Source organism: Somniosus microcephalus, chromosome 8 (genome assembly GCF_052327205.1).
Source record: "Somniosus microcephalus isolate GS21.2 chromosome 8, FLI_Smic_1.0, whole genome shotgun sequence".
Classification (NCBI taxonomy): domain Eukaryota; kingdom Metazoa; phylum Chordata; class Chondrichthyes; order Squaliformes; family Somniosidae; genus Somniosus; species Somniosus microcephalus.
In genome coordinates, this window is record NC_140994.1 from 14595822 (window position 1) to 14740000 (window position 144179).

Genomic DNA, 144179 nt, shown 5'->3' on the forward strand with positions numbered 1-144179 from the left:
GGGCCGAATGGCCTACTCCTGCTCCTATCTTCTATGTATCTATGTAAGAAGAAAAGGCTGTTTGACTGGGCAGGGCGGTAGAAGGCAAGAGGTCATCTGATGAAATCGCCAGGAATACGTCCAGAGTTGGCAGCCCAACCAGCGCCTCTATTGAAGGAGAATAACTTGCATTTAAATAACATTTCATCACATCTCTAAGCACTTGACTTACAATGAATTAGTTTGAAGTGGACTTTGCACACAGCAAGGCCCCACAATACCACAGTAAGATGGTTGATCACAGTCTGTATTTAGGTGGTGGGATTGAGAGGAATGTCGGTCAGGAATCTAGGAAAACTCCCTGCCCTTCTTCAAATAATGCCACGGAATCCTTAAAACAGCCACCGGAAACAGATGGTGAAACAGATAGATAGATAAAAGGTTTCAATTTTTGATGTCTCTTCTGAGGTGCAGCACCTCTGACAATGCAGCACTCCTTCAGTGCTGCACTGGAGAGGCGGCCTGGATTAACAACCCCCACCCCTGCCCGTGCTTTGTGGCTGCTGCTGGTGTAGACCCCAACCTCAGCGGCCAAGAGTGTAAGGTTCCACCCAGATGCTGAGGCACAGGGGCAGCACCTACAGTCCGGGGGAGAAAAGGCCAGCGGGGGGAGAAAAAAACATGGGCAGCTTCTCACCATCAGCTGCAGCACAGCTCATGTGATCTGTGCCCGTCATAGAGTCACACAGTGCAGAAGAAGGCCCGTCGGCCCATCGTGCCTGTGCCGGCTCTTTGGAAGAGCTGTCCAATTAGTCCCACTCCTTCCGCTCTTTCTCCATTGCCCTGCAATTTTCTCCCCTTAAAGAATTTATCCGATTACTTTTTGAAAGTTACTATTGAATCTGCTTCCACCACCCTTTCAGGCAGCGCATTCCAGATCACAACAACTCGCTGCGTAAAAAAAGATTTGGGTGCCCAACAAGAACCATAGGGGAAATCAGCCCTTTAATCTCCTGAGGAAACGTTTTCCCTGAAGCAATTTCCTATTGCCCATCTAACCTTACAGCCTGTGGTGAATCTCCTTTTTATCTGCTTGGATTAGATCAAAATACATAATGACATGAATCACATTCATGAAAGAAAGACTTATGAAATAATACTGAGCAGCCTATGGGTGGCGCTGTCCAGGGAGAGTATAAATACTCGGGCACGGGCCCAGCTTGCACAGGACATTCTTAACAGGAACGAGTGAAGGACACAACTGGACCTCCATGTTGTAAAACAGTTGATTAAAGCTTTGTTTAACGCTTAAACCAAGTGCCTAGTAGTTTTCTTACGTCACATAATTTTTAGGAACATGAACAAGCACCTTCACGATAGATCAACGCCTCCTGCCCAGATTCTCACCGCACTCTTAAAGAAAGAACTTGCATTTATGTAGCACCTTTCACGACCTCAGGGCGTACCAAAATGTTTTCACAGCCAATGAAGTATATTTTGAACAGTAGTCATTGTTGTAATGTAGGAAACGCGGCAGCCAGTCTGCGCACAGCAAGCTCCTACAAACAGTGCCCTGGACACTGGGAGAACATCCTGTCCTGTTCTCCTTTGAATAGTGGCATGGCATCTGACGTAAGAAAACTACTAGGCACTTGGTCTAAGCATTAAACAAAGCTTTAATCAACTGTTTTACAACATGGAGGTCTAGTTGTGTCCTTCACTAGTTCCTGTTTAGAATGTCCTGAGCAAGCTGGGTCCGTGCCCGAGTATTTATACTCTCCTTGGACAGCGCCAACCGTAGGCCACTCAGTATTATTTCATAAGTCTTTCTTTCATGAATGACTGATTCATGTCAGCATCATTATCCACCTGAGCCATCAGAATAAGCCGACAGGACCTCGGATCCTCCCTTTGCCTCAGAAGAAGGTCTCTGGTTCAGTCCCCAGCCTGTGATAAAGGAAGACTTGCACTTCTATAGCACCTTTCACGACCTCAGGACATCCCGAAGGGCCTTACAGCCAATGACGTACTTTTTCAAGCGTAGTCACTGTTGTAATGTAGGAAACGCGGCAGCCAATCTGCGCACAGCAAGCACTCACAAACAGCAATGTGATAATGAGCAGACAATCTGTTGTATAGTGATAATGGTTGAGGGATAAATAAGTTGTGGAATCTTGCTGTGCGCAAATTTGGCTGCTAGGTTTACTCACTTAACAGTCATTGCACTTCAACATAACTTAATTTACGTGGAGGGTTTTGAGACATTCCTGAGCGGTGTAATTAGACAATAAATAAGTCTTTCCTTCTTTCATCTCTGTTCTGTGGCCTGTCATGGGAGCGGGTTTGTAATTTTCGCACGTGGGGTTAACCTTCTGTCTGATCGTGCCCATGATGATATGAAAGATTGGCAAAAAGACTTGCAAACTGGATATATGACAACAAAATACAGAGTTGCTAAATTAATAGTTTGGTTGACGTGTTACATACAATTTCCAATAAAGAAACGGGCCATTCGGCCCAACTGGTCCATGCCAGTGTTTACGCTCTGCTCGAGCCTCCTCCCGCCCTACTTCATCTCACCCCAGCAGCATAACCTTTTATTCCTTTCTCCCTCATGTACTTATATAGCTTCCTCTGAAAGGCATCTATGCTATTTGACATGAATCTTGTCATTCATGTGGAAATGACTTATGAAATGATACTGGGCGGTCTGCTGGTGGCGCTGTCCAGGGAGAGTATAAATACTCGGGCATGGGCCCAGCTTGCTCAGGACATTCTTTAACAGGAACTAGTGAAGGACACAACTAGATCTCCATGTTGAAAAACAGTTGATTAAAGCCTTGTTTAATACTCAGACTAAGTGCCTAGTAGTTTTCTTACATCACTATTTGTCTCAACCACTCCATGTTTTAGCGAGTTCCACATTTTAACCACCCAAGGGTAAAGAAGTTTCTCCTGCCTTTTTTTATTGGATTTATTACTGTAGTGACACATTCTTTTTTATGCTGGCGGATCTTCTAAATCATGACATTTTTTGACTGCGTGTTTAAACCAAACTTAGTCGGGTCAGGAAGAAAGCAAAAATGCAGGGATTAATTTCTGTATGGGTGTGTTTATTTTCTTTGCAGATTTTAAACTGGCCTTACCAGTCGGAGATCCCACCCATTGAACAATTAAGTGACGGTCATCTGTGTTATGGCTTCCCGGAATGTTGTGTAAGTCTGACACGCCGCTCGCTCGACAGTTTCTGGGAAAAGCTTCAACGGGTTTCACCGCAGGCTTCCATCAAATCGTCTGGGATCTCACGGACCAACATTTTTTGGCAGTGTGCAACGCTGTCGGGCCCCCCGACCATCAGCGCATTTATATAGAGGGCAGTCAATGGAGGGAGAACCACACGTCACCAGTCGGTGCACTCCTTTAATATAAAAGCACTCAGTGTCGCCCCGCTATTCGATCTTGGGGGAATCACAGCCCTACCAAACTCAACCGATGTCCATGTGGCAGTTATGTTACTGTTGCATAAAGCTCTGGTTGGACTCCATCTGGAATACTGCGTTCAGTTCTGGGCCCCGCACCTCAGGAAGGATATATTGGCCTTGGAGGGGGAGCAGCGCAGATTCACCAGAATTATTCCAGGGCTAAAAGGGTTCAATTATGAAGACAGGTTGCACAGACTAGGTTTGTATACCCTTGAGTTTAAAAGATTAAGGGGTGATCTATTTGAGGTGTTTAAGAAGATTAAAGGATTTGATAGGGTAGATATGGACTAATTCCTCTGGTGGGGGAGTCCAGAACAAGGGGACATTGTTGTGTATGTACCTTTAAGGGAATAACTGGTCTCAGACTGCAGTACCGGCAGTGACCACCCCTGTATAAAAGGCCCTAGCAGGCTTCTGTAGTTTCAGTTTCCAGGTTGCCTCCATTCAGTAAAGACTTGTTATAATCAACTCCTGCAGTCCGTGTCTCAATTATACACGGACATAATAGACATAACCTTAAAATTAGAGCCAGGCCGTTCAGGGGTGATATTGGAAAGTGTTTCTTCATACAAAGGGTTGTGGAAATCTGGAACCCTCTCTCTTCCAAGAAGCAGTTGAGGCTGGGGGTCAATTGAAAATTTGAAAACTGAGATTGATAGATTTTTGTCGGGCAAGGGTATTAAGGAGATATGGAGCAAAGACAGGTAGATGGAGTTAAGGTACAGATCAGCCGTGATCTCACTGAATGGCAGAAGAGGCTCGAGGGGCTGAATGGCCTACTCCTGTTCCTATGTAAAATTCCACATCAAGACTGGGAAAGAATCCTTTCTCCCCCTCCCTGGCCTAGGGATACTGAGGGCTTCTTCTACTCTTCTTAGGCAGTCCCTCAGAACCGAGGATGACTTGCTTCCACATTAAAAATGAGTTCTCAGGTGACTGATGAGTCCAATGCGGGACCTACAGTCTCTGTCACAGGTGGGGCAGACGGTGATTGAAGGGGCGGGTGGGCGGGGTGCTTGGGTTGACGTGCGCTCCTTGTGCTGGGCTTCCGCTTGCTCCCGGCGAAGAGACTCGAGGTGTTTGGCGCCTTCCTGGATGCTTCTCCTCCACTTTGTGCGGTCTTGGGCCAGGGATTCCCAGGTGTCGGTGGGGATGTTACACTTTTTCAAGGAGGCTTTGAGGGTGTCCTTGAAGCGTTTCCTCTGCCCACCTGGGGCTCTCTTGCCATGTTGGAGCTCCGAGTGGAGTGCTTGTTTTGGGAGTCTCGTATCGGGCATACGGACAATGTGACCCGTCCATCGGAGCTGATCGAGCGTGGTCAAAGCTTCAATGCTGGGGATGTTGGCCTGAGCAAGAACACTGACGTTGGTGCAATGGATTTGCAGGATCTTGCGGAGGCAGCGTAGGTGGTACCTCTGCAGTGCTTTGAGGTGCCTGCTGTACATGGTCCATGTCTCTGAGGCATACAGCAGGGCGGTTATCACTGCTGCTCTGTAGACCATGAGCTTACTGAGGGCAGAGTCAACATGAGTGGCCGGACTGGCTCTGTGATAACCTGTTGTGGTGGATTCCGCACCGTCGTCACCGAGAGACAACTGCACTTATGCAATCGCATGCTTTGCTACATTTAATTTCCCACTGCCTGATCATCTCTGAATCCTGCAATTAGAGAACCACACGTAAACAGGCAGTTCGAATGCTCATAACAGATGGTGCTGTCACTGGCAGTATTGCCTCAGTTTAACGTCTCATCCGAAAGTCGGCACCTCTGACAGTGCAGCACTCCCTCAGTACTGGAGCGTCAGCCTAGATTTTTGTGCTCAAGTCTCTGGAGTGGGACCTGAACCCGCGACCTTCTGACTCAGAGGCGAGACGTGCTGCCCACTGAGCCAAGCCTGACCAGCTGAAGGAATTGTTCAAATGCTTCCCTTTAGATGCACGCTCTGTTTATGTCAGCAGCTTTATACATCACAGGCCTTGAAATTATGCCGTGCAGTTTTAGCGAACAAACACTTTGTATGAAATTTAAATAAACAAGGTAAACTGCAGACAAAGAAATGTCATCCAAATATGTATAAGAATTTCAGGGCGATTATTTTCCATACACGAATATGCCTTTGGCAAAAATGTCTTTTGTTTGTGATGGGAGAGGCACAAGAGAAATAGTTCATTTTTGTCACAATGCCACTTCTGTCTAATTTACATCATCAAGTCTTCTGCCTGTAGACTTACGGGAAAAAAGATTGCCTGTAACAGGAAGGCGTCCTTCCTTCCTTCCCTCCCTCCCTCTCTTCCTTCAGCCCAAAACACTCTCTGGAACTTCTCTGGTGCCAGTGGTGGGTCAGTCAGGTGGGCAGAAGTCCCACCTCGCCAAACCTCTGATGATTGCACCAGAGAAGAAAGTTTTTGGCTAACAGGTTTACGACTTTGTTACACAGAACAAGAGGAAATCTCCCTTTTTGGCTGGTTGGCGTCAAAGAGGAATTAATGCTCTCAGATTACTCAGAGAAACGTGAGTCATACAGGCCAGGAATGTGCCAGGTTCGATCTCCAGCCTGTGTTTAGTTCAACGTGGCAGTAAAGGATCTAGAATTGGCTTTAGCAACCCTTAACCAGGAATCCCACTGCTGACTGTTATCCATCCAGTGAACCCATTGTAGAACTTATATGCGCACAGACATCAAGCTCTGCTGTGATGCTCCCCTAGTTGAAGAGCCTACTGACATTCGCTGACTAGGTTCAGACGTAGCTCCCACACTCGAATGAGGTATTGCAGGGTAACCAGCCCCTGTGGAACTGTACCCCAGTGCGTTTCAACATCTTCAGGAGTGGACGGGAGAATATTGTGGTGGCGGGGGCGGGGGGAAATAAAATCAAAATTGATGACTTACAAGAGTTCAGTCTGGGTCGTAGGAGATGGTCTCCTGTTGTATTCACAACTTTGGTGTCCTGTCTGACTCCGAGATTAGCTTCAAATCCCACTATTTCGTAACATTGCCTGCATCTGTGCTCACCTCATTCCGTAGCTGAGGAAGATCTCATCCACGTCTTTGTCATTTCCTGGCTTGACTTTCCCACCTCCGTAACATTGCTTGCATCTGTCCTTACCTCACTCCGCCACTGAGAATATCTCAGTCATGCTTTTTGACATTTCCTGGCTTAACTTCTCCAAAGCTCTTTTTGCCGGTCTCTCAAGCTCAATACTACACGGGCTCCCACTTGGCCAAAACCCTGCCACGTCCGTCCTATCCTGCATCTAAAGGAAACTTTTTAAAATCCGGCACGGGCGGGACCGACGTGGTGCCGGTTCATCAAAAACTCCGGATAACCGAAAGCTATAGTAAAAGATACGGAGCTGAGAGCTCCGTATAAAGCAACAAACCCTGTTAACAGCTTCAGAACAATGGCCACAAGTTGCAAGCGTCTCTGTAGCTTAGCAACAGCTGCAGCCACACCTTTGCACAGCAACAAATGGAGGAAGGCAAGTAATAAAAGTTACCTGAACCTACTCCTGAATTTTGCCGGTTAACCGAGATTTCCGGTTATTTAGGTGCCGGTAAATTGAAAGTTTCCTGTAGTCCCATTCCCCCTTTAGCTTTCTTCTCGCCACCCTCTACTATCTGCCTATCCCTCAGCACATGGATTTCAAAATCGTCAACCTCCTTTCTGCTTCTCTTCTTCTTAGGCAGTCCCTCGGAACCGAGGATGACTTGCTTCCACATTAAAAATGAGTTCTCAGGTGACTGATGAGTCCAATGCAGGACCTACAGTCTCTGTCACAGGTGGGGCAGACGGTGGTTGAAGGGGGGGAGGTGGGTGGGGTGCTTGGGTTGACGTGCGCTTCTTGCGCTTGGCTTCCACTTGCTCCCAGCGAAGAGTCTCGAGGTGTTCGGCGCCTTCCCGGATTCTTCTCCTCCACTTTGTGCGGTCTTGGGCCAGGGATTCCCAGGTGTCGGTGGGGATGTTGCACTTTTTCAAGGAGGCTTTGAGGGTGTCCTTGAAGCATTTTCTCTGCCCACCTGGGGCTCTCTTACCATGCCGGAGCTCCGAGTAGAGCGCTTATTTTGGGAGTCCCTGCATGGCCTCTTCCCACTTTACCCCGGCAATCTCCTTGAGCTCCACGTGCCAGCTTGCACCTTCCACTCGTCCAGCTCTGATCTACTGTGTGCCTCTACACTGTGAAATTCTCTGTTTAAACTCTTACTTCCCCAACCTTCAAAGGTCTCCTCCGAACATACCCCTTTGACTGGGCCTAAAGTCACCACTACTAACTTCTTTCCTAATTCCTGCTCAATGTCTGTTTCCCCCTCCACCACCCTTTGCCTCTTGTGCAGTCCAGATTTTTTTTGCCCCACCACTGGCACCTTGCTATCACCCGTCTAGGTCCTAATCTCTGGAATTCCCTCCCGAAACCTCTCCACCTCTCTTTCCTCCTTCAAGACGCTCCTTAAAACCTACCTCTTTGACCAATCTGCCCATGTACCTCCTTATGTGGCTTGGTGTCAAATTTTGTTTGATAATCGCTCCTGTGAAGCACCGTGGGACATTTTACTATGTTAAAGGCGCTATATAAATGCAAACTGTTGTTGTTGTTGAAGCCCCTATGGGCTTTTTGCAGCATTAAAGACACAATACAAGTGTAAACTGGCATTGTTCAGTCTGAATTGCAGTAACCCATCCCTAGAAACACAAAAGGAAAAGTGGCCCAACCATGGCTAACAAAAGAAATTAAGGATAGTATTAGATCCAAAGAGGAGTCATATAAAGTTGCCAGATAAAATAGCAAGCCTGGGGATTGGGAGCAGCTTAGAATTCAGCAAAAAAGGACCAAGAGATTGATTAAAAGGAGAAAAATAGAGTATGAGAGTAAACTTGCAAGGAGCATAAAAGCGGACTGTAAAAGCTTCTACAAGTATGTAAAAAGAAAAAGATTAGTGAAGACAAATGTAGGTCCCTTACAGTCAGAAATGGGAGAATTTATAATGGGGAACAAGGAAATGGCTAAACAATTAAACAAATACAGTACTTTGGTTCTGTCTTCACGGAAGAGGACACAAATAACTTCCCAGAAATGCGAGGGAACCAAGGGTCTAGTGAGAAGGAGGAATTAAAGGAAATTAGTATTAGTAAAAAAATAGTGCTGGAGAAATTAATGGGACTGAAAGCCGATAAATCCCCAGGGCCTGATAATCCGCATCCCAGAGTACTAAAAGAGGTAGCCATGGAAATACTGGATGCATTGGTTGTTATCTTCCAAAATTCTATAGATTATGGAACAGTTCCGGCAGATTGGAGGGTGGCAAATGTAACCCCACTATTTAAAAAAGGAGGGAGAGAGAAAACAGGGAACTACAGACCGGTTAGCCTAACATCAGTAGTAGGGAAAATGCTAGAGTCTATTATAAAGGATGTGATAACAGGACACTTAGAAAATATCAACGGGATTAGACAAAGTCAACATGGATTTATGAAAGGGAAATCGTGTTTGACAAACCTACTGGAGTTTTTTGAGGATGTAACTGGTAGAATAGATAAGGGAGAGCCAGTGGATGTGGTGTACCTGTGTTTGGATTTTCAGAAGGCCTTTGATAAAGTCCCACATAAGAGGTTAGTGTGCAAAATTAAAGCACATGGGATTGGGGGTAATATACTGGCATGGACTGAAAATTGGTTAACAGACAGGAAACAGAGAGTAGGAATAAATGGGTCTTTTTCAGGGTGGCAGGCGGTGACTAGTGGGGTACCGCAGGGATCAGTGCTTGGGCCCCAACTATTCACAATATATATCAATGATTTGAATGAGGGAACCAAATGTAATATTTCCAAGTTTGATGACGACATGAAACTAGGTGGGATTGTGAGTTGTGAGGTGGATGCAAAGAGGCTTCAAGGTGATTTAGACAAGTTGAGTGAGTGGGCAAATACATGGCAGATGCAGTATAACGTGGATAAATGTGAAGTTATCCACTTCGGTAGGAAAAACAGAAAGGCAGAGTATTATTTAAATGGTGATAGATTGGGAAATGTTGACGTACAAAGGGACCTGGGTGTCCTTGTACACCAGTCACTGAAAGCAAATATGCAGGTGCAGCAAGCAGTTAGGAAGGCAAATGGTATGTTGGCCTTCATTGCAAGAGGATTTGAGTACAGGAGCAAGGATGTCTTACTACAGTTATACAGGGCCTTGGTGAGACCACACCTGGAGTACTGTGTGCAGTTTTGGTCTCCTTACCTAAGAAAGGATATACTTGCCATAGAGGGAGTGCAGCGAAGGTTCACCAGACTGATTCCTGGGATGGCAGGACTGTCGTATGAGGAGCGATTGGGTCGACTAGGCCTGTATTCACTAGAGTTTAGAAGAATGAGAGGGGATCTCATTGAAACGTATAAAATTCTGACAGGGCTAGACAGGCTGGATGCAGGGAGGATGTTTCCCCTGGCTGGGGGGTCTAGAACGAGGGGTCACAGTCTCAGGATACGGGGTAGGACATTTAGGACTGAGATGAGGAGAAATGTCTTCACTCAGAGGGTGGTGAACCTGTGGAATTCTCTACCACAGAAGGCAGTGGAGGCCAAGTCACTGAATATATTTAAGGAGATAGATAGATTTCCAGACACAAAAGGCATCAAGGGATATGGAGAAAGAGCAGGAATATGGTATTGAGATAGAGGATCAGCCATGATCATATTGAATGGCGGAGCAGGCTCGAAGAGCCGAATGGCCGACTCCTGCTCCTATTTTTCTATGTTTCTATGAAATTGGATTCCCTTAGCTTACTGAGCACGAAACCACAATGCACATCTAGAATTCAGGGTGTAAGTTGTATCTAATTTCCTTTTTCCTTGTGTGTCTTGAAGCAAGCTCACCTGGACACTTTGTTCCAGGAGGCAGTCATACCCCTTAGGTTAAATACTTCAGATTTGGTCCGTGGTCAGGGACAGGAGGGTGTGACTATGAGTGAGGCAGGTATGGGGATCCAGAAGGTAGCATTGGAGGAGCCTCAGCCTTTGCACTTGTCCAATAGGTACGAGGTTCTTGCAGCCTTGTGAACAAGAGCAGGGACTGCAGGGAGGATGGGCAAACTGACCACAGCACCGTGGTACAGGGGGCCATTCAAGTTGGGGGGGTAAAAAGGAATGTAGTAGTGGTAGGGGACAGTATAGTTAGGGGGATAGATACTGTTCTCTGCAGCCGAGAGCGTGAGTCCAGAAGGCTGTGTTGCCAGAGTTAAGGATATCTCCTCGGGGCTGGAGAGGAAGTTGGAGTGGAAGGGAAAGGATCCAGTTGCCGTGGTCCACGTAGGTACCAACAACAAAGGTAGGACTCAGAAAGAGGTTCTGCTGAGGGAGTATGAGCAGCTAGGGGCTAAATTAAAAAGCAGAACCACACAGGTAATAATCTCTGGATTACTACCTGAGCCACAAGCAAATTGGCATAGGATCAGAGAGTTGAATGCGTGGCTCAAGGATTGATGTGGGAGAAATTGGTTTCGATTCACTGGCACCAGTACTGGGGAAAGAGGGAGCTGTTCCATTGGGACAGGCTTCACTTGAACCAGTGTTCTGGCAAATCGAATAATTGGGCTGTAGATAGGGCTTTAAACCAAATAGTGGGGGGTGGGGGGGAGAGTTCAGGTGAGGGGAAACTTAGAAAGTTAAGGAGAAAGGACAAGGCAACAGTGTAGGGTAGCGATAGGAATAATGATAACCAGAGTGTGACAGGGAGGGACAGAGCGTACAAGCATAAGAGTGCACCAGCAAATAGAGTCAGAGTAGGGAAAAATGGTAAAAAGACAAAATTAAAGGCTCTTTATCTGAATGCATGCAGTATTCATAACAAGATAGATGAATTGAAGGCACAAATAGAAATAAATGGGTATGATCTGATAGCCATTACAGAGACGTGGTCGCAAGGTGACCAAGGCTGGGAACTGAATATTATGGGGTATTTGACATTTCAGAAAGAAAGGTAGAATGGAAAAGGAGTTGGGGTAGCTCTGTTAATAAAGGATGAGATCAGCACAGTAGTGAGAAATGATCTTGGCTTGGAAGATCAAGATGTAGAATCAGTTTGGGTGGAAATAATAAGGGAAAGAAGTCACTGGTGGGAGTAGTCTATAGGCCCCCTAACAGTAGCTACACTGTAGGACAGAGTATAAATCAAGAAATAATGGGGGCTTGTAAGAAAGGTACTGCAATAATTGTGGGCAATTTTAATCTTCATATAGATTGGACAAATCAAATTGGCAAAGGTAGACTTGAGGGCGAGTTTATAGGAGTGTATTCAGGACAGTTTCTTGGAGCAATACATTGTGGAACCAACCAGGGAACAGGCTATTTTAGATCTGGTAATGTGTAATGAGACAGGATTAATTAATTACCTCATAGTAAAGGATCCTCTAGGGAAGACTGATCATAATATGATAGAATTTCACATTCAGTTTGAGGGTGAGAAACTTGGGTCTGAAACTAATGTCTTAAACTTAAATAAAGGCAATTACAAGGGTATGAAGACAGAGTTGGCTAAAGTGGACTGGGAAAATAGATTCAAAGGTAAGATGGTAGATAAGCAGTGGCAGACTTTTAAGGAGATATTTCATAACTCTTAACAAAGATATATTCCAGTAAGAAAGAAAGACTCTACGAGAAAGATGAATCATCCGTGGCTAACTAAGGAAGTTAATGATGGTATCAAATTGAAAGAAAAGGCATACAATGTTTGTTACTGGTAGGCCAGAAGATTGGGAAATTTTTAGAAACTTGCAAAGGATGACTAAAAAAATAATAAAGAGGGAGAAAATAGATTGAGTTTAAACTAGCAAGAAATATAAAACAGACAGTAAGAGCTTCTACAAGTAGATAAAAAGGAAAAGAGTAGCTAAAGTAAACATTTGTCCCTTAGAGGATGAGACTGGGGAATTAATAATGGGAAACAAGGAAATGGCAGAGACTTTGAACAAATATTTTGTATCTGTCTTCACGGTAGAAGACACTAAAAGCATCCCAATAATAATTGATAATCAAGGGGCAAAAGGGAGGGAGGAACTTAAAACAATCACTATCACTGGAGAAAAAGTACTAGGGAAACTAATGGGACTAAAGGTGGACAAGTCCCCTGGACCTGATGACCTGCATCCTAGGGTCTTAAAAGTAGTGGCTACAAAGATAGTGGATGTATTGGTTGTAATCTTCCAAAATTCCCTAGATTCTGGAGAAGTCCCAACGGATTGGAAAACTGCAAATGTAACGCCCCTATTCAAGAAAGGAGGGAGACAGAAAGCAGGAAACTATAGGCCAGTTAGCCTAACATCTGTCATTGGGAAAATGCTGGAATCCATTATTAAGGAAATAGTAGCAAGACATTTAGAAAATCGTAATAAAACCATGTTGACTCTGCTTGATTGTATGAAAGGGAAATTGTGTTTGACAAATGTATTCAATAAGGTGCCACATAAAAGGTTACTGCACAAGATAAGAGCTTATGGTGTTGGGGGTAATATATTGGCATGGATAGAGGATTAGCTAACTAACAGAAAACAGAGAGTCGGGATAAATGGGTCATTTTCAGGCTGGCAAACTATAACTAGTGGGGTGCCACAGGGATCAGTGCTGGGGTCTCAACTATTTACAATATATATTAATGACTTGGATGAAGGGACTGAGTGTACTGTAGCCATATTTGCTGATGATACAAAGATAGGTGGGAAAGCAAGTTGTGAGGAGGACGGAGGACACATAGGGGGCGATTTGCCAGCCCTGCGGAAGCGGGTATGGAGGCGGGACTGCCGGGAAAATGGCAGAATTTGGGGGCGGGTGCCCAACCCGCCTCCATGTCATCTTCCCAGGAGGCGGGTAGCCATCCCGCACCAGATCCCGTCTCCTTGGAGGTGGGAAGGGATTAAAGCCTATTAACTGCCTGTTAACAGGTAGTTAACAGGTAGAAAATAGGATTATCCCCTTTTTGCCCTCACAAGTGCGGGCTTCCTGAAGGCTCCAAAACCCGCCAGCTCAGTGGGACGAGTACTGGGTCTGCGGGGGTTGGGGGGGTGCAAATGTGTGGTGTGAAGGTAAGTGATGGGTGCAAGAGTGTAGAGGTGAGTATCTGAGGTAAGTGAAAATTGTTAGTAAAAGTGTACTTACCTTTGTTTCTTCCTGCAGGCTTCAGTCGGTGTGTATGCGGAGACTCTCGGACCTCCGTGTTGCAGATGGCCGTTACATTCTCCAATGCAACAACCATCTCATTTCTGTAAAAGAAGGAAGTTTGATGAGGTCCTGAATGCAAGACCTCATCAAACTACATAAAATGTCATTGTTTGACAGCTTCACAGAGCTGTCAAACGATGATAATTCATCGGTCAAAATTTTTGACAGATGAAACGTCATACGTTGATGCTCTCTGCAACCGGCTTTCCCTTAATTGGCCTGCTAAGCCCGCTGGGCGGGCTTAACAAGGCCAATCAAGGGAAAATAGCGCGGGTTGGCCACAACTCGATGGAGGCGGGACATCGACCCGACACGCCTCCAACGCGCCCCCAGTCACAAAATCGCCCCCAAAGAGTCTGCAAAGAGATATAGATAGGTTCAGTGAGTGGGCAAAAATTTGGCAGATGGAGTATAATGTGGGAAAATGTGAGGTTATCCACTTTGGTAGGAAGAATAGAAAAGCAAATTATTATTTAAATGGAGAGAGACTACAGAATGCTGCGGTACAGAGGGATCTGGGGGTCCTCGTACGTGAAACACAAAAAGTTAGCATGCAGGTACAAGTAATTAGGAAGGCAAATGGAATGTTGGCCTTTATTGCAAGGGGGATGGAGTATAAAAGTAGGGAAGTCTTGCTACAACTGTACAGGGTATCGGTGAGGCCACACCTAGAGTACTGCGTACAGTTTTGGTCTCCTTATTTAAGGAGGGATATACTTGCATTGGAGGCAGAGAAGGTTCACTAGGTTGATTCCTGGGATGAAGGGGTTGTCTTATGAGGAAAGGTTGAGCAGGTTGGGCCTATACTCATTGGAGTTTAGAAGAATGAGAGCTTGGGGGTGATTTTGCCAGTGGAGGGCGCGTTGGAGGCGGGTCTGCTGCTTGTCGGGTCGATGTCCCGCCTCTATCGAGTTGTGGCCAATCCACGCTATTTTCCGTTGATTGACCTTAAGACCGCCCAGCGGGCTTAGCAGGCCAATTAAGGGAAAGCCGGTTACAGAGAACGTCAGCGTGTGACGTTTCATCTGAATTGTCATCGTTTGATAGCTCTGTGAAGCTGTCAAACACTGACATTCTCTGTAGTTTGAAGTCAAGACTTCATCAAACCTCTTTCTTTTGCAGAAATTAGATGGTTGTTGCATTGGAGAATGCAGCGCCATCTGTCATCTCTACCGCGGAGGTGCGAGACTCTCCACATACCCACCGATTGAAGCCTGCAGGAAGAAACAAAGGTAAGTACACTTTTTCTAACACTTTGCACTTACCTCAGATACTCACCTCTCCACACTTGCACCCATCACTCACCTCCACAGCACACTTTTGGACCCCGCAGACCCACTACTCACCTCGGTGACCCTGGCGGGGTTTGGAGCCTTCGGGAAGCCCGCACTCGTGTGGGTAAAATGGGGATAATCCTTTTATCTGCCTGTTAACTGGCAGATAAGTGGCACTAATCCCCTTCCCGCCTCCAAGGAGACGGGACCTGGCGCGGGACGGCCACCCGCCTCCTGGCAAGATGGCATGGAGGCGGATTGGGCACCCGCCTCAAAATTCTGCCATTTTCCCGGCCTCCCCAGGGCTGGCAAGATCACGCCCGTGGTCTTGTTGGAACATATAAGATTCTGAGGGGGCTTGACAGGGTAGATGCTGAGAGGATGTTTCCCCTCGTGGGTGAATCTAGAACTAGGGGTCATAGTTTCAGAATAAAGGGTTGCCTATTTAAGACAGAGATGAGGAGGAATTTCTTCTCTCAGAGGGCCGTGAATCTTTGGAATTCTCTACCCCAGAGAGCTGTGGAGGCGGAGTCACTGAATATATTCAAGGCGGAGATAGACAGATTTTTGAACGACAGGGGAGTCGAGGGTTATGGGGAGCGGGCAGGGAAGTGGAGTTGAGGCCAAGTTCAGATCAGCCATGACCTTATTGAATGGCGGGGCAGGCTCGAGAGCAGGCTCCTATTTCTTATGTTCATTGCGTACAGTCTACTTTCTCTGTGTCTGGCTTGAGGGTATGACACAAGGATGTGAATCAAAGAAGCCAAAGAATTATGTAAATAAAAACACTAAAATTCTGGAATCTTTCAGATGCACTGTGATATGTCACGAAAAATATTTTGTTTTTCTTCCTCTCAATGCCATCATTCTAAGAGCCTATTAACTCTTAAGGTGCTTCTACATCAAAAACCTTTTGGGAATTTTTCTCCAGACATCTTGGGTTCAGCATCTCAGACCATAAGTGATCCCTCACTCCCTAGGAACTGGAGTGCTTCTTTACTTGCCCGATATCTAGATAACTTGTAATGAGCTCAGGGGTTCAGCAGAAAATCCTTGTCACTGTATTTTATCTTACTGGTTATATCACATGCTGTCACATGATCTTCCTCAACTTCAGAAGTAGATGGAACAACAGCAACAACTGGCATTTATATAGCGCTTTTAACGTAGTAAAATATCTCAAGGTACTTCACACGAGCGATTATCAAACAAAATTTGACACTGAGCCAAAGAAGGAGGTATTAGGACAGGTGACCAAAAGCTTGGTCAAAGAGGTAGGTTTGAAAGAGGGTCTTAAAGGAGGAGAGAGAGGTAGAGAGGCAGAGAGGTTTAGGGAGGAAATTCCAGAGCTAAGTCTAGATGGGTGATTGTGGGGCGAAGGAAGTGGGGGATGCACACGAGGCTAGAGTTGGAGGAGGGCAGAGTTGTCGGTGGGTTGTAGGGCTGGAGGAGGTTACAGAGATAGGGAGGGGCGAGGCCAACTTAGGTTATAAAGTGCCAAACGGATTTATTAAACAGCAAATGGATGTGAACAACACCAATGACACACTGTAGGTCTACAGTAGTTCTTTTTTATTCGTTCATGGGATGTAGGCGTCGCCGGCAAAGCCGGCATTTATTGCCCATCCCTAATTGCCCTTGAGAAGGTGGTGGTGAGCCGCCTTAAGAACATAAGAAATAGGAGCAGGAATAGGCCACTTGGCCCCTCGAGCCTGCTCCGCCATTCAATAAGATCATGGCTGATCTTGGGCTCAAAGCCACTTCCCTGCCCGCTCCCCATAACCCTTCTTGAACCGCAGAGGGCAGTTACGAGTCAACCACACTGCCGGCTTAACTATCTGTGTGGAGAAGGTAGAAAATAGCTGTGTTAAACTTCAATGGGAACAGGAAACTGACTTAAGATACCTGACTTAACCTTATGTGGCAGTGTGCTGCTGACCTTCCATGGAGCCTCTCCTGTTCATCTATATCTCTCCAATGGGTTCAGATGGACTACTCAATTGGAACAAGACAAGCTAAGGCATATTTTCACAATTTGACCAGGACAAAAGAATTTGAAATATGTATCTCTTAAACTCAAATTAAGCAGCCAATCAAGCATATGTTCAAACAAAACCGGCAGGATTCTTGTACTTGAATTGAATGCTTTGGCCTCTTGCTTGGATATGTCAGAGACATAACGTCTGGTCATGGGTTACTGTGTATAAATCAAGCTGGGGCTTTTTACGCTGTGTCACAACTGAAAAAAGAAGCCAATAAGATTCATCTCTGTCACTCCTCTGTAGTCTGCTTATAGGAGAGTGACCTAAATACACTGCTCCACTGCATTTAAACATCAGGATGACCTGGAGACTTTTTCCTGGATTGTACACCCCATGAATCCATGCGTGTGCGTATCTGTAACACTGTGGGTATTATCCACATGTGAAGCACTGGCATCAGCAACAAACAGCTTCACTCTTACTTGTACCATCAGGAAAGTGGCACATTTCAGTCACCATGCTCCAGACAACTGAGGCCCGTAACGCAAAAGTGTCTAAAAAGGATGGCCCAGGCCACTTAAAGTTAGGCGAGGGCAAGGGGGTGGGGCGGGGGGGCTGTGGAGGTGCAGGTCAAAGTACAGAATGGGATGCCAACAGTGTCAGCTGTGGCTCAGTGGGCAGCACTCTCGTCTCTGAGTCAGAAGGTTGTGGGTTCACGTCCCACTCCATGAAACTTGCACACAAAAATCCAGGCTGGCACTCCAGTGTAGCACTGAGAGAGTGCTGCACTGTCGGAGGAGTCGTCTTTCAGATGAGATGTTGAACCGAGGCCCTGTCTGCTCTCTCGGGTAGACATAAAAGATACCATGGCACTATTTTGAAGGATTACATAGGATATACGGCACAGAAAAAGGCCATTTGGCCCAACCAGTCCATCCCGTCTTTCCTCATCTAAATCTATCAGCATAACCCTCTATTCCCTTCTCCCTCATATGCTTGTCTAGCCTCCCCTTAAATGCATTCGCTTCAACCACTCCCTGTGGTAGCGAGTTCCACATTCTCACAGCTCTCTGGGTAAAGAAGTTTCTTCTGAATTCCCTATTTGATTTCTTGGTGACTATCTTATATTGATGGCCTCTAGTTTTGCTCTTCCCCACAAGTGGAAACATTTTCTCTCTATCTGTAATGTATATACCTTTAAGGGGGGAACTATCTTTTACAGCTCATGTATACTGCAGTACCGGCAGTGACCACACCTGTATATAGCACTGAGTAGTAATCTGTACAGATCAGTTCCACTGTGAGCCACGTTGAGTAAACACCTGTTGTACCGTTCTCCTGCAGTCTGTGTCTTATTATACACGGACACAACACTATCCACTCTATCAAAACCTTTCATAATTTTAAAGATCTCAATTAGGTCACCCCTCAGCCTTCTTTTTTCAAGAGAAAAGAGACCCAGCCTGTTCATCCTTTCCTGATATGTATAACCTCGCATTTCTGGTATCATCCTTGTAAATCTTCTCTGCACCCTCTCCAGTGCCTCTATATCCTTTTTATAATATGGCGTCCAGAACTGTACGCAGTACTCCAAGTGTGGTCTAACCAAGGTTCAATACAGGTTTAGCATAACTTCCCTACTTTTCAATTCTATCCCTCTAGAAATAAACCCTAGTGCTTGGTTTGCTTTTTTTATGGCCTTGCTAACCTGTGTCGCAACTTTTAGTGATTTGTGTATTTGTACTCCGAGATGCCTTTGTACCTCTACCCCACCTAGACTCACACCCTCCAAGTAATGTGACCTCCCTATTCTTCCTAGCAAAATGTAATACCTCACATTTATCTGTGTTGAACTTCATTTGCCAATTATATGCTCAATCTGCAAGTTTATTAATGTCCTCATGTAATTTGTTGCAGTCCTCCTCAGTATTGACTATCCCCCTCCAATTCGGTGTCATCCGCAAATTTAGAAATTGTGTTTTTGATTCCAAAGTTTACATCGTTAATATAAATTTTGAACAACAGTGGTCCCAGAAGAGCAGGGGAGTTCTCCCCGGTGTCCTGGCCAATATTTATCCCTCAACCAACATCACTAAAACAGATTATCTGGACATTATCACATTGCTGTGTGTGGGAGCTTGCTGTGCGCAAATTGGCTGCCGCGTTTCCTACATTACAACAGCGACGACACTTCAAAAAGTACTTAATTGACTGTAAAGCGCTTTGGGACGTCCGGTGGTCGTGAAAGGCGCTGTAGAAATGCAAGGCTTGCTTTTCTTTTTGGGGTATTAAAAATATTTTTTCGTTTTCTTTGAACACGTTTGTTTACTAGTTGGAGATCGGGGGAATAAAGGCTGTTTGACTGGGCGAGGCGGAAAGTCATCTGATGCAACCTCCAGGAATACATCCAACCAGAGTTGGCAACCCTGAAATGTTAACTCATTTGTTTTCGCCACAAGATGCCGACTAAGAGGCTCCAACAATTTCTGGTTTTGTTTCAGTTCTCCGACATCTTTTGCTTCTTCTCCCTTGTTTTAATTTTAACTTCCATTAACTCTTATCCAACAAATGTAGTCTATTTTACGTAACATCAACATTAAAAAAAAAACAAAGTGTGAAAGCCTTTTTTCCTTTCACTTCCTTGTTCCCACTGTTCCATGAGAGGGGCCGGGGTGAAAAATACTGCCATCTGATTGGCTTCAAAAAACAAGCTCCGGTTGCTGGATTTTACTTTCAGCCAATCAAGCGCCACAATACTGGAGATTGACACAGCTGCCTCTGCTCCAGATGGGGAGTGAGCTGAGATGAGTGCAGTAATTGTAGTGTCCAGAAAAATAGGGCATGCCCAGACAAATAAACAAGTCTGTAGCAGGCCTGTGGTTAAAAGGACTTACACACTGTAGTTCAAGACAGAATCTCACCACCTGAACTCCTTTTCAGATAAAACAGTTGCCGAGAATTATTCTAACTCAACTTCACTTTTGTTTTGCTGTTGTTCATTTGGTTGGGTTTTTAAGAGGGTGGTTCACAGGCAATCATTCCTGGCTTGTCAAGGGCCACTGGGCCCAGAACTGATGTGTTATGAAGACCAAACAAACATGCGGTAATAATCAGCACAACGTCCATTACAAAATACATTAAAAAGACACAAAAACTGTAAACTACAGCTCAGCAGGTTCTGGGTTCAATTCATATCATTGAATCATAGAGTTGACAGCACAGAAGGAGGCCATTTGGCACATCACAGAATCACAGAATCCCCACAGTGCAGATAAAGGCCATTTCGGCCCATTGAGCCTGCACCGACACATATCCCACCCTATCCCCGTAACATCGTGCCAGTGACGGATCTTTGAAAGAGCGAAACAATCAGTCCCACTCTCTCCTGCTCTTCCCCCATAGCTCTGCAATTATTTTCCTTTTCAGGTATTTATCCAATTCTTTTTTGCAAGTTACTATTGAATCTGCTTCCACCGCCCTTTCAGGCAGCGCATTCCAGATCGCAACAACTCGCTACGTAAAAAAAAATTCTCCTCATCTCTCCTCTGGTTCATTTGCTAATGATCTTAAATCTGTGTTCTCTGGTTACCGACCCTCCTGCCAGTGGAAACAGTTTCTTCTTATTTACTTCGTCAAAACCCTTCATAATTTTGAACACCTCTATCAAATCACGGCTTAACCTTCTCTGCTCCAAGGAGAACAATCCCAGTTTCTCTAGCCTCTCCATATAACTGAAGTCTATCATCCCTGGTACCATTCTAGTAAATCTCCTCTGCACCCTCTCCAAGGCCTTGACACCCTTTCTAAAATGTGGTGCCCAGAATTGGACACAGTTCTCCAGCCGAGGCCCGACCAGTGATTTATAAAGGTTTAGCATAACTTCCTCGCTCTTGTACACTACGACTCTTATTTATAAAGCCATGGATTCCCGTCTGCTGTTTTAACAGGTTTACCAACTTGTCCTGCCACCTTCACAGCTTTGTGAATGATCCTTTCTCAGTCAGCTTTATCGGTTTGAGTGGCAGATAAGCAATTGGCTCGAAGTTCCCTGGTCGAGGGAAGCTCCTGATAGCAGTCCAGTGACCTCTCCACTAGAGAGTGTACATTGGGTTTGGCTGCCCACCACAGTCAAATAACATTCACTTGCAAAGCTCATATGGCCAATCAGAGAAAGTACTGAGTGTGAGTATTAGCGGCTTGAGATAGATGCAGATGAATGGGGATGTGGATTTATATTTTAGCTCTGCCTTGCAATGCCCCATTGTGTGCATCTAAGTGGCCTACAGAGAAATGTTATTAGGCATTGCTGCACTGGAGCATAGGCACTGGTGGGAGGAGGAGGCGGGGGGGCGGAGGGGGCAAGAATTAAGAAGACAAATGCAGACAATTTTATATGTCCCCTCTCCACAAGGATTGCCCCTGCATATATTCCCAATGACTTAATATGTGCTTGCATAAGAACATAAGAAATAGGAGCAGGAGTGGGCCATTCGGCCCCTCGAGCCTGCTCCGCCATTTAATAAGATCATGGTTGATCTTCTACCTCAACACCCCCTTCCCGCCTGATCCCCATATCCCTTGATTCCCTTTGTATCCAAAAATCTATCGATCTCAGCCTTGAATATACTCAACGACTGAGCATCTCTGCGGTAGAGAATTCCAAAGATTCACAACCCTTTGAGTGAAGAAATTTCTCCTCATCTCAGTCGTAAATGGCCGACCCCTTATCCTGAGGCTATGACCCCTTGATCTAGACTCTCCAGCCAGGGGAAACATTCTCCCAGCATCTGCCCTGTCAAGCCCATTCAGAATTTTATATGTTTCAATGAGATCACCTCTCATTCTGTTAAACTCTAGGGAATGTAGGCCGAGAGTCTGGAGTACACCTAGTGCTCGTGTAAATTTCAGCAGGGTACACCTTCAGTAGAGGTTGCAAATTAAAATTCCGCCAAGGCAAGTTGTAAACTTTAATTCAAATAAATCTGGCAAACTGTTGGCTTACACCAGAAAAAAATTACAATGAAAACCGCTGTATTGTGGTAAAAATCCAAATGGTTGACAAATGCCCTTCAACAACAACAACAACAGCATATTGTATTTATATAGCACCTTTAACATAGTAAAACGTCCCAAGGCGCTTCACAGGAGCGTTAACAAACAAAATTTGACACTGAGCCACATAAGGAGATATTAGTACTGGTAACCAAAAACTTGAGCAAAGAGGTAGGTTTTAAAGAGCGTCTTAAAGGAGGAAAGAGTGGTGGAGAGGTTTAGGGAGTGAATTCTGGCACTTAGGGCCTAGTCAGCAGAAGGCACGGCCGCCAATAGTGGAGCGAATAAAATCAGGGATGCGCAAGAGGCCAGAATTGGAGGAGCGCAGATATCTCGGAGGGTTGTGGGGCTGGAGGAGGTTATAGAGATAGGGAGGGGTGAGGCCATGGAGGGATTTGAAAACAAGGATGAGACTTTTAAAATTGAGGCGTTGCTTAACCGGGAGCCAATGTAGGTCAGCGAGTACTAGGCTGATGGGTGAATGGGACTTGGCGCGAGTTAGGTCATGGGTTTTCAGAGACGGGAGCCTGCCATGCCTACCCAGTCCGGCCTACACATGGCTGTAGTCCGCACTACATGGCTGACTCTTAAAGTCCTCTGAAGTGCCATCCAGCTGTAAGAACTATTCGAATGGACGCTCCCCCTTCTCAGGGCAATTAGACATGTAAATAGGTTCGGCCTCACCCACATCCCAAGAACAAATAAAGGTTAAAAATATATTCAGCAGCAGTCAATGCCTTCATTTTGTGGGGGGGATGTGCAAATGTCTAAAAGGTCATCCTTTGTATTTGTACATATTTGCTGATTTAATTATGCTACTGATATTATAAGAAAAGAAAGACTTGCATTCATATAACGCCTTTCACGACCACCGAACGTCCCAAAGCGCTTTACAGCCAATGGAGTACTTTTTTGAAGTGTAATCATTAAATATATTCAAGAAGGAGTTAGATATATTTCTTAAGGCTAAAGGGATCAAGGGGTATGGGGAGAAGGCAGGGACCGGGTACTGAGTTTGGATGATCAGCCATGATCGCATTGAATGGCGGAGCAGGCTCGAGGGGCCGAATGGCCTACTCCTGCTCCTATCTTCTATGTTTCTATGTAATGTAGGAAACGTGGCAGCCAATTTGCATACAGCAAGCTCCCACAAACAGCAATGTGATAATGACCAGCTAATCTGCTTTAGTGAAGATTAAAATTTGCTGAAATTTTACACCAGAACCTTGCACTTAGATTTAAAATAAAGTTTAATGTTAATTTGGTGAACGATTCTCTGGTTCCACATGCACTTCTCTAATTTCACTTTTAATACCAACAATAATTGTCTTTATATAGCACCTTTAACGTAGCAAAACGTCCCAAGGCCCTTCACAGGAGCGTTATCAAACAAAACAATGCAGAAGAGATTTGCAAATAATGGACTTTAGAGTGAAATAGAGGCAATACCATCTTTATATATGCAAATAAGTGACCCATTCCAATCAGGAAATTTTCAGCCAACTGGTAAACAGGAGGGGGCTGGGATAGGGAACTACTCAAGAGATGGCACTCTGGCTTGAGTTTAGATATTTTATTTGCTAATAATGAAAATTTAAATTAATGCCCGCACATCATCAGGCACAACGATAAGTAAAAAAATAACTACATGCACATTATTTTAAAAAAGTGTCTGGTTTACATTGAAGAAATTGCCTGGTCCAAAAATCATAGGGACTGCAACACTTGTGTCTATAGTGTCGTTAATGTAGTAAAACATCCCAAGACATTTCACAGGAGTATTATAAGACAAAAATTGGACACCGAGCCACATAAGGATAAATTAGGGCAGATGACCAAAAGCTTGGTCAAAGAGGTAGGTTTTAAGGAGCGTCTTAAAAGAGGAAAGAGAGGCAGAGAGGCTTCGGTATTAAAATACTTAATTAGTTTGTCATTGTGACATTCTCAACATTTCCCTGATTTCCACACTTCCAAATGATTATTGCATGTTTTATTTTATGCTGACTGGATAAGGGTTTGGTTTTGTTTTGAAAGCTGGAAAGGAAATGACAGGACTTTAGCAACAATTAGGTCATTGCAAAGTATTGCATATTTCTGTACTTTTTTGCAATAATAATAATGGGAATCACCGAGGCTTAGAGGTTCAATCAATTACACTTTAAAGGAAGTGACCTGTCGTCCTTGCTGGGAACAGCTTAAACCCGGTTGCAACACCAGCCAGAGCAATTAATCATGTGACAGGGTTTCCCGCCACTGATTGGAATACTTCCCTCGTGAAACTTGGCGCCTGCCCATGCCTAGCGCGCAACCGAACCCGCTGGCCGGAGTGACAGGGCGCGCCACCAATCAGAAAGGCCAGGCGGTGGCGGCCAGCCAACCAAAATCTCAGGTGTGGGCGGGGCCTGGGAGCTGCCATCAAGCGAGGTTGAGAGAGCCGGTGAGAAACTCCCAGCGCGTGCAACCTAGAGTGTTGAGGGGCGGTCGGCCGTTGAGTGACAGGCGGGGCAGCCAATCGGGAGCGGCGGCCGTTGAATGACAGGTGCAGCAGCCAATCGGGAGGGAGGAGGGCGGCGAAGGCGGCGGTGTCAATCAGCAGGTAGGACCAATCGGAGGGCGGGAAGCGAAGGAGGGGGGGCGGGGAGTTGTTGGGCCCCGCCCCTCCCTTCTCTCGGCCGGTCGAAGTTGGGTTGAGCGGGCAGGGAGAGAGGGGTTGGGAAAAATCGCGGTACGTCAGAGTCGATCGGCCCCCATTTTGACCCCCTTCATCCTGCTGCGAGCTGAGGCCCGGAGCAGCAGCAGCAAGTAGGATGGTGACGGTGAGGGGCGGGGATGTGGCCGGCTCTTTATAAAGGCCGATGCGTCGAATGAAAATTTAAAAAAAATAACGTGTGTGTGTGAGGGAAAAAAATAATAATCAAGGGAGGGGAAAAAAAAAAGCCGCCAAGTTTTTTTATTCCCCGATGGAATTTGGAAATGATGGCGTGAGGATCAAAGTACCGGAGCGGGCCGAAGCGATCGCCAACGGGAACGGCAAGGCCGCCAATCACCTCAGCACCGCTAGCAGCATCGCGGCCGGCTCGGTGGCCATCGCCGCCTCCTCCTCCTCACAGGCCTCCTCCTCCACGCCGCCGTCGCCCGCTCCTTTCTTCGACATCTTGGTGAACCCGCCGTCTCCGCCCCGCCGCTTTTTCAATATTATGGACAATTTCTCGGATGAGAAGAGCAGCAGCAGTAATAGCAGTAATAGCAGCAACAGCAGCAGCAGCAGCGAGCCAGAGTACGAAAGCCTGCCCGAGACCGTTTCCACCTCCACCCATATGATCGCCGGAGCCGTGGCCGGCGTGCTGGAGCACTGCGTGATGTACCCGATCGACTGCGTCAAGGTATTCCCCCACTCTTGAAAGAAGGGGAGGAGAGCAGCATTATTAGTGGAACGGCCGTCTGCATTTGGCGTTAATCATTAAAAAAAAAATATAGATTTACGGCACAGAAGGAGGCCCTTCGGCCCATCGTGTTTGTGCCGGCCAATAAAAGAGCCCAATCCAGCCTGTAGTGTCAGCCAGTGGCTCGGTGGGCAGCAGTCTCTTGAGTCAGAAGGTTGTGGGTTCACAGTCCCCACTCCAGAGACTTGAGCACAAAAATCCAGGCTGACCCTCCCAGTGCAGTGCTGAGGGAGCGCCGCGCTGTTGGAGGTGCCGTCTTTCGGATGAGACGTTAAACCGAGGCCCCGTCTGCCCCCTCGGGTGGACGGGAAAGATTAAGTTGAAGAAGAGCGGGGGAGCTGGCCAATATTTGTTCCTCAATCAACATCACAAAAACAGATTATCTGGTCATTATCACATTGCTGTTTGTGGGAGCTTGCTGTGCGCAAATTGACTGCCGCGTTTCCTACATTACAACAGTAACTACACTTAAAGTACTTCACTGGCTGTGAAGTACTTTGGAACGTCCGGTGGTCGTGAAAGGCGCTGTATAAATGCAAGTCTTTTCTAATCCCAGTTTCAACAACAACAACTTGTATTTATATAGCGCCACTAATGTAGTAAAATGTCCCAAGGCGCCTCTCAGGAGTGTTATAAGATGCCAAATTTTGACACCGAGCCATGTAAGGAGAAATTTGGGCAGGTGACCAAAAGCTTGGTCAAAGAGGTAGGTTTTAAGTCGCGCCTTAAAGGAGGAAAGAGAGGCGGAGAGGTTTAGGGAGGGAATTCCAGAGCTTGGAGTCCAGGCAGCTGAAGGCACGGCCACCTATCTCTCTTCTCTCTTAGAGGCTGGAGCAGTTATAATCAGGGATGCTCAAGAGGGCAGAATTAGAGGAGTGCAGATATTCCAGCTCTTGGTCTGTAGTCCTGTAGGTTACAGCACTTCAGGTGCATATCCAAATACTTTTTAAATGTGATGACTGTTTTTGCCTCTGCCCCCCTTTCAGGCAGTGAGTTTCAGACCCCCCTCTGGGTGAAAAAAGTTCACAACTCCCCTCTAATCCTTCTACCAATTACTTTAAATATATGCCCTCTAGTTATTGACATCTCTGTTAAGGGAAATAGGTTCTTATATCCACTCTAGGTCCTTCATAATTTTATACACCTCAATTAAATCTGCCTTCAGCCTGCTCTGTTCCAAAGAAAACAACCGAATGGCCTCCTTCTGTGATGTAAATTTCATGTGATTCTATATAAATGTGGGCAAGTTTTACCTTTTTCAATTGCAAACCTAAAAATGGAAAGAGGGGAAATATGTTTATCTTTTTGGAAGCTTTCCCCATAAAACTGCAAAGCCAAAGCGAAGTGTTTAGCTGCAACAGTCTTGCATTTCAATTTTATTCCTCTGGCAAGATCAGTGTTGCAAATAATCTTTTTGGGAGAGCTTCCTCGTTTAAAATGCAAATCTAAAAGAAGGAATAAATGGCTGCACCTCCAGTCTGAATTTCAATTTTATTTCTTTTGAAAAGATCAGAATTTAATACGTTTTTGGAGAGTTTCCCCATTAAGTTGCAGAGCTAACGGGGTTGAAGGGCAATAACTGCAGCTAGACCACTATCTGCATTTGATTTTCTTTTATTAAAAAGTAACTTAAAGTGAAAGTTTGAGGTTAGAAAGGAGAATAGATACAGTTGTGTATTGATCCAGATTTCATTTTATCTTTAGAGAAACCAGAGTTGAAAATATCTTTGGGAGAGTTTACTTGTTAAATTGCAACTGAGTGAGGGCAATAGATGCACATCGTGCTGCGTTTTATTTTATCTGAATTATTCTTGGATTGGCCAGAATCGTTTTCCTGTTAAACTCCGAATCAAAGTGGTAGTGCGGGTGGTGGAAGAGAGGGAAGAGAGTGGCTGTAACTACACATCAATCTATATTTTGCTATGCATTTCTGAATTGGTCTTTTTGGAAAATTTCTCCTGCAGACCTGAGGGAAAAGGAACAGCTACACATCAGTCTACATTTTTTGTTGTTGGTAAATCATCTTTGGAAAGACCAGAGCTTAAAAAGTAAATTGGGAGCATTTCCCCAATAAATCTCTTAAAAGCTTAGGGTGGAGGAGAGGGAAGCAGAAAATGTATGCAAACTGACATTGTTTTAAAAATATCTTTGGAAAGCTGAGGCTTGTCTGAGCAAAGCAGGAATTGTTTTGGGGGTCCGGTGGGAGGTTATGGAGAAACTACTACTCAAACCTACTTTTTAAAAGTAATCTTTAGAAAGGCGAGAGTTAAAAGATACCATGGAAGAGATTCCCCATCAAACTGCAAAATATTTAGGGGAGGGAGAGCTGCAGCTGGACATACACACAAACTATGGGCCGAATGGCCTCCTTCTGTGCTGTAAATTTCTATGAACTACATTTTATTGAAATTAATGCACAGCTTAAAAACATCTCGAGTTTCTTTGCAAGTCTCTGGGGCTAAAAGGGACAACGACACCCGTACATCTGCATCTTGACAGTTGAAGTACTGAAACGCTTGGATTCTAGGTTTATTTGTGGATTTCTTCAAAGTGTGACCTTGTTAAGTATACCATAGTACAGGAAACTCTCGATTTACTGGCACCTAAAATAACCGGAAATCTCGGTTAACCGGCAAAATTCAGGAGTAGATTCAGGTAAGTTTTACTTCATATTGTACTTGCCTTCCTCGATCTGTTGCTGTGCAAGGGTGTGGCTGCAGCTGTTGCTAAGCTACAGAGACGCTTGGAACTTGTGGCCATTGTTCTGCACCTGTTGCTAAGCAACAGGGTTTGTTGCTTTATACGGAGCTCTCAGCTCTCCGTATCTTTTAACTATAGCTCTCGGTTATCCGGAATTTTTGATGAACCGGCACCACGGCGGTGCCGGATAAAAGAGAGTTCCCTGTAGGTTAAAACCTTTCTTCCCCCCCCCCCCCCCCCCAAACCATGTTTTTGAATCGGCGATGGTTGGAGTTGTCCTAGTTCTCATTGATAAGTGCACAAAGTACCTGAGATTTCAGTTATTTTAAATGTGATCTGTTGGAATCTTGTCCTTGATTCTACCTCCTCCCCCAACAAAACTTGCATTTGAAGGAGAGTTTGGGAAGGGGCTGAGTAGCATACTATATGGAAGTCAAGTTTGTTTAAATTGCTCTTGTTTTATCTTCATTTTGGGGAAGAAGAAAAGAATAAACCAGCACATCTTTACAGCAGTCTTCAGGACACCTGTAGAATGATCTTGCTATCTGTTTGCAATGTGGTTACTTGTAACTTGCGTGTAGCCAAGTGGGTTAATTTACTTTTCCTATTTCCTATCTGTAATGAGCTGAAGTGGATTTGACATTTGTATGCTATCCTGCTTAATTCCTAGTGCTGATTTTTTCAGTGATTGCTATAATAGAATGTCTAAAATTCAGTCCTGTAATACACCAATCCTAAACATTTTCAGGAAGTCCTCACTTGTAAAATTGTCGGCCATTTTGTTACTGAGGACATTCTTCCGAAAGCAGATCATTTGCTGATGCGTAACACAAACAACTAAAATTGAGACTCGCATCTTTTGAGTTCACACAAGGAATGTTGATGGCATACAAATACTGTGGGTTTGGGTGGACATTAATGGCTTTGCTCTGTATCTATTGACTGATGTGACGAGATATGCTGAGGACATTCTGTCCAGACAGTGCCTTTTGTACTTCAAAGATATTCTAGTCGCATATGCAGTGACATTATAATGCAACAGCTTTTAAGATGGGTGTTTTCAGGCTCTTTTGGATCCCTATTGCGTATGCATACTAATTCTGGTAAATACAGTTTAAATATACAATAATTGTAGGACATTTGCACAAGGCTGCTGTGCTGAGGTAGGCCTGTTCATTCTGTCCTTGCAGTTCAAAACTCAACTACGTAGAGATCGAAGTAGCCACTTGGCTGGCTTTTTGTGGGTTGGACCTGGAAACATTAAAGGCCTTGTTAGGATTTGAAGGGTATAATAAACAGAGGGGGAGAATTCACTCCCTTCCCCTCCAATTGAAGGGCAGTAAAGGCATAGGCCGATTTGCCTGCATTTCAGTTTGTCGATCTTCTGCAGTGCTCTTCTGTGCTGGCCATTTGTTTTAAGCGGTTATGCAAACATGCCAAGGCTGAGCATGGATATACTGAGATAAGAAAAATGTGGGAGTACCTGACCCAGAAACACATCGGCAGGCCAGTATGAACCAAGTAAGAATTTGCAAAAAAAAAATATATAATTGTGAATACTGTAGCAGAAATGAGCTTGATTGTAAATAATTGTCTGTGTGCTGCCTGTGTGCATCTGATGTAGCGTTCTCCTAAGTTCGGGGAAGTGAATACCCTGCTTTGTGTGGCATGTCAAATAAGCAACCATAGAAACAGTGCCACGCTGGAAGAAGCTATTTCCTCAATGTATTCTCATGGTCTCTTCATATTTCAAACTGGTAGTGGTGTGGGTTATGGGTACAGTGGTGTTGGCGCTTTAATGCACCGGATGATCGGGATTATTCTTCAAGGGGTTCAGTACTAGTAGTTATTAGAAAACAGATGTCGTCACTAATCACAGGGCAGTTATTTGCGTATACACTGTATGTCATTCTTCTGTTACTTTCAAAAGGCAGTCAGCTAACCAAAGGTTAACAGTGCTATTGTGCAGGAAAAGCTTATTAGTCTCCATCAACAGAAATAATGTAAATCAACAAGTACTTCTCTAGACACCAGCATTGCAACTCTGATATGTCTGCCTGGGAACTAGACAGCCAGAATTCTAATGACCTTGTGGATCCCCTTGCGGACAACCGAGGTTCTGGTAGACTCCAGTTTGAAAACCTATGACAGGACAAATTAATGCGAAAGCTGAATTTAATTTGAATGTTGGTTTGCATTATTGTGGTTTAAATCTGTACATAGTTTGTGTATGAACTGTACACGTGCCAACCACTGCTGTAACCTCTCTCTTTTGAGTCAAGGTTGTGGGTTCAAGCCCCACTCCAGAGACTTGAACATGTAATACAAACTGGCGTTGCAGTGCAGTACTGAGGGAGTGCTGCACTGTCGGATATGCAACGGAGGCACCACCTGCCCTCTTGGGTGGATATAAAAGATCCCATGGCACCATTTGAAGAAGAGTAGGGGAGTTCTCCCCAGTGTCCTGGCCAATATTTATCCCTCAACCAACATCATGAAAACAGATCATCTGGTTCACATTGCTGTTTGTGGGAGCTTGCTGTGCACAAATTGGCTGCCATGTTTCCTACATTCCAGCAGTGACGTCGCTTGAAAAGTACTTAATTGGCTGTAAAGCGCTTTGGGATGTCCTGACACTCCCTACTGAGGGAGTCATGACGTCGTGACTTGTGCCATGAGATTCATCATGACTTGCAGTTTTCTAATATCCTAGGGTGTTGGCTGTCTTTTAGAATATGCTATGTAATGTAAGATAGCTAACTAGTATGGGCTTATTAATCCTGGTAAAACCATAAGTATATCCAAGTGAGGATGGAGTAATTGTAAAAAGTGCTAACTTGAGAGCAGAAATACCAGATTGCAGTAATGCTTGGGAAGAGGAAGCAGAGGCTTGCATCCCTTTTATATTGTGGAACTGCTTCCATTGATCAATTCCCATTATGTTGAATTCACTCGGAGTGGATTCAGGAAAAGATACAATGTGACTTTAGAGCAAAAATGTGTTTGTAGCATTGCCATTTTGGATCCAAGCCTTCCTCAATATCTAACAGTCCATACAGGCCGGCAATAGTAAAATAGAATTGTTGGATTGTAGGGATAGGCTGAGAGCTTAGCCCACAGAATCTGAATAAAATAGCAGATCCATGGCTGAGTGGAAATATCAAAGACCGAGTGCTTTGCTTCTGGAGTTAGGGAGCGAAATCATTTTGCAAGGTGGTATTTGCAGCCTCTGGAAGCAGCATTGCAATTTATTCTTGGGCGGGGTTGGTAGCAAACAGAAAATGCTGGAAACATTCAGTTAATGTTTCGGGTGTGGACCCTTCACACTGGAAGATGAACTACAGATGAACAGCATTTGAAAGAGAAGGAATGCGTGCACACACGTGGCACCCCTATGAAGTGCTTAACTGGAGATCAGGAGATAGTTAAGTAGTAGCAGAGATATTAGCATGAGAGAAATCCAACAAACAGTACTTGATACGAGACGCATGGTGTTGTAGGACCTGCCTGTGGAGTCCTCGGCTAGACTTGGCATTAGCAGTTTGTGAATTCTGAGGTCTGTTATGATGTGTAGCAGTGTATTGAGGAGTAGTAAATTAACAGTTTGAACAACTCTGCTTTGTGTGTGTGTGTGTGGTTGTTGCTTTATATTTAGTCAACCTAGATGATGGTGTGTATGTATACTCCTGTTTTACAAAACTGAGTCTTGATCTGTAGCTGTAACAGAAAATAGCATTCACACTTTGAGTGGATGTGATTCTGTAGCAAATGTAACGTCACCATCCTGTTGTTGTCTACCATGATACCTGCCTCATTGTTGGTGTGGGACAGTGCACAAGTTTCACTTTCTTTCTCCCATGCCCTCATCCATTTCTCCTCCCACTTGACTATTGCCAGAGCCTGATTCTATGGGTGCTGGCAGTTGCTTTGATACCTTGTGTAAATGGTAATTTCTCATAGACAATGAGTAAGGAGGAGGGGCAAGCCTTCTAGCTGGACCTGGTTTTGTCCACATGGCCATCCCCCTGCCTGCCCCCCACCCCACTCCCAGCAAAAGTCACTGAATAGTGATTAAGATCAAGTTTTATTTCTTCCTCAGGGTCGTGACTCAAATTCCTGATCCAGGACAGTGCAGCACTGAAACTGCTATCCTTGGGGTGAAATGTTAAAAATGCAGGTTCAACCTGTGTGCTTGCGTAAATGTTAAAGATCCCATGGTACATTCTGTCCTGGCCAATGTTTTCTCAACAAGTACCATGAAGAAAAGTAGGTTTAACTAGGATTGTAATTCATCTCACTGATTGTTGTGAGTCCTCGCTGTGCAGAAAATGGCTGCTGTGATGACCTACAAAGCAACAGTGACTGCACTTGCACTGAGCTCCTCGGGGACATTTTGAGATGTGACATAAGGCGCTATCTGAATGTAAGTTTATCCTTGCTCTGTAGTATACATAGTTCATTATACTTTTTAAATGCTTTTATCTTCCTCCCGCACTTCCTTGCTTCAATTCAGCATTAGTGGAGGTTTTCTCCAGTACAATCCCTGAGGAATGCACATGTAGCAAGGAATGACTCATTCCACTTCCCACCTCTACCATATAGCCTGGATGAGATCAAGAGTTTGCTGAATGGGGTATTTGATTTTTCTGTTCCAAGCTTCACTCTCCTTGAAGATTGCAGGACTAGGCGAGTGGGTGGGTTGATGGTGTACCCCGTTTACATTATGTCTGGCTAGCCTAGTTGGTCTTGTTGCTGTCTTTTCGTTTGTGTACACTCTATTCTGACTGCAACTCTTTACTTAGCACTTAATTGTGTTCATTTTTTACATCCTGTGATGGGTTATACAGTCAATGTTACTGTAACTCCAGATTAGTATTAAGTTTATGCTAGATGTTTATGGTAGAACTTTAGGATTTTGTTGGGTAAGAAAAATATTTGATTACCTGGACTACCTAAACAATAATTGTGGCTGTGACCCTGCTTTCCTTAATGGCACTGGGAGAGTACATGTCTGCTGATAATCATCTTGGGTTGTGCCACCTACTGGCAGGTGAGAGGGACACAGTAAATTCTGGCCTTTAATTTTACTGACATTTATCATGTGTACTCTATAAAGGGTCCACTTTCACTCCTGCGTTCCGAACAGGTGGGAAAAGCTGCAAGTGCCTTTTAGCTGGAAGTCTATGATAGTTTGTTTCAGATTGGATGGCAACTTGTCTGTTATCGCTAAAATTCGTTGAAGTTTACCACTGTTTTAAAGATTGGAACATTTGCTAGGGAATCTGGAGTAATTTTAAGTTGTTTGCACGATTTTCTCCCATCAATTGCTTATCAGCTTGTCTTTTTTGCCGTAAAATGTTGTTAATGTGTGACTTTGTGGACACGATAGGCTGGAAAGTCATCTTTAGAAAGCTGCAGTTTATAGCAAAGTTTCTTAATTTTTTTGAAGTATTTGGCATTGATGTACAGCAGTGACGCATTTGATTTATATATGGAGGCTATATTCTGCACATTATTTTCAAAGCAAACTTTTCTTGTAAAACTATACACTTCTTTACTGTCATACAAAGCCTCCACCATTGTGATGTAACTGCGTATTAAGGCAGACCATTGTGTGGTTTTTATTGAACAGGACACTCTCTATTTGCTAGAACCAATATATTGATTTTTTCCATTGTATTGGTTTGGAGGGCACTTCCTCCCCCAACCCCACTGATTTCCTTGGTAACAAGCAACAAAGGTGAGCACAATCATCGTGCATTCTGGGAGAGGAAAATAAAATCTAGAATCCCATTAACAAAAGGGTTAGCTGTCTGGGAAGAAGTGCCTGGTTGACCCTTGTAATGGAGATGAAATCATTCAAAATGAACTGGTCTCTGCAATAAACCGTTGTTTGGAAACTGGAATTTCCTTTAAATGGACAGTCAGGTATATACAAGACTTGACTTGTGATTTTAATGCTGTACGTTGCTATCACCCTGTGTAGTATTGGTGTTTTTATTTTGCCAATTTTCTGACTCGGAAAAGTTTTCTCAATTTTTCTCCCTTTGCTTTCATTTTTTTGTAGACTGTTTTAAATCTTACTGCTGTGCTCAGCTGGTAACTGCACACAACACTTCACCTACTGTCTCAGGCACTTTCTAATGCTTTTCCTTTGTATGATTTCTAAATATTTTTACAGAGGGCTTGTTTGTATTGTTTTGTATGGAAACTCTGCGTTTAAGCATAGGATTTCTTCAATCATAATTTTTACTTGCCAAATAATGAATTTGAGGCTTGAATTTGTTTGCTTCTGGCAATTTAACCGTTTTCTGTGCTTTATTTTGTGGCGTTGGGAAAGGATTACAATTAGAGTTTTGGGCAGAAATCAGAATTGTAGACATTGGTATAATTATTTTGATTGTCCAATGCATCAGTTTAAATTCGAATCCAGTTTGTTTTTGCCTTGCATTGCTACTTGCACGGTTAATCCAGAGGAAAACTTGCTGGAACGCTCTTAACATGTTGTGGCATTCTATTGTCAGTATGTCTGTACCAGCAAGAAACTGATTATTTCCAGAGTCTCTGTGGCCAGTGTGCTTGCGGAATTGTTGGAATGTGAAGAGTCCGGTGCAACCACATCTAACGACTGCATGGAGTTTCCTTTTAATACTTGGTCTGTTGAATAAATTTGAATGCTACTCTGGCAACCTGCTCTCAGTCCTCTGCCAAAACCACTTTAGGAAGTTTTAGGATAGTAACTTGTGGGGGTGACTGCTTCCATTTTATTCAAACCCCCCAAAATTTTCTGCAGAGACGTGCTAGGTAACTCCATTACATTTAACATGGATTTGTTACATTCACAATGGGAGAAAACCCCAAGGCTATCAGTCACTCACTTACAACTTTGAAGGCTTGAGTAAAGCTTTGCTTGGTGGACACTTGTTGCAGTTAGAAAGCAACTCCATGTGCTTATTTTTATTTACAGTTTCTCTCCCTCCCCATCTCTTACTCCCACATATCCTGACACAAGTTGCATTCCAGAGCTATTGGAATGTGACGTGCACAGGCATAAGGAGCAGCGGGGCTGCTGAGGGCCCAGGTGAGAGGGAGATGGCCTGTATTAACAGTGTGGCGTTGGGTCACACTTGAAAGAAAAAGGTCTTTTTAAATGTGCTTCTATATTTTTGAGCTGCGGTATTTAGAACTGGGTTCAGGGAATATGAGCAGGGCTAGTAATGTGATTGATTTTAGCTGAGCCAATTTAAATAGCTGAAACTGCTTTTACAGGCCTAATTTTCACAGTATCTGCAGTCAGTGTATAACGGGAATTAACGTGTTACGTAATACTGTGTGTGGTTTCAGAAGAAATGATTTAATGCATTGGGAAGGTACAGATTTGGATTTAGATAAAAGGGAATTGAAGTTAAAGTTTCATGGCATCAATAGGGATTGTTTTGCAGTTTGCAGACCTTGAATTATTTCCCAGTTGAAGGGAAATGTGAATGGTGTATACTTGCTCAATTTGTCTTGGGGAAACGTGATGTTTCAATTGCTCAAGCTTCAGAGTTCAGGGCGACCTGAACAATATTAATGTTGGCCAGTCAACCTACTGTAGTGCTCTGCCACTTGTACTTTTGACATGGTGGCCAACTGGAGCTAAATATATTCTGCTTCACAGGTATGCATGGGTGCAAGTCTGGGGTGGGGGGTTCTGGTAGATCTACAAATAAAACTTTTTCAGGGAAAGTATATTTGGGGATCAAATAACTTTATTGTGCAGAGCTGCAATTCGTGTCAAGAGTCTTGCTACAATCCTAGAGATGGACCTGAAGATCTAGCTTCGATGAAATGGAGCAGAATCTGTGCTTTTTGAGGAGGAAGTATCATCTTCAAGCCCCTGTGGAGATTTTGTGTCAGAACTCGAGTCTAAAGCAAGCAGGACAGCAACGATGTAGGCAGAAAGGGGTCTCTCTGCTTTTACATTTGGCAGTTTCTGGATAGTCAAGACCTCGTTTTGCATGGATTAGAAGTGGGAAGTAGCCTTAGAATGCTAGTGCCACTTGTTTTCAATAGTCATCGCAAGAATCCTCCTCAATCGCCGCCTCCCAGTGGCTGAAGAGCTCCCCCCAGAGTCGCAATGCGGATTCCGCCCACTAAGGGACACAATGGACATGATCTTCACCGCACGTCAATTACAAGAGAAATGCAGGGACCAGCACCAACCACTGTACATGGCCGCCTTTGATCTCAAAGGCCTTCGACGCTGTCAACCGTGAGGGATTATGGAGTGTCCTCCTCAAATTCGGCTGCCCTCAAAAGTTTGTCACCATCCTCCGCCTGCTTCACGACGACATGCAAGCAGTGGTCCTGACCAACGGTTCCACCACAGACCCAATTCACGTACGAACCGGGGTCAAGCAAGGCTGTCGTCGCACCAACGCTCTTCTCAATCTTCCTTGCTGCAATGCTCCATCTCACCCTCAGTAAGCTCCCCACTGGAGTGGAGCTAATTTACAGAACAAACGGGAAACTGTTCAACCTCCGTCGCCTCCAGTCCAGATCCAAGGTTGTCCCATCCTCTGTCATCGAATTACAGTATGCAGACGATGCTTGTGTCTGCGCTCACTCGGAGGTCGAACTCTAAACCATCGTAAACACCTTCACCGAAGCATACGAGAGCATGGGCCTTACATTAAACATCCGCAAGACAAAGGTCCTTTACCAACCTGCCCCCGCCACACAGTGCTGCCCCCCGATTATCAAAATCCACGACAAGGCCTTGGACAACGTGGAACGCTTTCCATACCTCGGGAGCCTACTGTCAACAAGGGCAGACGACGAAGTCCAACACCGCCTTCAGTGTGCCAGTGCAGCCTTCGGTCGCCTGAGGAAGAGCGTGTTTGAAGACCAGGACCTCAAACCCGGCACTAAGCTCATGGTCTACAGGGCAGCAGTGATACCCGCCCTGCTGTATGCCTCGGAGACATGGACCATGTACAGCAGGCACCTCAAAGCACTAGAGAGGTACCACCAACGCTGCCTCCGCAAGATCCTGCAAATCCATTGGCAGGATAGGCGCACCAACGTCGGTGTTCTTGCTCAGGCCAACATCCCCAGCATCGATGCTTTGACCACGCTCGATCAGCTCCGATGGACGGGTCACATTGTCCGCATGCCCGCTGCGAGACTCCCAAAACAAGCGCTCAACTCAGAGCGCCGGCACGGCAAGAGAGCCCCAGGTGGGCAGAGGAAACGCTTCAAGGACACCCTCAAAGCCTCCTTGAAAAAGTGTAACATCCCCACCGACACCTGGGAATCCCTGGCCCAAGACCGCACAAAGTGGAGGAGAAGCATCCGGGAAGGCGCCGAACACCTCGAGTCTCTTCGCCGGGAGCAAGCGGATGCCAAGCGCAGGCAGCACAAGGAGCGCATGTCGACCCAAGCACCCCACCCACCCGCCCCTTAAACCACCGTCTGCCCCACCTGTGACAGAGACTGTAGGTCCCGCATTGGACTCATCAGTCACCTGAGAACTCATTTTTAATGTGGAAGCAAGTCATCCTCGGTTCCGAGGGACTGGCTAAAACAAAACAGTGTGACTTTCTTGGAATGGTTGTTTTGTTCAAAGAACTTGTCATTCCCAGTTGTGTACTTTCTAGCATAGGTCATTGGATGGAAACACATGGCTGATTATTTTATTTTCCATTCTGTCTATCTTTTTATTATATATTGCCTCAACTATTTGGGTTCAGATCAGCTAGCTCAGCCACAGACCACTCTGGTCCCAGGTTTTATTGCATACCACTCTGTCGTGCACTAAGTTGAAGAACCTCAGACCTAAAGATTCTGATTTCCTTCACAGTGAAGGCCCATATCAAGATGGTGACACGATGATGAATGGGGCTGTTTTCAGACTGGTATTTTCCTTTTAATTTAGTGTTTCCACCTACCTCTTATTACATGCCTGAAAGTCTGGACCAACCATGCTCTCCTTGGTATCTCTGCAGGTTGAAATTTGAACAAAAAGCAGAAACAAAAGCAGATGCTGGAAATCTGAAATAAAAACAGAAAATGCTGGGCACATTGGGGAGGGAACGCTTGAGTTGAAATTTGAGTAGTTTGGTTACCTCTGCTATCCTTCAGGAAAGCAGCCCAATATGCTTGTTGCTTTTATTTTTAGATCCAGGTGGTCACCATAGTGTGACTACTTGGGAAGGTCCAAGAAATACATTTTCCAATTATAAAAATCAGTTGGCCCATCTGGATTCTTCGGATTAGGTCTGTTGATCCAGATGAAGGGTGAGAATGACTGGGTGACCTACAGGGTATGTGTCTGATCCTATACAGTTTCAACTTGTCTAGAATTGCAGCAACAGACACCCTATCTTGGATCTAGTTAATTAAGAAATGTTGCCTTATTCTCATAGTTTGTGGCAGTATTTTTGGCTTGCGAGCAACCTGTGATCTCTCATTTTATTAAAGTACTGTGATCAACTAACTCCTGCATGGGAGACAGGTCTTGTTTGGAAATAGTTGGAACAAGTTAATGCCAGAACCAGTGAAAATTGTGTGTTCGTCAATTTTTTTTACATTTAAGATAGCTGCCCTGCTTGCACTTGATTCTGCAAGTAGAATTCATGAATTATCTTGATGGTGTATATATTCAGCTTGGCTTGCAGGTGTGGCATTTTTGCCAAAGATGGATTGGAATTTTATCTCAAGATCATTGTGCCAAAGATATGTTCACCATCTCAACTTTTTTGATTGAGAGGCGGTTTCATCTGGTTGAAGTGCATATGTTGGTAGCTACTTATATAAAACTAAACCAAAGCATTTGGCAATCGGGTACAGGAAACTTTTTTTTATCCGGGACCGACGTGGTGCCGGTTCATCAAAAATTCCGGATAACCAAAAGCTATAGTAAAAGATACGGAGCCGAGAGCTCCGTATAAAGCAACAAACCCTGTTGCTTAGCAACAGGTTCAGAACAATGGCCACAAGTTGCAAGCGTCTCTGTAGCTTAGCAACAGCTGCAGCCACACCCTTGCACAGCAACAGATGGAGGAAGGCAAGTAATAAAACTCACCTGAACCTACTCCTGAATTTTGCTGGTTAACCGAGATTTCCGGTTATTTAGGTGCTGGTAAATCGAAAGTTTTCTGTAATTGTTTGCTCTATTGGAAAGGTGCAACAGAGTAGTAGTGTAGCCTGCTGGATATTGTAAGAATCTCCATGGATACAACAGTATTGTGTTTTCTGTCTAAATGGAATACAATTATCTGAATTAGGACGACTTCTTCTATGGCTTATAACTATGAAAATAGTGCGAATTCTTTTTCACCTCTATCTTTTATGTTTGAAAATATTTGCGGGTAAGGGGAAGTTCTCTTGCTTGATTTACTCAGCAAATAAGAAGGCTTTCAGCTCCCATGTGATATGAATTGTACGAATCACTGATTTTCCCATATTTAGTCATTTTGACTTGCTGTCATAACCTGTCAGACATGTTTCTTAAAATGTCTGATAACTTCTGTCTCCAATGGAATCTTATTCACTAGGCTCAACACTACTTCATCCTGGAAGTGGGTGAATGGCTGGATACAGGCTTTGGGAAAGGGGAGCGAGGTTGACAATTCTGTATCCAGAAGCTTAAGTATGGCATGCTTCTGCTACTTCAAAATGACCATCAAGCTGTACTGCTAACCAAGGAATCTAGCGTAAAACCTGTTAAAAGGATTGCTCAAGGTAGTGCAGTTAATGTTTATTTATATGGACTTTGAATAGGCGTTCGAGAAAGGGCTGCACAATAGACATGGCAAAATTGAAGCCCATGGGATTATTGGGGCAATGATGGTATGGATACAAAGTTGGCTAAGAGACAAAGCAGAGAGTAGTGGCGAAGACATGTTTATCAGGCTGGAGGGAGGTATACAGCGATGTATCCCAGGGGTCGGTATTAGGGCCACAGCTCTCTTTGATGGATATTGGGGATGGGCAATAAATGCTGGCCTTGCCAGTGACACCCACATCTCATGAATGAATTAAAAAAAAAATTGGCCTGGACTTGGGTATAGGAGGCCAAATTGCAAAGTTTGCAGATGTCACAAAACTTGCTAATGTAGTTAACCGAGAGGAGGATAGTAGCAGACTTCAGAAGGGCATAGACAGACTGGCGAAATGGGCAGACACACGACAAATGAAATTTAATGTAGTGTGTGTGAAGTGCGGCATTTTACAAGGAAGAATGATGAGTAATATATACTAAATGGTACAATTTTAAAAGGGGTACAAAAAAAAAGACATGGGGGTTCACATACACAAACTATTTGAAGGTGGCAGGACAAGTTGATGAGGTTGTTTTTAAAAAAAACGTATCTTGGACTAGCTACAAGCAAGGAAGTTATGCTAAACCTTTATAAATCTGGTTTGACCTCTGCTGGAGTATTGTCCAATTCTGGGCCCAAATCTTGCCTGTGCTGTCTTTGAAAGAGCTATCCAATTAATCCCATAGCCCTGCAAATTTTTTTCTTAGTATTTATCCAATTCCCTTTTAAAAGTGCATTCCAGATCATCATAACTTGTTGAGTAAAACAAATTCTCTCCTCCCCTCTGATTCTTTTGCCAATTCCCTTAAATCTGGTTACCAGATACAGGAAACTTTCTGGTATCCGGTACTGACGGGACCGAGCTGGTGCCGGTCGATCAAAACTGCCGGAGAAACCAGCGCTAATGTTAAAACATATACGGAGCTTCTGAGCTCCGTGTGAAGCAACAAACCCAACAGCTTCAAAACAGTCGGCGTAGCTTGCAAGCGTCTCTGTAGCTAAGCAACAGCTTCAGCTAGACCTTGCAGAGCCACGACTGGAGGAAAAAAAGCAACGAGAAGTAAAAAAACTTATCTGAACCGACTCTTGAATTTTGCCGGTGGAAAGAGCTTTCCGGACATTTAACCTCCGGTTAAAACGAAAGATTCCTGTAATCTGTTTGTGATGTGGGTCCAGGGATAAACATTGACCAGGGTACCAGGAGAACTCTCCTGTTCTTCTTTGAACGGGGTCGTGGGATCTTTTACATCCACCTGAGGGGGCAGCAGGGCATCTTGTTTGGCACCTGCTCTGAAAGACTGCCCCTCTGACTGCAGCATTCCCTTAGTCCTACACTATTCCCTCAGTCCTGCACTAAAGCATCAGCCTAGATTGTGCTCACATTCCTGTAGTGAGGTTTGAACCCATGATCTTCTGACACCAGGCAAATGGCTACCACTGAATCGAGGCTGACTCATTTGAAACTAAGAATTTCCTGTTGATCTGTGTGTAATGTTCATGTCTCTCGTTCAGCCAGAGTGTTTTCTGGCCCAACAAGAGAATGATGAGAAGTGGGAGAAGGGGAGAGGGAGAGACTTGCTGGTGCCCTTGGCTGGTATGAGGTTGAAAGCTTTTAGTGGGGTTGTCCAAAAAAAAGTGAATGCAGGCTTAAAACAAAATGTGTTGCTGCAGCGGTTTGGAATTTTGCTCCCATGAAATTAGACAGGCCTGTCGGAGGCCCTTCCCAGGAGATCCAGTGACCGTAGTTTTAATTGAGCTTGTTTCCCGTATCTGAAAGTCTATTCATGATGTCTTTAGACGTGAATCACCATTGTTCCTGGATCTGTCTATTCTTCTACTTGGGCCTAAATTGGGGAGGAGGCGCCCTCCAACACTATTGTGCTGGATTGCTTTCAGCCCCCATTTTTGTGTTTTGTTTTTAAAAAAAAAGTTAATAGCTTTGTTTTGTCATGGCTGCTACTGTTTATTTTCCTTTCTGTTTCACACTTTCTTTAGTTCACATGTTGGTTCCAAACAATTTCAATGAAACAGCATGACCTGTTGTGTATTTTTTTTATATATAAATTAGAATCTAGCAAATGTAATTTTGTCAGCTGATCATTGACATTTGTAAACCATGTGATTGTCACTGAGTTTTGGGTCATGTAAAAGGACAATGATCAAATTTGTGTCTTGCGTTACAATTTTTCAAAGTTCAGACTAAAAAGTCAGATGTGTTTGGGACTGTCCTTAAGTAGTCCCTCGGAACCGAGGATGACTTGCTTCCACATTAAAAATGAGTTCTCAGGTGACTGATGAGTCCAATGCGGGACCTACAGTCTCTGTCACAGGTGGGGCAGACGGTGGTTGAACGGGTGGGTGGGGTGCTTGGGTTGACGTGCGCTGCCTGCACTTGGCTTCCGCTTGCTCCCAGCGAAGAGACTAGGTGTTCAGCGCCTTCCTGGATGCTTCTCCTCCACTTTGTGCGGTCTTGGGCCAGGGATTCCCAGGTGTCGGTGGGGATGTTGCACTTTTTCAAGGAGGCATTGCGGGTGTCCTTGAAGTGTTTCCTCTGCCCACCTGGGGCTCTCTTGCCGTGTCGGAGTTCTGAGTAGAGCGCTTGTTTTGGGAGTCTCGTATCGGGCATGCGGACAATGTGACCCGTCCATCATTACTGAGGGTGAGATGGAGCATTGCAGCAAGGAAGATCGAGAAGAGCGTTGGTGGGATGACAGCTTTGCTTGACCCCGGTTCGTACGTGAATTGGGTCTGTGGTAGAACCGTTGGTCAGGATCACGGCTTACATGTCGTCGTGGAGCAGGCGGAGAATGGTGACAAACTTTTGAGGGCAGCCGAATTTGAGGAGGACACTCCATAATCCCTCACGGTTGACAGTATCGAAGGCCTGTGTTACACCCTGTAACACGCCAAGCCATCTGATCTAGTGTGTAAATGTTTTAAAACATGACATTGTAATGTTTTGCTTAAGTAACAAATACAGAACATTCTCCTTGCAAATTTCTTTTGTTTTTCAACAAAAGGAGTGTATTATTCCTTTACTATTGATAACATTATCTCTGGTGTAGTACTCCCACTGCATATTCGATGTTTTAAAATTCACTATGCAGATTGTGGTGGAACAGTGCCGGATTGGCTAAAGTTGTACAATCTACTCCTGTTAATTTGAATTAGGATAATTTGAATTTTGGTACAGAAGGCTACTTTTGGAATAGCTAGACTATAGGACATTCTGAAAGAACTGTAATGCAGTGTTGCTGAGCTAGGGTAGAGTAGTAAACTCCTTGGTGTAACCCAATTCACATTTAGTATCATGACTTGTGATGCAACTTGCATTGTATGAAAATTGGAGTGAAATGTTTTTTTAAAATACCGCTGGAGTAACTATAGCCAACTGATGATCAGATTCACCTCCCCTTCCATTCCATTCATTCTGGCTGCAGTAATACCCATTGCATAATCTGCATTGTAAACTTTCCTTTTTAGCTCCCAAAGATGAACTTGTGTAGTTTGGACAGCTGGTTAATGATGCTTAATTTGAAAAATGTATTGAGTGGGATATATTGATTAAGTGAGGCATTGTGCACCGTATTAGTCTGATGCTTCAATTGCAATTGCTGTATTGTCATTTTACCATATTTCAGGCTTACTATATGAACCTGCGAGTTTACACACTGACCCGGCAGTTACAGTGTCATGACTGTAGGACACTGCCTATGGGTGCACACAAATATTTAGCAGCTTTTATTGCAGCCAAATAAATGGAATGGAAGGGGAGGTGAATCTGATCATCAGATGGCTATAGTTACTCCAGTCGTAATTTTTAAAAAAATTCACTCAAATTTTCTTCCTCTTGAAAATGATGCTGGAGTACAGGTCCACAGATGCTGACTTCCCTCTAGTGTCTGTCTTTGTGGCCAATAATTTTCTCCCTTCCCTTGAAGGGACTAATCCAGAGACACTGAAGTAGATTGCATCATTTCTACTACCTAATCCTCCTCATGAGTGGAGGCCATCTAATGCAGCACAGACTGGGGATAGAACCTAGTACCATCCTGGGTGGTATGTCTTGTTGCATGAATTCTCTGAGCATACTGAATCTCTGCTCAAGTCACAATCCTTAAATAAGGCTAGGAAGTGAGTGTCAGCAGGTTGTTTGATAGAGGGCAGGGTCATTGCAGTTGAGTCTCATCCTGTCTTCATTCAGCCCATATGATGTTCAAACAATGGTCAGAGATAGTGATTTGGAGCAGGAGCTCTGACTGGACTTTTTTTTAGCCCCTTTCTTGCTATCATTATAGGCAATTGTAGTGGCACTACAAATCTGTCACTCCTGGCTAAAGTCAGCTTACTCCAGCTCATACTGGGCAGTGTTTCTCCAACTTAATCACTGATTGTAGCTAGGTTAATGGTTTTTAAATCCAGGATTGATTTGAGATTGCAGGTTTTGGAGTACATAGTGGTAACCATATGAATAGGATATTCCTGCCATCACATTTTTGGGGAAAGGTGTCCTTTGAAGGTGAAGTAGTAAGGTTTGTCTAGTAATGAGGACCTGCTCATGGCTGTAGGTTTAAGGCACTTTCACCTCAGAGCTGGGTCTCGAGAGAGTTTCATATGTATGCTGCTGTCTCTCACTTGTCTAGTGAACTGCTTCAAGCTTTGGTAGCTGGCAACTCGGATATAAATCTGTGCATTTGCAGTTCCCCAGTGCTATCACCTGCCCCTCGTACCTGATGCTTACTGTTCTGATATGACCTATGGGGCCAGTATGCTTGCCATGATGCAAGAATGCTTATGTGCTGCACTAGGGGGCTGTGTATTTAAAAGTTTTGTACTGTGATCAGACAATTCACAGACTGGGAATTGAACATGGGATGAATGTAATCTGGATTGGTCAGTTAAGCACTGAACTGAACCCCAAGTTCAGAATTGTGAGCTCGCCGACTTCCGAAAGCTCTTGAGAGATAACCGAAATGTGCTGGTGTAAGTTTCCACTTTTGTAACCACTGATTAACATTAGTTAATCCCTACTAACAATTTGCAAAGTAAAAGTTTTCAAGTAATTAAAACCCTGAAGCTGTATTCAAGCAGCATTTTCTTCCCCAGCGGCCCACTATCTCCCACAAAAACCATCCAGAAGCATTCTTGGGTACAGTTACACAAGACTTTTACAGGTCGCAGCTCACAAATCCAGTAACTGGGCACGCAACCAGTGATGCAACTGCCTCACTGCTGTTAAACGGGGTGTATCTTTAACAGGCTTATAATCTGTGTTTCACTGTATGTTTAAGATTGGCGTTTCATGGCATTGTCCCACAGGAGCTGCTTAATGTTTTGTAACTCCTGAACTTTGCACCTGGAGATTCTGTTTTGTGGTAATTAAATCTACAGTGGGGAAATACTCGTACTCTGTAATGTCATTCAGGTGAAGACCGAATAGGACCCTCAACAGATATGCTGCTGTTGAGGTTGAATAGCCAGCTGGGCAAGGTATTGGCTGGTTGCTGGAAGCTGTAGAGCAATGCAAGTCCCCCACCTGTGAATGAGGAGGGGTGAAAGTTTACCCTAGGAACTATTTACATTAAATGTATTTCTTACTCTCCCATAGTACTGTTCACTTATTTAAAAATACTGCTCTTTCAATTTCTTCAATATAATTATTCAGGCAGGGATATAGTTGCCATCTTTGCAGATTCTGAAAATATTTGAAGAACTCAGCACTTTTGGTGTGCTGCTCTGTACCTGACAAGTATAAGATTTTCATTCAAAGCATTTTTTCCCCTGTTCTTGCACTTCCTTCTCTGCACTCAAACCCACGTCCTCAAGTGTGACATTTAATGAATTAAAATCTGTAAAACTGCTGTTGCATACTGATTTCATGTCAGCTGCTTATATTTGCGCTTGGATTGTTTTAATACGACATTTACTGCAGTTCCCCCAAAAATCCCTTCCTGTCATGTGTCTGAATATTAACTGTTTATTAATATGATTTCAGAAAGCTGGTCGTGGTCCCAATTCAACACTAACCTGTGGCATTAAAAGGAATTCTGTTACTGTAAATAGTTAAATTGCTGAAAGCTGGCACGAAAGTATGGCGGAAAAAAATTTGGGAGTGTTGTGGACATCATTAATTTGTTTTGAAGTCCCCTATAAACTATATTTCCCTGTAGCTTTTATGTAATTTAGTGGAGTGGTTCACTCATCTCTTTGTAGCTTACACCCAGTTGTGTGTTTTGTGTTTATGTTTTGAGACTCTGAATAGAATAATTAAACTGTTTACCCATTTCCTGTCATAAGTTACTAGGACAATCTGTAATAGAATTGAACTTTTTGTGCTTTTGCAATAGTTCTGATGTTTTCCAAGCATAAACCATGTATGATGTACTGATGCACTAGAGTGTGAAATGGGGACTTCAATTATCTTAATAATGGAGGGCTTCAATAATCCTAATATAGACTGGGATAGTAATAGTGTAAAGGGCAGAGAGGGGGGAGGAATTTCTCAAGTGTGTTCAGGAGAACTTTCTTGATCATGTTTCTGGCCCAACGAGGAAGGAGGCATTTCTGGATCTGGTTTTGGGGAATGAGGTGGGTCAAGTGGAGCAAGTGTCAGTAGGGGAATGTTTAGGGAACAGGCATCATAAGGTTTAGATTAGCTATGGAAAAGGACAAGGAGCAATTAGAGTAAAAACACTTAATTGGGGGAGGGCCAATTTCAGTGGGTTGAGAACTGATCTGGCCTGGGTAAATTGGAATCAAAGATTGGCAGGCAAAACTGTTATCGAACAATGGGCTGCCTTTAAAGAGGAGATGGTTCTGGTACAGTCGAGGTACATTCCCACAAGGGGGAAAGGTAGGGCAACCAAAGCCAGAGCTCCCTGGATGACGAAAGAGATAGAGTAAGATGAAGCAGAAAAGGAGGCGTATGACCGTTGTCAGGTTGAGCATACAAGTGAGAACCAGGCTGAATATAAAAAGTTCAGAGGGGCAGTGAAAAAGGAAATAAGAGGGGCAAAGAGAGAGTATATGAGAATAGAGTGGCAACTAACATAAAAGGAATCCAAAAGTCTTCGATAGGCATATAAATAATAAACAGATAGTAAGAGGAGGGGTGGAGCTGATTAGGGATCAAAAAGGAGACCTACGCATGGAGGCAGAGGGCATGGCTGAGGTACTAAATTAGTACTTTGCATCTGCCTTTACCAAGGAAGAAGATGCTGCCAAAGTTCTAGTGAAAGAGGTAGTTGAGATACCGGATGGGATACAAATTGATAAAGAGGAGGTACTAAAAAGGCTGGCTGTACTTAAAGTAGATAAGTCACCAGGACCAGGTGCTAGGGTGCTGAGGGAGGCAAGGGTGGAAATTGCGGAGGTACTGGCCATAATCTTCCAATCCTTCTTAGATGCGAGGATGGTGCCAGAGGACTGGAGAATTGCAAATGTTACACCCTTGTGCAAGGATAAACCTAGCAACTACAGACCAGTCAGTTTAACCTCGGTAGTGGGGAAGCTTTTAGAAACTATAATTAAGTCACTTGGACAAATGTGGATTAATTAAGGAAAGCTAGCAGGGATTTGTCAAAGGCAAACAGTGTTGAACTAACTTGAGTTTTTTGATGAGGTAACAGAGAGGGTTGATGTGGTGTACAGGAAACGTTTTATTATCCGGCACGGACGGGACCGACGTGCTGGTTCATCAAAAATTCCAGATAACTGAAAGCTATAGTAAAAGATAAGGAGCTGCGAGCTCCGTATAAAGTAACAAACCCTGTTGCTTAGCAACAGGTTCAGAACAATGGCCACAAGTTGCAAGCGTCTCTGTAGCTTAGCAACAGCTGCAGCCACACCCTTGCACAGCAACAGATGGAGGAAGGCAAGTAATAAAACTTACCTGAACCTACTCCTGAATTTTGCCGGTTAACTGAGACTTCCGGTTATTTAGGTGCCGGTAAATCTCAAGTTTCCTGTACATGGATTTCCAAAAGGCGTTTGATAAAGTGCCACATAATAGGCTTGCCAGTAAATTTGAAGCCCATGGAATACAAGTGGCAGCATGGATATGAAATTGGCTAAGTGACAGGAAACTGCGTAGTGGTGAACGAATGTTTTTCGGACTGGAGGAAGGTATACAGTGGTGTTCCCCAGGGGTCGGCACTCAGACCACTGCTTTTCTTGATATATATTAATGACTTGGACTTGGGTGTACAGAGCACAATTTAAAAATTTGCAGATGAGACAAAACTTGGACGTATAGTGAACAGTGAGGAGGATAGTGATAGACTTCAAGAGGACATAGACAGGCTAGTGGAATGGGCAGACACGCAGCAGATGAAACTTAACACAGAAAAGTGCTAGCTAATACATTTTGGTAGGAAGAACGAGGGGAGGCAATATAAACTAAAGGGTACGATTCTAAAGGGGGTGCATGAACAGAGACCTGGGGGTATATGTGCACAAATCGTTGAAGGTGGCAGGGCAGGTTGAGAAAATGGTTAAAAAACATACGGGATTCTGGGCTTCATAAATAAAGGCATAGAGTACAAAAGCAAGGAAGTTATGATGAACCTGTATAAAACACTGGTTTGGCCTCAACTGGAGTACTGTGTCCAATTCTGGGCACCATACTTTAGGAAGGATGTGAAGGCCTTCGAGAGGGTGCAGAAAAGATTTACAAGAATGGTTCCAGGGATGAGGGACTTCAGTTATGTGGATAGACTGGAGAAGCTGGGGTTGTTCTCCTTGGAACAGAGAAGGTTGAAAGGAGATTTGATAATCGGGGGGAGAAATTCGGTATCTCCCCATTTGGGGCGCAATTATCGGTCGGGCGTAAAGTTTAGCGCCTGGCGCTATTTATTGCCTCCGACTGCAAATTTGGCTTCTATCGCCCCTGGAGGTGATTGGAGTGCTAAATCAGGCGCTACACACCTCTCAAGGCGCTAACGCCGAGGAGCGAGGCGCTATCAGCGCTAGCGAAGCTCATGTGATGTCAGTCAGCAATGGAACACAGACACACTGGCGCTGGCCAGTTCTTAAAGGGGAGGGTCGATCTTGCTCTTCATCCACACCTTGCTCATTGCAGCATTGAATCTCGGCCTGGAGAGACCTGTATATCAAATCTGCTGGAAAGAACAATGGAGAGGTCCAGGGAAAGATGTCAGAGTGCAGCCCCCATAGTCTCTTCTAAATTGATGCAAGGAAGATCAAATCAAAATGAACCTGCAAAGTGCTGCTTAGTACCCAAAACTCCTCAACACAGCGTTGAAGTCAGTCTCTCTCACTCAGAATGCATGGTGCAAAAATGTCACTGAAAAAAAAGGCAGGAACCTGTCGCCTTTAAATAGCGCTCCTCCAGTCCCTTCCCAACTGCAAAACGCTCCCCTTAACCTGTCGTTGCTAGTGGCAGGCGGTAAGGCAGGGGGTGCCACTCAATATTCGGTCTGGGGCGTGGCACGCTCGACTGACATCACGATCTGCGGGCGCAGGAGATCGTGGCGATAGTGTTTAGCGCCGCCGCAAAATATCTGGTCAATTTTGCGAGTGGCGTTAACATCGTCGCACCCGGGCGCTAGTTGCTTTGCGCCCTCTTAAGGTGCTAACTGGAGGCGCAAACCAACCGAATTTCCCCCCCAGGTGTTCAAAATCATGAGGGGCCTAAACAGAGTAGAGAGAGAAACTGTTCTCATTGGCTAGGGTCGAGAACCAGAGGATGCAGATTTAAGTTGATTGACAGAAGAACCAAAGGCAACATGAGGGAAACTTTTTTACGCAGCGAGTGGTTAGGATCTGAAATGCACTACCTGAAAGGGTGGTGGAGGCAGATCCAATCGTGGCTTTCAAGAGGGAATTGGATAAGTACCTGAAAGGAAGAAAAAAATTGCAGGGCTATGGGGAAAGGGCGGGGGAGTGGGACTAGCTGAAGTGCTCTTGAAGAGAGCCGGCACGGGCTCGACGGGCCGAATGGCCTCATTTTGTGCTGTAACCATTCTATGATGAGAAAATGAGTGGAATTGCATTGCAATACTCTCTTCATTTGGCTATACCATATATTAGGCTGATTTTACACAATCAATAACTAGAGACTTTAATGGGAGTGCTGCAACAACAACATGTGCAGTTCTTCCTTCAGTAGCTGTAACCTGGAGTATAAATAGGAAACCAGCTGGAGTGTAGATCCACAAAAAATGAGCCTCCAAATTTGTTGTCTGCTTAAAGGTGCTTGTTCCATTTATATAAAAAAAACGAAATAGGGAGCCGGTCCAGTGTGTTTGCACTCTGGCTCTAAGTATTGCACCAGTGTAGCATGGAGCAGGATGGGGATCCCATGTTGAATGTATAAACGGGGGGGGGGGATCAGCACTTGGAGGTCATTCACACCAGACAGGAACCAGAAAACTTGTAAAATTGCCATAAGTGATTGAACTGGTCCAACTGAAAAGTCAGCCTCTCCTTTGCTGTTACGATGATATCCGTGTCATGGTGGTCCTGGTTTGAGACTGCAGTTTCAAGTGTGCCCATATTTTGTATTGAATCACAGTTTGATCTTTACTACCAGAACAGCTTTTTAAAATTCTATGCTCTGCAGTAGAATAAGTACTGCAGATCTTCCACCAATCCTTGTATAGTGAATATAATGTAGCCTCTTTGGTCATGTGTAAAGGTCAGCTAGCTCATGTTACCTTAGCTCGAGTCAAAGACTTGTTCGCAGTGTGGTAAATCTTTTTCTCGATCAATCTTGGAATTCCCAATCTCTCTCCTTTTGCTATCATTTATCTCTCTTTTCTCAAGTTCTTTCTTCAGTAGTCCACCTCTTTCCCTCTTCATTGCCAGGCATGAGAGATAATAGATTTGCTCTTCAAGTATACAGTTTTAAAAGTTGACTGAATTTTGAGGGGTTTGGAATGAGAAGACTTAATTAACAAATCTTAGTTGGCACAATTAATTTTTTCACGGATTAGACATGGCAATTGCTGGTCTTATTCAACGTGTCCTTTTATTTCATTTTAATTCTCTTTCCTCCATTCTTCACCCGCCCCCCCCAAAAAAAAAGTTTATTGGAGCGAGCACTGTATTTTGAATTTTTAAGTACCTGTACTGTATCAAGGTTCACTCTCTGTCCTGTGGAAAAACTGAAGCTAATTGAGAGAGTGATGGAGCATTTTTCTTTAAATTGTTGTGAGTGCCTTGTTACTGCACTCCAGCTCTGCAAACTAGTGAGACATGAGTATCGCTACTCCTCTCCCCTGAAGGCACTAACTTCTCTGGAGGGCCTGCCCAAAAAAGTGGTGTAGGTAAAACAATGTAGAGTTGCCTTCCCTCCCCAGCGCTCTTCTTCCTGCCGACTTAGCTTGCAGCAGCATTGATGGCAAAAGGTCTCTTAAATCTTGTGGGAGTCGATTGTAGCTGAGAGAGAAAAGCATGCGGCTGGTGCATGTGACTCAGTCAGCACACCAGTAAACAACGTGGTTAGACATCCGACTTCTCCATCTTTAGAAAGTTAAATCGATTGACCTGGGGGGTGGGGGGTTTCCTGATCGTTCCTTGGGATTGCGCAAGGCAGTGTTTTTGAAAATGACTATATCAAGTGGTGTTGACTTGCTGTAAAACATGCCAGTCTGGCACGAACTGTTGAATTCCAGGGAGATTAGTCCAAGTACTACTCGTAACAAAACTGAAACTAAATTGCTTCCAGGAAATTGAAGAGGTTCGGCTTTCTTTTTCCTTCACTCATAAACCTGTTCATTCAGTATTTACGCAATTTTTTTCGAAGGGGTTGATTGTTAAATTTCTGTGAGCGTAAAAATATTTTTATTTCCACAGTCTCTCTCACCTGTGATGCTGAATTGCTAATTTCAAAAAATTAGTAGTCTAAAGTGACTCTACCCTCAAGTTTTCTTTCTCTGCTTACAAAATGCCTGGTCTCTGGTTACTAGTTCTAGCCAAGACACTATCCTGTGGATAGAAACCTGTTTTTCCATTGTTGGAGGGAGATTGTGCTCTAGCTGGAATATCACTTTTTTTTATATATTGGGAAGACCCATCCTGTGTATAGGATAACCTGGAGGTACGACTTCTTTCGAGATGTGATGACCACATCTGATCTCCAAGTTGAGAGAGTAAAACTTTTTTCATATCTGATTGTTTTATAGTAATCTCCTATTTGCTGCCATAAACCATTGTTCCAAACTAAACCTACATTCTGATTGTACAGGGCCTTGGTGAGACCACATCTTGAGTATTGTGTGCAGTTTTGGTCGCCTTATCTGAAGAAGGATATTCTTGCCATGATAGGAGTTCAGCGAAGATTCACCAGGCTGATACCTGGGATGGCAGGAATGACGTATGAGGAGAGATTGGGTCGATTGGGCTTATACTCGCTGGAGTTTAGAAGAATGAGAGGGGATCTCATTGAAACTTATAAAATTCTGGCAGGACTGGACAGACTAGATGCTGGAAGGATGTTCCCGATGGCAGGGGAGTCCAGAACCAGGGGTCACAGTCTAAGGATAAGGGGTAAGCCATTTAGGACAGAGATGAGGAGGAATTTCTTCACCGAGAGTGGTGAACCTGTGGAATTCTCTACCACAGAAGGCAGTAGAGGCCAATTCATTAAATATATTCAAGAAGGAGTTGGATATATTTCTTAAGGCTAAAGGGATCAAGGGATATGGGGAGAAAGCAGGGACAGGGTACTGAACTTGGATGATCAGCCATGATCGCATTGAATGGCGGAGCAGGCTCGAGGGGCCGAATGGCCTACTCCTGCTCCTATCTTCTGTTTGTTTTTCAAAAGCTGGCACCAGCAAACAAATTATTGACTTTTCTCCTACTACAAAGGGACATCACTGACATTGAAGTTGTGGTATCTGAAACATGACTCCCTATTATCCACCTCCTAGCTCTCCTGCTCTTTCTCAAAATAGGGAGAAATGGCATCCTGACTCAGTATTAAATGGGCTGTGTAAAAATAATAAACCTTGTGTTAGCTTGGATACTGAAGAGACAGATGCTTCCAAAAATCCCAATTATGGATGCTACGTCTGGATTTAAACAAGGCAGTGTGGTGTTTTGAGTGAGCTATTTAGCATTTTATGTAATGTAAACTGCACAAGTCTCTTCACCTCATCTTTCCCTGCAGCTCTTTCTCTTCTCTTTCCCCCCCCCCCCCCCCCCCCCAAAGCTGCATCACTAATTATGGTTGCTAATTCTAGTGTTAGTTATTATGGCTATTGATCAACTTCCAACACTAGCAGCAATTGGGACAGCTTAACTTCTTGCTAATGTCTAGTTTTGGACTTGACCACAGCATGGGTCCTAGCTATGCCTGCCTTTTCGTGGGCTATGTGGAACAATCTTTGTTCCAGTCCTACTCGGGTCCCCTCCCTCACCTCTTTTTCCGATACATTGATGACTGTATCGGTGCCGTTTCCTGCTCTCGCCCCGAACTTGACAATTTCATTCACTTTGCCTCCAATTTCCACCCTTCCCTCACCTTCACATGGTCCATCTCTGACTCTTCCCTTCCCTTCCTCGACTTCTCCGTCTCCATCTCTGGGGATAGGTTATCGACCAATATTTACTACAAGCCCACTGACTCCCACAGCTACCTGGACTACACTTCCTCCCACCCCGCTTCCTGTAAGGACTCTATTCCATTCTCCCAGTTTCTCCGCCTCCGCCGTATCTGCTCCGACGATGCCACCTTCCACACCAGTGCTTCAGACATGTCTTCCTTTTTCCGCAACCGAGGATTCCCCTCTACCGTGGTGGACACTGCCCTCGACCGTGTCAGTTCTATCTCCCGCACCTCTGCCCTCACCCCTGCCCCTCCCTCCCGGAACCACGATAGGGTTCCCCTTGTCCTCACCTTTCACCCCACCAGCCTCCACATTCAACGGATCATCCTCCGGCATTTCCGCTACCTCCAAAGTGATCCCACCACCAAACGTATCTTCCCCTCCCCTCCCCTTTCAGCATTCCGCAGGGACCGCTCTCTCCGAGACACCCTAGTCCACTCCTCTATCACCCCAAACAGCCCTTCCCCTTCGCCTGGCACCTTCCCGTGCAAGCGGAGGAGGTGTAACACCTGCCCCTATACCTCCCCCCTCCCCACTGTCCAGGTCTCCTCTACATTGGGGAGACCAAACGCAGATTGGGTGACCGCTTTGCGGAACACCTCCGTTCAGTCCGTAAGGGTGACCCCGAGCTTCCGGTCGCCTGTCATTTCAATTCACCGCTCCATTCCCACTCGGACCTCACCGTCCTTGGCCTCTTGTACTGTTCCACGGAAGCTCAACGTAAACTCGAGGAACAGCACCTCATCTTCCGATTAGGCACTCTGCAGCCTTCCGGTCTCAATATCGAGTTCAACAATTTCAGATCATAACCTCGGCCCCTATTTCATTTTTACTTATATTTTTCCACTCCTTTCCTTCCCCCCCCCCCCTTTCCTTTTGTTTCTCTCTCACACCTGGCAGCTATCTTTTGCCCTGCCAGTACACTTTACACCTAATCCCAGCCTATTACCATCTCGTCTAGCTTCTAATCTCTTTTACTTCTTTTGGTTCTTTTATTCTTTTGTCCGATCGCAGCCCTGCCTTCGATCTAGTTCCTTTTCTCTCCAGTTTTGAAGAAGGGTCAAACCCGAAACGTCAACTCAAATTTCTCTCCACGGATGTTGCCTGACCTGCTGAGTTTTTCCAGCATTTTCTGTTATTATAGTGGTTTGAGGCAGTTGGGTTGATGGCTCTGCTTCCTGGGTGCTGCAACAGACTATTTTTTTTCCTTCTCGTTCTGGTGAAACCACACAATTTAACAGGTGGACAAAATTATGACTGCACAAAGTAACTTTGAGGTTACAGACTTGCAGTTCAGAGATTGTAGCTACGATGTCCTGGTGCCACTTTCCCCTTCTTGCTTTTTCAGTCTGGTCCTGTACTCTGGACTGAATGGAGCAGGCAAATCCACCAGCAGCTCACAAACCCCACAAAAAAGTGGATCGCCACTGCTGGATGAACAAGACCAACTAGCCATTTGTTGTTGAAGTGCTGCTGATGTTTTAGCCATATAACCTAATGGCACATAGTGTATTGAGATTACTTTTAAACCTATGTACTTCGATGTTGTGCCAATTCACCACTGCAAATTGCTTCCATTAAGCCAGAAGCACTTTACCTAGGGTTACATAGATGAACATAGCCTCTCCAGTTACAACTCAATTTTAGAAGGATAACATCTCTAATTGGTACTGTTGTTTTTTTTCCACGTTTGGACAGACATGCTGTGAGCTTCATTTGGCAATTGCATGCTACTGAAGGCTATAATTGAGTAGTTAAATTGGTTGTTGCTGACCTTCCTGTAGGGAATTGTTAAATGTGATAAAGGTTAGAGCTGTTCACCAGAACTGGATTGCTGTAGTACCATACGACTTTTTGTAGAACTGGTAATCATTATTAATCTGATTAGATTGAGATGATTGGGACAGCATTATACAGGAAACTCTTTTTTATCCGGGACCGGCGTGGTGCCGGTTTATCAAAAAGTCCGGATTACAGAGCGTTATAGTTAAAAGGTACGAGAGCTCCGTACGCAGCAACAAATCCAGGCTTCCCTGTTGCTTAGCAACAGCTGCAAGAAGCCCGGCCACAGACCAAGCGTCTCTGTTGCTTAGCAACAAGTGCAGGAACCCCCGATTACACAGCCAAGAATCAAGAAACGGCCACTAATATGAAGAAAAACTTAACTGAACCTACTCCTGAATTTTGCCGGTTAATCGAGATTTCCGGTTGTTTGGGTGCCGGTAAATCGAGAGTTTCCTGTAAAATGCTTATGGTGGACTCATAACGCTCACCCTTCAGGACTGCAAGTTATGTATGTCTGACTCACTGGGAGTTTGTTTTCCAAGCTACCAAGCTCTTAACCTTGTTTACATTGATCAAATTGTATCTCTCATCAGTCACAAAACAAACGCACATGTGTGTGAAAATGTTGCTGGTATGATCAGGATGCCAGAGGAAGAATGGAGTCCATAAGCGGTCTGATATTAGGTCAAAAACATATTAATTGTTACATATTTTCCCTTTTTTATTTAAATGTTCCAAATTTCAACTTCCTGATGGCAATTTTCTAGTCTTTCCCTGAGAGGTTATGGTGGTGGTGTGGAAGAAGGAAAGTGGAAATTTTCACTAACTATTAACTGTATTGCTGCTGCACCTTGCACACATTAAAAAAAAAAATTAAAATCAGTACTCATCTGAGTAACTGGTAGTGAACTTTTTTGACCCGGACTGGTTGTGATTTCTGCTGATTCAGACCTATTTCAAAACTAGTTTTCGACTCTATAGTTATAAAATGTCCTTGTAGGTTTATAAAATTGTGCAGTACTTTTTTGGGGGTAGGTTGGCATTTAGATGGGCTGATGTATGTTTAGTGAATTACTATTTTGTGACTACTCTGTTTGGTCATGCATTTGTGCCATGATTTAAACTAGTTAAATAGTCAAGTTGGATTTATATACTGTGGTAAAGTCATTTGGCAAAATTCTGATTTCTGCTGTAGTCCCGTAACGTGCGTGATCAGAAGTTTTTATTTTCCTTTAGTCAAAACAGTGATTCATTAGCTCATTGACTCTGGGAAGCTATATTTGAATTTTTAACAGGCAAAACTAGGAACAATTTTTTAAAATGACCATTAAAATCAAGTAGCATTCAGTAGTGGAAAAGCTAACTTGCAATTAATCGGAGAATGGACTGGGCTGGTGCAATCATTTGATAATTGCAGAATCCTTTTGCATTTACGTATCAAAAGTAGAATCAGCAAAGCTTTGTTTAAAGCTCTAATTATAAACGGATTTGTCGGAGAACATAGTTTGGAGAAAACTACATTCATTTGGGCCCTAATTTTTAGAAATCACTAAATTTAGTGTGGACTAATTCCAAAAGCTTATCAGAGACTTTCAGTGTAATTTCCCTTCCATTGGGAGGATATGGCCTTTCAGTCCCTTTTGTTTATGATGGATTTCCACAGTCAATGTAAACAAAAATATTAAAAGTTTATTCATGTTTTTGTAAGGACTTTGGACTGCAGCCTGTATAAACGGACTATTTAGAGATGATTGGGTTCAGCCTGTGCAAGTCTGGTAACCCGGCGCCAAATGCAGTGCCATGGAGAGGTCATGATCCGAAATATGTGCAACTTGTTATGTGAGAATGGATAAGGGGTCCAATATTACTGTGATTGTACCTGTTCAAATGGGAGATCGCAATGTACTACTTTGTGAAACCTGTGATTGTCCTGATCACAACTTATTGAGGATTAGATGCAGTGTAGGCATTCAGCTTTACAGTTCTGAAATGCACGGTGGAGCATATTGACTGCATAAATGACTCATAATTTGAGATGCAACTTGATCGATCTATGCATTCAGACTTCTTGTTCCTGGTTATTTGGATACATGCAGATTGAAGACTGGCAGACAATGCAACTTTTTAAAAACTGCCTGTTACTATATATACAATGCTTTCACTGTTGGGAGTCTTCACTTTGCCCATGGGCAATCTGGTGAAGGTGTTTTTGCTCCTAGAAGATTGTCAAGGGATGGTGTGGGGAGCTATTGTGGGCTAGGAAAAGGTGGGTAGTCTCAATAAATTCTATTTAGAAATAGTGTGGGTATGAAAACTAATGCAACTCCCCAGAAGTCTGGGGAACAGTCGTATAATTTGTGCATAACTGACCCATGAAAGCTTATGTGACGAGTGTAAAGGGGAAAATGTACTTTTCCCCAGTTCTGTTAACTCTCGCTTGACACTGGCTCACCATGTAACTGTTGCCACCTTTAAACTAGCTGACAAAAAGTAAACTAATCTCTTTTATGCCATAACCCTTCCCCCACCCCCACTCCCTAAAACATCCTTCATTCCTTACCTGAACTGAATGTGATATCCTAGAGTTCACTGTTATGGTTGCTGGACAGTGATTTAATTGTTGCTATGGCACATGGGTTAAATATTCCTTTCCTGCAAGAGTCTGGGATTTGCATCCTATCTGCCTGGTATGCATCAACTTTATTAACTAATTTGAGCTGAATTGTACAGGTATATGACAATCAAAAGGGATTAATTTAAATTGACTTTTAAGTAAAATACTGAAATAGATCTTGCATTTAAGTTATTTACTCCTCTCTTTGGGTGCCATCCTTTTAGCTGAGTTGTACGTTGATGGCTTTCTCTCAAGCGTCTGCTCTGGTCACGGGTGCCTTTTGTACTTCACAAGCCGATGGCTTCCTTGGGGTCATTGGACTGTTACTTTTTTTGCTGCAGGGGAGCAACTCACTTTTTCCTCAGTACTTGTGCCTGACACCTGGCATAGTTCAGAAATTTGCATGGGAGTTGCAGGCATTGATATAAACTCTGGATCCAGGCTGGCCTTGTGTGGTGATTTCTGGGTTAGTGGGTTAGTTTATGCAGCAGCATATGTGGTGGGTCCTAGGTATAATATAGGAGATATAAGTGAGGTGAGAGTGACTGCCCTTGACATCAAGGCAGCATTTGACCGAGTGTGGCATCAAGGAGCCCTAGTAAAACTGAAGTCAATGGGAATCTGGGGGAAAACGCTCCACTGGCTGGAGTCATACCTAGCACAAAGGAAGATGGTTGTGGTGGTTGGAGGTCAATCATCACAGCCCCAGGACATCGCTGCAGGAGTTCCTCAGGGCAGCGTCCTAGGTCCAGCCATCTTCAGCTGATTCGTCAATGACCTTCCCTCCATCATAAGGTCAGAAGTGAGGATGTTTGCTGAGGACTGCAGTGTTCAGTACCATTTACAACTCCTCAGATAATGCAGCAGTCCATACCCGCATGCAGCAAGACCTGGACGACATTCAGGCTTGAGCTGATAAGTGGCAGGTAACATTCACGTCATGCAAGTACCAGGCACTGACTATCTTCAACAAGCGAGCGTCTAACCACTGCCCCATGATATTCAACGGAATTACCATCGCCAAATCCCCCGTCAATATCCTGGGGGTCACCATTGACCAGAAACTTAACTGGACCAGCCACATAAATACTGTGGCAACAAGAGTAGGTCAGAGACTGGGTATCCTGCGGCGAGTGTCTCACCTCCTGACTCCCCAAAGCCTTTCCACCATCTACAAGGCACAAGTCAGGAGTGTGATGGAATACTCTCGACTTGCCTGGATGAGTGCAGCTCCAACAACACTCAAGAAGCTCGACGCCATCCAGGACAAAGCAGCCTGCTTGATTGGCATCCCATCCACCACCTTAAACATTCACTCCCTCCACCACCGGCGCACCGTAGCTGCAGTGTGTGCCATCTACAAGATGCACTGCAGCAACTCGCCAAGGCGTCTTCGGCAGCATCTCCCAAACCCGCGACCTCTTCCACCTAGAAGAACAAGGGCAGCAGGTGCAGGGGAACACCACCACCTCCAAGTCTCTCACCATCTTGACTTGGAAGTATATCGTCGTTCCTTCATCGTCGCTGGGTCAAAATCCTGGAACTCCCTCCCTAACGGCACTGTGGGAGTACCTTCACCACACGGACTGCAGCAGTTCAAGAAGGCGGCTCACCACCACCTTCTCAAGGGGCAACTAGGGATGGGCAGTATATGCTGGCCTTGCCAGCGACGCCCACATCCCATGAACGAATTAAAACAAATATTGATGGTTCTGTATGCAAGCAGTGCTATAGGAGATACTTAAATAGTTTTTTTTAAAGAAATCGAATGGGAGGCCAGAGTTGCATGAAAGAAGTACTTCTCATTTAAAGTACAGCGGAATGCAGTTTTTAGGAACATAGGAATTGCTAGATGAAAAAAGATCAAGGTCCATCTAGTTCGTCTTCTGCCATCCTGGCAGTTGCATGATACAACGATAATCTGTCCTGGCAGCGCGGGGGCAAGAAGGTTTACTTTGCTTAGCAAAAATATTCTTGGTCTGTTGCTGTGACAGCTGCAGTTTTTAGCCGAAGTACAAACATAACTTTCATGCCATTTCCTTTCATTGAGAAATTAAGACGCGGGTCCAAGGCTGTCACTACCAAGGTCGAAAGAAGCTTAGCTGACGAACTATGTGTAGTTTTTTTTTATGATTACCCCTTGCAAAGGGGAATGTCAGAATGCTTTACAATGGTTAGAGGATGCCATTGAGCACAGAGCCAGAAAGATTCGAGAGGGCTGAATGTAAAGTCGATATTTTTGAGATTTAAATTCCTTGCAGACAAAGGGCAGTTTGGAGAAGAGGTGGTAGATTGAGAAGAGGGGTTGAGGGTAAGCTTTCTTTTAAAAAGATTGTAGCATTTGCAAGATGTAAGGAGTGCCACAGTTTTGAGTTCTTGGGTTGGAATGGGAATAATTAAATTAGAAAATCTTGATTTCGACACCGTATAAGAGCCCAGTTTTGCAATGATAACTTTTGGTTTGTTCATGTCTTGAAATGGCAATTTAACAGGGAGTGGGGGACAGTGATCCTGCTTTTGCTAGATATTCACACAAGTGTTTTCAGGTTGTGATCAGAAGTACCAACTGTATATAATTTTCTCTTCCCTGCTCCAGCATTATTTGGTCAGTTGTAGCGTCCCTATTACTGCCCTACTTGAGATTAGCTAACAACAGAGATTGGGGAGATCAGGTAATTCAGCACAGACTGAAGATTGAACCTGGGACCATCTTAGTCTGTATGGCTTATCTATTCGCAGGACAAACTTATTGAATCACGGGAGAGGTGGGGAGGGTGAAAGAGAGGACTGAGGATGGATGATACAACTCGCTGTTTTGAATTGGTTTTTGTCAATTTCAGTTGAATCTAATGTGACTATAAAGCTGCATTAATGCAGTTAGAAATTACTGTACTGTAGTTAGAGCTGGACAAAGGCTGCTTGGATTTTTCCACAATAATTTTCTTAAAACAAGGACCATTTTGGGGTTCCATTCTCCAGGTGCTGGCTGCCTTCTAGTGCCTTGCTCAAGTGTCATTCTTCATCTGCACGAGTAATCCAGGGATGCTATAAACTTTGAGAATGACTATCCCAGGCTGTGACCTACACTGGGGTTGCTGGTTCTTGCCAGGATTTTAATGAAGTGGGCATCACCCAGTACTGCTCATCGTTGCACATATGGCCTTTTTTCAAAAATTGTGATATTTTAATGATCTTGCAGTTTCTCTTTCAAATGATTTGAGTTAGATTTTTCTATTTTGGTTAAATCAACCAAAAGCGTTTATAACACTGAAGGAAGCCATTCGGCCCACTGTGTCTCTGCTGGCCCTTTGCCAATCCGCCCTCTGTGTAAAGAAATTTATCCTAACCCCACTCCTCGTTTTTCTAGTGACAATTTTTTTAATTGATGACCTCTCAACACTGACTCCACAACCAGTAAATGGTCTTTCCTTATACACGATCAAAACCATTCATAATTTAAAAAATCTAAAACCCTTTGGCAGTCCCTGTTACAGCAGAAGTAGTCCCAGTATCTCAAGTCTCTATAGTTTCTTACCTCTGGCATAATCCTGTGGAATCTACATAGTATGATCCCAAAGCTGAACCCAGTACTCCTAACTGCAGCCTAAATGTTTGGTACAAATTTATCCTTGCTACTATACACTTGTACTCTCTGCCAATGTTCCTGTTAAGCTGTGCGGCCCGCAGCTGTCTGGAGGTCCCGCGCAGGCCGCTTGCCGGCTCTACAATGGAAAACCCGTGCATGCACAGAAATTTGAATGGGCTACGCAGCCCCTTAAAGGGGCCATGCATCCAAAAAAAAATTAGAGGGAACATTGCTCTATGCCCCTGTTTTATAAATCCAAAAATGGTTTTGGCTTTTTTGGCTCTTCACACAGAAACCCCACAGTGCAGATAGAGGCCATTTCGGCCCATCGAGCCTGCACCGACACATATCCCACCCGATCCCCGTAACCCCTACACCAACACATATCCCACTCTATCCCCGTAACCCCACGTATTTAATCCCCCTAACACTAAGGGTCAATTTATCATAGCCAATCAACCTAACCCGCACATCTTTGGACTGTGGGAGGAAACCGGAGCACCCGGAGGAAACCCACGCAAACACGGGGAGAATGTGCAAACTCCACACAGACAGTCACCCGAGGCCAGATTCGAACCCGGGTCCCTGGCGCTGTGAGGCAACAGTGCTAACCACTATGCCACCGTGCTTGTCTCCTTATCAGTCATAGAGTCATAGAGTTTTACAGCACAGAAAGAGGCCCTTCAGCCCATCGTGTCTGCGCCGCCCATCCATCCCTGTCCAGTCTAATCCCATTTTCCAGCATTTGGTCCATAGCCTTGTATGCAATGGCATTTCAAGTGCTCATCCAAATGCTTCTTGAATGTTGTGAGGGTTCCTGCTTCTACCACCCTTTTAGGCATTGAGTTCCACATTCCAACCACCCTCTGGGTGGAAAAAGTTCCTCCTCAAATCCCCTCTAAATCTCCTGCCCCTTACCCTGAATCTATGCCCCCTTGTTATTGACCCCCCTACTAAGGGGAAAAGTTCCTCTTTATCTACCCTATCTATGCCCCTCATCATTTTGTACACCTCAATCAGGTCCCCCCTCAGCCTTCTTTGCTCCAAGGAAAACAACCCCAGCCTGTTTAGTCTTTCTTCATAGCTGAGGCGCTCCATCCCAGGTAACATCCTGGTGAATCTTCTCTGCACCCTCTCCAAAGCAATCACATCCTTCCTATAGTGAGGCGACCAGAACTGCACACAGTACTCCAGCTGTGGCCTCACCAGCGTTTTGTACAGCTCCATCATAACCTCCCTGCTCTTATATTCTATGCCTCTGCTAATGAAGGCAAGTATCCCATATGCCTTTTTAACCACCTTATCTACCTGTTCCGCTGCCTTCAGGGATCTATGTACATGTACACCAAGGTCCCTCTGACCCTCTGTACTTCCTAGGGTCCTACCACTCATTGTGTATTCCCTTGCCTTATTTGTCCGTCCAAAATGCATCACCTCGCACTTTTCAGGGTTAAATTCCATTTGCCACTTTTCCGCCCATCTGATCAACCCGTTTATAACTGACAAATGCATCTTGTAATCACCTGGAACAGATTGTTTAGCATTGGGGAGGATGGGCGTAGGCCATAATATAAAAGCAGGCTGCTGGGCAAGCTTTGAAAGTTGAAGCAAATTGTGCTGCCCCATCATTTAGATTTTAATGATTTTAAATAACGGACTATTTGTCAGCTAGTTTCCATTATTAAAAGAATGACACCGCTGGTGAGTGGCTTTGTAGGTCTGTTGTTAGTATGTGTGCACCGCATTCTTTCTCAACTTCACAGTGCCACTAGTTAAAACATGGCTTCTGCTTTAATTGTTCTGAAATAAAATTAATACTTCATGTAGTTTAAATGTGATATATTTGACCTTTTCTCTCAAAGTCCTTTTTCAAATTTTTTCTGTTTCCCCTCATTTTTAATCGAAGTTTTTGTCTTCAGCCCATCTGGCTGCTTGTCCAAGATTTACCTTGTAGTAGTATTCTTTTGGGCTCCTCTTTATTAAAAAAAAAGCGAAAGAAAATTCATGTATTGGAGCTGTGAGCTTGCCCAGAATCCATAGTGCAAGTGGAAGTTCCCTATTAACATTATGGAACTGTGGGTGGAACCATCTGAGAGCCACAAGAAGGCCTTGGAACTACCAGACTTGGTGAATGGACTATATTGAGCGCTGCAGTAAGTACTCTGGCCTAGGCACAGTGTGCTGGCAGGCTGTTTAACCACAGGAGGCATTTCTTGTAAGTATTAACATTCTAGTTTCCTTGGTGGGTAAATGGATCACTTGTTCTACATAAGTTTTACAGACAAAAAAGTCCTAGGTTTTGCACTACATTTAGCCTTGGTGTGTGTGTTTGTGTGTATTTTTGCCTTCATCTGAAAGTGGTAGTAGAACAGGACTGTAAATATATCCAGGAACAGCACTAAAATTGCACATCCTCAGGATGACTTGATAGCCTTCGACTTGGCTATTTTGCGACATCTCCATCCTGACTCCAGCGCTTTCACGTTTGTGAGGCCTGGAGTAAGGCAGAGTAAAATTGACTGCCTTTATCTTTCCCGGGCATACTTATCTGCATTCTGTCGTCCGCCATACGGGCAGTGTCATGTTCAAATCATCACCTGGTGTGGATGGAGCTTGCTCGACTCCGCGTGCGGGTGAGGTCCGTGTATATCAAAACATGTTGGAGGACAAGCGGCTCTGAGTCGATCCGTCGTTTCTGGATCCACTGGAGAAGGAAGAATGAGGACTTCTCATTGAGGCTATGGTGGGATGTGGGTAGTGCTCACTTCCACCTCTTCTGTCAAGAGTATGTGAAGGGGTAGACTAAGAGGTGGGATTCAGAGATCAGGTGGTTGGAGCAGGAGTTCTTGGTCTGGAGTCCTATCTTGGTCACGCCATAGAAACATAGAAGATAGGAGCAGGAGTAGGCCATTCGGCCCCTCGAATCTGTTCCGCCATTTAATGAGATCATGGCTGATCATCCAAATTCAGTACCCTGTCCCTGCTTTCTCCCCAAATCCCTTGATTCCTTTAGCCTTAAGAAATATATCTAATTCCTCCTTGAATTTATTTAATGAATTGGCCTCTACTGCCTTCTGTGGTAGAGAATTCCACAGGTTCACCACTCTCTGGGTGAAGAAATTCCTCCTCATCTCAGTCCTAAATGGCTTACCCCTTATCCTTAGACTGTGACCCCTGCTTCCGGACTCCCCCGCCATCAGGAACATCCTTCCTGCATCTAGTCTGTCTAGTCCTGTTAGAATTTCATAAGTTTCAATGAGATCCCCTCTCATTCTTCTAAACTCCAGCGAGTATAAGTCCAATTGACCCAATCTCTCTTCATACGTCATTCCTGCCATCCCAGGTATCAGTCTGGTGAATCTTCGCTGCACTCCCTCCATGGAAAGAACATCCTTCCTCAGATAAGGCGACCAAAACTGCACACAATACTCAAGATGTGGTCTCACCAAGGCCCTGTACAACTGCAGCAAGACATCCTTGCTCCTGTACTCGAATCCTCTCGCTATGAAGGCCAACATACCATTTGCCTTCTTAACCGCCTGCTGCACCTGCATGCTTGCCTTCAGCGACTGGTGCACAAGGGCACCCAGGTCTCGTTGCACTTCCCCTTTTCCCAATCTATTGCTGTTCAGATAATCTGCCTTCCTGTTTTTGCCACCGAAGTGGATAACCTCGCATTTATCCACATTGGGCAGATGCATGGCAGATGCAGTATAATCACCCAACCTGTCCAAATCATACTGGAGTTTCTCTGTATCCACCTCACAGCACACACGCCCACCCAGCTTTGTGTCATCTGCAAACTTGGAGATATTACATCTAGTTCCCTCGTCTAGTTCATTAATATATAATGTGAATAACTGAGGTCCTAGCACTGATCCCTGCGGCACCCCACTAGTCACTGCCTGCCACTCGGAAAAAGACCTGTTTATTCCAACTCTGCTTCCTGTCTGCCAACCAGTTCTCTATCCAAGTCAGTACCTTACCCCCAATCCCATGTGCTTTAACTTTGCAAGCTAATCTCTTATGTGGCTGGTGTACAAAGAGAAGGGTGAGCTGAAGGACCTACGACTTGTCTGGTCCCAAGGTGGGTTTTGTCAGGTCTTGGGGATTTGAACCGTAGCTCACTCTTCTACTCACTGGAAAAGAGGCAGGGAATCCTCAAGTAACATTCGGCCATGACTCCACCTGTGGTGCCCGTAAAAGGGCACTTGTGGTGCTGCGCCTGTCTGGTGACACTGGGACAACTTTCCACTTGTATTGGTCTAATTAAAATAGGCCAAAGTACTTTACAGCCAATTAATTACTTTTGAAGTGTCGTCATTGTTACGCAGATAAATGAAGTAGCCAATTTGTACACCTGAAAATCCCACAAACAGCAGCGAGAGAAATGGCCAGTTCATTTGATTTGGTGGTGTTGGTTGAGTGATAACTGTTGACTAGGATACCAGGAGAATTCCCTCGCTCTACATGAAACCGTGCCAGGGTATTTTTACATTCACCTGAAATGGCAGACTTGGTTTAATGTCTCATCTGAAAGATGGGACCTCCCAACAGTACTGTACTGAAGTCAGCCCTGAATGACCACCTGACCGCCGCTAGCACTGAGCCAAGCTGACACTTGGAACTCCAAATGCGCAGCCACTTTAGAAAGTATTAGTGGGTGTAGCTAAGCCAGGTAAAACTGGGCGCTCTTGAATTCATTTTGCGCTGATCAAGCTGTCCCTTGTCTTTTGGTGTGACACTGTCTTCCAATGCCCCTTACAGCAACTAGAAGCTGAATCCATTAATTTGGTTTTTATTGTAAATCTTGAGATATCCACCTCTTGGCTTCCCAGACATTGGCAAAAGTTAGTTGATCCTGCCTTTTTTCTTTTTTTTTTGGTTTCAAAAGTGTGTAAACAAAAAGTGAAGACCGAAGCAGAAAACCTGACCAGCACGAGTAGCGGAAGGCTCCTGCTCCTCCCCAGTGATGTGGAAGATTGGAATCAAACGTTTTTTAAACAAAAATTGAATGTGCAAGCCACGCTTGCTTACAAATGTGTAGTTTTGGTAGTGTGGGGAAAGATTTTAAAGTACTTTTATGCTGGCAGAATTGGAATCCCAATTGTTTAACATTGCCTCTCTACACAAGAGGGCTGCTACCTCTAACCATAGAAAAGCAAAACTCTGAATTTAATGCAGTTGTTACAAGTAATTCTGTATTACAAAAGGCCTGTTTATGGAAGTTTTGTAGATCCTTATTGACCGACTCCTTTTGTAATCTAGCTTTCCCTCCCCCTTTTTTCTTTGTTGCCCCATCCCTTCTACTTTCGCCCCCCCCCCCCCAAAATAAACAAACCCTGTTGGGTTTTGGTCTAGGGAACCAAGGTGCCTTTTTTGTTGCTCTGTGTATGTGAATACAAAATACTGTAGAAGCAAACATCATTTTGTGAATTTATTCAATTCTAATCAATTTAAAATGGAGGCTGTTTTTTTTGTGGAATAATTGAAAATGGTGCACTTTTGAGCAGTAACTTAACGCGTAGAAATTGTACATACTCGCAGAGCTTCTACTTCTAAATAGTTACCTGATTCATAAATAGCAACAATCTGTTGCAGCATGAATAAATGTTCTGGAAACGTAGTATGAATAGCATGTGATCGGTCCTGTAAAATTAGAATATTGCTTCCACTTGTACTAAAGAAATCGGTTGAATAGTGAAAAGATGGGGTTGGCATTGGATGAAGCATGGCGTGCTCAAACAATTTATTATCCTGCGGTTGCTTACGTCCATTTTCTTTTTGTATAAAAGCTTTTGAAGGTTTGGTTCATGGCATCCTAGAAGAGCAATAAATTGTTTGGAGAACAGGGTGAGCATGGGGTGTGGGAGGATGCCGATTTGAATGTAAGATTTTAATTTCTGCTTTAATGCAGTACTATTTCTGAATCGCAGTCCCATCAAAGATAAGTTGGAATTGTATTTTATAACCTGATGTGGCGTGTATTTTTCTGGTGAGGGTGAGTGCAGGATATTATACTAAAGATGTATTTAAACCCATCATTTCAGTTTCATTTTATATGGGTAACTTGTGCAAATTAGTGTAGCACTAGAAGAGAAGAGGTTTCAGTTAAGATGGCCTAGTAAGCTAAGGCACTGCCTGGTGTCGCACAAAGCCATCCAGGCCTGGGGTTCAATTTCAGGTTTGTGACTGGTCAGTCATCTTGGAGAGAGTAACAGTCAGGGAATTACAATTGCTGTCTGTGCCCCAGGGTGAGGAAGGGGATAAATTAACCAAGGTTGTCACTTCTAATTGTTATCCAGTGACCTCTGCTTGAAGGGCAAGAGTTTGAACATTGAATGAGGATGGGATTGCCTCTCCTTTCTCTCTTACCCCTCCCTCTGGGCTGCATTGGTCTAAGGCTCTCCTTACTTGAATAGCTTGCCAACACTTGGCTGTCTAGGTTCACAAATGAAAAGTGGCCATTTACTTCAGGTAAGAGAACTAGTGTCTGGAAACAAATGTCACAAGTCCGTGCCCCTAGATAGATTAAGATTGTAGTTGGAGGATTAAGAAAGCTGATGCCTTTGAATTCAGTGTTGCAGCCGAGCGGTCTTCGCTCTTGTAGGTGACTGTTTAAGACGTTAAGTAATTATCGCTTGGCAGGCTTGATACATTTATTTAATAAGGGATCCTATGTTTTTACTTGCTCCAGTTGGAAAATACTGCATTTCCAATTTGATGAATATTCATATAGTATTATAAATATTCTGGTGATGGCTAAACTTTGCATAACTACCAGTCATGCCATGCTCGGATTTGCCTCTATCAACTAAGTGAACTGCATAGATTGAAACTGGATTTTACTCAAATGTGCTGGGCATATGTTCTGCATTGTAAACTGGATAATCTCAGGAAAGATACATTTTTGTAAAGGGTATAGGGCAGATAGCCTAACCCCAACATTTGAAATAATCTTGGTTAGAAAAGCTTGCTTAATGAAGTTACTGTACATAGGCATTTTTAAAATGTTGACCTGTTAAGACCACAAAACTGCATAATTAAAAAAAAAAAGTAATTCCGTAACTTTGCTGTTGAATTGAGTTGCTTTATTTTCCAGTGAGCAGGAAAGCAAAAAAACAATTACTTTCAAAACTTCTCTTTTTTAAAGCAGTGGGAAAACATAAATACAGGAAAAACTCTCTTAACCGGCACCTACCTAAATAACCGGAAATCTGTTAACCGGCAAAATTCAGGAGTAGGTTCAGGTAAGTTTTACTTCATATTAGTGGCAGTTCCTGGATCTGTGGCTGTGTAACTGGGGTTCATGCACTTGTTGCTAAGCAACAGGGATGCTTGGTCTGTGGCCGGAGTTCCTGCACATGTTGCTAAGCAACAGGGAAGCCTGGATTTGTTGCTGTGTTCGGAGCTCTTGTACCTTTTAACTATACCTCTCTGTAATCCGGACTTTTTGATAAACCGGCACCACGTCGGTGCCGGATAATAGAGTTCCCTGTAGCTAGACTAAGTTACTGTTGACGGAGTCTGAAACGTGCAGTATATGTTCCACGAGTGACTGAAATAGATGATCAGTAAATATACTGCTTTACTTTTTATGTTTATGCCAAATATGCAAATCATTTTTAATACTCAAATTTACCTTTTTAGTGGTGGTTATTAGGAGGGTGACAAAAGGAAAATCTGTGCGAAATTTAAAATAAAAGAAAATGATGCGAATGAGAGTAGGCTCCAAATGATGACTATAACTGAACCCAGAAGGCTGATGGACTTTTAAGAATGACCAAGTCACTTGCCTCAAAGATTATTGTGGGCTGTAGGTACAATACATTCTCTCAAGTCTGAATTGTGTTCAGATACTAGTTACATTGTTTGTGGTCTCCCACTTATTCAGCAGGATTAGTAATTGGACCTAATGCTCAATCATGTTTCTGCTCAAGTTCCATTTTTAAGAGGTGTGTTTGGTGTAATCCACAAATAGATGTTTGTTTTTGCACTCGCTTTAAATGGCTTTCTTGTTCTTTTGATTTCAGACGCGAATGCAGAGCCTGCAGCCAGATCCTGCTGCCCGGTACAGGAATGTAATGGATGCCCTGAAGAGGATTGTCCGCACCGAAGGGTTTTGGAGGCCAATGAGGGGATTAAATGTGACTGCCACTGGTGCCGGGCCGGCACATGCCCTCTACTTTGCGTGCTATGAAAAAATTAAAAAGACACTGAGTGATACCATCCATCCGGGTGGCAATAGTCACATAGCTAATGGTATTAATTACTTCTTCAGTGATTCTTATTTAGTTATGCACCCTTGTGCCCCTTCTTCCTGTTTGTTTCTTTCATGTAATCTCTCAATGCTCTGTACAGGTGCCTTGACCAGAATGTTCACATAATGCTGAAAACTACTGGTGCTGTCCTGGTTTTAAAATCATCTAATCTGCCTTCCTGTTGTAATGTAACTTAGTTTTGCACTTTGTGGTTCTGAAGAGAGAATACATGTTGAGACCTATTGGATTGGGTGAACCTAACCCAATAAAGCGCACTTGTTGATTGTGTGCTATTTAGTGGGATGTTAGTTTAACACATCGTATACCATATTTTCTGTTCGCCATGGGTCTAAACAGCTGATACTTCAAGCTATTAAATGTGAGTAACTAAGAAAACAGAGGTATAATTGTGGCCGTGACATACTGGAAGCATGTTGCATGACAGCAGCTCGAAGGAAACATCATTTGTATGGATATTTTCACTGGCTAAACGATGTGGCCCAAGGCGTAAAATCTCTTTTTTAGAAGTAAAAAACAAGAGTGCGTGAAGATGTGGAACTCGCTGCCACTTGTGGTTGAGGTGAATAGCATAGATACATTTGAAGGGGAAGCTAGGTAAGCACATGAGGGAGAAAGGAATAGAAAGATATGTTAATGATAGGGTGAGATGCAGTAGGGGGGGAGGAGGTTCGTGTGGAACATAAACACCGGCACGGACCTGTTAAGCCAAATGGTCAGTTTCTGTGCTGAAAATTCTTTAAGTTGGTTTCAGTGAAATTAACTGATAATTGTAGTTAAAAAATCTCAGTTCATATTAAGCATTTGTGGAAGTGTCACAGCCCTTTGCAATATAGTACAGCTTTAGACACTTGCAGAAATGTTGTGTTCTTTTGGTAAAATTAAGCTTTTCTTTATCATTGAAAATGTGTTAGCGCAGCAACATAAGCACACTTTGAATTTATAAACCGATTTTGCATTGCAGCTTCCTGAGTTTGTTGTGGCTTTAAGTGTACTGTACTTTAAACAGAAAAGTTTAATAGCAAATTACACCAAAAATCCACCTTTAGAATAGAAGCTGAAAAGGTGAATGCTCCTTTCATTCTAATCTGTAGATGGTACAGATTTGACTCATGTCATTAAAGATAAGTTAAGATGGTTAGTTCGAGGATGTGATCTCTTGTACTGCTATTTTACATCCCTCTGCCCCATCTGTGTCTTAACGTAACAACTGTTATTTCACTAAAATCTGGTTAGCTGTGATTTGGGCTTTCATTATCTCAGTTTATGCTGACTTATTTAAATGGTGCCATTATTTTCTTGTGTTTACTTCTGAACCTTTTTAAAAAAATGTTGAATACAAATATTACTTCCAGACCTTCAATTTAATCTTTGCATCCTTTTGTAGTGCTGGATCCCAATCTACTTGACCCCTTACACTTCTCCCTCTCTCACTGTTCCTTCTGCTGTTGTGCTTTATTCACTGCCCTTCCCATTTCCTGGGTGTCCAGACATGCTTTCTGTGGGACGGAACCGGTTATGAATGTCCTTTTTCCACATGTCGTGCTCCATCTAGTGGTGCATCCTTACTAATGATTGCCCTGTTTTATTTTAAATGTCTTTTGGAAATTGAGGCTTTAGTACTGTGGCTGCCACTTAACATGTTGCTATTTGAGTTCCTGTTTTTACACCGTTCATTCAGCTGAGCTGTGTTCCCCTGATATCTGTTTTCCCTGGTGAATCAAGTGTGATCTTGCCCCAAGTAACTTGTACACTCATACATGTATTTTTTCTTCTCTTTTCCCCCCCCCCCACCCCAGTACTGTATAGCAGTTTCAATTTTAACTGCGAGAGGGAGGGGGTGGTCTGTACGAAAATGGTGACTTAGGTAAAGCATATTGACCACGTCATTCAAAGGATGACATTTCCCTCTGGTGGTTCTCATTGCTTTCCTCTGTGCAATCTGGTTGACTTTATTTTCTAAAACTTTCCACTTAATGTCATGATGGTTCTTTTCAGTCCCGCACTGGCTGTGCCTAAATGTCGTTCAGTGGTTGAATTGTTTGCTAACACTGATGAATCTGCAGTAACTAGCAAATTTTAAAGTGGGAGGAGCAAATAAGTCTTGCATCGTTTGAAGTTTTACTGTTTAGAATGGTCCAGTTTTGCATAAATACATGGTTAGTGTTTTGCTTAAGAGCTGGTAAGTATGGTCTTGGCATTTCTTGTCTAGCTGCTCCTCCTCCTTCCCTTTGTCCCTTGTGCTTATTTTATTTTACAGGTTATGTAATATTTGGTAAGTAAACCATTGGTACTTTTTCCCTTTCTAGTCTGTGATTTTAAAATTGTTGACCAATAAATTTAACTGAAGTCTTCCCTAGGAAGTGCTAATTTGGAAGGGCTGAACATGCACCAGTTCAACTTTGGACATCTGATCATGTCTTGCTGCCTTTTGATCTACTGGAAGAAATTACTAATTTGATGCATTGACGTTTTAACATTTAAGAAAAAAACTGGACCAGTAAGATCTTTCAGTTCAGCGCATCCCATGGCTCCTGTGGCTGCTGAAGTACTGGCAAATTTTAGAGTTTTTTTGCGATGCACTTGTTAGCTGGGAACAGCCGATGGCTGCTGGAATTTGCTGCACTTGCAAACCATTAACTGTTGGAGACGGAATCCTCTTGGTGCGAATCTGACTAGGAAGAACAAAGATTCTAATGTTGAACAGCGCAGCGATGCACTACAATGCATAGTCATCCAGCTTTGCTGTATGTCAAGAGTTATTGCAACATTTATTTTGAATACTGTGTTGCAAATCCGAACAAAAATCTCATGTTCATAGAGTCATAGAGTAATACAGCACGGATAGAGGCCCTTCGGCCCATCGTGTCCGCGCCGGCCATCAAGCCCTGTCTAATCTAATCCCATATTCCAGCATTTGGCCCGTAGCCTTGTATGCTATGGCATTTCAAGTGCACATCCAAATGCTTCTTAACTGTTGTGAGGGTTTCTGCCTCCACAACCCTTTCAGGCAGTGAGTTCCAGACTCCAACCACCCTCTGGGTGAAAAAGTTCTTTCTCAAATCCCCTCTAAACCTCCCGCCCTTTACCTTGAATCTATGCCCCCTAGTTATCGACCCCTCTACTAAGGGAAAAAGCTCCTCAGCATCCATCCTATCTATGCCCCTCATAATTTTGTACACCTCAATCATGTCCCCCCTCAGCCTCCTCAGCTCCAAGGAAAACAAACCCAACCTGCCCAGTCTCTCTTCATAGCTGAAGCGCTCCAGCCCTGGTAACATCCTGGTGAACCTCCTCTGCACCCTCTCTAACGCGATCACATCCTTCCTGTAGTGTGGCGACCAGAACTGCACACAATATTCCAGCTGTGGCCTAACCAGTGTTTTATACAGCTCCATCATAACCTCCTTGCTCTTATATTCAATGCCTCGGCTAATGAAGGCAAGTATCCCATATGCCTTTTTTACCACCTTATCCACCTGTTCCGCCGCCTTCAGGGATCTGTGTACTTGCACACCCAGATCCCTCTGACCCTCCGTCTTGCCTAGGGTCTTTCCATTCATTGTGTATTCCTTTGCCTTGTTAGTCCCCCCAAAGTGCATCACCTCGCACTTTTCCGGGTTAAATTCCATTTGCCACTGTTCCGCCCATCTGACCAACCCATCTATATCGTCCTGCAGACTGAGGCTACCCTCCTCGCTATTTACCACCCTACCAATTTTTGTATCATCCGCGAACTTACTGATCATACCCTTTACATTCATATCCAAGTCATTAATGTAGACCACAAACAGCAAGGGACCCAGCACCGATCCCTGTGGTACCCCACTGGCCACAGGCTTCCAGTCACAAAAACAACCTTCGACCATCACCCTCTGCCTTCTGCCACTAAGCCAGTTTTGTATCCAATGTGCCAAGGCACCCTGGATTCCATGGGCTCTTACCTTCTTGACCAGTCTCCTGTGCGGGACTTTATCGAAGGCCTTACTGAAATCCATGTATACCACATCCACTGCGTTACCCTCATCCACACACCTAGTCACCCCCTCAAAAAATTCAATCAAATTAGTCAGACATGATCTTCCCTTGACAAAGCCATGTTGACTATCCCTGATTAATCCTTGCCTCTCCAAGTGGAGACACATTTTGTCCCTCAGGATTTTTTCCAATAATTTTCCTACCACTGATGTTAGGCTCACTGGCCTGTAGTTCCCCGGTTTTTCCCTACTACCCTTCTTGAATAATGGTACTACATTAGCGGTTCTCCAGTCCTCTGGCACATCCCCTGTGGCCAGAGAGGTCCTGAATATATGTGTTAGAGCCCCCGCAATCTCCTCCTTTGCCTCACACAGCAGCCTGGGATACATTTCATCCGGGCCTGGGGATTTATCCATTTTTAGGCCAGCTAAAACCGCCAATACCTCCCCCCGCTCGATGTTAATATGTTCGAGCATATCACAGTCCCCCCGCCCTATTTCTATGTCTACATCGTCCTTCTCCATAGTGAAAACAGACGCAAAAAATTCATTCAGAACCCCTCCTACATCTTCCGGCTCCACACACAGATTGCCACTTTTGTCCCTAATGGGCCCTATTTTTTCCCTAGTTATCCTCTTACCCTTAATATACTTATAAAACATCTTCGGATTTTCCTTTATTTTGCTTGCCAGTGTTATTTCATGGCCCCTCCTTGATCTCCTAATTTCTTTTTTAAGTATCCCCCTGCACTTTTTGTACTCCTCTAGGGCTTCCTCCGTCTTTAGCCTTTTGTATCTACCAAAAGCCCTCCTTTTTTTCCTAATCCATTCCCGTATATCCCCTGACATCCAAGGTTCCCTGTGGTTTTTGGAACCACCCTTGACCTTTACGGGAACATGTTGCCATTGTATGTTCTCAATCTCCCTTCTGAAAGCCTCCCATTGCTCCGATGCGGATTTTCCTACAAGTAGCTGATCCCAGTCCATTTTGGCCAGATCCTGCCTTATCCTATTAAAATCGGCCTTCCCCCAATTTAGAACCTTTATTTCCGGCCCATCCCTGTCCTTTTCCATGGCCACCTTAAATCTTACCATATTATGGTCACTATCACCAAAGTGCTCACCTACTAGCACTTTTTCCACTTGGCCGGCCACATTCCCGAGAATTAGGTCCAGTACCGCCCCCTCTCTTGTAGGACTTTCTACATGCTGGCTCAAAAAGCTCTCCTGGATGCACTTTAAGAATTCTACACCCTCTGAGCCTTTCACACTCTGACTATCCCAGTTAATATTGGGGAAGTTGAAATCCCCCATTATTATTACCCTATTATTTGCACATTTCTCTGAGATTTGCCTACATATCTGTTCCTCTATCTCCCCCTGACTGTTTGGAGGCCTATAGTACACTCCCAGCAAAGTGCTTGTCCCCTTTTTGTTTTTAAGCTCCACCCATATGGCCTCATTAGAGGACCCTGCTAATATATCATCCCTCCTTACTGCAGTAATTGACTCCTTAATTAATATTGCGACACCCCCTCCTCTTATACCTCCCCCTCTGTCTCGCCTGAAGATTCTGTACCCCGGAATATTGAGCTGCCAGTCTTGCCCTTCCCTCAACCATGTCTCCGTGATAGCAACAATATCATACTCCCATGTGTTTATCAACACCTTCAGTTCATCCACCTTATTTGCAAGACTCCTTGCATTAAAATAGATGCCATCCAGCCTTGCCCTTATATATTTGCCCTGTCTACCAAGCTGACTTGTTTTTTTCTCTATAATTGGCAGCACATCCCCCCCTATTTCAGCTCCCCTCTGTATCCCATCCCCCTGCCAAGTGTTATGTGTAGTGGGTGTATGAGTGGTTTTTCTCTCCCCTCCTCAATTCCTGACTCTCTGCTGTGATACAGTTCCATGGGAGCTGAGTGTCCTCTGGTAATATCGCGTGGCCATTCTTCATTTGTAAGCCAAGCCTGGTCCTGTTCTCACTTGATGCACACGTCCAACAGGGTGCTGCTCAGTGATCAAGAGCCAGAATTATTTTCTATTCCTGCCTCTCTCTCTCTCTCTCTCTCCACCCATCTCTTCCCCCCCCCCCCCCCCAACCCCACACACACACCCTAGTGGTGCAGAGGTCATTTGCAGCCTCTGCCAGCACTTGGCTGGAAACAGCCAACCACATAGCCTGATGATCAAACCTGGCACCTTCCTCACTTGGGTTCAGGCCACCTAGTCCTTGTATTCAACAAATCCAACTGGTCCGTGGGGAGCCACAGTTCCTGTTACTCTGCTTGGCAGGATGAATGTCTTTTCCCCTCTTCTCTCAGCAGGGTACTCTACAGAAATTAGGTGCAGTATCTCAGGAGGAGAAAGAAATTGGCATCATCTTGCCTGAATTGCTCCTCTTGGTTGATCAGAGTGGCATTGACAATAGCGAGTGTGGAAGTCCACTCCCAACAAGCTGTTGGAAGGCAAGAAAAAAGTTTAATGTGAGTTGAATACTAAAGATGATGAATGAGCTTCCTGGGCTGTTTTGTAGATATAGTGATCACTATGAAATAAATTTTAACCAAATGTGTTTTTTTTTTCTTGGTTTCTATTTTCCTGTACCAAGATGGAAGTATGGGTGAGACAACTGCTCACAAATGCATTTGTAAACGGCCCTTTTGTGCGGATGGTTACCAAAAAGGAAATGGTTGGATTTAACAATGCACCCAATCTATGATCAAAATAGAGACATTTCTTCAGGCTATCTGCGTTGAAGTGTGATTGCTCTGCCCTGGGGATCCTTCCACTCGGTGGATTTTGGTGCTGTAATGTGGTTATTTTGAACTCTGACTTTGAGGATGCAGTTTTCCCCCAGTAGCATTGGTAGCTGTGGGTAATTCCACCCGTGCTCATGTGTGGAGTTTCTTTTGCAGGCGCAGCAGGCTGTGTGGCGACTTTGTTTCATGATGCGGCCATGAACCCTGCTGAAGGTAATGTAAACAAGGTTAAAAATCTAACTCCGAGTTGACCATTTTCTTACAATTGTTTTTGACTTGAAATGTGTTGCAGGTACATTGGTGATTGTAAAACCATTTTGTATTACTATATATTTAAAAATGTATAAATACAGATCTGGAATGAATTGGCTGAGAGATTGCAGTGCATTGCTTCTGGCCAGTATTCTTTCGGAGAGCCAAGTGTGGGACCAGAGATGTCAGATAAACTTGTGCTGGCCTAGACGAGACCTTTTCTGAATCAGAAATGGCATTACAGAGGCTATTTCTTCCACCATGCCTGTGCTATTTCTTCCACCATGCCTGTGCTATTTCTATACTGGAGCTTATCTACTTTTATCCCGTTTTCCTGCTTTTTCCTCCGTCATTGTCTGCTGTGCCTCAGTGGGAAGCACTCTTGCCGCTGAGTCAGAAGATTGTGGGTTCAAGTCCAATCCCCGAGACTTGAGCACAAAATCTAGGCTGACACTCCAGTGCAGTGCTGAGGTAGTGCTGCACTGTCGGCGGTGCCGTCTTTTGGACGAGACGCGTGCCCCCTCAGATGGATGTAAAAAATTCCATGGCACTATTCGAAGAAGAGCAGGGGAGTTCTCCCCGGTGTCCTGGCCAATGTTTATCCCTCAACTAACATAATTAAAACAGACTAAGTGGGCACTATCACATTGCTCTTTGTCGGAGCTTGCTGTGTACGTTTCCTACAATACAACAGTGACTACACTTCAAAAAGTTCTTCATTGGCTGTAAAGCGCTTTGGGATGTCCTGAAAGGCGCTATATAAATGCAAGGCTTGCCTTTTTTTCCCCTTCAATCACTTATCTAATTCCGTCCTAAATAATACTTTTGAACAAAATGAGGCTACTTTAAGCTTTTATCATTATCCACTGAAGACATTGTGTGACGTTGTCCTCAATGGAATACATTTTATAGAATACTATGACCCAAAGGGGCACTGGTTAATAATGGCCTCTTCCTCCAATGTGTGAGAGCTGACTTAATTGATGCAGTTTAAACTAAAGATAGCCCGCATTAATAATCTAATAATTCAGCTGTTTTATATTCTGGCCCAGTAGCCCCATTCAAATCTGTACCTCTGTCGTTGTACTCGCTGTTTAAAGCAGATGTATTTAAAGTGGAGAAAAATAAAATGCATTCTATCCAGGATTTGTAACTGATTTTAAGATTCTAGATTGTGAGGTCCCTTTTTAATTGTAAGGGTTTTGGGGAAAAAAAAATTAATGGGTGTCTGGTACATTGGTCTTCCTCAGGTCTTAGGAGCAAGAAAGGGGAATTCCATTTTTCTGACTTGCCACATAATCTAAAATAATGATTATCTGCTCCTTTCCCCCCATCATTTTACACTTTGAAAACTGCTTGGAGGTTGGTTTCAGGGGATCTTGGGACTTCTGAAGATTGAAGTTCCTGTGATAGCTTGTAATGCAAAAACTTTACACCCCCCCGGCTGCCAAACTATTAAAACCGATCCTGTGCAGTTACACACAGTATAATGTAAAATTAACATGGAAATTCAACACTTCTAATAGTGATATTAGTTAAGGTTCTGTTTAGTCAATGTCCTCAGTTCTGCCCATCCCACCAATCTCCTCCCACTCCCCCTCTGCACATAAAAGATTGTGGGTAACTTATCCCTGGACTTCCACCAATACTGCTCAGACCTGGCTTGTGTGAAATGTATTGCTGTGTCCTAGGAGTGCATATTTATTTGTTCTCTCTCTCTCTCTCTCTCTTTCCCCCCCCCTCCCCCAATCCTCAGGTGGGGGCACATAGTCTACACTTTCAAGCATCACACACTCTGGTTAGCATCTCAACAGATGAACCCCGCCTTTGATCATTCTTTATTGTTCCAGTGCTCTTCTGCTGTGAATTCTTTGTGTCACTTTAGGAATTTTTAAACCTCCTTGATCAAATTATATAGACATTCTAGTTTTTGCATTACAAACTATAGAAACATATTCTTGAGTACTGCTTGAGTACATATTCTTGAGTATGAAGGATTTGGGATACCCCAGAACAAAAATAACTTAGCTTATTGAATTGTTGCTCCATTCTTAGTGTAGAATAGAAAAAAGTGAATGTTTGAATTTTCACTGAATTATTTATAATGTCCCCTGGTGTTCTGCAAGCAATATTAACATTGTAGAAGTAGCTGTGCATCACATGTAACTAAAGTTTTCTTTTCAGCAATTAGCTTTTGCATATTTAAGCATAGTCTAAGTACAAGTATTGTAGAATTGAATGTGTGCTTGATAATGCTAATTGGCTATTTTGGGTAGTGTTTCTTGGGGCTATCTGCATTCTGCACTATGCAGATCTGGATATGTGAAGCCTGTGCTTTTATGGGGAAGGTCTCTTCCCCTTTCTGAAAGAGATTGTGTTCTCCACCCCCCCCCACCCCCCTGCCATGAATTACTAGATGTTCAGAGATAAATTTTAATGTGGAACATGGATAATATTTGCTGCAGCAGGAAGGTACTTTTCAGATCCTCTAACATCTGCGCCACATAGTATTGAGCTTTTTTTTTTTAAAACCTTGCGTGTTGGCAGCTCTGATTTTTCTGCCAAGGAATGAGCCTTACTGGATAACATTTCTGCTTGTGTCCTACTTGTACATTCTCTGTTCCCAGAAATTTAAAGCCGGCTTTGTGCAGCACAGTGTAATCACATTTGCGCTCATTCAGAAATGGAGTTAATGTGGGTGCCTCTGCCAATTTAGGGAGTGGATGTAAAGGCTTAAGAACAAGTTGACGGTCATCCTCTGAACTGGAAAGCCATGCCAAGTGCATGGGAATTAAATTGGTAATTTTCTGCGGGTGAGGCGGATGATGCAAGTGCATTGCCAAGTTGTGCTTGCTTTGCAATTTGTTTTAAATGTTAATCTGACTCGACCAAATTGACACATGGTTCAAGTTTCTGACCTCGTGCCGGATCAGTCTCGGGATTTGATTTTTTTATGACTGCAGTGGGTCTGACTGGCCTCTGATGCACCGCTTCTCTGCAGTTCAGTGCTCCATCTAGAGGCCTAGGCAAGAACTGCTAAATTTGCCCAACGTGGGCAGGTGCATTCCAACAGCCAGCACTTTCGACTCGATTGTAGTGATTTTAGCACAAGCAGCTTGGTCCTTACTGGATTGCAGTCTCGAGTTTTAATTTTTTTTTAAATTGCAAGTGCTCTCTCTAAAGTTAAATGAATATATTTGTTGCCTGGAATGAAAAAGTTGAGAAAGGTAAAAGTTCAAGGAAATGACCAGGTGCTACCCAAATGACAGTGAGATTGGTGTCGAATGACGAGTAGCAGAAGGTTACAGAAAGCTTGCTAAAAAGGGAAAACAGTGAGTTTTTAAATAGCTTAATTAGTGTCACCTTGTGAAGGGAATGTGCAGCTGTGGAAGGCAAGGTCATGGGTGTGAAGGCACTCGAACCTCTTTGGTTTGTAGGTGGGGAAGGCAGGTTCTTGGGATCTTGCAGGTGCACTGGGTACTGATGGGTCACCCGAGGTCTGCGTGGGCTATTCTTGTTGTCAGTCGATGCTTACATTCATCACTTGTTTCCTGAAAATAACAGCTTTTTCTCCACAAAGATTTGCCAGCAGCATTCTGCTCCGTCTGTAAACAAACCGCATTGCAGCTGCTATATTTCAAATGGTGAATGCCATTCTCCTCGGCTGCATGCGTTGATTTTAGTTTCTCTCTGCTGTTTCTTAATCCTTTGGGGGTTTTTCTCTCTCCCACTATCACCCCTGCGCCCCCCCCCCCCAATCCATCAATTTTTTACTTTCCCGAAGGTGCTGACTAAATGTTGGGGAATTGTGGCCTTCCAGTATCTTGTCCAAGTGGCCATCCTTTATGTATGAGCCTAGATAATGCGTGCTGGTGGGCTATTCGACTGTGGAAGGCAACACAATTGTGTCCTATGCCAGTGTCCACCCATGCGCTTACCAGCAGAAGTAAATAAATAATGATTTGGAGCAGGAACGTGTCTAATTCTTCCTCCTACCCTTTCTTCCTCTTTGCTGTTTCACCACCCCCTCCCACAACTTTCTACTTTATTCTGAGGCAGTGTAAGCAAATATGAAATATTCTGATGCAGTGTAAGCAAATATGAAATATTCTGATGCAGTGTAAGCAAATATGAGAATTTATTCCTTTGGGTTGCATCAAGTTTCCCTCGGTTCCTGACTTCATTGAGTATAGGTATACCCCAGAAATGTCTGCATTTCTAATTCTTACACCAAATTTTTTGACCCTCCCATCTGTTAATGTATTACTGGATTACATTATATTTGATTCTCAAATTAACACACAGTTGAAATTCCTGTTGCATGAAGCATTCAGTGTTTATTGTAACACTGTGCTCCACTGACTAGATTCAGAATGCTTTCTGCCTTGACATTTGAACCTTTTTTTCTCCCCCCTTCTCTTGAAAGTTGTGTCTCATGCTGGGTTGTGTTTCGCAAGCACTATAGATTTCTGGTACTTCACTCAAGGCACTTAATGATGTCCAAGCCTGGACAGTGAATGTGGCCAGGTTATTCATGGGGTCTCCACAGCAGGCATAATCCAGTTCTCACCCAATGGAACAGACGCGCGCGCACTTGCACTTTCCAGCAATGTTACAGAATAATGATCTGGAGTGGCAATCTTGGCTTCACCAAACTCCCTCGAACCCAGACCAGTTGTTTCGGCTACTCCATTATTTTAAATAAAAACGTGCAGTTGCTGAAGCAGAATGCCAGATCTTGGCGTTGAGCAGCATTGCTGTTGTCAGAGGACCTGTGACACCCTTGGATATTATGGTTTAAGGTTTGCTTTGTAAAGACAGGTGTTGGGATCTTTGCATAATATGTCTAGCTTGTGAGCAAAATGTTTCTTCTCAAAATTTTGCAGGACACTTAAAATAATAGTTTGCTTTCTCTTAATCTGACGGGCCTAAGCTGATTGATCGTATTGGTTTGAATGGGAATGCCAAAACATTTGTAGCATGTATGTTCATCTATCTCTGTTGCAATAACTTGCTCCCATTTGAGAATCAAGTGTGTAGGTACAACTTTTAGATTGCTTTCAAAACCTAGTGTATAAAAAGTTCTTCGCTTAAAACTTTTTTGTTTTGTTGCCATTACACACTGCGGTGGCATGTTTTCTGAAATCTCATCCAAAATGTTTAGGCACAAAACAGCAAGTCCTTTAAAACCATAAAGTGGTGGTCTCTGCATTTATTGTGCTAACCATAAAGAGCTCGTGTGTTGAGCAGGGTAAAGGTTAGTGGTTTACCCAGTGAGGGATTTGAGGTAAATCATTAACACCTCAAACATTACATATTTCAAGTTTCGGAACTGATGAGTTTCTTTTTTTAGAAAAGCTTTTTAAGGAAACTTGGCTCTAACCTGAATATCTTTTCATACTCCACTTCCCCATAGATTCCTAAATTACATTTTTAAAATAACATTTGAGAAGTACTTACTAAATGTGTTCTTTCCACAAAAGAACTTCTGTTTTCATTCCACAGTTTAAAAAAAAAAAGATGTTTAACATGAGAATAATTGCAATTGACTTTGGAGCATGTGCTGAATAATGTTTTGTAGACAGAAGGGTGGCTGTCAATCAGCAATGCGTTGTGACACAGCCAGGAGGGTGATAGACAGGCATACTTCTGTTTGCAGAAGCCATTTTAACGCTACCCAAATAATTTAACAGAAAAATGCATCTTTTTAAGTATTTTGAAATGTTTATAACTTGGCGGCCTTGGGAGTGCTACAGCTTTTAACACAACTGTTTCCAGCTAGAACGTTATATTTAAAAAAAAATCTCAGACTGAAATCTCCTAATTGCTTGGTGGAGAAATGTATTAGCTCGGTCTCTTTGGCTCATTACCAATCAAGAGACTTGCCAGCTTTGATGCTAGTCTGTGTGGAGTTAGCTCGATTTTAAATAAGGGCACTACAAGTGACCTCAATGGACCAGTTTGGTGAATTGCAGGAAGAGAAAAATCTGTCTGCTTGCTATCCAGTGACTCCTGCTGGAAGGTGTACGTTCCCAAATGCTGGGCGAATCCAAGGATTGGGCTTGGCTGGGGTGCCCCAAGGTGAAATAGCCGGCTGAAAATGTCTAGGTTCACACATGGATGGTTACTTGGAAGGAGTGCCTGTAGGCTACTGACACCTGTGGAACCGTACCACAACATGGCCAGCATTCTGTTGTGACACAAAGCAATGTTGTAATCCGTTACACATTGTGCGCTCAAATTTTATTTGTTTTTGATTGCTATGTTGTCTCTGCATTTTATATAATAAAATAATTAATTGGGTAATAGATTTCTGTATTGGCTGCTGAATAAGTTGTTAACTGGACTAATTTAGAGCAGTGTAGCTACAGGTGAACAACTGCCTTTTAAATTCTGCCTTTCCTCCTATACGGGTTGGGGCTAAAATGTCCTCTTGAAACCCCCCAAAATTTCTTATATTAAGGGTCTAAGTTTATTTGGATTTTTGCAGAGATTTGAGATCTGTGCTGAGCATTACTATCTTTCTCCAGCCTCTCTCTCTCCTCCCTTCCCCCCCCCCCCCCTTTTGTGTTTAATAGTTGGGGCAAATTAATATCTTCTGCTGCATCGCAGCTAACTTTCTGTTTAGGACTCTCTTTCTTAGAGCTACTATATCTAGATGAGATCAGCTGCTCGGTATGTAGAGAAGGGGGTCGGGCGGTGGGTGACGAGATGTCGGCTCTGGCAGAGATCTTTCTTTATTTGGCCAGTTACTGGCACATCATAACTACTACTGGGCCACATAGTCTCTGGTTTTGATGGATCAATTACAGAAATATTTAAGAGCATCGTTTTGATTTCTTGGTTTGTGCTTTTCTCCCTTTTTAAATCCATATGGCTACTCTCTCTCTTGGGCCTCTTGTCTAAAATGGGCCAGGGTATTTGCATCTTTGCTGCACTGTCTACTTATCAGCTAGTTCCTTATAGTTTTTTAAAAATTGTTTCGTATGACGGGAAAGCTTATAATGGGATGTCTAGTTCGGCACTCCATTCGATGGCCTCCTGAGATGCCGAGTGGAGAAATGAGGTGCCTCCCGCGACAGATCTTATTGGGCAGGTTGATGCGATGTGTTCCACGGTCTAGGACTCATGGCCACAGTCTCACTCCAGGTCATCACTCACCTTCCACTGGTGGAGCCGGTGGCGGCATCGTCCGTGCCCTGGGCAGATTGGGTTGAGCGCCGTCCACTGTCTCCGAGGGAGGTCGAAGCCAGGGACCTCTGCTGCTGGCTCAGTGATGAGGTGTTGGTTCTTTATGTTGCAGGCGTCCCACGATTCCATCCATTTATCAACCCCGATGTCCGACACATTCAGTAGTGAGTGTACATGATCAGTCTCTTGCCAGTGGCTGGATTTTTTTAGTAGCTAAAGGCTTATTTACTGGCTCAATTTGACCTTGTTTTTCACCTATTTTAAAACTAATGAGGAAAATGGTCTTGTTTGTAGGCCACCAGCAGCAGGATTGGCCAATTTTCCCCTCCGTTTGGGACTATAGTGTTTTTATTTCAAGAAGACTCGTACTGGAAGTTTTATCTGTCAGCATTTTATGAATTAGAAAGTTTCTTGCAGTCAATTTTTTTTCCTGAAGCCTAGGTGAAGGTTCAAAGTGCAGTACATCAGGTATGGCAATGGCAAAAATTAACTAAGTATAGTAGTGGGTAGATGACAAGCTTAGGATGTCACAACCTATTGATGATAGGAGCTAGGGAAGATTGAGGTAGATTGGACTTTCTGTTTTGATTTCAAGGTGTACAGGATAGAGTAGTTGCACCTTAGGAGGAAAAAAGAGGGGTGCAACGTCTGTCATAGTGTCAATAAGTGAAACCGTTTAAGGGCAGTGAAAGTTTTAACTGCTGATTGTGATCAACCTTTCAGTTGCTGCCCAGCTGATGGTGAAAAATTATGCATACACCTGTGACCTATGGCTGTCGAGTACTGTGTATTTGTTTTAATGCAATTTGGTATCGGAATCCAAACAGCAATTATGCTAGATCAATTAATTTTAAACTTGATATTGATCTATTTTTGTTAACCAAAGGTATTAAGGGATATGGGGCAAAGGTGGAGTTAGATCACAGATCAGCCATGATCTCATTGGCTAAATGGTCTACTCATGTGCCTAATTTTTAAGAGTTTTTTAATGTAGCAGTTGTACACTGAATCTCCTTTGGCATATATATATTGTGGATTGCAGAGTAACAATGTATAGTTTCTGTTAAAAGTAATACATTTTTTATCTGAAATAAGAGAAACCTCTGCACTTGGAAATAAAAGATGAGTTTTTATGTGCTGGCTGGTGGGTAGGGAAAAGAATTGCTGAGTAAGTGTTTTACTAACTTGTTTTCCATTCTCTCCCTTTGTTTTAATGGTTTGCTTTTGTTGCTCTAACCCATCTCTCTTTGACATGGCCTGCACTCATGTGACCTGGGACACCATGGAAACCCTGTCTCCACTCACCTTTTCTTCGAACTGGAACCTTTTGTATTTAACCCATCGTCGAACTGCATAGTGGTGAAGCAAAGGATGCAGATGTACAACTCGCCCTACAAACGAGTCTTGGACTGTATGAGGACAGTGTGGAAAAATGAAGGGGCTGGTGCATTCTATCGGAGCTACACCACCCAACTGACTATGAACATCCCTTTCCAAGCTGTTCATTTCATGACTTATGAGTTCTTGCAGGAGAAGTTGAATCCGCACAGACAATACAACCCCTCCTCGCACGTTCTCTCTGGCGCTATGGCAGGGGCTGTCTCAGCAGCGGTAACAACACCACTGGACGTTTGCAAAACACTACTAAACACGCAGGAGTCCCTGGCTCTAAACTCCCTCAACATCAGCGGACATCTTTCTGGCATGGCAAATGCCTTCAGGACGGTTTACCGGCTGGGTGGTATCCCAGCGTATTTTAAGGGGGCTCAGGCCAGAGTTATCTATCAGATGCCATCTACAGCTATTGCCTGGTCTGTATATGAGTTCTTCAAGTACTTCATTAGCAAACATCACCGTGAAAGAAGGTCAACTTACTGAAGTTTAATAAGCCAGCACTGATGCCATAAAATCCTATTTGGACTGCAATACTACTATCTTCCCATTGTTGCACCCTTTTTAATAAGAGAATCTGGCAGTAGATCTGATCCAAGCTGCACTCTTCAATTGACTAAAATTATCACCATGTCTCCTGACTATAATGTCAAACCAAAGTTTGTGTATTTGCTGTAACATCTAAAAAGACAGGTAGACTTGGCCGTTGTCGACAAGTAAAACGCACAGGTATTTGCTGCTGGCACAAACGTTGATGCGTTGGGCACATTTGAAGGCCTAGCCATTGTTTTAAGATTTTTCCTTTTGGATACTTTTTTTCATCTCTATTCTCTCCTCCAGTTTGCTGGGCTGGTTTAAAAGATGTTTTTTAAAAAAGCACATACAAGTTTACATGTTTAGCAAAGTGTCAACTGTTGCGCCAATGTATGTATGTGTACTGTATCATCAGAGTGGTCCAGAGTACTTCAGCCATTGCCAAGGTAGGCATCAAACTGCTTCGCACAGAAGGCAAATACTGTTTGTTTTTTAAACTGTATTTCACTGCACTCTTTGTACTGCATCAAGCTTTTTCATGCCTACATTTGCATCAGCAATGTACCTAAATAAGAACTGAAATGTAGCCCTTTATATTCACTGGACTATTATTCTGGAGTTATTTTACCCAGCAAAATTCCTTGCTGATGTAGAGAAAAGGGTTTTCATAAGGAAGATGATTAAACAAAAAGACAAGAAATGGTGTGGTGTTGTCATTTCTCACTAGTTTTGAAGTGTTTGTTTATTTTTCTGTGAACTTGGATACTGTGATCTACCATGGCATTGCCACATTTCTTTGATTTCTGCAAGGTGCTTTATACATGTTCAGCCACGATATGCAGTAAAGGTTTAGGAATACATTGCTGATTGGCGGCAGCATCATATCACTTTTAACATTGGAGTTCCTTGCCTTGATCCTACATAACAGATTAAATTGTTCAACTGTGGACTTGATTTACTAACATGCAGTGTGACTTAATGGTGCAGGACCAGTGCCAAGATTGGCATTTAACCTTTTCAGGACTCTGCATCACAAATCCTAAAGATAACCAAATTGCAGGTTTTAATTTTATTCAAAAGATCCTGTGAACTAAGACATTTGCTTTTTTTTAAAAATGATACTCTAGAGAAGAGCCACAGTGCACAATATAGGATACTACCAACAAAACCAAGTAGTGATCAGGTGAAGCCAAGCTTGGATTTTAAATGCTTGTAGAGTGAGTAGATGGGAGACAGAGAGTAAAAAAAGGTCTGGCAACCAACCAAGGGCATTTGGAACATCCTTGTTGTGCTTATGAATTGGCAGTACAGGAAACTCCTTGGTATCCAGGACTGGGGTGTTGCCGGTTGATTAAAAATTCCGGATGACGGAGAGGGTTATCTACTGAGGCTATTTTTAACAAACAAAAATAAAAAAAATCAAGAAATGTGCAGTATACAGTAATTGGGTACTCACCTACAGAATGTTGTTAAATGGATGGTGGAAGATGCTTGATTAAGTACAGTACTGCCAGTTGAGGGTAATTCATAACTCTTTACTGTATGTTTTGTTTTACTGTTAAGTAATTAAACAGAAAAATGGCAGATCGGAAGAGACTACCGGCAGCGCGGGAGAGTCGGACTCCTGTTATTGAGGTGTTCCGACTTCCGACAGCGCCAAGAAGCCGAGTAGTGGCAGTTTGGAGAACTACCCCCACTGACTAACTCGGCCACTGCGGGAGACTCTGACTCGGCAACATTGCCGGTTACTGAGGTGTTGTTTTCGGAGTGAGAATTTTGCCGGTTAATAGAGAATTCTGGATATTTAGGTGCCGTTTAAACGAGAGTTTCCTGTATTACTAAAAGAAAATACTTGCCTTTGTGACGTACCTTACCACGATTACTTTTGAAGTCACTTTTTAGGTGAAGTACTCTGCCTAAGAAGGTCTACCAATTCTGTACATATTTGTGATTCTGCTTGTAACTGTAGCTTTCACTAGAAGACGAGAGTGCACTGGATGGGGGGCATATTTTTAGGTTTTAAGGAGCAGAGAATGTTCAGTAATTTTGGACCAGTTGATGCTCAGTGTTGAATTCAGATTGGGGGCATTTGCTTAGAAGTTTCAATCATAATTTTTGGTCTTGGGTAAATTTTAAAAAGATTTGGGGGAAACAAAGAAGTGATGGTGAAAGAGATAAACCAGGGACATCGAAAGCTACCACAAAAACCTCTACTCCAGTCATACATCTGGATCAGAGACTGCGGGTGGGTTTCTCTTGGCTCTGGTTAAATGGACTGTTTACTCTCGGCATAGAGCAAATCAATCTCCTATTGGCTGATCTGAGGACAGTGATGGGTGTAATCAGCCTCTGGGTTAGGGAATAAATCAGTGCGACACACTCTGTCCAGGTTCACACATTTTGGGGACCAGCAGCATCTTGGTACCTTGGACATGGACCAGTACTTGGCATATTTCATTGCCTTGGAAGGGGGTGGGGAGAGGGAAAGTTCTGATTTCTTATTTTTTTATATGAGCCCCCTGGCTTCAGGACTAGTTTCTTAAAATCGGGAGCAGCCACAATGGGCCAGATAGTCTACTCCTATACCCTAACTGGAGAAAGATTTTACTTAAGTATTATTGCTTTGGAGTATGATATAGGAGATTTGTTAAACTAACATTTGGATAAAGTTGGGACTGAGTATTTGTGTACTGTACAAACAAGTACTTCACTAATGGGGAGTTCAAATCCCATCATTGCAAATTGTATTCACTAAATCTTGATCTGCCAGCCTAGAAAAAAAACTGACCACAAAAGTTGCTGGATTGTCGTCGATAAGTCAACCGGTTCATTAACGTCCTTCAGGGAAGGGAACCTTCCAGCCCTACCTGGTCTTGCCTACATGTGACTTCAGCCCCATACAATATGGTTGACTTAATGCCACTGTCGTGACCTAGCAAGCTATTCAGTTGTTTAAAAACAATTGCTATAGAAATCCCACCATCATTACTTTAGGGCAACTATGGACAATACGTACTGCCTGGCCAAAATCTCTCTCATCTTGAACAAATGCAAGAAAACGCAAACTGTTCAGGGATCAATTTTTTGTTTTTCAGTAGATTTCGTTTTCGGTATGATTATCCCTTTTTTGCCTATTTTGGTAGAGTTTGAACATGTGCGATCTTGATTTTAATCTTTCACCTTGCACAATGCAGTTGTCCATCAGTGCTGTGCTAGATTGTCAGCCTGCATTATGTACTCTAGCTTCTGACCCAAAGGTGATGGCTCTACCAACTAAAGTGACATTGGTTGCTTTGTAAGCTTTCTGGAGGAGTTTGCGTTTAGTCATGTTGACTGCATAACTGGAAGAAATGCATTGTGACAAAAGTCTGTTGCACCAACATAAGGAAGGAACCCAAAGGAGACTAAATTGCATGATGCTAGTACATTGTATATGATTTTTTTTGTTAGGCCTGGTAAAACCTAGTGGAAAATTTCCTACGGATCCCAGGACTGAAATTGTAGGTTAGAACTTTTCAATCGATGTTTCCTGAAGGATGTATTACTTTTTAATGGAATATGTAGATTGTTGGAAGCATTCTACAATGTTTGAGGGGGAAGGCGAGGAAGGCAGTTAGCCCAAGGTATTTCCTGCGTGCCTAGAGTGAAGGTATATTGGATTTGATCACTGGGGAATTGTGTCCAGATATGTTTCTCTAAATCTGCAATATTAACCTTTTTATGAATCTTCTATTTTTGCATAATAGACATTTGTCACTAGAAAGGACCAAATCCAATCCTCCATCACATCTAGATCTGCCTGTAATTAATTTTTATCATCTAACAAAACTGCACATATCTTGTATAATGGACAAATTTATGGGCAGTTCAACTGTCCACTTCGCCCAGTTCATTAATAAAAGAGCAACAACCCGAACACCAATGCCTGTGAGGCTTCAGTCCCCATGCAGCAGTACTGTTATCAATGACTATCTTCTGTCTGAGAATGCAATCCATTCCTAATCCATTCCAAAATCTGCCTGCTAATCCTACAGGGATGAATGCCTATTGTGTGGAACCTTGTCAGAGGCATTTTGAAAATCAAGGTATATAATGTCAACTGGGATACCTACATCTACCACCCTAGTAACTTGAAAATTAGTGAGACATGACCACCTTTTCTGGAAGCCATGTTGAGACTCTAATAACCCCATCTCTGTTGAGGTGGTCATACGGTACAAGAACATAAGAAATAGGATCAGGAATAGGTCACTTGGCCCCTCGAGCCTGCTCCACCATTCAGTAAGATCATGGCTGATCTTGGGCTCAAAGCCACTTCCCTGCCTGCTCCCCATAACCCTTCACTCCCTTATCTTGCAAAAATGTGTCTATCTCCACCTTAAATGTATTTAATGACCCAGCCTCCACGGCTCTTTGGGGCAGAGAATTCCACAGATTTACGACCCTCTGAGAGAAGAAATTCCTCCTCATCTCAGTTCTAAAAGGCAAACCCTTTATTCTAAAACTCTGCCCTGTGTTCTAGATTTCCCCACGAGGGGCAACATCCTCTCTGCATTTACCTTGTCGTGCCCCCTCAGTATCTTGTGTTTCAATAAGATCACCTCTCATTCTTCTAAATTTCAATGAGTATAGGCCCAGCCTGCTCAACCTTTTCTCATAAGTCAACCCCCTCATCTCTGGAATTAACCTAATGAATCGTCCCTGCACTGCCTCCAATGCAAGTATATCCTTCCTTAAATAAGGAGACCAAAACTGTACGCAGTACTCAAGGTGTGGTCTCACCAATACCCTGTACAGTTGTTGTAGCAGGACTTTCCTGCTTTTATACTCCAACCCCTTTGAAATAAAGGTCAACTTTCCATTTGCCTTTTTGATTACTTGCATGCTAACTTTTTGTGTTTCATACACAAGGACCCCCATGTAGCATTTTGTAATCTCTCCATTTAAATAATAATGCTTTTTTATTTTTTCCTGCCAAAGTCTATAATCTCGCACTTTCCCACATTATACTCCATCTGCCAAATGTTTGTCCATTCACTTAGCCTGTCTATATCCCTTTGCAGATTCTTTGAGTCCTCTGCACAACTTGCTTTCCCACCCATCTTTGTATCATCCGCAAACTTGGATACATTACACTCGGTCCCTTCATCCAAGTCATTAATGTAAAGTGTAAATAGTTGAGGCCCCAGCACCGATCCCTGTGGCACCCCACTAGTTACTGTTTGCCAACTGGAAAATGACCCATTCATCCCGACTCTGCTTTCTGTTAGTTAGCCAATTCTCTATCCATGCTAATATATTACCCCCAGTTCTGTATATCTCTAATGATCCCTTCTCGCAACTTGCCTATAACCGGTTAAGCTATTTGGCCAATTTCTTGGTTCTGACTTACTGCCTTTTTTAAAAAAAAAGACAGTGCATGAGGTCTCTCTAGTCCATGGGAACAATCCAAGAACCCTGCTGAGCTGTAAATATATCCGCAAGGGTTTCCACAGAGCACAGCCCCTGCTGTTACTGGAGTAGGAATCCAGAGGCTTGGATTAACAATCCAGCGAAAGTAAGTTCAGATCCCACTATGGCAGTTTGTGAATTTGAATTCGGTTATTAATCGAATCCATGGTCATTTTTTTTGTGTTATACAGTCTCCTGACTGTGCCTTAATTTCATGTAAGAGATTCAACCTAGCAGTCAACAGCTCCCAGTGTAGACCTGTGCCTATAACTTCTAGAATTATTTTATGATTGACGACAAGACTTGCCATTGATGGAGCATGCCAGTACTTTCTGTTTGTAAGCCCAACTAGCCTGCCCCATCCAGTGGAAAATGACTGCGAATGAAAAGTCCCAAGGAAGCCATTGCTAGGGCAGTGAAAGTGGCCGAAAATCTAAATATAAAGCTTCAAACACAAAGCTTGAACTTTTTGACTTTTTAAAATCACACTGAGCTCACTCTCTACCTCTCCTTTTAAAATGCTCATTAAAACCTACCTCTTTGACCAAGCTTTTGGTCATCTGCCCTAATTTCTCCTCGTGGGGCTTAGTGTCAAATTTTGTTTGATAACGCTCCTGTGAAGCTCCTTGGGATGTTTTACTATGTTAAAGGCGCTATATAAATGCAAGTTGTTGACAGCTGCATTTTGCAGTAAATCTGTTTTGTTGAATTAAGGCACTCTCGATACCCTACAAAACAATCGGGCATCAGTACACCAAGTGGGTGTGATGTCAGTCTGCAGTGACAACAAAATAGACTTTGGCACACTGCTGAGAAAAGGATTTCACTGAATGAAGATCACCATCTTTCTCACCTGGTTTGTGATGGAAAACACCTTACACAGTAAGCAGCATGAACTGAGGGGGCATCTGGACCATCAAGTAAACTACAGAATTATAAGAAGTAAATAGAATTGTTTTTTTTCTCCAAAAATGCATGTTCTGTATTTTGACCTGATCCCTGAACCCAAACCCTTATTTTCCATAATGCTCAAACTTTCTAATAAGCAGAAAAATATGCTAAAGATAAAGTTACTATTGATAGAAAGTCCTAGCTCTAACTTCAAGATTGTGTTGCCTTGTTCTGGATTCACCCACCAAAGGAAATAGTTTTTCTGTATTTATCTTATCAAATTCTTTTATAATTTTAAGTCACCTCCAATTTGATCACCCCCTCAACCTGCTAAACCCATGGGGGTACAAGCCAAATGTATGCAACCTGTCCTGATAATTTAACCCTTTACGCCCTGGTATCATTCTGGTGAATCTGCACTGTATCTCTCAGCAGGGATCCTGTATCTTTTTCCTCAGGTGCGGTGCCAAAACTAAAATGTGCTCCAGCTAGGACTTGACCAAGGCTCTGTACAACTGAAGCGTAACTTTCTCTCCTTTAGTATTTCAGCCCCCTTGAGAATAAAGGCCAACATTCCATTAACCTTTGTGAATACTTTTTGTACCTGTGCACTAACTTTTAGTAATTTTTGTACCTGGACACCCAAATCCCTTTGCTCCACCATAGTTCCTAGTCTCGCCATTAAGAAATACTCCCGATTTAGCTGTCTTGGATCCAAACTGGATGATCTCTCAATTCCCCGCTGCTTAAAAGAAAGACTTGCATTTATATAGCGCCTTTCACGACCACCGGACGTCTCAAAGCGCTTTACAGCCATTGAAGTACTTTTGGAGTGTAGTCACTGTTGTAATGTGGGAAACGTGGCACCCAATTTGGCAAGCTCCCACAAACAACAATGTAATAATGACCAGATAATCTGTTTTTGTTATGTGGATTGAGGAATAAATATTGGCTAGGACACCAGGGATAACTCCCCCGCTCTTCAGAAGAGTGCCTTGGGATCTTTCACATCCACCCGAGAGAGCAGACGAGGCCTCGGTTTAACGTCTCATCCGAAAGGCGACCCCTCTGACAGTGCAGCACTCCCTCAGCACTGCACTGCACTGGAGTGTCAGCCAAGCTTTATGTGCTCAAGCCCCTGGAGTGGGACTTGAATCCACAACCTTCTGACGCGGGCGAGTGTGCTACCAACTGAGCCACAGCTTACACTACGATGTCTCAACATTTTAAAGATCTGCATTATTTCTGTTTTCTTTGTTTCAATAAAATTAAGTTCAAGATCTTGAGTTGGTCCTGGAGCCTCCTTTGTCATTTTTTCTCTGAACTCTACAATCCAGCAGCAGGAACTCCGCTTCTGATTTGCTTCCTTAGTTCAGAGTTTCAAATTATAGCTTCCTGCTGCCTCCCTTGGTGAGATCAGCTATCTCGCCACAGAGCTGGAATTGAACCTGGTAGCTCTTTGGACTGTATGGCTCAGTACCAAATAACATGGGTGCAACTACTGGGGAGACAGGCGACAAGAATGGTGCAGTCGGGAGAGCAGGAGGCCAGTAACTCTTATATAGGTGGAGCTGTTGCTAAACCCGAAACACTACAGTGTAGTGTCTCCCACCCTTCCACCTCCTCTAACCTTTTAGGGGTTAGGGGAAGTTGAAAAGGTAGGTTCAATTTATTTTATTTCAGGAGCCTAACCTAGGTGGAAAAGGTTCCAGGACAGGAGGCGGCAGTGAAAATACAACACCAGAAAACAGGTAGGTGACTGGTTGGTGAGTACTTTCACAAACTTATTCTAAGTAGAATTCAATAATTAAGCTAAATCGTAGTAAATAAAAGGGTATTGTAAGGGTTAAGTCATGGAAGGGCAGCTCGGACCCGTGTCATGCTCCTCCTGTGCCATGTGGGAAATCAGGGACACTGTCCCTGACAACTATGTGTGCAGGAAGTGTGTCCAGCTGCAGCTCCTAGCGGACCGCATGGCGGCGCTGGAGCTGCGAATGGACTCACTCTGGAGCAAACGCGATGCTGAGGATGTTGTGGATAGCACATTCAGTGAGTTGGTCACACCGCAGGTAAAGGCTAGCTCAGACAGTAAATGGGTGACCAAAAGGCAGGGTAAAGGCAGGAAGGTAGTGCAGGAGTCACCTGCGGTCATCTCCCTCCAAAACAGGTTTACCGTTTTGGGTACTGTTGGGAGATGACTTATCAGGGGAAGGCACCAGCAGCCAGGTTCAGGGCACCATGACTGGCTCTGCTGCACAGAAGGGCGGGAAAAAGAGGGATAGGGCTATAGTGATAGGGGATTCAATTGTAAGGGGGATAGATAGGAGTTTCTGTGGCCGAGACCGAGACTCCAAGATGGTATGTTGCCTCCCTGGTGCAAGGGTCAAGGATGTCTCGGAGCGGGTGCAGAGCATTCTGAAGGGGGAGGGGGATCAGCCAGTTGTCGTGGTACATGTAGGTACCAACGATGTAGGTAAAAAGAGGGAGGAGGTCCTACAAGCTGAATTTAGGGAGTTAGGAGCTAAATTGAAAAGTAGGACCTCAAAGGTAGTAATCTCTGGATTGCTACCAGTGCCACGAGCTAATAAGTTTAGAGAGAGTAAGATAGATAAGCTAAATACGTGGCTTGAGCAGCGGTGCAAGGGAGAGGGATTTAAATTCTTGAGGCATTGGAACCAGTTCTTGGGGAGGAGTGACCTGTACCAAGGGGACGGTCTACACCTGAACTGTGAGGGAGCCGATGTCCTCGGGGTAATATTTTCTAGGGCGGTTCGGGAGGATTTAAACTAATTTGGCAGGGGGATGGGAACCTAGGTAGTGGAAAAGAGGGAAGTCATATGAAGTCAGAAATAGATGGTAGAAAGGTGAGAAGCAATAAGCAAAGGAGAGAAACACAAAGGGCCAAACTAATTCATAATGAGAGTGTGAAAAAAGCAAGCCTGAAGGCTTTGTATCTTAATGCTAGAAGCATTAGGAACAAGGTGGATGAATTAGTTGTGGAAATAGAGGTAAACAAGTATGATTTGATTGGGATTACAGAAACGTGGCTGCAGGGTGGGCAAGGCTGGGAACTTAACATCCAGGGATATACAATATTTAGGAAGGATCGGCAAAAAGGTAGGGGAGGTGGGGTAGCATTGCTGGTAAAGGAGGGGATTAATGCAATGGAAAGGAAGGATATTAACTCGGATGAAACGGAATCTGTATGGGTAGAAATGAGAAATAGCAAGGGGAGGAAAACGTTAGTGGGTGTGATATATAGGCCTCCAAATAGTAATATGGAGGTGAGGGAAGGCATAAAAAGGGAAATTAGAGAAGCGTGCGATAAGAGCACAGCTGTCATCATGGGTGACTTTAATTTACATATTGATTGGACTACCCAAATTAGTAAAAATTCTGAGGAGGAGGAATTCCTGGAATGTTTTCGGGACGGTTATCTGGACCAATATGTCGAGGAGCCGACTCGAGATCAGGCCATTTTAGACTGGGTATTGTGCAATGAGAAGGGACTTATCAGCAATCTTCTTGTACGAGGCCCCTTGGGTCAGAGCGATCATAATATGATCGAGCTCTCAGTCGAGATGGAGAGTGAGGAAATTGAATCAGAGACTAAGGTCCAGAACTTAAATAAAGGGAATTACGAGGGTATGAGACGGGAATTGGGTAAGATTGATTGGGTGGTGTTTCTGGGGGGATTGACAGTGGAGAGACAATGGCAAGCATTCAAAGATAGAATGGAAGAATTCCAGAACATGTTTATACCGGTTTGGCATAAAAATAAACCTAAAAAGGTGACTCAACCGTGGATAACGAGGGAAATTAGGGACAGCATAAAATCAAAAAAAAGGGCACATCAACTGGCAAAAAAAAGCACCAGATTGGGGGCAGTACAGGATACAGCAAAAGAGGACAAAGGGATTAATCAGGAAGGGGAAAATAGAATACGAAAGTAAACTTGCAGCAAACATAAAGACAGACTGCAAAAGCTTTTATCGGTATATCAGGAGGAAAAGACTGGTAAAATCCCAAGTCGGTCCCTTGCAGTCCGATTCGGGAGAATATATAATGGAGAATAAGGAAATGGCAGACCAATTAAACTCATACTTTGGGTCTGTATTCACAAAGGAGGACACAAATAACCTCCCAGGAATATCAGCAAACATAGGGACTAATGAGAGGGAGGAGCTGACAGAAATTAGTATCTCTAGGGATATGGTGTTGGGTAAGTTGAGGGGACTGAAGGCCGACAAATCCCCGGGGCCTGATAAACTACATCCTAGGGTACTTAAGGAGGTGGCCCTGGAGATAGCAGATGCTCTAAGGATCATCTTCCGGAACTCCATTGACTCGGGAACAGTACCCGTGGATTGGAGGGTAGCTAATGTTACCCCAATATTTAAAAAGGGGGGTAGAGAGAAAGCAGGGAATTATAGACCAGTAAGCCTTACATCGGTTGTGGGCAAAATGCTAGAGTCCATTATTAAGGATAAAATAGCGGAGCACTTGACAAATGGGGAAAGGATCGGACAGAGTCAACATGGATTTACAAAGGGTAAATCGTGTTTGACTAATCTGCTGGAATTTTTTGAGGAAGTAACTGGTAAAATAGATGGGGGAGAGCCAGTGGATGTGGTGTACCTTGACTTCCAGAAAGCCTTCGATAAGGTTCCACACAAAAGATTATCATGCAAAATTAAGGCTCATGGGATTGGGGGCAAAGTATTAACGTGGATAGAGAACTGGCTGGCGGATAGAAAACAGAGAGTTGGAATAAACGGCTCGTTTTCGGAGTGGCAGGCAGTGACCAGCGGGGTGCCGCAAGGATCTGTCCTGGGACCCCAGCTGTTCACAATATATATAAATGATCTGGATCAGGGAATTGGATGCAATATTTCCAAATTCGCTGACGACACTAAACTAGGAGGAGGGGTGGGCTCTGATGAGGATGTCAGGAGGCTACAGTGCGATTTGGACAGGTTGGGGGAATGGGCGGATACGTGGCAGATGCACTATAATGTGGATAAATGCGAGGTTATCCACTTTGGGGGTAAAAACAGGAGGGTAGATTATTATCTAAATGGCAATAGATTGGGAGATGGGGAAGTGCAGAGGGACCTGGGTGTTCTTGTGCACCAGTCACTGAAGGAGAGCATGCAGGTGCAACAGGCGATCAAGAAGGCAAATGGTATGTTGGCCTTCATATCAAGGGGGTTCGAGTATAGGAATAGGGATACCTTACTACAGCTGTACAAGGTGCTGGTGAGACCGCATCTGGAGTATTGTGTACAGTTTTGGTCGCCCCATCTGCGGAAGGATGTTCTTGCCATGGAAAGAGTGCAACGGCGATTCACCAGGCTGATACCTGGAATGGCGGGAATGACCTACGAAGAGAGATTAAATAGTTTGGGCTTGTACTCACTGGAGTTTAGAAGATTGAGAGGGGATCTCATCGAAACATATAAAATTATGGCAGGCCTGGACAGGCTGAATTCAGAGAGAATGTTTCCAATGGCCAGGGAGCACAGAACCAGGGGCCACAGTCTAAAAATAGCGGGCAAATCATTTAAAACAGAGATGAGGAAGAATTTCTTCACTCAAAGAGTGGTGAGCCTGTGGAATTCCCTGCCACAGAGGGCTGTGAAGGCTAATTCAATAAATATTTTCAAGAGAGAATTGGATATATTTCTGAAGGCTAAGGGGATTAAGGGTTACGGAGAAAAGGCGGGGACGGGGTACTGAACTGGTAAGATCAGCTATGATCTCAGACGAAGATCAGCCATGATCTCATTGAATGGCGGAGCAGGCTCGAAGGGCCGAATGGCCTACTCCTGTTCCTATCTCTATGTTTCTATGTATTGGAATGGGCTAAGTAATCCTCTTTCCTCCCCTCCCCACCACTCCAAATCTTAGCGTTTACTTCTGAAGTGCTCCTGCCCAATTCTTTACATGTAGTTTTGCCTCTGCCAGGCAGCACATTACATTTAAAGAAAGACTGGCATTTATAGAGCACCTCCCACGTGTCTTACAGCCAACTTTTGAAGTGTAAGCACTGTTTTCTTGTAAGAAAAGTGGCAACCAATTTGCGTACAGCAAGGTCCCACAAACAGCAATGTGATGATGACCAGATTTTTTTAGTGATGTTGGTTGAGAGATAAATATTGGACAGGACACTTGGGGGGGAGGGGGAGGGTTTACTCCTCTGCTCTTCTTCAAAATAGTCCCATGGGATCTTTAACGCCCCCCTGAGGGGTTTAACATCTTACTTGAAAGACAGCACCTCAAGAAGGAGTTAGATATATTTCTTAAGGCTAAAGGGATCACGGGGTATGGGGAGAAAGCAGGGACAGGGTACTGAATTTGGATGATCAGCCATGATCACATTGAATGGCGGAGCAGGCTCGAGGGGCCGAATGGCCTACTCCTGCTCCTATCTTCTATGTTTCTATCCGACAGTGCAGCGCTCCCTCAGTACTGCACTGCAAATGTCTGTCTGGTTTTTGTGCTCAAGTCTCTGGAGTGGGACTTGACGCCACAACCTTCTGATTCTGAGGCGAGAGTGCTGTCAACTGATCACCGTGTCATCAGGGAAGATTACTTTAATCAATTTTCGCTCCTTTTAAAAAATCTTTCAAATGAGGTCACATATTGGATACTAATAGAAGGGGGGGGGGGGAAGTTTCTAGGAGAAATGAAATGGAGACATCAGTGGTCCAACTGTTCTTTTCCACCCCCCACCGGATACCCAGCCTAATCTATTTTGCTGGGAAGCACAAGTAACCATCAGACAGAAGATGGCGCTTACTGATCGCAGATATCTTTCAGTTGTGACATGGGTGGTGGTGGTAACGAGAGCAGCCGCAAGATTGTTTGTCAGGTTGTTGAAGAAAACAAACCTCGGCAGCTATTTGCTGGATGTTGGGAGAGGTGAAGCTCCAAGCCCGCCAGCTGGCTGAATTGGCAAGAACGATTTCAAAAGGAATATTTGTGTTCGGTGCTGCAAGCAAAGTACTTTTAAAAGCATGTTTATAGACATTTGGCCTTGTTGTCGAGTGCTTGACTTTCAACTTGTTTGACTGATCCGTATTGACAGCGAGGTGTTGTTTGGTCTCTGATACAGGTGCATGCGTGACCTCTGGCCTCGGTCAAAAACGAAAAGGCAGAGAATGAATGCTGCTCATTACTGACCACTGACAGCCCTCCTCCAGGACAGAGACGGACGTGCAGCAGACACTCAACACTGGAAAAAAATATTTTCACCAGGCTATCGATAAGGTCCTGCATAAGAGATTAGCGTGTAAAGTTAAGGCACATGGGATTGGGGGCAAGGTACTGACTTGGATAGAGAACTGGTTGGCAGACAGGAAGCAGAGAGTTGGAATAAACGGGTCTTTTTCTGAGTGGCAGGCAGTGACTAGTGGGGTACCGCAGGGATCGGTCCTAGGACCCCAGCTATTCACAATATATATTAATGATCTAGACGAGGGAACTAGATGTAATATCTCCAAGTTTGCAGACGACACAAAGCTGGGTGGGCGTGTGTGCTGTGAGGAGGATGCTGAGAAACTCCTGGATGATTTGGACAGGTTGGGTGATTGGGCAGAAGCATAGCAGATGCAGTATAATGTGGATAAATGCGAGGTTATCCACTTTGGTGGCAAAATCAGGAAGGCAGATTATTATCTGAACGGCAATAGATTGGGAGAAGGGGAAGTGCAACGAGACCTGGGTGTCCTTGTGTACCAGTCGCTGAAGGTAAGCATGCAGGTGCAGCAGGCGGTTAAGAAGGCAAATGGTATGTTGGCCTTTGTAGCGAGAGGGTTCGAGTACAGGAACAAGGATGTCTTGCTGCAGTTGTACAGGGCCTTGGTGAGACCACACCTTGAGTATTGTGTGCAGTTTTGGTCGCCTTATCTGAGGAAGGATGTTCTTTCCATGGAGGGAGTGCAGCGAAGATTCACTAGACTGATACCTGGGATGGCAGGAATGACATATGAGGAGAGATTGGGTCGATTGGGCTTATACTCGCTGGAGTTTAGATGAATGAGAGGGGATCTCATTGAAACTTATAAAATTCTAACAGGACTAGACAGACTAGATGCAGGAAGGATGTTCCCGATGGCTGGGGAGTCCAGAACCAGGGGTCACAGTCTAAGGATAAGCCATTTAGGACAGAGATGAGGAGGAATTTCTTCACCCAGAGAGTGGTGAACCTGTGGAATTCTCTACCACAGAAGGCAGTGGAGGCCAATTCATTAAATATATTCAAGAAGGAGTTGGATATATTTCTTAAGGCTAAAGGGATCAAGGGATATGGGGAGAAGGCAGGGACAGGGTACTGAATTTGGATGATCAGCCATGATCTCATTGAATGGCCTAGCAGGCTCGAGGGGCCGAATGGCCTACTCCTGCTCCTATTTTCTATGTTTCTATGCCTGCACTGTTTTGATTTTCTGTTTTGCTTATCCCAGTGCAACTTGAATCGCATCGGTGAGGGAGGAAGATGGGGGATCTTAGCTACAAGGACAGGTTGGAGAAGCTGGATTTGTTTTCATTAGAGCAAAGGAGGTTGAGGGGTGATTTGATGGAGGTGTACAAGATTATGACGGGTTTGGATAGGCTAGACGGGGAAAGGCTGTTCCCACTAGTTGATGGTACAAGGACTAGGGGACACAGATTTAAGGTTTTGGACAAGAGATACAAGGGGGATGTGAGGAAAAAGTTTTTTACGCAGTGAGTGGTGATGACCTGGAACTCGCTGCCGACGGAAGTGGTGGAAGCGGAGACACTCAATGTTTTCAAGGGGAGACTGGATAGGCACTTGAGGGAATTAAACTTGCAGGGCTACAGGGATAGAGCGGGGGAATGGGACTGACTGGATTGCTCTACAGAGAGCCAGCACGGACTTGATGGGCCGAATGGCCTCCTTCTGTGCCGTTATGACTCTATGACGACTCTGCATTTATATCACACCTTATCCCATTTCTCAGGAACATCGCTGAGCCCTTTCCATACAATGATGCGTGGGCAAATGCAGCATTCTCTTAAATTGAAATTATGGGGTAGTTTTTTCAAATTGCAGCCTGGGGTATAAATTGCAGAGCAGCCACCCCTTATAGAAACCACCCGATTTTAATTTCCAATGTGGAAAACCTACAATTGCATCATAGAAACAGGCCGTTCGACCCAACCAGTCGAGTTGGTGTTTATCCTGCATGTGAGCAGTGGTCCTAATCCCATGTGGCCTCTCTGTTTCCCATATCCCCTTACTCCCCATTTGCTTCAACCTAATTCTCTTGCATTTTGTATCTAACTTGTTCTCGACCCCCTCAACCACTGGAAACCATCTGTTTCTATCTACCCCACCTCTTCCTAATTGAAAACACTTCTGTTCAAATGAGAACAGCCCCAGTTTTTAAACTTTATCTTCATATTTGTATTTCCTTATACTAGGCTGCATCCTAGTTAGGAAGTATAAAGAATCGGCTGTACCCCCTCTATTGTCTCTACATCCTTCCTCTAGAGTGGAACCCAAAACTGCACAAAGTCTTAACTGTGGTCTGATCAATTTTTTTTGATAGATTCTCCATTACATCTCAACTTTTCTATTCTATACCTCTTGCCATACAATCCAATATTCCATTTGCTTTTTTTATGGCCTTATGCATTTGAGGTGCTGTTTTTAATCATAGAATTTAATGTCTTGTGAACTTGTCCCCCAAATCCCACTGCTCTTTTACATCCCCCATGTTTCTCCCATTCAAAGTATAAATATTACTTTTTCTTTCTTAAAAATGTATTATCTCCCATTTCCTGACCTTGAATTCCATCTGCCACTTTCTTTCCCCATTCCACCATCCTATCAATATCCCCCTGCAGCTTCCTTTGGTCCTCATGATTATTTACCATGCCTCCTACTTTAGTATCATCTGCAAATTTGGACACCACTCCCTCTAGCCCTATAACCAAATTATTGATGTACACAGTGAACCGAAGCGGTTCCTGAACAGAACCCTGTGGGACATCGCTACCCACTTCCATTCACTGTGAGAACCGACTCTTAAGACTGACTAACAATAGAAAATGCTGGAAAAACTCAGCAGGCCAGGCAACATCCGTGGAGAGAAAATAGAGTCAACGTTTCGGGTCAAACCCTTTGTCAAGACTGGAAAAGCACAGGAAATGAAACAGATTAAAAGGCCAGACTGGGAGAGAACAAAAGAGAAGTGAAGAGACATTAAGAGGTATTCAAAACGAGACGAGATGGTGATAGGACTGGTGGAGACAAAAGACGGCTCTATATTAGGTGTGAAATGCGCTGGCAGAATGAGAGACAGCTGCCATGTGGGAGAGAAAAAAAAGGGGAGAGGGCCAAAAGAAAGGTGTGGATAAAAAATATAAGTAAAAATGTAATGGGGGCCGAGGTTATGATCTGAAATTGTTGAACTCGATATTGAGTCCGGAAGGCTGTAAAGTGCCTAAGCGGAAGATGAGGTGCTGTTCCTCGAGTTTACGCTGAGCTTCCGTGGAACAATGCAAGAGCCCGAGTACGGTGAGGTCTGATTGTTTTCTCCCTCCTAACCAGTTTTTAATCCAATTTGCTACCCCCTCCACTAATTACATATCCCTTAATCATCTACAGTAGTCTCCTGAGTGGTAACTTGTTATAGGCTTTCTGACAGTCCAGTTACACCACATCTGCTGTATTTCCCCCCCTTCCACCATATCTGCCCTCTCTTCAAAGAACGCTATGGGGTAGAAATTCTACAGCGCCCGAAATCGGACGCGATTCCCGCGGTTTGCTGCAACAGTGCGCCAGATCCGAGAGGCCCGAGAACCGTCAAAAAATGGTCCTCGGGCCTCTTCGTCATTCCAGCGAGCTGCCAGTGCCACAACCCAGCTCGCCTATCGGGGCCTGACTTACTTTGGTGAACTTCGAGGCCCATGGGTAAGTTTGGGAAGGGGGGAGGAAGCTATCGGCGGGGGGGGGCGTGTTAAGCGTAAGCTGGTCTAACCTAAATTAGGAATCCAGGGCAGAAATGGGCGCAGGAGCATCATTCCAATATTGAAATGGGACCAGCGCTCATTTCAGGAAGTTGCCGGGACATCTAGAAAAAGGCTCGATACCCGCGCAGATCAGATACCGCTCTGCCGTGAAATTGGTTATCATCATGCCCATTTTACGCCTGTAAAGTGGGTGCAATTATATTGAATTTATGCCCTTTATCGCATAGCGCGATCCCACAAGCAGCAGTTAGATGAACGACCAGTTAATCTGGTTTCAGATGGTATTGGTTTAGCGAGGAATTTTGGTCGGGGTACTGGGAGAACTCCCCACTGTTCTTTATATAATGCGACGGGTTCTTTACCATCCACCTGTACCGCTGCAACAGGAAGAGACGGGGTTTCTATTTGATGTCTCATCCCAAATATGGTTTGGTAATTATTGAGAAAAATATTTGCAGTTAATTGGCGGAAAATTACTATGGTCAGTATCAATCATCCCTTTAATTTTTCTGGGGGGTGCGTGGCCCCTTTAACAGGCTGCACGACCCATTCAAATTTCCGCGCATGTGCGGTTTTTCCGTTCAAAAGCCGGTGAGCCGGCTGCGCGGAACCTCCAGACTTAAAGGGAAAACTGGCCAGTATATAATAAGCCAATGAGTTTAATCAGACATTACTGTCTCTCCAAAATGGGTATTTTATAATATAGCAAAACTTTTTTTTGTTCCAGTTCCCCCATGGTTCAGTTCCTAAATGCACCAGCCATTATGGTACCAAACCGTACACACGAGAGCAAGGTTGCAGGCTTGATCCCCAGCCTTTGCTGTGTTAGCTAATCTAAACTCCAGGTGGCAGTAGCGGTGTTGCATTTGGCCTCAACACCGATAGCGAGAGAGAGAGAAAAAAATCCAGATTCCTGCTCCTGATCGCCAGCCAGTGACCCCTGCTGGAAAGGAAATATGTGCGGTCGTCCGGCGAGGACAAGGTGCACAACTTCCTCTTTTTTTTCTTAGATTAAAACTTTACAGAAAATTAGAATGAACATCCATCTTGTAGTTCATGTTTTAGTTTAATATTGCTATTTAAAGGGGTAGTGGGACGCTATAAAATAATTGCACTTGCCCCTTCTCAGAGCGCAAGGAACATTTGGGGCAACAAATCTGAGAAAGGCCAGAGGTGAAAGGGGAGATGGACCATGGTTGGCGTGTTGGCCATATTTCAAACACTGCTGCTTTAGCTGTTTGCCACAACACTACCAGCAACAGAATAACAATGTCATTGGACTAGTAATCCTGGGCTACTAATCATTGTAGAACATGAGTTCACATCACACCATGGCAGTTCAAGAATTTGAATTCAGTTACAAAAAAAAAAGCTGGTATCAGTAAAAGTGACCACAAAGCTGTTGGATTTTTGTAAAAACCCAACTGATTCACTAATGTCATTTAGGGAAGGAAATCTGCTGTCCTTACCCGGTCTGGCTGGAGTGGACCTTTGGCGTAGCGGTAGCATCCCCGCCGCTGGGCCAGAAGGTGTAGGGTTTCGAACCCTGCTCCAGACAGTCCCGGCAAGTGGAGTCGGAGCTCCGGCTCTAAAATTCTGGGTTGACATCCAGCGGGATACTTGCGTCCATGGGTGGGCCCCCCCCCCCGTATGGGTTGTGGGAGCCCGTAAAACCCTCCCGCCATAGGACTAACCACCCTAATGGCTGGTATGAAGATGGTTACGGTCACGGAAGGAGCGTTAACGCGGCCAGAAATCCTTCCACCACTTCATACAGTTCCCCAAAGGGAACAGTGTGAAGACACGTACGATGACGACGACCCGGCCTGGCTGATATGCGACTCCAGTCCCATACCAACATGGTTGATTTTTAACTTCCCTCTGAAGTGGCCTTGCAGGCCACTCAGTTGTCCCACCAATGCCTTCCCAGAGCGAATAGGATTGGGCAGTAAAATCCGGCCTTGCCAGCGACACCACACCCTGAGAATTTTTTTAAAAACCTGCGGAACAATTTCATGGCTGGGTTTGATTGTCGAAGCAGTTCCGTATGCAAATGGTGACCACCAGTGATGTAAATCCAGCACGTCTGTTGAGCCACAAGCTATCGAGCAGCACTGAGCTTTCCTGGTTTGAATGGCCCCCAATCAAAATCCACCGATGGAAAGATTTTCAATCCATCAGCCTCTTTGCCGAGTCCGCTGAATAACATTCCTGATGTGTATTGAGATTCAAAATGCTGGAACTCTTTGGGGAAAGAGGGAATAAAGTTATCCTCTAGACAACAGTGCTTTTTCAACGTTATTGTTGAATCATGGAATCATACAGCACAGAAGGAGGCCATTTGGCCCATCGTGCCTGTGCCGGCTCTTTGAAAGAGCTCTCCAGTTAGTCTCACTCCCCCTGCTCTTTCCCCATAGCTGTGCAAATGCTTTCCTTTTCAAACTTATACCCAATTCCCTTTTGAAAGATGCTATTGAATCTGCTTCCACCACCCTTTCAGGCAGCGCGTTCCAGATCATCATAACTCGCTGTGTAAAAAACAATTCTCTGCACCTCTCTCTCTAGTTCATTTGCCAATTATCTTAACTCGGTATCCTCTGGCTACCGACCCTCCTGCCAGTGGAAACCGTTTCTTTTGTTGTTCATTTTAAGGATATGGGTGTCGTTGGTAAGGTCAGCATTTATTGCCCATCCCTAGTATCCTTCGAGAAGGTGGCGGTCGGCCTCCTTCTTGAACCGCTGCAGTCCGTGTGGTGAAGGTGTTCCCACAGTGCTGTTAGGAGGGAGTTCCAGAATTTTGACCCAGCGACGATGAAGGAACGGCGATATATGTCCAAGTTGGGATGCTGTGTGAATTGGTGTTGAACTTGGTGTTCCCATGTGCCTGCTGCCCTTGACCTTCTAGGTAAAGAAATAATGAAGTCTGTGCCAAACATTGGTTAGGACACAGTATGCATTTTTGGGTGCCCAGTAATAGGAACGGCATTAACACTGTAGAGAGCAGACCGTGTAGATTCACCAGGGAAATGCCAGCGCTGGGAATCTATAGTTATGAGAAGAGACTTCAGAAGATGGGGCCACTTCCACTTGGCCAGAGAGGGCTGAGGAGATTTAATAGAGATTTATTAAAATTGTGAGATTTTTCCTTGCGCCTCTGTGAGGTACCCTGGGACGTTTTGCTGTGTTAAAGGTGCTATATAAATGTAAGTAGTAAAAGAAAAAAAGACTTGCATTTATAAAGCGCCTTTCATGACCTCAGGACGTCCCTCAGCATGTCAAAGCCAATTAAGTACTTTTTATTTTGAAGTGTAATCACTTTTGTAATGTAGGAAATGCAGCAGCCAATTTTCCCACAGCAAGCTCCCATAAACAGCAATTTGATAATCAGATAATCTGTTTAAAGTGATATTAGTTGAGGGATAAATATTGGGTCAAGATACAGGGGAGAACTCCCCTGCTCTTCTTTGAAATAGTGCCGTGGGATCTTTTACGTCCACCTGAGAGGGCTCACAGGGCCTCAGTTTAAAGTCTTATCTGAAAGACGGCACCTCCGATATTGCAGCACGCCCTCGGTGTAGTTGTATATGGTAATACTATTTCCTCTGGCCGGAGAGTGAGTGATGAAGGGTTATCAAATTGAAATTACCACCGAGAAAAGTAAGGAGAAAGGCTAGAAGACATTTCTTTGTGCAGAGTTATTGGAACATGCCGTACTTTGCCACTGTGAATGGTTGAACCAGAAACCATTGCATCTTTTAAGGGAAAATTGGATAAACACTTGAAGCAGAGGAAGACACAGGGCTCTGAGGATTGAGCAGCGCAGTGGGAATAGCTTTTGGATTGCTTTAGCAAAGAGCCCGGCACAGACGCGATAGGATGACTGGTCTCTTTCAGTGCTGTAGGTTTCTGTGGTGCTTCCGCCTGTGTTCTGGCCAGCATTCCTCCCTCACCCGATACCACAAAAAAGAGATTAACTGGTCATTCATTTCATTTCTGTTTGTCGGACATTGCTGGCATGCAACGGAACATAGGAACAGGAGTGGGCCATTCAGCCCCTCGAGCCTGTACCGCCATTGGCTGCTCTACATAACAACCGTCATTGGCAATCCAGAAAGTAATTTGTAGAATCATAGAAATTTATGGCACAGAAGGCGGCTTTTCAGGCCATCCCATCTGCGCTGGCCGTAAAAGAAATCTCCAGCCTAATCTCACTTTCCAGCTCTTGGTCCGTAGCCCTGCAGGTTATGGCACTTGAAGTGAATATCCAGGTACTTTTTAAATGAGATGAGGTTATCTGCCTCTACCACCCAATCAGGCAGTGAGTTCCTCTGGGTGAAAAAAGTTCTCCTCAACTCCCCTCTAATCCTTCTACCAATTACTTTAAATCTATGCCACCTGGTTATTGACCTCTGCTAAGGGAAATAGGTCCTTCCTATCCACTCTATCCAGGCCTCTCATAATTTTATACGCCTCAATTAAATCTCCCCTCAGCCTCCTCTGTTCCAAAGAAAACAACTCCAGCCGATCCAATCTTTCCTCGTAGCTAAAATTCGGCAGTCCTGGCAACATCCTCGTAAATCTCCTCTGTACCCTCTCTAGTGCAATCACATCTTTCCTGTAATTTGAGCCATTTTGACAATGTGACTCGGCACCGTATCAATGCAAGGACTATTACTTTTATGCTATGTCTCAACCACTTACAAGCTACTACATGTGGATGAGAACAAGAATAAGACGCCCGAGGTGCAACCTGAATGTTATGTAAGTAGAGTAGCCTGTGCTTTGCTAGGTAGAGGTCAAGCCAATCAACAGGAGAAGGTGTGCTGAGATATATATGTGCAAAGCAGGAGCCTCGAATGAAACATTTACAAGATACCAGCACGCCCCACATGTCATTTGTACTTTTGTTTTTCCTTATCTGACACCTAGCATTAATGCATTCAAATGGCCAGGCACTGAACCCATGCAGCTCGTGAATACTTCACCTTGGTGCATGTACAGGCGATCTCGCCTGAAGGGTGACGGGGGGGGTGGTGTTGTGTCCATTCGCTTTTGTCCTTCCAGGTCTGAGGTTAAAATATGTTTTGTATGAAAAGAAAAGTGTGTGTGAGTGCGAGTGTGTGTGTGTGTGTGAATGCGAGTGCGAGTGTGTGTAGAAAAAGAGCGCAAAGGCTAGAATAACTGGTCGCCAAAATCACATAATCACCGCTCCCATTTTCTCAGACAGCAGGCACTTATAATGAAACAAAAACAGAAAATGCTGGAAATACTCAGCAGGTCGGGCAGCATCTGTGGAGAGTTGACGTTTTCAGGTCATTCACCTGGTGCTTGTAATGGTTCTGCTATAACCATTTACACCTCATCTGAACCCATCTCTTGTTCCATTAGTACTTGAGTTCCTGTTGCCTTGCACCATCATCTCTTGTCATTTTAAGGACTCCTACCCTCCACCCGGTTGAAGATGCTGCTCTTTGGATGTGAAGACCTCCTCCTATTGTTCTTTCCACACCTTTCCCCACCACCAACTCCCCCTTTTCCCCCTGGCTCTGTACTTGCTTATAAACTGTTACAGCTCTATCTTCTTCCAGTTCTGATGCAAGGTCATCGACCTGAAACGTTGGCCCAGAAATTCAGGTCCCAACGCGTGAGTACGCACGGGGTACTCACCCGTAGGCCCAACAAAAGTGCCGGTTTTGCGCATGCACTGTGCATGCGCGGGAAACCGGCACTTCCGTTCCCCTGAAAGAAGGGGTTGACAGGTGGAACGCGTGCGCCGGAGAGGCAGCGCGTGCGCATCGAACTTACGTTTTTTTTGCAGGTTTCTCCGGGAGGGTAAGTCTCCAGCAGTTACACTTTTAAAAAGCAGGCGCAAGGCCCGCTTTTAACAAGGTAAGTGGTGAATTAATTAAAATTAAAACATTTTTTCCACAGGTTTATTATTTTTAAATACTTTAAAGAAAGGTAAGTTTATTTTTAGCCCCGTTAGAAAATGTAATTAATTTTTTCAAAAATTTAAATTATTGTTTAAAATAGTTATTTCATATAATTTATAGTTATTTTTAAAATGTGATGTTTTAAAAAAAAATTATTTGAAGTTTTAGTGATGTTTTGGGCTTATAGTATTTATAGGTTTGACAGGTCTTCCTGTCAAACTTATGAATGAAGCATTCCCTGCTACCATTGGCTCTCCATGGCCCACGTGATCCCAGGGGACGCATCGAACTAACTTCGCCCCTGGGATACGCAAGCACTGCGCGCCGGCAGTTGGAGGAGGCCCAGGATCGGAATCCCACGCGGGCCCACAGCTCAACGGCCGGCGCGCTAGGTAAGTGCAGGTCGGGGGCTTGCACCCGCGGAAAGCCTCCGACCCGAATTTCTGGGCCGTTAACTCAGTTTCTCTCTCCACAGATGCTGCCTGACCTGCTGAGTGTTGCCAGCATTTTCAGTTTTTAACCTCTGAAATCGCTGAATGTATGTTTGTGTTCCTGCTTGGGATTTGAGGAGTTTCCTCCTCCCTGCCCCTAAAACTATCTGACAGGGTCACAGCTCGAAACAACTGTCATGGTGTTTCCATTCCTTACCTGAAGCAGTGCTGATTCTTCGAATTTGTAAAAACGAGGAGCTGAACCCAAAAGGAGCCATAATAAAAACAGAAAATGCTGGAAATGCTCAGCAGGTCAGGCAGCATGTGTGGAAAGAGAAACAGAGTTAAAGTTTCAGGTCGATGACCTTTCACCAGAACTAATATTTTGCTTTGGGAACTAAACAATATACAGTACATACAAAACCTCTGCTACAGGGAGGGAGGGGCGTATTTTCAACATAAACCCCCCGCCCCTCACATAGCTAAGGTGAAAAATGTACTCTACTACCCATTAGGAGAAATCACAACCTTTTTGCCAGTTCCAACAGTGCCGGAAACGCACCGTCTTTTAACAGAACAGAAAGACTTGTTTAATGTACGCAGAGGATACCTCTTGGCCGAGGGGTGTGGATTAGTATACTTCCTAAGTGTGGACGCCAATCCTGAAAATCAAAAGTGAAGCAAAGACTTGTGTAGCACCTTATCACATCTATCAGAAACATCTAACAAGTCCTCTGACTGTTGTTATGTCGGAAGATATGGGGGGGAAATTCAGTTGTTTGCACCTCCCGTTAGCGCCTTAAGGCGCTAATGGGGCGCAAAGCAACTAACGCCCGGGCGCGGCGATGTTTGTGCCGCTCGCAAAATTAACTAGACATTTTGCGGCGGCGCTAAACACTACCGCCACGATCTCCTGCGCCAGCAGATCGTGACGTCAGTCGAGTGCGCAACGCCCTGGTAGTGCCCCAGACCAGATATTGAGTGGTGCCCCCAGCCTTACCGCCGGCTGCTAGCAACGACAGGTTGAGGGGAGCGTTTTGCAGTCAAAAAGGGACTGGGGGAGCGCTATTTAAAGGCGACTGCTTCCTGCCTTTTTTTGTTGGTGACATTTTTGTACCACGCATTCAGAGAGAGAGAGAGAGAGAGACTTCTGGAGAGATTCAACGCTGTGTGAAGGAGTTTTGGGTACTGAGCAGCACTTTGCAGGTCCATTTTGATTTGCCCTTCCTTGCTTCACCAGTGCGCTGAGGTAACGCCTCGCTCCTTGGCCTTTGCGCCTTAAGAAAAGTGTGAAGCGCCTGATTTAGCGCTCCAATCACCTCCAGGGGTGATAAAAGCCAAGTTTGCTGTTGGAGGCGATAATTAGTGCCAGGCACTAAACTTTGCGCACGGCCGATAATGGCGCCCCAAAAGGGGTGATACTGAATTTTTCCCCCATAGAGTCATAATGGCAAAGAAGGAGGCCATTCGGCCCATCGAGTCCGCGCAGGCTCTCTGTAGAGCAATCCAGTCAGTCCCATTCCCCCGCTCTATCCCTGTAGCCCTGCAAGTTTATTTCCCTCAAGTGCCTATCCAGTCTCCCCTTGAAAACATTGAGTATCTCCGTTTCCACCACTTCCGTCGGCAGCGAGTTCCAGGTCATCACCACTCGCTGCGTAAAAAAGTTTTTCCTCATGTCCCCCCTGTATCTCTTGCCAAAAACCTTAAATCTATGTCCCCTAGTCCTTGTACCATCAACTAGTGGGAACAGCCTTTCCCCGTCTAGCCTAGCCAAACCCGTCATAATCTTGTACACCTCTATCAAATCACCCCTCAACCTCCTTTGCTTTAATGAAAACAAATCTGGCTTCTCCAACTTGTAGCTAAGATCCCCCATCCCCGGAACTACTCTGGTAAATCTCCTCTGCACCCTCTCAAGTGCCTTCACATCCTTCCTAAAGTGTGGTGACCAGAACTGGACGCAATATTCCAGTTGTGGCCTATTATGGCATGAGAGGTCTATTGTATCTACATGGCAGCTAATTTGCGCACAGCAAGCTCCTGCCATCAGTCTGTTTTTGGTGGTTGTTTAAGGGAGGGATGGTGGCCAGGATACCAGGGGAGCTCCCTGATACTGAATAGTAGTGTGGGATCTTTAACGTCCATTCAGAACAGGCAGACAAAGCCTTGATCATCCGAAAGACGGCACCTGTAACAGTGCAGCGCTGATTTAGTACTGGTCAGGAATGTCAGGTGTTAGAAATAACAACAGAAAACGCTGGAAAAACTCAGCAGGCCAGGCAACATCCGCGGAGAGAAACAGAGTCAACGGGGTCGATTTTCCTGGAGCCGTCAGGCGGGGTTTCAGGCGTGTGGGGGGGGGGGAAATCCCGATTTCGGGGGTCCCGACACCATCCGCCTCCACGTAAGTTTCAGGGGAGGCGGATACCCGCCCCGCACTGGGACCCGCCGACCCGAGGCGGGAAGGGATTAGTGCCAATTAACTGCCTGTTAACAGGTAGTTTTTAGCCTAATCCCTATTTTGAAGGTTGTCGTGTGGGATTCCCGACGGCTCCAAACCACGCCAGGTTAGAGCAGGCGGGCCGTCGGGTTGAAGGACTTGGAGGGGTCGAGATGTCGGTGTTCAGGTGAGTGATGGGTGCATGAGTGCAAAGGTAAGTGTGTTTGGTGTGTCTAAAGTGTGTAAAGAAGTTTAAATTACCTGTGCTTACCTTAACAGCCTTTCTTCCTCTAGGTTTCGGGAGTCCATCATTCAGCTGGCACTGAAAGCAAAATGGCTGCGAGCTGTCAAAAGTGACAGCCTGCAGCTTTTATTGCCGGTGACAGTTCTAACCGAGTCTGTGTAGAAGGACTCAGGTTAGAAGTCAGACTGTCAGCGTTTGACAGCTTCAAACAGCTGTGAAACACTGATATTTCATCTGTCAAGACCTCTTGACAGATGAAATTTCAGTCTGTGATGTCACCTGTTGCCGGGTGGCCCTTAATTGGCCTGCTGAGCCCGCTGGGTGGGCTTAACAAGGTCAATCAAGGGAAAATCGCGTGGATTGGCCGAACGTCGATGTAGGCAGGACTAAAACCCGAAAGTTGAAGTCCCGCCTCCTTCCCGACAGCTTTATGAGAATCTACCCCAACGTTTCAGGAAATGAAACAGATTAAAAAGCAGTTTGGGGGTTGGGAAATGGGGGAGGGGATGAAAGAAGAGACATTGAGAGATATTCAAGGCGAGACGAGATGGTAATAGGACAGGTAAAGAAACAAACAATGGCTCTAGATGAAGTGTGAAATGCGCTGGCAGAGTGAGAGACAGCTGCCATGTGGGAGAGAGAGGAAAGGAAAAGGCACAAACCTTGGTATTAATGTCAGGTGTTACATTCAGTGCTCAAGTCCTGGAGTGGGGACTTGAACTCGGAGGCAACAGTGCTACATATGGAGCCAAGTTGACGATCAGGTATGGTAGCGCTCTCCGGATTGAAAGAATCCAGTACTGGTTAGGGCTGATGACACAGTAGACCTCTCTGCAATAGGTAAATGTTCGTGAATCCTCACAATAGATAAGATCAGAGATTAATCAGTAATTTTTCCAAACAACACTGGGTGTGTGCTTTGGACTGGAGGGGAGGGGGTGAATTTTCAACTGCCGGCCTATCCATTGATGCCCGGGGACCCGCCTAATATAGTTTTCAGCCGGGCCCCTGAATTGGCGAGCAGCCCACCTGTTTCTGGTGGGAGGCTGCTTTAATACGCAAAACGTCGGTTGTAGGACGGCGATGGCCATTTTCAGGTACAAACAGGTAGAGCGTATGATGCCCGTTTGTACCGGGGTTTGAGGAGCATAACCGGCCGCCCATTAAGGGGAATTTCTTTTGTCGGTGCATGGATTGAAATGAGTCCAGCCTTTGAGTCAGAAGATAGTAAAAGATACCCCCACCCTCTCACCCCTTCCCCCTTCCATCCCCCGCTCACGAAGGCTCTGACTCATTACGCGGCCCCATTCCGCAGCTGCCAGATGCCCTCCTGTAATTCTTGCAGGTGATCATCCCTCGTGTGTGAGTCTAGATGGTAAGTGTCAGCAGGATAGACATTTAAAGCAAAAATAGTGTACTGAGGTACCTCAGCAAGAAAGGACAGTGGCTCTGTGACTTTATATTGATATTACAACATTAAGAAGAATGGTTCCAGGGATGAGGGACTTCAGTTACGTGGATAGACTGGAGAAGCTGGGGTTGTTCTCCATTAGAGCGGAGAAGGTTGAGAGGAGATTTGATAGAGGTGTTCAAAATCATGAGGGGTCTGCACAGAGTAGATAGAGAGAAACTGTTCCCATTGGTGGAAGGGTCGAGAACCAGAGGACACAGATTTAAGGTGATTGGCAAAAGAACCAAAGGCGACATGAGGAAAAACCTTTTTTTCGCTGCGAGTGGTTAGGATCTGAAAGGGTGGTGGAGGCAGACTCATTCGTGGCTTTGAAAAGGGAATTGGAGAAGTACCTGAAGGAAAATAATTTGCAGGGCTACGGGGAAAGGGCGGGGGAGTGGGACTAGCTGCAGTGCTCTTGCAGAGAGCCGGCACGGGCTCGACGGGCCGAATGGCCTCCTTCTGTGCTGTAACCATTCTATGAACACTACCGCCCCAGCAGAGTTGTAGGGAGCTTGCATGCACAAGATCGTTTGTGCACAGGCGCTTTACTCTTGCATTCTCGACTTTACCATTCTGTGTTCAGGTGCTGGAATTCCCTCCCTAAACTTCTCCGCCTCTCTCTCTCCTCCTTTGAATCACTCCTTAAGCTTACTGTACACAAATTGGCTGCCGCGTTTCCCACATCACAACAGTGGCTACACTTCAAAAGTTGGCTGTAAAACGCTTTGGGATGTCCTGAGATCGTGAAAGGTGCTATAGAAATGCAAGTCTTTCTTACTTTTAAAACCTACCTCTTTGACCAAGCTTTTGGTCACCTGTCCTAAAATCTCCTTGTGTGGCTCGGTGTCGATTTTTGTCTGATTTACGCTCCCGTGAAGCGCCTTGGGAAGTTTTATTACATTAAAGGCGCTATATAAATGCAAGTTGTTGTTGTTGTTGTTGCCAGGCTCTGAATCCACCCTGCAACGGGACGAGGAGAACAGGATCACACGGAAGCTGCTGCCACAATATGAACAGGGGGTTGGGAAAACCTGCCCCATGAGCTGGCTGTTGCTCGGGAGCACCTGCTTGTTGCTGTTTTTGATACTCTACCTTCAGCTCATCAAATCTAATGGTGAAACGGCTTCTTTTATCCAAATTGTGCTCAACACACTGTGACCACAGACATCTTGTGCAGACAATCGCTGCCTTTGTATCTCCCATGTACACAGGCTGTTGGCAGGGGCCTAATGAAGTGGCAGATCTGTCTGTAATCTCATTAACAGACTATTCTTTTCAAGGTCCTTGTTTGGACAGGCTCTCGCCTGATTCCAGTAGCTCCCTAGATACACAACACATGTTGAGCTCACTGGAAAGGTTTTTTTTTCCCTCTGCCCTAAAGGGAGCAACTCAATAAAATTTGCAAAGGAACTGTGCATGAAATTATGAATTTGCCTTTTCTTCCTCATACAGTGTTGAAGTAATTGGCTTCTTTCGCTTAAGAAAAGAAACAGCAAGATTGAGACCTATTTTTTAGTGGGTATTTGTAGGAATAAAACTTTGCATTACAGTCGGGGGGGGGGGGGGCGGCGGAGGGGGAAGGCCTCTGCACCTGTTTAAACAAACTTGGGGGGGGGAAAGAGATGGCTTTGTGTTCTGCAGTCCCACTGTACAAAAAAGTATATGTTAGACTTGGAGTCCAGCAGGAGCTTAGCACAAGACTACATCTTGAAGTCGATTATTTGTGTTTCTCTGGAAGAGTTTTTGTGGGGTCTACTAGATCCACAAAGCACCGAGCCAAGAAAAGCACACCCAGCCTGGCCACCCCCATCGAGCAATGTTTAGGGCAGATGACAGTCAATATTACTTCCTTGTGAAAATGACATGCTTTCAATTTATTTACACTGAGGAGAGTACATGTCTAATAGGCACTTTTCTGTACTCGGCAGTGAAAGACAAGAGCAATAGCCACCGCGCTCTGCAGCTGCCGGCCAGTGTTCCCCACCCTTTGCTTGATGCTGAATGATTTCTGCCGTGGGTTTGATCACACTTTGGAGACAGTATTCCTCTTTGTGGGGTCTGCTGCTGCTGATATCAGGAAATGTCAACGGGGCCGAGCAGCTCAAAATGGGACGAGAGCTCCGTCCAACGCCACCGCCCCCACCACCACCACCCCCCCCCTCCAAATCAGCGGCCGACTGTTAACTCCGACTCCCTCCTCAGCCCTTGATACCCTCACCGAACAAAGAAAACCTATCCACTTGAGCGCTGCGTCAGTTCAGCCGGGGCTGGTCACGTCGGGTGGCCATTGCAGGAGCGAGGTGGGTTTCCCCGCCTCGAGGGGAAAATCTGACATGGGCTCACCCCACTCGCACAGCCCGCCCGGCCAGCCAATCCCAGATCCACATCGTTGGTGGTCCCTTTGAGGAGAGGCTCATGGTGTGAGCCGCCCAAGCTCTTCCTGCCGGAGTGGAATGTGCGGTTGGAAGAAATAAAAAAAAACAAAAAACTGATTTACAGAGCCACACGCACCCATCTCTGCTTAGCCCTCCTCCGCTCTTGGTGAATCCACTCGATATATTTAATACCACGAAATGCTGCAGCGTCTCTTTTTAGAAAATTATTTTCTGAATTTTATACTGGTTTATATGTTGCTCTAGTTATGCGTTGTGCCATTCGCAGGAACCTACAGGTCTGGAAATTGGATGGGGCCGCGCTGGTTTTTCTGGCGCTAAACGGGCACCTAAGCCGCCAATACAGCGGGCAGGAAGCGCGCGCTCATTACGAGACGGAAGTGCGCCCCCCACCATATTGGCGTAGGCAAGAATAAAAAAGACGTCCGGAGCCCACGCCTGAAACAGCCGTCAACTCCTTTGCATATTTAAATAACGAGCCCGATGCCTGTTTAAGGCCCGCTCTACAATATTGGGTTTCCCTGAGTGCAGCCAGTGCCGCCGCTACCCCTGCTCCCAGTCGCCGCCCCCCACCAACCCCCTCCCCCACCCACTTTCAGGACTTGCCTGACAGCCGCTGCTGGTGTAGCACCGCCCCGATCTTCGAGTCCTCTTCTCTGGGGGGCTGCCAGGGGACCCCATTCGGTGTCTGCAGCTCACCTGCTCGATGACGATGAGGTCTGAGACCCAATATCATGAGCGCCTTGGGCCTATCCATTCAGGCACAGTGACCCATCCCTGCGCACCTGATTTTCGAGCGTGCTCTAATTCCTAGGACATATTGTTGGCGATTGCTTGGTTTAGTCGGTACCACTTTCGCTTCCAGTTCAGAAGAGTGTGGGTTTGCGTCCCACTTGAGCACTTACTATAGGCTGACACTCTAGTGGAGCAGTGGAGCTCTGCACTGTTGAAGCTGCTGCCCTTTGGATGTGAAGCCTCTGCCTTTTCGTAGATCCCATGAAGGGCAGGGAGTTCTCCTGGTGTCCTGGCCAAGATTCAATTCTCAACTCACCCTACCAAAAACTCGTCCAGCTGAACATTTATGACATTGTGCTGGTTTGTGGGATCTTGCCGTGCACAAAATGGCTGCTGCGTTTGCCTACCTAATACAAGTCACTGCAGTTCAAAGTAATTTATTGTTTATGAAGTACTTTGAGACCTTTGTGGGAGACGTGATAAAGGGCGATATAAATCAAGTGTTTCCTCTTTCTATGTCTTGATGCATTAAGAAAGATCTTCAACCTGCTGCCTGGGATAAACAATGGAAATTCAGGCAGTTTCTGTAATGGCCGGCCGATTCGCAATGCTAGTTTTATGCCCCGGGGTGGCAAGTTGAAAATCTATCCCAATGAGCCTGTTGTCATTATTGGTACACTTGGTACATTTCAGGGTCAGGGTATTCAGAAGGATTGCCAGGCAGGAATGCGCAGGAACTATTCTATCTTGTCTGGTGGTTGTGTTGGGTGGCACTATTCATTCTTTGTAGGAGGTATGTTCTGGGGCAGGTGAGGGTGGTGGTGTTGTGACGGTTACACAGGAAGAGGTTTGAGGTAGCTTGGTACTTTCAGAGCTGTAGCTGGAGGCTGTAAATCATTCACCCTGACTGTAATATACGCTAAAGATGCTGAGCTCAGTTGGCAGCACTTTTTTTTGCGTACTGGGGGAGTGTTGCATTGTCAGCGATGTCATTGATTTCACATTGATGGAGGAGGAAAGGACGACTGAGAGATGGAAAGAATTCCATCCTTTTGAGATCCCTGGAAGAAAGAGTTAGGAACAGGAGTCAGTCCTTCAGCCCTTCAAGCCTACGCCACCATTCAATTGTATCGTAGCTGATCTGTACCTCCACTCTATTTACCTGCCTTAGCTCCAGATCCCTTGATACCCTTCCTTACCTAACAAAAATCTACCCACCTCAGTCTTGAAAGCTCCAATTGACCCAACGTCCACAATCCTTTGGAGCAGAGAATTCCAGATTTCTACTACCCTTTGTGTGAAAAAGTGCTTCCTCATTTCACTCTTATTTTAAGATTATGCCCCCTCGTTCTTGATTCCCCCAGTTACAGGACGAGACAGAACAACGAGTCTTGATTGCAACACGATGAGGATTGAAGGTGGAGCAAGTATTTGCAGTTTGTGAACAGCAAGAGAGGAAAGTTCAGCAGTGCAATGGCGATAGTAGTACTGCAACAATGAAGAGAGGTGAGAAAGCCTGTGACAGAGAGAGTTTGACGGTTAGAGTCTAAAATTTTATAACTGTATGTTTTTTAAAAATTCATTCATGGGATGTGGGCGTCGCCGGCAAGGCCAGCATTTACTGCCTATCCCTAATTGCCCTTGAGAAGGTGGTGGTGAGCCGTCTTCTTGAACCGCTGCAGTTCGTGTGGTGAAGATGCTCTCACAGTGCTGTTAGGGAGGGATTTTGACCCAGCAACGATGAAGGAACAGCAATATACTTCTAAGTCAGGATGGTGTATGACTTGGAGGGGAACTTGGAGGTGGTGGTGTTCCCATGCGCCTGCTGCCCTTGTCCTTCTAGGTGGTAGAGGTCGCGGGTTTGGGAGGTGCTGCCGAAGAAGCCTTGGCGAGTTGCTGCAGTGCATCTTGTAGATGGTACACACTGCAGCCACGGTACGCTGGTGGTGGAGGGAGTGAATGTTTAAGGTGGTCGATGGGGTGCCAATCAAGTGGGCGGCTTTGTCCTGGATGGTGTCGAGCTTCTTGAGTGTTGTTAGAGCTGCACTCATCAGGCAAGTGGAGAGTATTCCATCACATTCCTTACTTGTGCCTTGTAGATGGTGGAAAGGCTTTGGGGAGTCATTGTATTATAACAATGACCCATTCTGACAAAGGGTCTACTCCTGAAAAGGTAATCTGTCTTTCTCTGTACCGATGCTATCGATCCTGTTGCATATTTCCAATATTGTTTTCATACATAGTATAACACCAGTTTAGTCGTTCCCTCATATTGTTTTTTGAACATAATTTCCTTTTCATTGCAATTATCTAAGATCTTGTGGGCCTCAAACACAACTCGGGTTCACCCAGGAATCTCTGGCTGATTTTTAAAAATACATTCAAGGTTGTGGAATAGATGAAATACTGTCCATTTTGATGTCATCTTTCTCTCTCCGCTGCTGTAACAGAGGTGGGTTTCATTGACTTAAGAGGCGTTGATTCCAACATCTCTGATGTGAATGGTGGGGTGGGGGAAGGGAGTGATCCAGAGGAGCTTTCTGATTCGGACATTGTAGTTGGTTGAATGGTTGAATTAAATGTAGGTTCCTTTGGAACCAGGATAGCTGCTGCTTAAAAACAGCTTACATCTCCACCCTAGAGATGTGGGACAGGATGGTGATGTGCACGTGACATGAGCTCAACCACCCTGAAGTAAATACTGTTGCAATGAACAGTTAAAATGCATCCATTTGCAGTACTTTGCAATACGTTGGTTCCCAACAATCTTTAAAATGGAGGAAGGGGGCGAGGGGGCAAGATAAATGACCAATATAGAAAAGTTGAGTTTCAGTTTCCCTGGAATCTTTTGGGTGGTTTGCTGCGTTGCCCATTTCCTTCCTTAGTGTTTTATCCAGACACTTGATACAGAGCTTATTGTCAACGGCCTTGGCACTGCCTGGCCCCATCTGTAAACAATTTAGTCTTCTGAGGTTTCTCTTCAGCTCTGTATGGTTACCACATGGACTATGGGCTGGCCATAAGAATGCAAGGCCTGCAACAGGTGGAATTTAAACGCCACATTGTGCTGCTGCTCTCAGCATCTCTCAACAACAACAACTTGCATTTATATAGCGCCTGTAACTTAGTAAAACATCCCAAGGCGCTGCACAGGAGTATTTTAAGACAAAAAATTTGACACCGAGCCACCTAAGGATAAATTAGGGCAGGTGACCAAAAGCTTGATCAAAGAGGTAGGTTTTAAGGAGCGTCTGAAAGGAGGAAAGTGAGGTAGCAAGGTGGACAGGTTTAGGCAGGGAATTCCAGAGCTTAGGGCCTAGGCAACAGAACGCACGGCCACCGATGGTTGAGCGATTATAATCAGGGATGCTCAAGAGGGCAGAATTAGAGGAGCGCAGATATCCTGGGGGTGGGTGGGGGGGGGGGGCGTTGTGGGGTTGAAGGAGATTACAGAGATAGGAAAGGGCAAGGGCATGGAGGGATTTGAAAACAAGGATGAGAATTTTGAAATCGAGGCGCTGCTTAACCGGGAGCCAATGTAGGTCAGTGAGCACAGGGGTGATGGGCGAACGGGACTTGGTGCGAGTTAGGACACGGGCAGCCGAGTTTTGGATGACTTCAAGTTTACGTAGGGTATCTGTACACCTCAGCTGATACTTATATATTTATATAGCGACTTAAACATAGTAAAATGTTCCAAGGTGCTTTGCCGGTGCGTTAGCAAACAAAATTTGACACCGAGCCACACAAGGAGCTATTAGGACAGGTGAGAGGTAGGTTTTAAGGAGCGTCTTAAAGGAGGAGACAGAGGCGGAGAGGTTTAGGGAGGAAATTCAAGAGCTTAGGGCCCAGACAGTTGAAGGCAGGGCCGCCAATGGTGGAGTGATGAAAATTGAGGATGCGCAAGTGGCCAGAATTGAAGGAATGCACAGCTCTCAGAGGGTTGTAAGGCTGAAGGACAAAGATCAGGAGGAGGCAAGGCCATAGAGGGATTTGAAAACACGGATGTGAATTTTAAAATTGAGGCGTTGCCGGGACCGGGAGCCAATGTACGTCAGCGAGCACAGGGGGTGATGGGTGAATGGGACTTGGTGCCAGTTAGGCCACGGGCAGCAGCGTTTCGGATGAGTTCAGGTTGATGGAGGGTGCAAGGTGGGAGGCTGGCCAAGAGAGCATTGGAATAGGCAAATCTAGAGGTAACAAAGGCATGGATGAGGGTTTCAGCAACAGATGAGCTGAGGCAGGGGTGGAGAGGGTCGATGTTAAGGAGGTGGAAACAGGCGGTCTTGGTGATGGAAAGGATATGGGGTCGGATGCTCAGCTCAGGGTCAAATAGGTTCAGCCTGAGACGTGGCCAGGGAGAGGGGTGGAGTCGGTGGCTAGGATACGGATTTTGTGCCGTGGACTGAAGACAATGGCTTCGATCTTCCTAATATTTAATTGGAGGAAACTTCTGCTCATCCTATACTGGATGTCAAATGGATATACAGGTAAATGGAGGCAGATACAAGGATTTGAATTTGTGAGAGTGCAGTGAAGCTCTTCATATGTTGGACAAGTATGGCCTGAGATTATTTTTCCCCCTTTCAATTGCTCCCTTCTCTTCAGGTGTCACTGGTGGCTCAGTGGGCAGCACTCTTGCCTCTGAGTCAGAAGGTTGTGGCTTCAAGTCCCACTCCAGAGACTTGAGCACAAAATCCAGGCAGACATTTCCAGTGCAGTACAGGAAACTTTCGATTTACCGGCACCTAAATAACCGGAAATCTCGGTTAACCGGCAAAATTCAGGAGTAGATTCAGGTAAGTTTTATTACTTGCCTTCCTCCATCTGTTGCTGTGCAAGGGTGTGGCTGCAGCTGTTGCTAAGCTACAGAGATGCTTCTGGCCATTGTTCTGAACCTGTTGCTAAGCAACAGGGTTTGTTGCTTTATATGGAGCTCTCAGCTCCGTATCTTTTACTATAGCTTTCGGTTATCCGGAATTGTTGATGAACCGGCACCACGTCGGTCCCGTCCGTGCCGGATAAAAAAAAGTTTCCTGTACTGAGGGAGCGCTGCACTGTCGGAGGTGCCATCTTTCAAGTAAGATGTTAAACCCCTCAGGGGGGGCGTTAAAGATCCCATGGGACTATTTTGAAGAAGAGCAGAGGAGTAAACCCTCCCCCTCCCCCCAAGTGTCCTGTCCAATATTTATCTCTCAACCAACATCACTAAAAAAATCTGGTCATCATCACGTTGCTGTTTGTGGGACCTTGCTGTATGCAAATTGGTTGCCACTTTTCTTACAAGAAAACAGTGCTTACACTTCAAAAGTTGGCTGTAAGGCACGTGGGAGGTGCTCTATAAATGCAAGTCTTTCTTTCTTTAAATGTAATGTCCTGCCTGGCAGAGGCAAAACTACATGTAAAGAATTGGGCAGGAGCACTTCAGAAGTAAACACCAAGATTTGGAGCAGTGGGGAGGGGAGGAAAGAGGATTACTTAGTGTTGTGTATGTACCTTTAAGAGAATATCTGGTCTCAGACTGCAGTACCGGCAGTGACCACCCCTGTATAAAAGGCGCTATTGAGCCTCTGTGTTTTTAGTTTCACTATGGACTTCCACCAGTAAAGACTTATTTTGTTCACTCCTGCTGTCCGTGTCTCAATTATTCACGGACGTAACACTGGCGACGAGTAAGAAACGAACTTACCTGCAACTTGGCAGCACCTCAGACGACGTTATTGAAGGTCGAAGCCAGAAGAAAGAAAAAAAAAAAAAAATCAAATCCAAAGAAACTCGAGAAACGGGCGTCGACCGTGGGCAACCGCCATCCAAATCATCGGATTGGAAACTTGCAGGAGAGACTGTCCAGAGCCAGGCTTGGTTCCTCGGTCTGTGGTTTCCCACTGACCCTTCCTGGGCTGCGGCGGGCTGAAGCTCGATCGGGTGGCTTTTCAACGGGGCCGGGCAGCGAGTCAGGAAGCAAAGAGAGAGAGAGAGGGTGGAGCACACAGGGCGCGGCCGGTGCTTCAGAGCCGGGCAGCGTTCGGACCTAAGAAGAGGGAGGGAAGTGTCCCAGAGGGTCCGCTCCACGACGGGAAAATAATAAAAGAAAAAAAAATCAATATTAAACGCGCAAGAAACCGTGGAAAGCAGCGCTAACAACAGCGGGGAAGAAGGCAAAGCGCGGGAGGCGCCATTTTGTTAAATCGGGGAAGAAGGCAAGCGCGGGAGGCGCCATTTTAGATTTGCAAGATGCCGAAGACTGGCTGTATCACAGCTTTTGATAATACAATAGAGGACTGGACCACGTATGTGGAAAGAGTCGAGGTATATTTCGAGGCAAACAAAATAGCGGAGGGGAAAAAGGCATCGATATTGCTAAACTTAATGGGCGCTAGAACGTACGGCCTATTGCGGGACCTGATTACTCCAGCCAAACCGAAGGCGAAGAGTTTTAACGAAATTGTTGCTGTCCTACAGGAACACTTAAACAGCAGAAAGATTTAAATTCCACAGGAGAACTCAGCACAAAGATGAGAGCAATGCTGAGTATCTTACGGAACTACGCAAGCTATCAAAGCACTGCCAGTTCGGAGCAGGACTGGCAGATACCCTACGGGACAAATTTGTCTGTGGACTCCTGAGTGAAGGAACACAGAAGAAGTTACTCTCAGAGAAAGAGCTGACGCTAGATAAGGCTTTCAGCATGGCAGTATCGTATGAAGCAGCAGCCAGGGGAGCTTCAGAAATTCAACAAAAACCACAGGAATACGGCACCCACGAAATGACACGGGGATTTGCAAAATGTTATCGCTGCGGCAGAACTAACCATGACCAGAAGGACTGCTGGTCCAAAGACAAAATATGCAGGCAATGCGGGAAGATGGGACACATTGCACGAGTTTGCAGGTCTGGGAAGAAGACCAGCGACAACAAAAAGGCTACTAAGGAACCGTACAAGAAAGTACAAAAGATGACGGACAGTAGTTCCGAAGACCAGATGAGCAATAGTGAATCCGGGAACAGGAGACTAAGCTGTCTCAAACTTCACAATGTAATCGCAAAAGAGGATCACCGAACCATTTGGGTCACCCTCACGATAGCAGGGTCCCAAGTTAAAATGGAATTGGATACAGGATCAGCGCTAACCGTCATGAATCGACGAGACTACGAGCGGCTATTTTCACACATACCCTTGAGAGAGACATCCATCGTCTTGACGATGTATACGGGGCAAAAAGTATACCCCAGAGGAAAAATAAGGGTGCCTGTCGAATACAACGGCAAGAAAATACGGAAATTGTATCTCTACATACTGCCAAATGGTGGACCACCATTATTGGGACGGGAATGGATCAGGAAGATAAACTTAGATTGGCACTCCATTCATGCAATGACGGTGGACGGTAAAAAAGATGAAGACGTCACTCCTGGACGATTGTCAACAATCTTAACTAACGCCAAAGAGGTATTTCAACAAGAACTGGGCACGCTTAAAGGCGTAACCGCCTCGATAAAAATAGAAGAGAATGCAGTTCCCAAGTTTTTCAAAGCAAGACCGGTACCATATGCAATTCGCCCAGCCGTCGAGGCAGAGCTGGAGAATCTGGAGAAGGCGGGCGTGTTGTCTAAGGTCGACTGGAGCGAGTGGGCGACACCCATCGTTCCTGTCATGAAGAAAACGTTAAGCAATAAGTCCGGGGAGCCAAGGAAGATTTGCATCTGTGGGGATTTCAAGGTGACGGTGAACCCGGTCCTTCACACAGTACAATATCCTCTTCCAAGGATAGAAGACATATTCGCCTCACTGTCTGGAGGGAAGCGTTTTACAAAAATTGACCTAGCACAAGCATATTTGCAGATGGAGGTTGAGGAGTCCTCTAGGAAGTATCTCACGATAAACACTCACAAAGGTCTTTACCAGTATCATCGATTGGTATTCGGAGTAGCATCGGCTCTGGCGATATGGCAAAGAGCGATGGAACAAGTCCTGCAAGGGATTCCGGGGACTCAGTGTTACTTGGACGACATCCTTGTAACAGGTGAAGATGACAGTGAACACCTTAACAACCTAGAACAGGTGCTCACTAGACTACGGGAACATGGGCTGCGAGCCAACCGCCCTAAGTGCGAATTTTTAAAGAAACAGATATCGTATTGTGGCCACGTGATTGATGAAGAGGGGTTACATAAGTCCTCTGACAAAATTGAAGCGGTTGTTAAGGCCCCAGCGCCTGAAAATGTGTCGCAACTGAGGTCATTCCTCGGATTGGTGAATTACTATCATAAGTTTTTGCCGAATTTGTCGACAATTCTGCACCCACTGAACGCCCTGCTACGAACAGGGGTAGCATGGAAATGGAGCGATGATTGTAAGCGTGCTTTTCAGAAGAGTAAGGACTTAATCACTTCAAGGGAAGTATTGGCTCACTACAACCCAGCACTGCCAATCAGGCTGGCGTGTGATGCGTCTCCCTACGGCATTGGGGCAGTACTGTCACATAAATTCCTTCATGGTTTAGAGAGGCTGATAGCTTTTGCGTCATGCTCGTTAACTTCTGCCGAGCGTAACTACGCCCAGATTGACAGAGAGGCCCTCAGCCTAGTGTGGGGGGTGAAGAAGTTCAATCACTACCTGCACGGTCAAAAATTTACTCTACTAACCGATCATCAACCTCTTGTCTCCATTTTCAACCCTCAGAAGGGCGTACCGATAATGACAGCACAACGGCTGCAGAGATGGTCCCTTTTCCTAGGGGCACACCAATATGACATCGAGTACAAAGGAACTAAACAGCATGGAAATGCTGATGGATTGTCACGTCTACCGTTGCCGACGGTGGAAGAAGAAGACCTTGCAGTGGATCCAATGGAGTTATTCCACTCGACCATAGTCGAATGTCTCCCTGTGACGAATGCAAACATAGAAAAGGAAACACGGAATGACCCGACACTATCACGGGTCTATGATTTAACGGTGAAGGGATGGCCAGCACATGGCGAACCACTGCTGCCAGCATTCTCGCCGAGAAGAGAACAGCTGTCAGTGTGCAGAGGAACCTTGATGTGTGGATCCAGAGTAGTAATTCCACCTAAGTTGACGGATAAAGTGCTCAATGAGCTTCATGAGGGTCATCTGGGTGGGGTAAAAATGAAGAGCTTAGCCAGAGCATTTGTGTGGTGGCCGGGAATCGATAGAGAAATCGAAGAGATGACCAAGAGCTGTGCAGGATGCCAGAAGGTCCAAAACGCCCCACCACAAGCTCCTCTGCATCCATGGGAGTGGCCCTCATCTCCATGGCAAAGGGTGCACATTGATTTTGCTGGTCCCTTCATGGACTCGATGTTTTTAATTGCGGTGGATGCACATTCAAAGTGGCCAGAGGTAATAAAAATGTCCTCAACCACCACGGAAAAAACTATCACAGTTTTACGAACCATATTCGCCAGGAATGGGCTGCCTGAACAGGTTTGCTCTGACAATGGACCACAGTTTGTGTCTGAAGAGTTCCGGAGGTTCTTAAAGAACAATGGTGTTAAGCATTACACATCTGCCCCATATCATCCAGCCACTAATGGATTGGCCGAGAGGTTTGTCCAAACATTCAAGAAGGCTATCAAGGCAATGTGTAATGAAGATATACCCCTACAACACAAGGTGGACAACTTCTTGTTTGCCTACCGGAATGCGACACATGCGGTTACCAACCAAACTCCAGCCATGATGTTCTTCAATCGAAGACTACGATGCCGCTTGGATTTGGTTAAGCCAAACGTCCGAAGAGATGTGGAGAACAGGCAGTTTCAGAATATGAATGAAAGGCCGACCAGGAGTTTTAAAATAGGTCAACCAGTTTTGGCCCGGGACTACCGCACTGAGAAATGGCAGCCAGGAACGATTTGTACACGACAAGGACCTCTCATGTATACCGTGGACGTTGGGGAGAGCATTGTAAGACGCCATGCTGACCAGATTCTAGAGTCACGGGAAAACGTCAACTCCACACCACGATCTGATACACCTGGTAATGAAATCGACGTTCCAATTGCAGCTACCGCAGAACCGGTAATATTGGAAGCAGATGAACCACACAACGACATTGATCCCGACTCAACATTGCCAGAAGAACCTGATACCCCAAAGAGGCGTTATCCAGACAGAATCAGGAAGCCTCCTCAAAGACTGAACTTATAATTGCTTAAACTTAACCAATGTATCTAGCAACAGTAATTGTGATTGTAACTAGTTATCATTTCGTCGTTAAATGAATGTTATGTACTGTTTATCTAAAAGGGGAGGAATTGTTGTGTATGTACCTTTAAGAGAATAACTGGTCTCAGACTGCAGTACCGGCAGTGACCACCCCTGTATAAAAGGCGCTATTGAGCCTCTGTGTTTTTAGTTTCACTATGGACTTCCACCAGTAAAGACTTATTTTGTTCACTCCTGCTGTCCGTGTCTCAATTATTCATGGACGTAACACTTAGCCCATTCCAATACATTCTTGTCGCCTGTCTCCCCAGTAGTTGCACCCATGTTATTTGGTACTGAGCCATACAGGCCAAAGAGCTACCAGGTTCAATTCCGGCTCTGTGCCGAGATAGCTGATCTGAGGGAGTGCTGCGCTGTCCAAGGTCTCATCTTTCAGATGCAACGTTAAACCAAGGCTCCATCTGCCCTCTCAGGTGGACGCAAAAGATGCAACGGCCACTATTTCGAAGAAGCTTTGGAAAGCGAGAACCATTCTCAGATGTTTAAGCAATAGGAAAACAAAATAAACAGGCTCCATTACAAATCTAAGTTTCAGGGCACCAGCATAATTAAAACATGCTACTTCAAATGAGGGTTGACAAGACTGCGGTTTCACTGAATGGCTGCAGAAAGTCAGGGTTCCTGCGTTTTATCTGGAAATCTTATCCCGTCTTGCTCTATTATACGTTACATTAACTGACGAGACTAGTGATAAGAGGCTAGTGTAGGTAACAAGCTCCCACATGACATCACTTCAACCCGACTTTACCTTTAAACTTGGAGGTTAGTTGCAATTAAAGGCCTGTCACATATGCCAATATGGTTTAAGAATGAAACTGGCTTAATGTGCCTTAATGAGCTTTTCATGTTTCCCTATGTTGATAAGGGCCCTAAGCACTGGATTTCCTCCATAAACCTCTCTGCTTCTTCACCACTCTCTTGTCATAAGAACATAAGAATTAGGAGCAGGAGTCGGCCATCTGGCCCTTCGTGACTGCTCCGCCATTCAATAAGATCATGGCTGATCTTTGACTTCAACTCCACTTTCTTGCCTGATCCCCATATCCCTTGATTCCCCTAGAGTCTTAAAATCTATTGATATCAGCCCTGAATATACTCAACGACTGAGCATGCACAGCCCTCTGGGGTAGAGAATTCCAAAGATTCACAACGCCCTGAGTGAAGAAATTCCTCCTCATCTCAGTCTTAAATGGCCAACCCCTTATCCTGAGACTATGCCCCCTAGTTGTCCTTTTAAGATGCTGCTTAACACCTATGCTCATTGGCTCCCAAACCCGAACGCCTCCATTTAAAAATTCTCATCCTCGTGTTCACAGAAGTGTAATCAAACAAATAAAATGGACGCTGAGCCAAAGAAGGCGACATTAGAACAGGTGAAATAGTTGGGTTTTAAAGAGCGTCTTAAAGGAGGAGAGAGGTAGAGATATTTAGGGAGGGAATTACAGATTTTAGAGCCTAGACAGTTGATGGCACGGCCGCCAATGGTGGGGCGAGGGATGTTGGAAATGCACAAGTCACCAAAATTGGAGGAGCACAGAGATCTCGGAGGGTTGTAGGGCTGGAGAAGGTTACCGAGATAGGGACGGGTGAAGCCAAGGGGGGGATTTGAACACAAGGATGAGAATTCTAAATTTGAGGCATTGCTGGACCGGGAGCCAATGTAGGTCAGCGAGCACAGGGGGTGATGGGTGAACGGGACTTGGTGCGAGTTAAGACACGGGCAGCAGAGTGTTTGATGAGCTGAAGTTTATGGAGGGCGGAAGATGGGAGGTCGGCCGGGAGAACATTGGAATAGTTGAGTCTGGAGGATACAAAAGCATAGATGAGGGTTTCAGCAGCAGATGAGCTGAGGCAGGGGGCAGAGACGGGCAATGTTACGGAGGTGGAAGTAGGCGGTCTTGGAGATGGAGGGGATATGGGGTCAGAAGCTCGGTTCAGGATCAAATAGGACGCCGAGGTTGCGAACAGTCTGGTTCAGCCTTAGACAGTAGCTAGGGATAGAATACACCATTCCCAAAACAGCAATAAAAATCTTCAAATAAATAAATACAGAACTTGATTTATTCAGTTACTATAAACTTGTGGCTCTCATTGGTAGGCAATGAAAATGCAAAAAACTACCAATGAAAACTTTGATTTTGGCTTCTCAGTGTCAGCTGTGGCTCAGTTGGTAGTCTCTGAGTCAGAAGGTTGTAAGTTCACAGTCCTACTCTAGGGACTTGAGCACATAAATCTGGGCTGACACTTTAGTGCAGTGCTGAGGGAGTGCTGCACTGTTGGAGGTGCCGTCTTTCGGATGAGATGCTAAACCGAAGCCCCGTCTGCTCTCTCAGGTGGATGTGAAAGATCCCATGGCGCTATTTTGAAGAAGAGTAGGGGAGTTATCCCCGGTGTTCTGGCCAATATTTATTCCTCAATCAACATAACAAAAACAGATTATCTGGTCATTATCACATTGCTGTTTGTGGGAGCTTGCTGTGTGCTAATTGGCTGCCGCATTTCCCACATTACAACAGTGACTACACTCCAAAAAATACTTCATTGGCTGTAAAGCGCTTTGAGACGTCCAGTGGTCGTGGAAGGCGCTATAGAAATGCAAGTCCTTTCTTTCATTCTTGGACATAGGGAAGAGGAAAGGATTGAAAATATTGCCCATGCATCACTGTTATACCTGCAGCAACTTAGTTTTAAGAAAGTCTCTTGGCAGCTCAGTGCTTGGGACTTGAGTAAGTTGTACCACAGATTGGTTCAGACCCAGCAGTTCTTTAATTCAGGAGTGTCCAAACATTTTTTTCTCTACAAGAGCTGCTCACCATGGCTGGTTACAGGCCACCTATGAAGTGATCAGCTGTGGCTCAGTGGGTAGCACTCTTCCCTCTGAGTCAGAAGGTTGTGGGTTCAAATCCCACTCTAGAAACCAGCACAAAATATAGGCTGACACTTCAGTGTACCTGCTGTAAGATTCTATGGTAATTTAGAAAATTTCTATTGGGGCACCTTGAAATTCCTCTTGTTCAATAAAATCAGGTCCAACTTCCTTAATCTTTCCTCATCATTTAGTAGTCTCAAGAACCAATTACATCTTTGTTGCCTTATGCTGCAGCTCCTCAAATGCATACCTGGCACTGGATTGGAACCATCAAGTTTGTCCCTTATGATGCATGTGAGCATCCTGATCCTTCTATGCCACCCCCCATCCATCAGCAGCTATTCCTGGGAGAAGCAGAAAACCAGGGGAAAACAACCCTTGGCCAATTCAGGGAGGTGGGGGAATAATTGGGACATTCTTCTCCCACCCCCAAAGGTGATCAAACGAGTTCCAAGAGACTACAGCGATCATGAGACACATCGCCCACTAACCCACTTCCCTTTTGTACGCTGTGCTATCAGCCGCATCTGGAAACTTTTCAAGTTTCCTTTTGAACGCTTGCAGCAAATACACATTCAGTGCACGAGCCGACAAATTGTTCCAAAGATCAATGACCTTCTGTGAAAAGAAAGACCGCCTGACATCTAACCAAGTTCTAAGCTTACCTAACATATACGCACGTCTCCTCGTTGTTCCTAACCTAAATGAATCAAATAGCCTATCCATATGGACACAGTCTAATCATTTCATTATTTTAAAGATCGCAATCAAATCTTCTATAGTTTTATAGTCTGAAAAGACCCAGCTCTCTAAGCTTGTTGATAGCAAAATTCCGTAGGGACCGCTCCCTCCGAGATACCCTAGTCCACTCCTCTATCACCCCCAGCACCCCTTCCCCTTCGCCCGGCACCTTCCCGTGCAAGCGCAGGAGATGTAACACCTGCCCTTATACCTTCCCCCTTCCCACTGTCCAGGGCCCCAAACACCCCTTCCAGGTGAAACAGCGATTTACTTGTACTTCTTGCAATCTAGTATACTGTATTCGCTGCTCACGATGTGGTCTCCTCTACATTGGGGAGACCAAACGCAGATTGGGTGACCGCTTTGCGGAACACCTCCGTTCAGTCCATAAGGGTGACCCCGAGCTTCCGGTCACCTGTCATTTTAATTCACCGCCCCATTCCCACTCGGACCTCACCGTCCTCGGCCTCTTGCATTGTTCCACGGAAGCTCACCGTAAACTCGAGGACCAGCACCTCATCTTCCGATTAGGCACTTTGCAGCCTTCCGGACTCAATATCGAGTTCAACAATTTCAGATCATAGCCTTAGCCCCTATTACATTTTTATATATATTTTCTATCCACACCTTTGTTTTGGCCTTTCCCCACCCCCCCTTTCTTTTTTTTTCTCTCCCACATGGCAGCTGTCTCCCATTCTGCCAGCGCATTTCACACCTAATCTAGAGCCATCTTTTGTCTCCACTAGTCCTATCACCATCTCGTCTCGTTTTGAATACTTCTTAATGTCTCTTCTCTTTTGTTCTCTCCCAGCCTGGCCTCTTAATCTATTTCATTTCCTGTGCTTCTTTAGTCTTGACAAAGGGTTTTCACCTGAAACGTTGACTCTATTTTCTCTCCACGGATGTTGCCTGGCCTGCTGAGTTTTTCCAGCATTTTCTGTTGTTAGCTCTCTAAGCTTGTTGAGGTAACCAAGGGCCTTTAGGCTAGGTATCAATCTAGTGTCCCCTCGTGCCCCCCCCCCCCACCCGGCCACTGAACCTTTTCCAGGATCTCTATATCACCCACCATGTGGGGTGACCAATACTGAATACAATTTATTCAAGATGAGGTCTAACCAAGATTTAATACAAGGACAATATAGTGTTTTATTGGATCAAATTTTATTGTATCATCCTAGCAATACATCCTAATGCTTTTAAGAATATAAGAATTAGGAGCAGGAGTCGGCCATATGGCCCCTCGAGCCTGCTCCGCCATTCAATAAGATCATGGCTGATCTTTGACCTCAACTCCACTTTCCCGCCCGATCTCCATATCCCTTGATTCCAGTAGAGTCCAAAAACCTATCGATCTCAGCTTTGAATGTACTCAATGATTCAGCATCCACAGCCCTTTGAGACAGAGAATTCCAAAGACTCTGAACCCTCTGAGTGAAGAAATTCCTCCTCATCTCAGTCTTAAATGGTCGGCCCCTTAGCCTGAGACTATGCCCTCTTATCCTGAGACTATGCCCCCTTAGTTCTAGACTCACCAACCAGGGGAAAACAACCTCTCAGCATCTACCCTATCAATCCCCCTCAGAATCTGACATGTTTCAATGAGATCATCTCTCATTCTTCTGAACTCCAGAGAGTATACACCCTTGCTATATAGGCTTGTGACACTGGTCGTGAAACTTTAGAGACTCATGTTCTAGAAACATAGAAGATAGGAGCAGGAGTAGGCCATTCAGCCCCTCGCGCCTGCTCCGCCATTCAATGAGATCATGGCTGATCATCCAAATTCAGTACCCTGTCCCTGCCTTCTCCCCATATCCCTTGATCCCTTTAGCCTTAAGAAATATATCTAACTCCTTCTATAACAACTAGGTCTTTTTTCCAGCTTAACATTCTTTATTTCGGAATGCTGCGTAGGATATTTTACTCCGTTTGCTATATAAATACAAGTTGTTGTTATGGTATACACATGCCTGGGATTAAGACCTACCCACCTGCATAACACCATATTCATCTGTAAAAACAATATCCGCTGCATTACCATTACACTTTGGGCATTACATCTTGTTTTCTTTTACTAATATCACAAAAGAATGACTAAATCATGACAACAGAACATAGGTGTGGCAAACAGGGAGTCTGAAGAATGATATAATCCTTCCAGTGTTCATTCACACACATTGTGTAAATATGAATGAAAGTTTAAAAAAGATTCTGTTGAAATACCTCATACATCTAATGCACTGGGGATGAGATTAATGTTTGACAGTTGACTTGATGCCAACTGCAGCTCTTCCAGCCAGCCGTCCTGGCAAAGAAAAATACATAAACATTAGGTAATAGAGAGAGAAAAAAATAAAACAAAAATGCGAGGAATGTTCCTGGAGTCAACATTTCGTACAGTCGCTTTATTGTAACACCTCATCTGGCTAATGAAGCACTGCTAGATTGGCCCAGCTGTCAATCAGAATTCAGGAGAGCAGGCAAAAAATGAATAGCTTGATGAGACAGAATGAAGGCTTCCCAATATGACAGTTTCCTGGGGTTTTTTTGGTCAAATTTAGTAGTCATTCGAGAACATGGAATCAGGATACACATCGCAAGCGCTTTTTTCCCCCTGGATTACAGCAGTATACAGATAGATGGCTATTACCTCCATGGCGCTGGCAATCGTAGAGTCATAGAAATGACAGTGCAGAAGGAGGCCATTCGCCTCACCGGGTCTGTTCCACTGGAGTTGTCCATCTCATTCTGTTTCGTTGCCCTGCCTCCTTTTGGCCAAAGGAATACATTAAAGTTGAACAAATCAATGACCCCATTGAGCAGGACCTTGCGTAGCGGTGGGTGGGGGGGTGGGGGGGCACTCGGGGGCAGGTTTGCTCATTTTTAAGCTTCGCTGGGATCGTCATCATGGACAAAGGGCTTTAACCTCTTTTATTAATTCATTCTCGGGATGTGGGCATCACTGGCAAGGTCGGCATTTTATTGCCCATCCCTAGATGCCCTGAGAAGGTGGTGGTGGGCCTTTTTCTTGAACCGCTGCAGTTCATTATAGCAGTTTGATACAACTGAGTCGCTCGATAGGCTACTTCAGAGGGCAGTTAAGAGTCAATTAGATTGGTGCAGGACTGTAGTCACATATAGGCCAGGCCGGGTAAGCACAACAGGTGTCCCTCCCTAAAGGACATTAGTGAACCAGTTGTGTTTTTACAATCCAACAGCTTTTGATCACTTTTACTATTTTAAACTGAATTTAAATTCAAATTCTCAAGCTACCATGTTGGTGCAACGCACTGGGAGTGTCAGCCTGGATTTTTGTGTTCAAGTCTCTGGAGTGGGTCTATGAACCCACGGCTTTCTGACTCAGAGGCGAGAGTGCCACCCACTGAGCCACTGCTGACATCTGAAGGCACTTTACTGCCACCTAACCCGTGATACAGGTAGACGGCTATTACCTCCATGAAGCTGGCAATCGTAGAGTCATAGAAATTACATCCATGAAGCTGGCAATTGTAGAGTCCGTCGACGACGAAGTCCAACACCGCCTTCAGTGTGCCAGTGCAGCCTTCGGTTGCCTGAGGAAGAGAGTGTTTGAAGACCAGGACCTCAAACCCGGCACTAAACTCATGGTCTACAGAGCAGCAGTGATACCCGCCCTGCTGTATGCCTCAGAGACATGGACCATGTACAGCAGGCACCTCGAAGCACTGGAAAGGTACCACCAACGCTGCCTCCGCAAGACCCTGTAAATCCATTGGCTGGATAGGCGCACCAACGTCAGTGTTCTTGCTCAGGCCAACATCCCCAGCATCGAAGCTTTGACCATGCTCAATCAGCTCCGATGGACGGGTCACATTGTCCGCATGCCCGATACGAGACTCCCAAAACAAGTGCTCTACTCGGAGCTCCGACACGGCAAGAGAGCCCCAGGTGGGCAGAGGAAACGCTTCAAGGACACCCTCAAAGCCTCCTTGAAAAAGTGTAACATCCCCACCGACGCCTGGGAATCCCTGGCCCAAGACCGCACAAAGTGGAGGAGAAGCATCCGGGAAGGCGCCAAACACCTCGAGTCTCTTCGCCGGGAGCAAGCGGAAGCCAAGCGCAGGGAGCGCGCGTCAACCCAAGCACCCCACCCACCCGCCCCTTCAACCACCGTCTGCCCCACCTGTGACAGAGACTGTAGGTCCTGCATTGGACTAATCAGTCACCTGAGAACTCATTTTTAATGTGGAAGCAAGTCATCCTCGGTTCTGAGGGACTGCCTAAGAAGAAGAAGAAGATATACCTGACTTGGAAGCCCATAACGTTGACGTCAGGTGCAGAAGCAGGAAAGAGATCCCACTCTGCACTGAATCACTTAGATGGTAAAGAGACCTACATCAGAATGCTGTTCATAGACTACAGCTCAGCATTCAACACTATCGTCCCCAACAAGCTGGCCACCAAACTCCACACTCTTGGCCTGAACACTTCCCTCTGCAACTGGACCCTGGACTTCCTAACAAACAGACCCCAGTCTGTCAAATTAGGTAACCACACCTCCCCCCCCCGATCCTGAACACGGGGGCCCCACAAGGATGTGTGCTGAGCCCCCTCCTCTACTCCCTCTTCACCCACGACTGTGTGGCTGTTCATGGTTCCAACACCATCATCAAGTTTGCGGATGATACCACGGTAGTAGGCCAGATCACCAACAACGATGAGTCAGCCTACAGGGAGGAGGTCCAGCATCTCGTGAAGTGGTACGCCGATAACAACCTGGCCCTTAACATCAAGAAAACCAAAGAAATCATTGTGGACTTCAGGAAGTCTAAAGGCGGAAGTCACACCCCCATCCACATCCATGGGGCTGTGGTGGAAAGGGTGGCCAGCTTTAAGTTCCTCGGAGTCCACATCACGGAAGACCTCTCCTGGTCCCTCAATACCTCCTCTCTGGTGAAGAAGGCCCAGCAGCGCCTATATTTCCTAAGGAGGCTGAAGGGATGTAACCTGTCACCCCTGATCCTCTCTAACTTTTACCGCTGCACAATAGAGAGCATCCTGACGAACTGTATCACAGTATGGTATGGCAGCTGTAGCTACTATGACCGGAAAGCCCTGCAGCGGGTAGTCAAAACTGCCCAACGCATTACCGGCACCCGGCTACCAACCATAGAGCACATATACCAGAAACGCTGTTTACGGAGGTCACGGACCATCATCAAAGACCCTACCCACCCCAGCCACAGTCTGTTCGCCCTCCTGCCATCTGGGAGACGCTACAGATGCATTCGCACCCGTACGACCAGATTTAGGAACAGCTTCTTTCCCAGGGCTGTCATCCTACTGAACTCCACAAATAAACTCTAAAGCCTGCACATCTGCCAATGCACTTTATTATGGTTATGTTTATGTTAATGTATTACAAGCCAAATGAATGTTGAATGTTTAAATGTCTTAATCTAAATGTACACTCTCGGGAGCCGCAAGCCTACATTTCATTGTACTGCACTTGTGCACTAACAATGACAATAAAGTTGATTATTATGATTATTATGATTCCCCAGCATTAATGCCTCTCATCTCCCCTCCACCCCAGAGTGAAATCATTTTTCTTCTCCCTTTCTGTCGCGCGGTGTTCAAACAGTTAAGTTGCTTCCACTCTGCTGATCTCTCTTTGACTGCACTTCTTTGTGTGAAGTGCCTGTTCTGGTGTTTACAGTGGTAGATGTTATCGCCTGTGGAAGGCAGAACAAGCGGTGGGTGATGCTGAAAGGGTTATTGATTATTAACATACCGTGACCCAGCCAGGAGAGACTGCGGGCTACGTGGAACAGATGAGGGGGCGGCAGCACAGAGAGAATGTGATTATCAACGAGCAATCTGAAAGAACCCTTCTGACGGATTGAAAAGAACAACAGGCCCATCTAAAAGGAGAGTTATCTACAAAACACTGCCAGTGTGTGGGAGGATTGACACAAGGTGGCCGATAATATTTCACACAGAGTTAGATTCGGAGCTCCTTCCCAACTTATAAGCTGAAAAGTCGCTTTTACTCTTAAAAAAAAAATGTTGTCCCCCTCTAGATTTCTCTCCTATCCTAGGGATGGTGACCCGCGCTGGGGTACCGTTGCACTGACGTTGGCTGTTCCATCAGTACCTCATCTAGGGTGGCCAACTCTGGTTGGATGTAGTCCTGGAGGTTTTTTCGCGTGACCTCCTGCCTGTAACCGCCCTGCTCTGCCCTCCCGCCAATAGTCGGCCAACATGTTCAATCTTCGCGGCGCACCGCCTTCCCGCAGCCAATTGGAAAGCTCCCTTTACCCGATTGGATGATTCTTGTCGCTAAGGTCAAAGAACCCTTTCTCCTCTACCCCACCCCCCCCATCTCCAATATTTTCATAACCATTAAGCGAAAGTGTTCAATGAAGATGAAAAAAAAACAGGCATTTTTTTTTGTAATACCCCTATGATGTTTCTCCTGGGTGTTGCTGACTGCAGCGTCCTGGGGATTAACCTTCAATTCCTGGAGGCTCCAGGTCAATCCTGGAGGGTTGGCGACCCTAGTCTCTACCCAAATGACCATTCTTCATCTGCGGGTGTATTGACAGTGAATGCCGGCAAAGGATTCGGCCATGCAGGGTTCATTTTTTTTTAGCCATTCCCTAACCCACGGCCTGCCCTTCACTGCCACCCTGGTTTAGATTAACATAGAAACATAGAAACATAGAAGATAGGAGCAGGAGTAGGCCATTCGGCCCCTCGAGCTTGCTCCGCCATTCAATGAGATCATGGCTGATCATCCAAATTCAGTACCCTGTCCCTGCTTTCTCCACATATCCCTTGACCCCCATAGCCTTAAGAAATATATCTAACTCCTTCTTGAATATATTTAATGAATTGGCCTCAACTGCCTTGTGTGGTAGAGAATTCCACAGGTTCACCACTCTCTGGGTGAAGAAATTCCTCCTCATCTCAGTCCTAAATGGCTTACCCCTTATCCTTAGACTGTGATCCCTGGTTCTGGACTCCCCGCCATCAGGAACATCCTTCCTGCATCTAGTCTGTCTAGTCCTGTTCGAATTTTATAAGTTTCAATGAGATCCCCTCATTCTTCTAAACTCCAGCGAGTATAAGCCTAATCGACTCAATCTCTCTTCATACATCATTCCTGCCATCCCAGGTATCAGTCTGGTGAATCTTCACTGCACTCCTTCCATGGCAAGAACATCCTTCCTCAGATAAGGTGACCAAAACTGCACACAATACTCAAGGTGTGGTCTCACCAAGGCCCTGTACAACTGCAGCTAACTCAGTGCTGGATCAAAGCTGGGGCCATCCTGTTTTAGTGAGGTGTCAAGAGATCATGAAAAAGTCCTTGTGTCTTTGTTTGAAGAAGATCTGCAGGTCCAAATGGACGCAGTTGCAGGTCACGGTAACAAGCACCTTACAAGAGCAAAATGTTTCAGGTCGATGACCTTTCGTCAGAACTGAAAAAAGTTCGAGATTTAACAGTTTTTAATCAAGTGCCGAGGCAGGGAAAGGTGGGGGGAGGAAAGAACAAAATGGAAGGTCTGTGATAGGGTGGAAAGCAGGAGAGATTCGAAGACAAGAGGGATTGACGTAAGAAAACTACTAGGCATTTGGTCTAAGCGTTAAACAAAGCTTTAATCAACTGTTTTACAACATGGAGGTCTAGTTGTGTCCTTCACTAGTTCCTTTTAAGAATGTCCTGCGCAAGCTGGGCCCGTGCCCGAGTATTTATACTCTCCCTGGACAGCGCCACCCGCAGGCCGCTCAGTATTATTTCATAAGTCTTTCTTTCATGAATGACTGATTCATGTCAGGGATGATGGTGCAAGGCGAGGATTAGGGCAAGTAAAGGAAGAAAAGATGGGCCTAGAGGAGGTGTAAATGGGAATAGCAGAAGCATCAGCAACTGCTGTCTGAAAAAATGGGGGGCAGAGGTTATGGTCCGAAATTGTTGAACTCAATGTTGAGTCCAGAAGGCTGTAAAGTGCCTAATCGAAAGATGAGGTGCTGTTCCTCGAGCTTACGTTGAGCTTCATTGGATCAGTGTAAGAGGCTGAAGCCAGAGAGGTCAGAGTGGGAGTGGAGCGGAGAATTAAAGTGACAGGCGGCCGGAAGCTCGGGGTCATGCTTGCGGACTGAACGGAGGTGTTCAGGAAAGCGGCCACCTTACAAGACCAGGCTCAGGACGATTGCCAGTCTGCCCGTGTGTCTTCATAAATGCTTCGCATACAATAAATTACAGTGAAGACTTTTGAAGTGCGCTGCCTGTTGCTGTGTGGGCAACTGCGACTACTGCGTTGTGCACAGCAAGATCCCGCAGACATCAATGCGATAGATTCTTGTCCGTGTGCATAATGCGTGGCTGGAATACTGGGCAAGTGCGAAGCCAGCAGATTCAGAGCATCCTGCAGTGGTCAACTGCCGGTGAGATCACAGCCAAGCCAAATCCTACCCTCACACAACACGTTCTCTCACTCACACTCTAACACTTGCTAACACTCTAACATTCATTCACGTTCACACTCTAACACTCACGCTCACTCACGCTCACTCACATACATCCAGCAGGGGGATCTAGATAACAATCAGCAGCAGGAATTGTGGTGACTTTTCTTTCCCTAACCCATGAGGAGCTGAGGCCATTTGTTACAATACTACCCCTCTCTCAGCTCAGATCGGTTAATTCAGCATAGCCTGGGAATCAAACCTAGGACCTTCCCAGCCTGTATGGGTTGGCTACTCACTGGGATAAGCTCACTTCAGGCACCGGGGAGCCGCGGGAGCTTGTTTATTTAACGGGCTTGACCATTTAACCAAATTGGCATCAGCGCCCCCTAGTGTAAGGAGAGAAAAAATATCGACCAGTGTTTTTGTTCCTGATCACTATCCATTGGCCCCTGCTGGAAGGTGTACATGGGTGGGTTTTAGGGGAGAATATTGGCTGTAATGGGCCCTCATAGTTGAACAACCTGCCAACACTTTGCAGAGGTACCGGAGAGCATCTGTGGACCAGCAAGGAGCAGAACAAAATAACGCCGGGGAACTGTAAGCAGTGCTGCACTAAACATAAAACATAGAAACATAGAAGATAGGAGCAGGAGTAGGCCATTCGGCCCCTTGAGCCTGCTCTGCCATTTAATGAGATCATGGCTGATCATCCAAATTCAGTACCCTGTCCCTGCCTTCTCCCCATATCCCTTGAACCCTTTAGCCTTAAGAAATATATCCAACTCCTTCTTGAATATATTTAATGAATTGGCCTCCACTGCCTTCTGTGGTAGAGAATTCCACAGGTTCACCACTCTCTGGGTGAAGAAATTCCTCCTCATCTCAGTCCTAAATGGCCTACCCCTTATCCTTAGACTGTGACCCCTGGTTCTGGACTCCCCGACCATCGGGAACATCCTTCCTGCATCTAGTCTGTCTAGTCCTGTTCGAATTTTATAAGTTTCAATGAAATCCCCTCTCATTCTTCTAAACTCCAGTGAGTATAAGCCCAATTGACCCAATCTCTCCTCATACGTCATTCCTGCCATCCCAGGTATCAGTCTGGTGAATCTTCGCTGCACTCCTTCCGTGGCAAGAACAACCTAGACAAAGAGTTTTCCTTAGAGATTCCAAAAATGATAACTTGGGGATGAAGTGGGTTAATTACTATCCTTTCAACTCTCAGGCTTAGGTTCAAATCCAGCCTTGACTTGACTTGTCACACTGCTTATCTGACAGCCAGTATTGGATGAGCAGAAATTTCCTCCAACTAGATATTGGGAAGACCGAAGCCATTGTATTCAGTCCCCGCCACGAACTTTGTTCTCGAGTCACCGACTCCATCCTTCTCCCTGGCAACTGTCTGAGGCTCAACCAGACCATTTGCAACCTTGGCGTCGTGTTTGAGCCCGAGATGAGCTTCCGACCCCATATCCGCACCAGCACCTAATTCCACCTCCTCCATAACATCACCCGACTCCACCCCTGCCTCAGCTCATCTGCTGCTGAAACCCTCATCCATGCCTTTGTTACCTCTAGACTCGACTATTCCAACGCACTCCTGGCCGGCCTCCCATCTTCCGCCCTCCATAAACTTGAGCTCATTCAAAACTCAGCTGCCCCGTGTCCCAACTCGCACCAAGTCCCGTTCACCCATCACCCCTGTGCTTGCTGACCTACATTGGCTCCCGATCCGGCAATGCCTCAGTTTTAAAATTCTCATCCTTGTTTTCAAATCCCCCCCATGGCCTCGCCCCTCCCTGTCTCGGTGACCTCCTTCAGCCCTACAACCCCCTTAGATATCTGCGCTCCTCCAATTCTGGGCTCTTGCACATCCTGATTTTAATCGCGCCACCGTTGGTGGCCGTGCCTTCAGCTGCCTGCGCCCTGAGCTCTGGAATTCGCACCCTAAACCTCTCCGCCTCTCTACCTCTCCTCCTTTAAGGTACTACTTAAAACCTACCTCTTTCACCAAGCTTTTGGTCATCTGTTCTGATATCTCCTTATGTGGCTCGGTGTGAAATTTTGATTAATAACGCTCTTGTGAAGCGCCTTGGGATTAGGACATTTTACTACATTTTAAAGGTGCTATATAAATGCAGGTTATTGTTGTTGTTGACTGATAGGACAAAGTCTCCTCTTGCTTTGTCACACTGCTTATCTGACATCCAGTATTGGATGAGCAGAAATTTCCTCCAACTAGATATTGGGAAGACCGAAGCCATTGTATTCGATCCCCACCACAAACTCCGTTCTCAAGTCACCGACTCCATCCTTCTCCCTGGCAACTCTCAAACTACATAACTATTCCTAAGCAGTCTCATTCAGAGGGTTCATAATATGGCTGTAATGGGAACATTTACACTGAGGGGTCCCTTCTGGGGCAGAGGCACAGGGCAGAGTAGAGGGAACAGACACCAGTATGCTTGACGCCGACTCAATAAGTACAACTAAATTAACTGGTCATTTATTGCATTGATGTTTGTGGGATCTTGCTGTGCGCAAAGTGGCAATCGCATTTGCCCACATAACAACAGGCACCGCACTTCGAAAGTCTCCAGTGCAATTTATTTATTGTACATAAAGCGCTTTGGGATGTTTCTGAGTGATGTGATAAGGTGCTATATAAATGCAAGTCTTTCTTTTAAAAACATTAGTTTTCCTACTGATATGAAATGGCTACCATAAAGGTCCCAACAGATAGGTGAAAGTGTAATAAAGATAATGGTATAGAGTATTAAGACATCATACGCCTGGTATTGTATTGCAAAAGACAAGGCTGAAGCGTTTGCAACCATCTTCAGCTGGAAGTGCCGAGTGGATGATCCATCTCGGCCTCCTCCTGAGATCCTCACCATCACAGAAACCAATTCAATTCACTCCATGTGATATCAAGAAACGGCTGAGCGCACTGGATACAGCAAAGGTTATGGGCCCTGACAACATCCTGGCTGTCGTGCTGAAGACTTGTGTTCCAGAACTAGCCACACCTCTAGCCAAGCTGTTCCAGTACAGCTACAACACTGGCATCTATCTGACAATGTGGAAAACTGCCCAGGTATGTCCTGTCCACAAAAAGCAGGACAAATCTAATCTGGCCAATTACTGCCCCATCAGTCTACTCTCAATCATCAGCAAAGTGATGGAATGTGTCGTCAGCAGTGCTATCAAGCGGCACTTACTCACCAATAATCTGCTCACAGATGCTCAGTTTGGGTTCCGCCAGGACCACTCCGCTTCAGACCTCATTATAGCCTTGGTCCAAACATGAACAAAAGAGCTGAATTCCAGAGGTGAGGTGAGAGTGACTGCCCTAGACATCAAGGCAGCATTTGAACGAGTGTGGCATCAAGGAGCCCTAGTAAAACTGAAGTCAATGGGAATCAGGGGGAAAACTGGCTGGAGTCATATCTAGCACATAGGAAGATGGTTGTGATTGTTGGCGGTCAATCATCACAGCCCCAGGACATCGCTGCAGGCGTTCCTCAGGGCAGGGTCCTAGGTCTAACCATTTTCCGCTGCTTCATCAATGACCTTCCCTTTATCATAAGGTCAGAAGTGGGGATGTTCGCTGATGATTGTACAGTGTTCAGTTCCATTCACAACTCCTCAGGTAATGAAGCAGTCCATGCCCACATGCAGCGAGACCTGGACGACATTCAGGCTTGGGCTGATAAATGGCAAGTAACATTTGTGCCACACAAGTGCCAGGCAATGACTATCTCCAACAAGCGAGAGTCTAACCACCTCCCCTTGACATTCAACGTTACCATCACCGAATCCCCCACCATCAAAATCCTGGGGGTCACCATTGACCAGAAACTTAACTGGACCAGCCACATAAATACTGTGGCAACAAAAGCGGGTCAGAGGCTGGGTATTCTGCGGTGAGTGTCTCACCTCCTGACTCCCCAAAGCCTTTCCACCATCTACAAGACATAAGTCAGGAGTCTGATGGAACACTCTCCACTTGCCTGGATGAGTTCAGCTTCAACAACGCTCAAGAAGCTCGACACCATCCAGGACAAAGCAGCCCACTTCATTGGCACCCCATCCACCACCTAAAACATTCACTCCCTCCACCACCGCGGCTGCAGTGTGTACCATCTACAAGATGCACTGCAGCAACTCGCCAAGGCTTCTTCGGCAGCACCTCCCAAATCCACATCCTCTACCACCTAGAAGCACAAGGGCAGTTGGCACATGGGAACACCACCACCTACAAGTTCCTCTCCAAATCATCATCATCACTATCCTGACTTGGAAATATATCGCCGTTCCTTCATTGTCGTTGGGTCAAAATCCTGGAACTCCCTCCCTAACAGCACTGTGGGAGTATCTTCACCACACGGACCGCAGCAGTTCAAGAAGGCGGCTCACCACCACATTCTCAAGGGCAATTAGGGATGGGCAATAAATGCTGGCCTTGCCAGCGACGCCCACATCCCAGGATCGAATAAAAAAAAATTAACATCTAATTTTTAAGACACTAGTCCCGACCACAATATAGAAACATAGAAGATAGGAGCAGGAGTAGGCCATTCGGCCCCTCGAGCCTGCTTTGCTATTCAATGAGATCATGGCTGATCATCCAAATTCAGTACCCTGTCCCTGCCTTCTCTCCATATCCCTTAATCCCTTTAGCCTTAAGAAATATATCTAACTCCTTCTTGAATATATTTAATGAATTGGCCTCTACTGCCTTCTGTGGTAGAGAATTCCACAGGTTCACCACTCTCTGGGTGAAGAAATTCCTCCTCATTTCTGTCCTAAATGGCTTACCCCTTATCCTTAGACTGTGACCCCTGGTTCTGGACACCCGGCCATCGGGAACATCCTTCCTGCATCTAGTCTGTCTAGTCCTGTTAGAATTTTATAAGTTTCAATGAGATCCCCTCTCATTCTTCTAAACTCCAGCGAGTATAAGCCCAATCGACCCAATCTCTGCTCATACATCATTCCTGCCATCCCA

At 44.9% G+C, this 144179-nt stretch overlaps 1 protein-coding gene across 1 annotated transcript; it reads left to right on the forward strand.

Annotated features, from left to right (window-relative positions):
* Nucleotides 1-24628: 24628 nt before the first annotated feature.
* Nucleotides 24629-86571, forward strand: slc25a28 (solute carrier family 25 member 28). Its single transcript, XM_085994264.1, has 4 exons — nucleotides 24629-25355; nucleotides 69515-69743; nucleotides 76659-76715; nucleotides 85303-86571. Exons 1-4 carry the CDS (start codon nucleotides 24933-24935, stop codon nucleotides 85821-85823), a joined length of 1230 nt encoding a protein of 409 aa, XP_085850390.1. The 5' UTR covers nucleotides 24629-24932; the 3' UTR covers nucleotides 85824-86571.
* Nucleotides 86572-144179: the final 57608 nt, after the last annotated feature.

Bases quoted from the DNA above. Each gene is read 5' to 3' on its own strand.
- slc25a28 (XM_085994264.1), top strand. From the start codon at position 24,933: ATGGAATTTGGAAATGATGGCGTGAGGATCAAAGTACCGGAGCGGGCC. The intron at 25,356-69,514 runs GTATTCCCCCAC...TTTTGATTTCAG, and splicing joins ACCCGATCGACTGCGTCAAG to ACGCGAATGCAGAGCCTGCA. The intron at 69,744-76,658 runs GTATTAATTACT...TTTCTTTTGCAG, and splicing joins CAATAGTCACATAGCTAATG to GCGCAGCAGGCTGTGTGGCG.